Below are 144,179 nucleotides of genomic sequence, written 5' to 3' on the forward strand. Positions count from 1 at the left end.
TGAATGCATGTTGTCAGGATAAACACACCTGAGCGCTCAGCTTTGTACCAGGAAAAAAAAAGGGCCCAATCCTTCACAACAGTCACCATGGTAGCAGCTACCCAACCACAGCAACGTTTCTGGGCGGGGACCATCCTCCTATTGGTTCATCTCCCGATCGGTCACATACAGTAAAGCAGCCCTCTCCGTCCGTAAACAACAATGAGCAAATGAGCGCGGATTGGCAGGTCGCAGCCGCAGCCGAAAGCGGAGTCTCTGCGTTATTGGTCAGGAACGCTGTCACTCCAGCTAGCCTTTTCTCCAGGCGCATGCGTAGTGTGTGAAGCGGAGGTGCTGGTCCAGAGATTTGGGGTGTCCGTTCTAGCGGTGTCAGCGGTTATCCGGGCTCACCTGCTCCTGGAACAGTGCAAACATGCCGGTAATGATGGGCTGGGTTGGTGCCTGAGGGAAGGGCTTATGGTTTCTGTGTGTGGGGAGGTGATTCAGTAACATTGCCCATTCATCCTTCCTGCTTACATGCCAGCATTGTGTGGCCTATGGTTCAGGACACTGGGACTGAGCCCGAGTACAGTGAGCACTGCTGTCCCAGCATTGTACAGTCCATTCATCAATGGAGGAAGAACCTTAGGAGATTGCCATCTTATTGTGGGATTTGTATACATTGTCATTGATGTGTCAATGCAAATTACACATAGAGAACAATCATTTACTTCAGGTGTAGGCAACCTCTCAGATTGAGATCTGTCTGGACAGCACGGGGGCACTCTTAAGACCCCCCCACAGTAGTGTCCCCTGCCCCCTTCACACCACCCTCCCCCCATTGTGTCCTGTACCCCCCAAAACAGTATCATCTGCCCCCTTCACACCACCCTCCCCCCCCCCATTGTGTCCTGTACCCCCCAAAACAGTATCATCTGCCCCCTTCACATAACCCCCCCACTGTAGTGTCCTGTACCCCCCCCCCCCAATAAAAAACAGTGTCCTCTGTCCCCCTTCACATCACCCCCTCACTGTAGTGTCCTGTAACCTCCAAAACAGTGTCCCCTGCTCCCTTTACATCACCCCCCCATTGTGTCATTTACCCCCCAAAACAGTATTACCCTCCAAAATAGTGTCCTTTTCCCCCCTTAACATCACCCCCCCCCCACTGTAGCATCCTATACCCCCCAAAAACCTCTGCCCGCTTCACATCATGTCCTATACCCCCCAAAAACAGTGTCCTCTGCCCCCTTCACATCACCCTCTACTGTAGTAGTGTCGTATACCCCCCAAAAACAGTGTCCTCTTTCCCTCCCCAACCTTAATCCCTCCTCCTTACTGTAGTGTCCTCTGTTCCCCCTCCAACAGTGTCTGCACACCCTACATACACACAGGCTGTGCTGCTAGCACTTCCTACCTGCCAGTCTGTGTCCAGCAGAGCGGCAATCAGGAGACAACAAAGTTCTGGGTAGAAGGCAGGAGCAGTAGCTGCCGGAGTTAACATTTTATAAGCTGGTGATTGGTTGCTAGGCGGTCCCAGCAACCAATCACTGAGCAGCTCCCACTCCTGCCCTCCATTCAGCACTAAGCTGCCACCTGCACGCCATTCTGCAGTAAACAAGAGGGGCGGAGGCTGGGGGGAGGCAGAGCCATGGTCATGATTCACCTGTATGCTCCCTGTGGTCGATCGTGATCCATGGATTGCTGACCCCTGATTTAGAGGAAATCTAGGAAAGGTACACAGCCCAGTTTTTTGTTAACTGTTAAAGTGGAACTCCACCCAAAGCTGTTTTATTTGGTTTAAGATAGAGTGTGGAATGGTAAAATACCTGGCCCTTCCCTTCCCAGTGACAACATTGCAGCTCTCCAGCTCATTGGCTCCCATGTTCAGCAGCTCTCCAGCTCATTGGCGCCCATGTTCAGCAGCTCTCCAGCTCATTGGCTCCCATGTTCAGCAGCTCTCCAGCTCATTGGCTCCCATGTTCAGCAGCTCTCCAGCTCATTGGCTCCCATGTTCAGCAGCTCTCCAGCTCATTAGCGCCCATGTTCAGCAGCTCATTAGCACCCATGTTCAGCAGCTCTCCAGCTCATTAGCGCCCATGTTCAGCAGCTCATTAGCACCCATGTTCAGCAGCTCTCCAGCTCATTAGTATCCCTTGTTCAGCAGATCCCCAGCTCAGTAGTACCCCCAGCTTTGCCAATCCCCCATTCAGTAGCAGCCCCAGCTCTGCTGATCCCCCTCTCAGTAGTATTTCCCATCTCTGCTGACCCTCTGGTTTTCTGATATTCCTCTCTCTCTGGTCTCCTCTCACCTGCTGCACACCATATGTGACATTGCTAGTTTCTCCTGCTCCGGTCCCCCAACTTTGCTGATCCTCTGCCACTCAGTCCTCTCTCTTTCCGTTCTCCGCTTACCTTCCACTATAGTGTTCTCATGTCACACACCACATGTGCCATCTGCTAGTTGCTCCACTCCAGTCCGGACCCCACACACCTTCCTGCTGCTCCACGCTGCACAACAAATGTGACATCTGCACCAGACACTTCCAGAATATATACACATCGGAAGTGACTGCTGATGACGTTTTTCTGGTTCACTTGTTGGTTTCCCAGTGCATCCTGGGATATCTCATACCTGCAATACCTACAAAGCAAAGCTGAAGCAGAGCCTCAGGTGCTTCAAGCAAGCTTTGTCATAGACTTCTATGGAGGCTTTGAATATGCTTTTAAGCACTAAGAAGGTGACATGGGGTATAGTTTTTTGAAGCAAAGCAAACACAATGTGCAAACAAGACTGTAAGCTAACCATTTTATTTAGTGTCAGGTGTTTTGACTGGCATTCATAGTGCTTTTAAAAAAAAAGCATGTCCAATGCCACAGTTTGAAGCAATGTAAACAAGCCTGTATACAGGTACTGGCCAGATCACCAGGTGCAAACAGATGGGGGGGAAAAGAAAACAAATGCAGCCACCACATCTAATCATTTGTAAGCTGCAATATAATATGTTTTTGTATTGGGTTTTATTCTGGAAGTACTTATTTACACCCATGTGTTTTTAGTATGATCAGTGAACACCTGTGTGTGTTTCCATGCACTTTGATTTCTCTTGTGCACTTGACATGTGTCAACAAATGTGAAAAGATTAAAAAAAAAATGTTCTCGCATGCAGTGTTTTAGGCTCAGTTCATACAGTTGTGCCACGCTAACACCAGTTGGTATGCTGTGATGCAAGTCCTTCCTAAAGGACTTGCGCCACAAACCCCCACAGATGTCCACTGGGAACATTACCGCTGCCTTCCGTGAAATCAGAATGTACACACAATAAAACACCCCATTAATGTGAATGCAAAAGATTTGTGCCAATGTCATTGGTGGGCTGGCAAATGAGGTCTAGAAAAAGAAGCCGGTCACTGGAGACGGAATTTTTTAAAATGTCGGTGTGGGAAGCAGGACAAGGGAAGGGTGAAATGAGACCGAATGAATGAAAAGACTGTGGCATATGTAAGTTTTTTTTTATTTGGACTGATTTGATTTAGATGATGTGTGCATATCTGTAGAAGAAAGGGAATATGTGCGTTAACACATTGAGCATAATAAAATAGACATTTTCCAGTGAACTCTTTGTTAAAATTCTTTCCCCAGCACTTGTACAGTGTCTTGAAAAAGTATTTTATGTGATGGACCACTTGTATTTTATGTGATGGACCTCCGACCAACACAAAGTGGCACATAATTGTGAATAGGAAGAAAAGAGATAAATGGTTTTCAACATTTATGTTTTACAAATAAATATGTGAAAAGTGTTGCATATTCAATACTCATTAGTATTCATCCTTGTTACCAGCGCTAATTAGCCAGACATCAGGGGAACTCTTATGCCGCGTACACATAATGATGTGAAAAATTACATTTTTTTTTTTATGTCATTAAAAACGATCGTGTGTTTTCTTGTGAAAAAAAAAAAAAAAACGATCGTGTGTGGGCTCCAGAGCATTTTTTGCGACGTTGAAAATGGGCATTAAAAATTTAGAACATGCTCTAAATTTTCGCGTTGTTTTTAACGATCGTGTGTAGGCAAGGCCGGCTTAAAGGGGAGTTCCAGCCTTTTTTTATGTTTATTAAAAGTCAGCAGCTACAAAAAGTGTAGCTGCTGGCTTTTAATAAACAGACACTTACCTGGTCCACGGTTCCAGCGACGCGCCGGCCGGGGCTCCGCTCCTCTCCCCCCCTCTCCGGCCGGCGTCTTCTTTCCAAGTGTGGGCACCCGGCCGTGACAGCTTTAGGCTTCACGGCCGGGCACCCACTGCGCATGCGTGAGCGGCGCTGTGCCGTCCGATTGGACAGGCGATCACCTACAGGGAGGGGCTGCAGTAAGGCGATTGAGCTATTCGCCTTACCAGCCCCTCGGCGGAATGAGGAAGTGGGACAGGAAGTCCCCTTCTCCTGAAGCCCCCACTCCCTCCCCCCCAAAAAAAATTACATGCCAAATGTGGCATGTAAGGGGGCGAGGAGTGGATTAAGCGGAAGTTCCATTTTTGGGTGGAACTCTGCTTTAACAATAATCGGGTTGAAAAAAACGTTGTTTTTTCTAGACCATTAAAAATGGTAGTGTGTACGTGGCATTAGAGCTTACTGCATTCAAACATTTGGGCTCCTGCAATAGCCACTGACTGACACTGACTGACATTTCCTTGACCGACTGACCTTAGACGGTGGGGGTGTTTTATGGGGGTATGAGTTGGCTGTTTGGTTCACCTGGGCCATTGCACCCTTGCTCCATGACGGAGCATTGCCTCACACGCCCATTGTGTCATTAAGGTGGAGCACTGTACCCCTTGAGAGCAGTTTCAGCTGGCCCCTGGTGTGGTGGTATAGGGCTTGTTTGTGTGGGGAGCACTTCTTTGGGGAGGGTGGGCTTAGCTCCCTGTTGGGACTGCATCCCGCACCTCTTGTTCCATTACGAGGGATGGTGTAATTCTGTTCAAGTATGCAGGGTGGGGCACTTGGGTGAGTTTAGGTGTTTTTTTGGGGGGCTTACAGAGACTTTAGGGGGTTTATGCTAGCGCACATTATATGGTGATCATGCCATTACATTTGTAGGTGGGATTCCCATTTTTCATGTTTTTGGATTTTTTTCAACAATGGCTTTCTTCTTGCCAGTTGCCACTCTTCCATAAAGGCCAGATTTGTGGAGTGGACGACTAATAGTTGTCCTGTGGACAGATTCTCCCACCTGAGCTGTGGATCTCTGCTGCTCCTCCAGAGTTACCATGGGCCTCTTGGCTGCTTCTCTGATTAATGCTCTCCTATCCCAGCCTGTCAGTTTAGGTGGATGCCCATGTCTTGGTAGGTTTGCAGTTGTGCAATACTCTGTTCAATTTCATATGGGATTGAACAGTGCTCTGTGAAATGTTCAAACCTTGGGATCTTTTTTTTATAACCTAACCCTGTTTTAAACTTCTCCACAACTTTATCCCCGGCTAGTGTGTTCCTTGGCCGTCATGATGCTGTTTGTGCACTGAGGTTCTCTAACAAACCTCTGAGGACTTCACAGAACAGCTGCATTTATACTGAGATTAAATTACACACAAGTGGACTTTATTTACTAATTAGGTGACAGATTCTGAAGGCAATTTTTTCCATTAGATTTTAGTTGCACATAATTGTGAAGTGGAAGGGAGGGCGTCAATGTACGTCCTCCCAGAATCCTCCCAGAATCGCGCTCCCTCCGGACCCGGCTGATCACCGTAAATCGCCGCTGATAGCGGCGGTTTACCACGTGATCGCTCCGTCCAATGACGGAGCGATCACTAGTAAACAAACCAGCGTCATGTGATGACGCCGGTTCCTCCCTCTCCTCTCTGTACCGAACGGTACAGTGTGAGAGAGGAGAGGGGAGAGAGCGGAAGCAGCAGCAGCTGCTGCTGCTGCTGCGGGCTGGATCTGTGACACATGCAGTCACAGATCCAGCCATCCATCCCTCCCTGTGCAATACTCTGCAATGCCCCCATACTCTGCAATGCCCCCATACTCTGCAATGCCCCCATACTCTGCAATGCCCCAAAATACTCTGCAATGCCCCAAAATACTCTGCAATGCCCCAAAATACTCTGCAATGCCCCAAAATACTCTGCAATGCCCCGCAATACTCCGCAATACTCCACAATACCCCGCAATACCCCGCAATACCCCGCAATACTCTGCAATACCCCACAATACCCCACAATACCCCGCAATACCCCGCAATACCCCGCAATACCCCGCAATACCCCGCAATACTCTGCAATACTCTGCAATACTCTGCAATACTCTGCAATACCCCGCAATACTCCACAATACCCCACAATACCCCACAATACCCCGCAATACTCTGCAATACTCTGCAATACTCTGCAATACTCTGCAATACTCTGCAATACTCCGCAATACCCCACAATACTCCGCAATACCCCACAATACCCTGCAACGTCGTCTATGGGGATTTTTAAGTAGCAAAGTTTGGCGCCATTCCACGAGCGTGTGCAATTTAGAAGGGTGACATGTTGGGTATCTATTTACTCGGCGTAACTTCATCTTTCACATTTATGCAAAAGAATGAAGAAAAAATAAATTTGCCAAATTTTATAACGGAAACAAAGAAAAATTATTATTTTTTACAGAATTTTCAGTCTTTTTTCTCTTATAGCGCAAAAAATAAAAAACCCAACGGTGATTAAATACCACCAAAAGAAGCTCTATTTGTGTGAAAAAAAGGACGGAAATTTCATTTGGGTACAGTGTTGTATGACTGAGTAATTGTCATTCAAATTGTGAGAGCACCGAAAGCTGAAAATTGGTCTGGTTATTAAGGGGGTTTACGTGCCCAGTGGTCAAGTGGTTAACATGGAACATGTTCTATAGTGCAAATCTGCAGAATGCAAAAGGCACTAAAAATGCACCGGTGTGAATCAGGCCTTGGAGTAAAGGGGGCTGAATACAAATACACGCCTCACGTGAAATCTATTTATCATTTTCCTTCCACTTCACAATTATGTGCCACTTTGTGTTGGTCTATCACATAAAATCCCAACAAAAATACATTTACCTTTTTGGTTGTAAAATGACAAAATGTGGAAAATTTCAAGGGGTGTGAATACTTTTTCAAGGTACTATAGTTTACAACTTTCAGTGCTACTGGCTTGAGTATAAGCCAATCCGAATATAAGTCGAGGCACCTAATTTTACCACAAAAAAAATGGGAAAACTTATCGACTTGAGTATAAGCCTAGGGTGAGAAATGCAGCAGCTACTGTAAGTGGAAAAGAGGGTCAACAATGCCCATCTGCATGCCGCACTTTGGCCATCTGCAGCCTCATGTACCTGATCTCGAGCTGTGACATGGTCGGCGGCGTCCAGTGTAACAAAGCCCCACCTTCTCCTTGAGGACGAGAAAGAGGCGGGGCTTTTTTACACTGCACGGCCATCGACTGCAGTTAAAGCGGGGGTTCACCCTAAAAATTCTAACATTACATCCAGCATACGAACGACATTTACAGTATGCAGGTCTTTTTTTTTTTTTTTTTTCGCCGTACATACAGATATAGTGTGATTTTTCTCCCCGGCTTCCGGGTTCTGATTCCCGCGGGACTGGGCATTCCTATACTAACAACATTTACAGTATGCAGGTCTTTTTTTTTTTTCGCCGTACATACAGATATAGTGTGATTTTCTCCCCGGCTTCCGGGTTCTGATTCCCGCGGGACTGGGCGTTCCTACCCCTGGGTTAGATTATTGACGTGTTGTGAAAAAGTTCCCATGTCGCACAAGGCGCGTCACCAGTTTTCCGTAAATAGCCGAGCTGCGAGTCGGCGCTATACGGAGCCTGCGCCCGCCATATAGAGCTGACTGCGCAGAAGTCAGAAGACCTGCGTACTGTAAATGTTAGTATGCTGGATGTAATGTTAGTTTTTTTTAGGGTGAACCCCCGCTTTAAGTCTGCGTGTCACAGCTCTGGATCAGGTACGTGAGGCTGCATATGGACACAGCAAGACTTGGGTATAAGCCGAGGGGGGCTTTTTCAGCACAAAAAAATGTGCTGAAAAATTCGGCTTATACTCAAGTGTGTATATATACGGTACATCTATGAGAGAGGTGTGTGTGTGTGTGTGTGTGTGTGTGTAAGAACTCTCGTATGACAAAGGCTTTTCTCTGTTTATTGTTTCTGATCATGTGCAGTCTTTCATTTTACATTAAACGATAATCGTTCAGTCTGTTCTTGTATGAGAAAAATTTAGGAGCTTGTCCCTTTGGAAATTTTTGCTCAGAAGGTCGTACTAGGCTGTTGAAAGATGTATACACTCTATCAAAAAAACGTACGATCGTTCCTCAGACAAAAATGTTTGCATGATTTTCTTATAGTGTGTACGTGGCTTAAAGCGGAGCTCCACCCTAAAGTGGAACTCACGCTGATCGGAACCCTCCCCCCCTCCGGTGTCACATTTGACACCTTTCAGGGGGGAGGGGGGTGCAGATACCTGTCTAAAGACAGGTATTTGCACCCACTTCCGGCCACACAGTCTCGGGCAGACTGCGGGCATGACGTCACCCCCCCCCCCCCGGTTGTGTTCTGGGAACATTCGGCTCCCAGTACACAGCGGGAGCCAATCGGCAGGCGTAGCACGACTCGCGCATGCGCCGTAGGGAACCGGGCAGTGAAGCCGGATCGCTTCACTTTCTGGTTCCCTCACCGAGGATGGCGGGGGGGGGGGCCAGCAGAGTGACGAGCGATCGCTCGTCCTCTGCTGCGGACGTCACTGGACTCCAGGACAGGTAAGTGCCCTAATATTAAAAGTCAGCAGATGCAGTATTTGTAGCTGCTGGCTTTAAATATTTTTTTTTTCAGCGGAGCTCCGCTTTAAGACTTATGCCCCATTCATACTTGCGAATGGGGCTGTGTATGATTTCATGTGGGAGCCCCAGTGAGTTCCCACATAGGCCCCATTCACTCTTGCGAATTGGGCTAACTCTTACTTACTCCATAGGGCCTTTCACATATTCTGTCCTGATGAACAACCACAAATCATTCTAGAGAGCTCCAGCTAGTTATATAAAGTACACATTAATGCAGCATTTCTCAGCCTCTCACAGACTTTTAGAGCAGGGGTCTCAAACTCAAATTACCTGAGGGCCACAAGACAAGTTTTCATATCCCATGGGGTTCCGCATGCAAACTTTCAAACTTCAAAAACAACAGTACTGGTGTCAGCGGACGCATTATGAAACCCCAGCACTGGTGTCAGCGGACGCATTATTACCCCCAGCACTGGTGTCAGCGGACGCATTATTACCCCCAGCACTGGTGTCAGCGAACGCATTATTACCCCCAGCACTGGTGTCAGTGGATGCATTATTAACATCAGCACTGGTGTCAGTGGACGCATTAACAACAGCACTGGTGTCAGTGGATGCTTTATTAACCCCAGCACTGGTGTCAGCGGAAGCATTATTACCCACGGATCGGATCATTTTTCGGATCAGCAAAAAAAAAAAAAAAAAAAGTCTCCCCCACTGTAATATCCACATCTCCCTCCCCCACTGTAATATCCACATCTCCCTCCCCCACTGTAATATCCACATCTCCCTCCCCCACTGTAATATCCACACCCCCCCCCCCCACTGTAATATCCACATCTCTCCGGAGCTAGGCCAAAGCCGCGGCCATTCCTAATGCTATGGCCGCATAGCGTGACGATCTGAAGGGGGTGACCCGTTTGGATCACGGATCAACGGTGATCTGTTGCACCAATGCTCACAATCACGTCAGAACGAATGCCTAAGATACGACGGATCACTGCCTACGGCCTGAACGTAACCTACGCCCAGCCATATTCACGTACAACGTAAATGACGTAAAATACGACGGCTTGAGTTCCCTGGTCCATACCTTTGCATGGGTTGCGCCTCATATATGGGGAATAACTTTACGCCGGACGTACGACTTGCGTGAACCACGTATATTATGCGCCGGGCGCAAGTACCTTCGTGAATCGGCGTATCTCCCTTATTTGCATATGTGCATAGAAAATCAATGGGAGCGGCAAATGCGCCCAGCGTAAATATGTGCCCACGATACGACGGCGTAGGCAAGTTACGTCGGTCGTAGGAAGCCTATTTTTAGGCGTATCTCAGCTTGTGGGCACGGTGCATAGTTACACTTGCGCGGCGTATCTCGAGATACGTCGGCGTAAGTGCTTTGTGAATCCGGGCCAATAACTTTTGTGCAAACCAATCTAATATAAGCCTATATTTTTATTTTTTACCAAAAATATGTACAGAATACATATTGACCTAAATTTGATGAATAAATGTGTTTTTTTATTATATATTGGATATGTATTATAGCAGAAAGTAAAAAAAAAATATATATATATTTTTAAATTGTTGGTCCTTTTGTTGTTTGTAGTGCAAAGAAAATAAACACAGAGGTGATTAAATACCACCAAAAGAAAGCTCTATTAGTGAGAAAATAAATGACATCAATTTTGTTTAGGTACAACGTCGCACGACCGCATAATTGTCAAAGAAACACAGTGCCGTATTGCAAAAAAATGGCCTGGTCGTTAAAGGGGTAAATCCTTCCGGGACTAAAGTGGTTGATGTGGTTTTAAAGGCTGGAGGTTTTTTACCTTCATGCATTCTATGCATTAAATGAAAAAACCTTCTGTGTGCTGCCCCCCCCCCATACTCGCCTAAACCTCCTTTTGATCCAGCGATGCGCACGAGAGCCTTGGCTGTCCCGCGCTCCCTCTCCTCATTGGCCGAGTCAGCAGTGGGAGCAATTGGCTGTCAATCACAACCAGTGAGCCAATGAGGAGAGAGCAGGGCTCTATGTGTCTTATTGATCTTTAGAGCAGGGCTTGGGAGTGAGTACGCACTAGTGCCCCCATAGCAAACGGCTTGCTATTGGGGGCACTGGTCAGAGGGGAGGAGTCAGTAGCTCTGGCCAAGGACCCAAGAAGAGGAAGATCAGGGCTGCTCTGTGCAAAACCACTGCACACAGCAGGTAAGTATAAAGCCAAACCTTTATTACCACTTTAAATCTATGTACCCACCCAAAGCAGACTTCTGGCAACAATATATCATGTTGATGTGAACATGTAACAAATTGTTCTAAGAGCTTGTTTTTTTTTTTTTTTTGCATGATATTTTCCTTCATGCTGTTTCAAGGTGAATTTGAACACCTGGTCCTGATAATTGTTTTGTTTTGGCTGCATTTTCCTACCCATAGTATAACAAGTAGTGATTACATATATACTTTTGTAGCACCTTGCAGAGCACCTCTTGAATTTTTTAAGATTCTGTTAAATTGGGGAATAAACCCTTGTAAGTGTTGGTCCCAACCACCTGTGAGGTTTCTCTTTTCTTATAACCTACCCCAGAAAAGCATCTGCATTTATTGGTGATGCATACATATTTTAAAACTCTCCATTGTAGTAGTAACTCCTTGTGCTAGATCATGTTTAGGGTTCGTACGCACAGAGCTTAAAGGGGTTGTAAAGGTAAAAAATGTTTTTCCTAACTAGCTTCCTTTACCTTAGTGCAGTCCTCCTTCACTTACCTCATTCTTCGATTTTGCTTTTAAATGTCCTTATTTCTTCTGAGAAATCCTCACTTCCTGTTCTTCTGTCTGTAACTCCACACAGTAATGCAAGGCTTTCTCCCTGGTGTGAAGTGTCATGCTCGCCCCCTCCCTTGGACTACAGGAGAGTCAGGACGCCCACTAACACACAGCTCCTTTCTCTATCTGCAACGTAGAGAGCGTCCTGACTCTCCAGTAGTCCAAGGGAGGGAGCGAGAACGATACTCCACACCAGGAAGAAAGCCTCGCATTACTGTGTGGAGTTACAGACAGAAGAACAGGAAGTGAGGATTTCTCAGAAGAAATAAGGACATTTAAAAGCAAAATGGAAGGATGAGGTAAGTGAAGGAGGACTGCACTAAGGTAACGGAAGCTATTTAGGGAAAAAATTGTAAAAAAAAAAAACAGGCACTATAGTGCTTTTGCCTAGTTAGTTGTCCCTCTGTATTTTCTACAGTTCCTGGTTGATTCTGCCTGGTCTTGATTTTCCTTCTGTGTGCTGACCACGTTTATGATGGCTGCTGAGCCATGACAGCGTGGTCAGCTTAGGTGCCTCTGTAATAACAGCTCTCCCCTGTGCATCTCTGCATCTCCCCCCCCCTCTCTCCATGTCAGTTTTGTAGTGTTCAGCGAGAACATGATCTCCTCTCCTCCCTTTTTTTTTTACGTTTTTTTTTTTTTTTAACCCTACTGTATTTAAAGAGTAGGGCTCTCTGGTTCTTCCTGCATTGAATTGTATTGTAACAGTACTGTTTGCCCTCATGTTGTAAAGCGCTGCATACACTGTTGGTGCTATTTAAATTCATAATAATAATTATATAGTTTAGGCAGCTTTCTGAAATGGGGGGGAGGGGTTTGCTTAAAAAAAAAAAAAGTTGCCTGAAAAAAAATTACTATACTTGCTGTGTACTTTCTTTTGTGTGTGTTTGTTTTTTTTTTTTTAATTATGTTTTGTGGTAATTTTTTTCCTGTCTGTATTTACAGATCAACAAAGCAGAGAAACCTGAATCCTGTGATAATGTGAAAGTTGTAGTTCGATGTCGTCCGTTGAATGAGCGAGAGAAAGTTATGGGCAGCAGGATGGCTGTAAATGTTGATGAAATGAGGGGAACTATTGCTGTTCACAAAGTAGACTCTATGAATGAGCCCCCAAAGACTTTTACGTTTGACACAGTGTTTGGAATAGACAGTAACCAGCTGGATGTTTACAATTTAACAGCCAGGCCAATCATTGACTCTGTGCTAGAAGGCTACAATGGTAAGACCTCCAAAATGAGAAATATATTATGGAAAATAATGTGGGTCTAAAGTAGGGCTGTTACTGATTAACATTTTCGTGTTCGATTAATCGATTTACACGCAGCACATTCCTGCCTCAGATCTCCAACAATCTGCCTTTTTTTAGATAATTATCGGCCAATGCCAATTTTTTTAAAAAGGCCAAATATCGGCCGTTATATCGGTCGACCTCTACTCTTCAAGTAGGTAACAAAATAAATAATGCACTGGAGATAAAATCGATGTAGCTACATAAACTGTAAATAGTGCGAGTAATTCCAAACGGTAGCAAAAGCAGTCATGTAAACATGTAGCTAAGTATGATGCTGGTATAAAAATGTGTACAACGATGCCACTGCTGAATCCAGATGGGGAGGGGTTAACATCAGTCCGTTGGCATGTAGATGTCCCGTGAAGGGAACTATCACAACTCCCAGTGGATGGTTGTAGAATCCCAGGTTGGTAGAGGGAAGTGATAGAGGGAAGTGTAACAGCCCTTGCGTGTGGCAGTTAGTAAGGTCCCGCCAGCATGCAGATATGAAGGCACAGCAAAGGAGCCCTTCAGATGAACACGGTAAGCCCCGCTGGTGTCCGTGACATCACCGAATCTCCAACGGAACTCCCTGAAGACCAGGAAGACGGCAGAGAGGCGAGTACCGATCAAAAGAATTTTGATTGATCAAAAAAAATTACGATTAATCGAGGAACTAATCGTTAATTTTCTGCAGCCCTAGTCTAAAGCGTAAACATTTTTCACCTTAATGCATTCCTTACATTAACCACTTACCCCCCGGACCATATTGCTGCCCAAAGACCAGAGTACTTTTTGCGATTCGGGACTGCGTCGCTTTAACAGACAATTGCGCGGTCGTGCGACGTGGCTCCCAAACAAAATTGGCGTCCTTTTTTTCCCACAAATAGAGCTTACTTTTGGTGGTATTTGATCACCTCTGCGGTTTTTAGTTTTTGCGCTATAAACAAAAATAGAGAGCCAATTTTGAAAAAAAATAATATTTTTTACATTTTGCTATAATAAATATCCCCCAAAAATATATAAAAAAAAAAATTTTTCCTCAGTTTAGGCCGATACGTTTTCTTCTACATATTTTTCGTAAAAAAAAAATCGCAATAAGCGTTTATCGATTGGTTTGCGCAAAAGTTATAGCGTTTACAAAATAGGGGGTATTTTTATGTCATTTTTATTATATTTTTTTTACTAGTAATGGCGGCGATCAGCGATTTTTTTTTTTTCGGTATTGCAACATTATGGCGGACACTTCGGACACTTTTGACACATTTTTGGGACCATTGGCATTTTTATAGCGATCAGTGCTATAAAAATGCATTGGATTACTATAAAAATGCCACTGGCAGTGAAGGGGTTAACACTAGGGGGCGGGGAAGGGGTTAAGTATGCCTGGGTGTGTTCTTACTGTGGGGGGGGGGGTGGCCTCACTAGGGGAAACACTGATCCTCTGTTCATACATTGTATGAACCGAAGATCAGCATTTCCCCTGCTGACAGGACCGGGAGCTGTGTGTTTACACACACAGCTCCCGGTCCCCGCTCTGTAACGAGCGATCGCGTGTGCCCGGCGGCGATCGCGCCCGCCGGGCACACGCACGGGAGTCGGGGGCGAGCGGGGGGCTGGGAGAGAGGACGTCATATTACGTGCTCTCGCCCAGCAGAGCCACCTTGTGGACGTATAACGACGGTGCGCGGTCGGCAAGTGGTTAAGGTAAAAAATGTTTAGGTATCGGTTTTGGCCTCTCACCCCTCCATTTTACTTACTTGAACCCTCATTTCCAGCACTGTGCACTTCTGCAGCTCACCACTCGGTTCCGTGTCTCACTGGCTTTGCTGGGGCACAGGAACCATTGGCTCCCAGTGCTGTCAATCATAGTCAATGATTATCTTTGTCAATAGACGCTGCAGTGGGGCTCTGGAGCGAGCATGCACAAGTGCCCCCATTGGAAGCTCCTGGACAGGGAGGCGAGGCCAGGAGTGCCGACGAGGGGGCCCGAGAAGAGGAGGTTCAGGGCTGCTCAATGCAATTTCATTGCACAGAGTGGGTAAGTATAGAGGAGTTTTAAAAAATTCCTTTATAATCACTTTAATGTGTAGTTTATTTTAATACATTTTGTTTAGAAATATACTTTAAAAAAAAAAATGTATTTTAACTTTTGGCAGGTAATGAAATATTGCATAGGAATTGCAAATCGTTCTTGCACATATTACCAGAAGTGGGAGCTTTATGTTTACCAATGTATTTAGCTGCACTGTTGATAAACGTGCTTTTTACATGGAAGTTAATTTTAACAGCAATCTTCTCTTTGGATTATTTGTACATTTAACATGTTACATGCAGCTTATTTACCTGTAAAAACCTCCCTTGTGTAGACATACAAACCATGGGCCAGATCCACAAAAGGGATATGCAGGCGTATCTACTGATACGCCGTCGTATCCCTGTTTCTATCTATGCGACTGATTCACAGAATCAGTTACGCATAGATATTCCTAAGATCCGGCAGGTGTAATAGTTTTACACTGTCGGATCTTAGGATGCAGTACCGCGGCCGCCGCTGGGGGCATTTCTCGTCAAAATTCCGTGTCGGGTATGCAAATTAGCACTTACGGAAATCCACGAAGCGGTTTCCCTTCGTGTAGTCTCCGTAAGTTGTTAGTTTGCAAATGCAAAATTAGGGCTACTTTTACAAAGTGTAAACTTAGTACACCATGTAAAAGTAGACCCTTCTTTCCCGCGACGCTGTCAAATTATTTTTAAATTTTTTATTTTTTTTTCTGCTGCATCTCTTTTTTTTTTTCCCGACGCAACTTTTTTTACCCGGCGCGATTCACAAAACTCGGCGTAACGTAACTTCGCGCAAAGCACGTCGGGAAAATCGCGTCGGGAGCATGCGCAGTACGTCCGGCACGGGAGCGCGCCTAATTTAAATGGGACTCGCCCCATTAGATTGGGCACGCCTTGCGCCGGACAGATTTAAGTTGCACAGCCGAAAATTTCTAGGTAAGTGCTTTGTGGATCGGGCACTTAGGTAGAAATTTTGCGGCGGTGTAACTTAAATAGGAAGATTTAAGTTAAGCCCGCTGGCTGTGGATCTGGCCCCATGAAACTGCTGCTGAATACCACCTTCCCGCTGTCTCCCCCAACAGCTATATAAAAGGCTAGATGGGGTGAAGTAGCTAGGCCAGCTTAGGCAGTAATTTAACATTTCCAGAAGAGGGGGGGGGGGGGCTATGTTGTGAAAGGAGAGTGGAAGCTGTGGTGACTCGTTTGGGAGGAGCTCCCTCTACTAACTATCCAATGTTGGCACCCCCTGTAAGTACCTAAACGTGACCTGGTATTACCCTGTTTCCGTCCCTGTACAGGAAGAAAGCAGCACATGGAGCCAGTCAGTTTATGTTGATAGGTGGAGAAAGCAGAGTGTACTACTTCTCCTTTCACCGTCCAGTCACAGGTTGGGTTAGGTCCAGAATGACATGGGTTTGGAAGAAATGGATTGAATTATGCTGGCCATCTGACTAAAGACATCTGGTACCAGAAAAAAACTACAGTATAGTGGAAATCTCTGGACTAGAAAAGAATATTGCAGCAACAGCTGGTTAACTTTTTTTTTTTTTATTGGTTTCTAATTTTACTTTTGTTTTTGTTGCCTGGGGTTCTGCTTTATTGAACAGAGCTTTTTGCCTGTTGAGTGTGCCTAAAGGCATCACATAAAAGCCCGTATAGAGGAGCTACAAGGCTGTTTTTATAGTGTTTTAGTTGCTTAGGTGTTGGAGTGTATGCTATCGGCATGAGTTCAGGCAAAATTAGGTGAATAACTATAAATACTGTGTAGGTTTTCTTGTTCTGATTAACCCAATCATGACTAGTTACCTTCAGGGTGAAGAGTAGATTAATCAGAGATGCACACTGTCTTAGTATCCTAACACCCATAATATAGCTAATAAAGATCTGAACTGACTTACCTGATCCTGAAGTGTTGATTACCTAAAAAGAGTAGGTGTCATTCCACTACATGGCCAGTGTTTCCATATTGTGCTGTGTGGAAATGTATAGATCTTTCCTTCTGTGACTCACTATTTTTATACTGGTTTGTCCGTACCATCATTGGAGAAGTAATTATATAACGTATTATTATTTTTTTAATCAAATGTAGTGACTGTTTTTATAATGTGTTATTGCTTGTATCCTGATTATACAAGCTTTCATATTCATCAGTATTCAACACTAATAGACTATTTGATAATTAAGTTCTACATTCTGTGTGCCATGTGTAAGATGGCAAAATCATATTGCCAGTGTGACACACATTCCCTTGAGCTGATCTGGGCCATTCCAGGGGAAGGAGCTAGCAGCACAATTATCCCTTTCACAACTGTGATCCTGGCATGTGAAAATGAAGTCTGTTACTGAATAGAATATTGTTTGTCTAGCATTGTGTGCTATGAATATGAATGGAGTTCTATGTATAAGGGAGTCAGTCCACCCAGCTGATATTTTAGTTCTGTGATGTCTGCTATCTCTCATGGACTCTGATAGCAAGGTCTCTGTGCTTTGTGTTTTCAAGCTTGTTCGTGACAACAGGGTTCTACTCTGCCCGTTGACATTTTGGAGAGTGCAAAATCTGGATCAGCTTCCAGGTTTTATTGTCAAAGTTTAACCACTTGAAGTCCAGGCCTTTTCTGGCACCTTTTGTTTTTTACATGTAAAAATATGTATTTTTTTGTTAGAAAATTAGTCATAACCCCTAAACATTATATATTTTTTGAAAGCGGAAGCCATAGAGAATAAAATGGTGGTGTTTTTTTTTTTTTTTTTTTACAGTGGCTGGTCGATTGGGACTCCTGGTGGGATGGGAGATCCCGTTAAAGCCACGGGAGGGGGAAATCCACTAGGATTGCTTTTACAAGAGCTAACGAGGTCAGCTGGTAAATTCCTTAAAGAGTCTTACAGGTTTCTCTGTCTGAAATCTACATACTAGCAAGCGATTAAACTTTCTAAGAAATACAGACAGGGCTAAGGAAAATGTAGTTACTGGCAACAAACTACACCTGTCAAAGGATGCCAGTAAAGGCTGGTCAAAGCGAAAGGGATGCAAACAAGTTCAAGTTAAGGTGAGAACGCTGGTGTGATGTGGAGAATATTTATCGGCGTATACCGTGCACTTTTTTGCCCTGAAAATCAGGGCAAAATCGTGGGTGCGCGATATACGCCGATCCCCGTTTTCCCGTTTTTAGTCGGGCAGGCTCGGCTCCTCTCGCGCTCACGTCCTGGACGTACAGGACGTGAGCGCGAGAGTAGCCGAGCCTGCCCGACTATACACGATTGTACTGCGCTCGGTATATGCCGGCACAGTATTCAAACTCGGCGCGGGGAGGACGCCGCAGAAGGACGCCGGACCCGACGAAGAGGACACCCGAAGCCGCAGACGGACGCCGGACCCGACGAGGCCGCCGATGGATGCCGTGCAAGACACTAAAACTGTAAGTACAAAAATCTTTTTTCCACAGGAATGCGGGTCCACTTTAGGGGTGCACGCTATACGCCGGGGCGCGCAATACCCCGATAAATACGGTACCTGTTATGCCCTTCCATTTCCACCACCAGTGTTGTCTATATAATAGACTTACTTTTTGGTTATTGTATTTTAATATACAGTGCCATGCAATATTCACTCCCCCCCTGGCATTTTTCCTGTTTTGTTAAATTACAGCCTTTTGTTCAATTTTTTTTTTTATCTGAATTATATTGATGGATCAGAACACAATAGTCTAAGTTGGTGAAGTAAAATTAGAAAAATATATACATAAAACTATTTTTCAGAAATAAACTGATAATTGGCATGTGCGTATGTATTCACCCCCTTTGTTATGAAGCCCATAAAAAGCTCTGGTGCAACCAATTACCTTCAGAAGTCACATAATAAGTGAAATGATGTCCACCTGTGTGCAATCTAAGTGTCACATTACACATACACACCTTTTTGAAAGGCCCCAGAGGCTGCAACACCTAAGCAAGAGGCACCACTAACCAAACACTGCCATGAAGACCAAGGAAAAAAAAGTAAGGCACAATGTTGTTGAGAAGTACAAGTCAGGGTTAGGTTATAAAAAAATATCTAAATTTTTGATGATCCCTAGGAGCACCATCAAATCTATCATAACCAAATGGAAAGAACAAGGCACAACAGCAAACATGCCAAGAGATGGGTGCACACCAAAACTCATGGACCGGGCAAGGAGGGCATTGATCAGAGAGGCAGTCCAGAGACCTAAGCTAACCCTGGAGGAGCTGCAGAGTTCCATAGCAGAGACTGGAGTATCTGTACATAGGACGATAATAAGCCGTACGCTCCATAGAGTTGGGCTTTATGGCGGAGTGGCCAGAAGAAAGCCATTACTTTCAGCAAAAAACAAAATGTCACGTTTTGAGTTTGTGGGAAAGATGGATGGTGCTAAATGCAGGGATATTCTTGAGCAAAATCTGTACCACTTTGTGTGTGATTTGAGGCTAGGATAGAGGTTCACCTTCCAGCAGGACAATGACCCCAAACACACTGCTAAAGCATCACTTGAGTGGTTTAAGGGGAAACATGTAAATGTGTTGTCATGACCTAGTCAAAGCCCAGACCTCAATCCAATAGAAAATCTGTGGTCATACTTAAAGATTGCTGTTTACAAGTGCAAACCATCCAACGTGAAGGAGCTGGAGCAGTTTTGCAATGAGGAATGGGCAAAAATCTCAGTGGTAAGATGTGGCAAGCTCATAGAGACTTATCCAAAGTGACTTTGGGCTTTGATAGCCGAAAAAGGTGGCTCTACAAAGTATTGACTTTAGGGGGGTGAATAATTATACACGTTGACTTTTTCTGTTATTTTGTCCTATTTGTTTGCTTCACAATAAAAAAAAAACATCTTCAAAGTTGTGGGCATGTTCTGTAAATTAAATGATGCAAATCCTCAAACAATCCATGTTAATTCCAGGTTGTGAGGAAACAAAACACAAAAAATGCCAAGGGGGTGAATACTTTTGCAAGGCCCTGTTGAAGTTTTTGCTTTGAAACACATTCTCCATCAGGTTGGCTTTTTTTGGGTCTTCTCAGCCACCATCTACACCAGTGTACCATGGGCGTTACATCTGGCTAATTGGTGACATCACTCCCGGTCGCACACTTTACAGCCCTAGAGAGCGGCCATACTGTTGGTTACCTGTAGGTTACCTTGCGGACAGCGTCGGCATACAACAGTGGCTTTGATTTAACAAAACAAACTATAACCCAGGCCATGAAGGACCAGGTTGAAAATTAGGCCTGTGTCATAGACATACATGTTATTCTGTACCCCGGAGTACAGCAGTCTACATTGTTGGCCTTCATATCAGAAAGCAATGATAGAGAAAGCAAATGAGGAAAAGAGAGAGAGAGAGTAAGATAGAGAAAGTAGAGGAAAAGAGGAGCCCCAGAAGAGGGCGAGTATCACAAGGACGGAAGGGAATAACTTATCCATGGTTTCCAGACTTTCAAAAATTTTGCATGCGAATCCTTCAATATACTGGACATCAGCTCATCAATCATCATAGCCGTCATTCTGGTTCTCACCCCCTGGAAAGCAACAGACCGAGTCTTCCAGGCCTGGGCAATGGCCCTCTTGGCAGAAATAAAAAGGTACGTGGCCGATTTCTGTTGGGGTGCAAATAGGCCCGGTATAGGGCAATGTAAGAGAGCCAGTCGGGCATCCTAACGGATTGTCATATGAAATAATGTCTGCAATAGGCCGAAGACCCCGGACCAGAAGCCGATCAAGCGTGGGCAAGACCACCATATATGTAGGACCTCCCCACGTTGACCACAATTCCGAAAGTATCTATCACTGCTGCAAGGATAAGCATGGGACAGTCTAGCCGGGACCCAGTACCACCGCAGGAGCAGTTTATAAGCGGCCTCTAGGATGGAAGTGTTAAACAAACATTTTGCAATTGATGTCCAGGCTTTGCTCCAGTCCTCCCCCCTCAAAACCAGATCCAAGGTCTCACTCCCATTGTGTCACATAGGAAAGGGTTGATAAAGATGACCTGCTATTAAAAGAGACATAAAGCGATGAAATAAGACCTGGGGACCCCAGAGAATGTAAACAAGTATGTTCGAAATAAGTCGTACGAAAAGGAAAAGGTGGAAGTACGAAGAAGAGATAACATCCAATTGCAAGTAATGGAAATGCTCTTGTCTGGGAATCTAGTGTGTCTCCTGAAGGGCCTCCCATGATGGAAACGAACATGCAGATAAAAAGTGTTTCACTCTGGAGAAGCCGTGAGTGGTTTACCAGGAGAAGGAGCGGGGTTGTTCCAACCCCGGAAGAAAAAGACGGTTATTGACAATTGGTAGGTGAGGTAGGAAGGGGACATCAAGTTCCTGGAATATCTAACAAAATCCCACAGCTTGAAAATATGAAGCATTAAAGGGCTTAGCATAGGGGACGTAATCTATGAGGAAGCCAGAGCAACGCTTCTAAAGAAATCGGGGCACAATTAGGTATTTCTGACGTCCCATTATGGGTGCTTTTGGAAGTGGCATGTAACATGGACAGTTGAGAGATCTGAGCCGCCCAATAATACTTGGCCAGATTATTAACTCCCAAGCCGCCTTGTAATCTGTGAGTGTAGAGCGTCAATCTGGGAACTTTGGGGTGTTTGTGGGCCCATATAAACCAAAGGTTTCTATTCTGTAAAAGACGTAGGAAGAAAGTATGGGCAAGGTCCGAAAAAATAGAGGGCCTTGGGGAGGATCATCATTTTAGCTGCATGGATCGGGTCTATCCAAGAAAGGGAGGGAAATTTCCAGGAGTAGAGAAGAGAGGTCTGGGAGCACAGTAGATAGTAGTTGGCTGAGAACAAAGTGGAGTACGAGGAAGTGAGTTTAATCCCCAGATAATTAATGGAATGAGATGCCCAGCGATAAGGGTATTGGGACTGTAGATGCAGGTCTAGGTCATCAGGAAGGGTTATATTCAGTGCTGTGGTCTTAGAAAGTTTAATACGAAGGCCCGAGATAGCGGAAAAGTTATCCAGCGTCACCTGAAGGTTGGGAAGAGTAATGATAGGATTGGTAAGAACCAGGAGGGCATTGTCTGCATAAAAGTTTGCCTTGTAATGGGTACCTGCATAAGGAACGCCAGAGATGTCGGAGTTATCGTGGAGGGCCATGGCCAGAGTCTTCAATGCAAGAATAAAAAGCGCTGGTGACAGTGGACAGCGAGTCAGGAGGAAGTAGAGAGGAGACATTGCTGGAACGGGCAGCAGATGAGTTTTTCATACTCCACGTTTGTGCTCACCTTCCATCAGTGGACACCACTGTTTACACCATCGTTTGTCGCTTTAAAACAAGCTGACCCTCTGTTTCTGTCTACGAATCTGAGTTGGAGCAAGTACACCCACGGTGAGGTTCCAGTCCAGGCTTACAGCCATCTATCGGGATATCCTGTGTTGAGTCTACCATTGGGCCATCGTCCAGCCGAGCAGATTCGAGTGGAGTCCTTCCATGCGTTTATGATCTGTTGTCGCTGACAAGCAGACCCACGCTATCTGGTAAGAGTATTCCATCTACTCCTGTTTTTACCGTGCAGAAAGTCTTTCCCATGATGAGGATGTGGCCATACACCCCCTATTGATGGACTTTTGCTTTGTTTTTTGTTTTCATTTTTAATGGACACTTATTCACAGGCTACTGTGATCTTATCATCACAGGCTACTGTGATCTTATCATATTGATGCATGGTTTTCACTTGTTTACTCCTTATAAGTGTTTTGCTAGCGCTGCATATTTTTTCACTGTGACAGTGGACAGCCCTGCCTTGTGCCCCCGGAAAATCGGGAAGGCTGACAAAAAAAAACCGACGTATTTAACTGATGCTGTAGGGAACGAGTATAGGGCTTTAGTCCAGGCCAGGAAATCTCCTCCAAAGCCCCACCGCATGAGCACAAATTCTAAATAGTCCCAAGAAAGCGAATCAAACTCTTTGTATATGTCGAGAGACAATAAAAAGCCTGGTATTTTACATTGGTGTAAAATAGTATTTAAGTGTATGACCTTGCGGATATTATCACCCGCCTGCCTGCCTGGGACGAAGCCCATCTGGTCCCTATGTATAAGGGTTTGAAGGTATGTATTGACACCGGTGCTCAGAACCTTCCCCAAAACCTTCATATCTGCGTTCAACAAGGAGATGGGTGTCAGGAAAGGTTCCATCCGCTGGTGCTATTTGTTACCTGGCTTGCAGTACTGTGTCTCACCAGCAGGTGTCTCCTGACAGTTCCAAACTGTCGGGAGAACTTTCCCCTGCTGGTGTTATATCACCCTTGGGACGCAGTACTGGTCTCCACCAGCGGATGGACCCCGGCAGTGTGGAGCAGACTACCTTTACTGCGCTCAGGTGTGACCTGAACTCCATTACTGCACACCTCTACAAATACCCGGCGAGCTCAAGCAGACCTCGCCCTGGTATCGTTCTACCTCCCGGACCTGAGCCTGTTATCTGACCCTGCGATCTGGACTCTGTTTCTGTTCCCCATCCTGGACCCGTCCTTCCTTTTGCCGGTTTACCTTGGTTCCTGTTCCCCCTTGGATTCCTGCCCCGCAGCCTGTCCATCCATCCGCTCCCTGCTCCGCTGTGTCCCCCATCCTCACCCATCTGCTGACTTCCCCTGTGTATGACCCCGGCCTGGCTTTGTTTACGAATACGGTATTTCCCCCGATTGTATATGCTATTTGTTGCACACTGGTTGTCTTCACTTATTTGTTAATAAACACCTTTTTAACTTCACCGCATACATTGTTGGTCTCCTCTGTGCAGTCATACAGTGCTGGTCTACTATATTCTCCTGACAATGGGTCTGAACGCCTGAGGCTCATTGACCTCATCCGATGTTTTATGAATCATGGTAATGTAAGCTTTAAGGGATTCTGAAGAAGGCTGCAAAAATGCATAAAAAACACCAGTGTTGCGTTTTTGATGCGGTTTCTGCGTCACATGACCTATGAAAAAAGCACCATATGATCGCTCTAAAAACTCTGCAAAACCGCGTGTTTTTTTGGTGGCCATTATTGCCACCTTTTGTGTTTTTTTTCCAATAATAAAAAAAAGATATATCAGTGCATCCCTAGTAGAATAGTAGAAGCAGACCGTTTAGATCACTCACTGATTTGTTTTATATAATTTTTTAAGATTTCTATTTGTAAATGTCCAAGTTTGCCCATGTGCCAAGACATTACAAAGGTTCATATTCTAAATGTTATGTCACTTATTCTACATTGATACTGAGAATCCAGTACTCAGTAGGAACAGTGAGAACCCATGGAAGGGAAGGGCAGAGTCAGGAATTCACTACTGGCTATTATTATCCTCATTAGCCCTGAAAAAACAGACAATGTATAAAAATGTTAACTGTATCATATGGTGAACAAATGTTCTAAGAAAACTTTGTCCAGCTGTGAATTATGCAGAATGACCATCATGCCAGGCCTGGTGAGCCAGGATTTCATTTCAGAAAAATGTTACCAACTCCGCTTTGTGCTGCTTCTCTGCAGCTGCCCTTGGCCTCACTTCACTTATCTAAAATGTATTCTGAAAACACTGAACAGGCCAGGAGATAATGCAGAATGTGTTTTACTGAAAATCCACTATATTTAAAGGCTATATGGAATACAAATAAAAACCCAGAAAAGAAATATCGGCACCCAATGCGATGTGAAGTCAAAATATCAGTTTTAGCCCAGGTTCACACTGGGTACGATTTTCTTCGATTTGAGATGCGATTTCACATGTGAAATCGCATCTCAAATCGGCGGCAATTGACGGCAATGACACCGTCCTAATCGGTGCGGCGCCGCATCTGCGGCGCTGCACCGATTTCAAAAAGTAGTTCCTGTACTACTTTTTGCGATTTCGGGCCGCGATTTACATTGACATCTGTGCAGAAACCTGCACAGATGTCTCTTAAATCGCGGCCGAAATCGGGACTGCCAGCGGGAGTGAAGCTGCGCGAGTTCAGCTGAACTCGCACGGCTTCACTCCCGCAGCCCAGTGTGAACCAGGGCTAATGCTCCAAGTGAATCAGTTGGGCATTTTAAATTTTAAAGTAGAAGTCCTGCCCGAGTGCCACAAAGTGTCTGTTGTTGTGCAGGGATAAGGCTTTGTTCACACTTGTTCACTGCGGGTCTGCGTGCAAAATCATATGCTTTCCCACAATGCACAAAAACGCCCGTTAGCAGATTATTTCTTAATGACACTTTCATGCATCTTGCCAATGCAAAATATCATTTTTAAAAAGGGTTAGATACTTATTTTTACATGTTTCTTGCATGTAGGGCAGCCCATTTACAAGAATGGGCTGCCCTAATTTTTCAACGTAAAAAACGTGCGCATGCTCTGTCACACCTGCATGGTTTTAACAGAGCCTAATAAGCTACCTGCCTGCCCTCCTTGTTATAAGGGTGCCCTGAATGTGTGAACAAGGGGCTTAGAGTGGAGCTCCACCCAAAGGTGAGGTTCCGCCTTAAGGTCCCCCCCCCCCCCTACTTTTCAACAAACTGCTCACAAGCACACAAGACGATACTTGTTTGTCTGCTGAACATGGACTCCTTATTAGAACCAGAATACAAGTCTTATATACAGTAGAAGAGGGGGTTCACCCCTCCTGCTGATATTACTCATACAATACATTAACATGAGCTAATTAACAAATTCCTTAGGGCAGCCGATGTGACTCCGTGCCCATCAGGATTTCACTACAGATGAGACTTGTCACCGAGCTTCACACAGTAGATTATAAATGATCATAAGTATACACACAGGACACCTTCTCACATTAGCGGGAGCTTCAGCAGGAGTCAGCCCGTCTCCTACATTGTACAGAGGCCAATGTGATCAGCTCTTTCCATTAACATGTTGAGTTCAGAATCAAACAAACCAAGAATAGTCTTTACATATATCCTGGGAGATATTGTGGATAAAGATTACTGCCCCATTTTAAGTAATCCAAGATATATTTTCTCAGTCACCCTGTGCCAGGATAGCACAGGGTGACTTAGACATAAGAGGTGCATGGGGAGCTGGAACAATGGTATCCCATACTTTCCAAGGGATTCTGGGTTCCACGGGCCCTCCCGTCACAGTACCTCATTAACAGCCTTATTTTGTAGTAGTACAATTTTATGAGATGGTCATTTATAGAAGCTATGACACCAGTTCTGGGCATATATTTTTTGGGGCTCATGCACATGGGCGCATTGGCCCATACAGAGAAACCACACTGGTGTATTTTGGTGCCCGGATGTCTTGTTGCTGTGTACAGCTTCCCATAGACCTGAATGGGTAAAGGCTAGCTTAAAGTAGGGCATACAGATGTAATGTCCCAAGTGCTTACTACTTGCGCTGGAGACATACTGGGGTTGATTTACTAAAACTGGGGAGTGCAAAATCTGGTGCATCTGTGCATGGTAGCCATGGGCATCCGCTCCATAGGGCAAGGGGGGGCAATTGACCCCCCCCCTGGAAAAATCGAAAGGGGCTGGATCCCAGGCTGGATGTCACACAGGCACAGCGAGCAGAGTGAAGCCGCCTCCCCCACCTGCTGTGCCTGTGTTGCGCTGGTGGCTGATCTGAGGTACTGAATGAGATGGGGGAGGGGGGTCCGTCTGTGCTCAAGGGGGGGTTTGTGCTGAATGGGGGGTCCATCTGTGCTGAAGGGGGGGTCTGTACTGAAGGTGGTTATGTGCTGAAGGGGGTCCATCTGTGCTGAAGGGGGGGTCTGTGCTGAAAGAGGGGTCTGTGTGGAATGGGGGGGTCTGTGCTGAAGGGGTCCATCTGTGCTGAATGAAGGGGTCTGTGCAGAATGGGGGGTCTGTGCTGAAGGGGGGTCCATCTGTGCTGAATGGACAGGTCTGTGCTGAAGGGGAGTCTGTACATTCTCTAGGCTATATTTATATGGGCATGGAGTGAAGCTGAATTATCTCAAGAGCTATTTCACACTGCCGCGTTATCGGTAAAGCGCCGCTAAAAAGCGGCGCTTTACCATCGTTTTAGCTGCGCTATTTGGCTGCTAGCGGGGCGCTTTTAACCCCTGCTAGCGTTTGAAGAAAGGGTTAAATGCGACTGTGTATCGCCGCTGCCGAAGCCCCCCCCCCCCCTAAAAAAATTTCAGCGGACGCCCATGATGGTAGCCAATCATCTTCTAACTTCAGCTTGTTCAATTAAGCTTTGACAAAAAAGCAACCTGGAAGCTCATTGGTTTCCATGCAGAGCTGTACCAGATTTTGCACTCTAGTTTTAGTAAACCAACCCCTGTTCACGTGTGACACTTGACACAAGTAGTGTACAGCCGCCTTCCCCCATTCATGTCTATGGGTGGCTGTATGCAGCACTGACACATTCCAGGCTCCAAAATATGCAGTGTGTTTATGCTGTATAGGTAATAATGCCCATGTGCAAGAGCCCTCAGGTGATATAATGTTCATCATTTTTATTCTTTTGTTTTGCCCAAGTGTGGTAGTTGTGTTCATCTAGTTGTTGTGGGGCCCATAGTTCCATAACATCATGTGGTGATTAATAAAACTTTTTTTTTGTCCTTCTAGGTACTATATTTGCCTATGGACAGACAGGCACTGGTAAAACATTTACCATGGAAGGTGTTCGGGCTGTTCCAGAGCTCAGAGGAATCATCCCTAATTCATTTGCTCACGTATTTGGTCATATTGCTAAGGCAGAGGGAGATACAAGGTATGTTTTCCATATCACGGCCCAAAATCATACAATATTGATGGGCCACTCCCATTAACCATAGAGCTTTTTATTCTTGTTCTGTAACCAACTTTATTACTTCAAGGGGTTCATTACTAACCTGGTCCATTTTGTGTTAATATTTTGCAGTGCATTCTTTTAACATTTCACTTAATTTGTTTGATTGTGTCATTTGTCCACTTCAAATGTTTATGAATTTCTTTCTCTTATCTTGTATGTTACAGGTTTTTGGTCAGAGTGTCTTATTTGGAGATTTATAATGAGGAAGTACGGGACTTGCTCGGTAAAGACCAGACACAGAGACTAGAGGTGGGGATGATAACGTTTTTTTCATTTAGAAACTGTCATTCGCCATATTAGAGACTGTACATAGTTAGTCAGGTTGAAAAAAGACACAAGTTCATCCAGTTCAACCACAAAAAAAATAAAAAACACAGTACAATCCCATACACCCAACTCCATACCCACAGTTGATCCAGAGGAAGGCAAAAAACCCCAGCAGAGCATGAGATCCAATTTGCTACAGCAGGGGAAAAAAATCCTTCCTGATCCCCCGAGAGGCAATCGGATTTACCCTGGATTAACTTTACCTACAAATCTTAGTACAGAGTCAGTTGCTACCTGATTACAACTAGGTCCTATTTATGGAAGTATTTGATAGATGCCCAGGTTGCCTTTAGAAATTAGTCAGCTATTGCCATTCATATTATATAAGAAAATATTGTGTTGCGCTGATAATCAAGTAAAAAATTGCATACATATATATATATATACACACCATATACATAAATAAGAACCCCCTACACCTCAAATCAGGGAGGTATATGTGCAAAAGATAAACAAAAACCACTCAAAAACTATAATGTGAAAAAATTCAAATAGAACCAGCAAAAATAGTTCATGGAAAAAACACAGTTCAGTACATAGGCTAATAGGAGACAGGTGTGAGATCCACAGTCCTTTGGTGTGCAGCTGTCATTATAGCAAAAAAAAATAAAAAAATAAAACCTTTTCCTTCTGGACTCCCCGATTAACACAGGATATCAGCCGCTCATAAGGAGAAAAGAAAGATATATGGTGCAAATAACGTAATAAAATGGGAAATTAACCCTGCAATACAATGATTGCACTCACGGAACCTCGATGGTAAAAAGGCTCAACTGCAATCAGTCATTGAACGCCGCTCAGTGCTACGATCTCTTCAGAAGGACGGATTCGACCGTCGATCGCGTCACTCGGCTTCTCCCCCACGCGTATCGTCAATAGCCACTTGACTTATTCATGGGTTGCCATGTGACCATGTCAGCAGTCTATTTATACAAGCTGACAATGGAGGCAAGAGCAGAGGGGTGGATCCTTCACATCATTGCCGGCTGACTGGTGCGCTTTAGCCACAACATTTTAATGTGATCTTTACAAGCAAATAAAATACATATATACGAGACCATTTGGAACAAATTAAATGTTAAAATACATTATAAAATTCATTTATGCAACCTTCATTATGAACAACTAATAGCCTATACACGTCACTGCCTCCAGTGGTGAGAAGAATAAATACACCTAATATTACTCAACCACTTTCAAAAATAAATAAAAGAAGGCATAGATAATCACCCCCCCTAGTGGGTGATAGTAATATTACAAGAATTACTATAGACATGACATACAATGGAAGGGGATAAAAATCCTGCATACTGGTGAATCTTCACCAAAAAAAAACACATGATCAGCTGATCAATAGGTTATAATAATAAACCCAGTCCATAAGATTATTAAAAAATATTAATAACAATATATAATGATAAAAATATATTGATAAAAATATATATATATATTGATAAAAAATATATATATATGGATAAAAAATATAAAAATGTATATAAAATGCCCCTAATTAGAAATCTGCGATGAAGCAATTGAGGTCAAACTCGATGTTAAGGCCATTAGGTGCCAGGGTAGCCATCTCGTGAATCCACCGAGATTCACATTTACTCAGCTCCCTGACTTTGTGACTCCCCCTCCAGTGGGGTATATACTTGTCTATGGCCCAAAATTTTAAACCTCTTGGATCATTATTATGGCATTGTTTGAAATGTCGTGAGACATTATGTTCATCACAACCTTTTTCAATGTTTTGTACGTGCTCCCTAATCCTTTTCCACATGGGTCTCTTAGTGCGTCCCACATACTGCAAAGAGCACGGGCACTGGAGCACATACACCACCCCCTCAGTCCTGCACGTTATTAGCTCTTTTATTTTATAGTCTTTTTTGGTCACATTAGATGAAAAACTGGAACATTTTTGGCCATTTTGATTTGTCTTCCTACATGCAAAACAGCGTTTGCAAGGGAAAAAACCTTTTCCTTGCCAAAAAGTCAGAACCTCCTTTTTATTTGGGGGGTCTGGGACACTTTTTGCAACTAGATCCCTTAAAGTGGGAGCTCTTCGATACACAACTTTAGGTGCGACAGGCAATACATCCTGGAGCTGCCTATCAGCTTTTAAAATCGGCCAATGTTTCCTGAATATTGATTCTAGTTGCCTGTGTTGTACATTGAAATTTAGGATGATAGGTATTTCTTGTTCCACTTTTGCAAACTTTTTTTTATCTGAAATCAGGTTCTCTCTTGATACATTCTTAACTTCCTCAATCTTTAGTTGAATAAAATCTTCACTGTAGCCCTTTTGTGTAAACTTAGAGCCTACAAATTTGGCCTGATCCATAAATGTATTATCATCCGTACAGTTCCTTCTGATCCGCGTCAATTGCCCTTTTGGTACGTTGATCAGCCACGGGTCATAATGACAACTGTCTGTTGGGATGTAACTATTACGGTCTACTGGCTTGAAGAACGTTTTGGTACTTATTTTCTGATTTTCCAAGGAGATTTCTAAATCCAAGAACTGGATAATCTTATCGCTTATAGTATAAGTGAGTTTTATATTTTTTCCATTCTTATTCAACTTTTCAAAAAATTGTTTCAGTGAGGTGTCATCCCCTTTCCATAACACAATGCAGTCATCTATAAATCTTTTGTAAACTATTAAAGAGTCCGGTGAATCATTATATATGGCAGTCTCCTCCCATTCTGCCATATAGATATTGGCAACACTTGGTGCATATTTGGCACCCATAGCTACTCCGTTAAGCTGTCTGAAATATTCCGATTTGTGCCAAAAGTAGTTGTGTTGCAAACCGTAGGCCAGACTCCTCAAAATAAAGCGTTTTTGCTTGGACACTAAGTCGCTGAATTTATCCAAGGCCCATTTGGACGCATCAATAGCCTCCTTATGGTTGATCACCGTATAAAGTGAGGCCACATCTGCTGTGGCAAGCAGATAGGTATCACCCGTCTCCATTTTAATAGTTTCCAAGATTTGTATAAGATGTTTTGTATCCCTTAGATACGCTCGAGTCTTGGGCACCAATGGTTGCATGAAACGATCCACATATTCACCCAACCTAGAGTTTATGGATTGAATGCCATTTATAATTGGTCGCCCGGGAGGTTTTTTAGCATCTTTGTGTATCTTGGGAATTGTATATATGATAGGTACCCTGCATGTGTCTGGCACCAAATACTTATACTCTCTCTTATTCAGGACCCCTTTTTGTCTCCCTCTGTACACCAGATAAGCCAATTCTTCTTTATATTCTCGTGTGGGGTTCCCTTTAAGTTTAATATACGTATTAGTGTCCTTTAGTTGATTATCCAGTTCCTCATAGTAGTACTCCCTTGAAAGGACCACAATTGCTCCGCCTTTATCTGCGGGCCTTATAATGATTCCTTTGTTCTTCTCCAGCTCCTTGATCCCCCTATGTATAATCATAGGGTCAGGTATGCGTTTAACCTTTAGGCTATCCAAATCTTTCAGGACCATTTTACTGAATACCTCAATATGGTGATTATTAGGCACCTGAGGGTTAAAGAGGGATTTGTTTCTAAGAGTGCTATATTGAACTCTACCTTCATCCATGTTTCTATCAGCCTGATTCCTAACAGGCTGATTAAGCATATATTTCTTAATGTTCAGCTTACGCACAAATTTTCGAACATCAACATATGCATCAAATTTATTTAAATTCCGTTTCGGGGCAAATTTCAAACCCTTATCTAATGTCATCAATTCTGCAGGGGTAAGGTCAATTCCACTTAGGTTATAGATACCCTCGCCTACTGTACTTTCCGTCTTTTTGACCTTGTGTCCCCCTCTGCACCCCCTGGTTCGTTGGGGCTTCGGGCGTGATCTAACTGTTCGTACCGAGGTGGGGTCTTGTCGCTCCGGCGATATTCTAAAAAAGAGGAACGTGAGTCTTCTTCGTTCCTATAGGTGCTAAGTGGTTCATATCTGTTTTGCGTATGCACCGGGCTCCTTCTGTTATCATAATAATAATTATTATGGGGATGTGCACCAGTTTGCTGGGGGTGCTGAGAATTTTTTGAAAAGTTGAATAAGAATGGAAAAAATATAAAACTCACTTATACTATAAGCGATAAGATTATCCAGTTCTTGGATTTAGAAATCTCCTTGGAAAATCAGAAAATAAGTACCAAAACGTTCTTCAAGCCAGTAGACCGTAATAGTTACATCCCAACAGACAGTTGTCATTATGACCCGTGGCTGATCAACGTACCAAAAGGGCAATTGACGCGGATCAGAAGGAACTGTACGGATGATAATACATTTATGGATCAGGCCAAATTTGTAGGCTCTAAGTTTACACAAAAGGGCTACAGTGAAGATTTTATTCAACTAAAGATTGAGGAAGTTAAGAATGTATCAAGAGAGAACCTGATTTCAGATAAAAAAAAGTTTGCAAAAGTGGAACAAGAAATACCTATCATCCTAAATTTCAATGTACAACACAGGCAACTAGAATCAATATTCAGGAAACATTGGCCGATTTTAAAAGCTGATAGGCAGCTCCAGGATGTATTGCCTGCCGCACCTAAAGTTGTGTATCGAAGAGCTCCCACTTTAAGGGATCTAGTTGCAAAAAGTGTCCCAGACCCCCCAAATAAAAAGGAGGTTCTGACTTTTTGGCAAGGAAAAGGTTTTTTCCCTTGCAAACGCTGTTTTGCATGTAGGAAGACAAATCAAAATGGCCAAAAATGTTCCAGTTTTTCATCTAATGTGACCAAAAAAGACTATAAAATAAAAGAGCTAATAACGTGCAGGACTGAGGGGGTGGTGTATGTGCTCCAGTGCCCGTGCTCTTTGCAGTATGTGGGACGCACTAAGAGACCCATGTGGAAAAGGATTAGGGAGCACGTACAAAACATTGAAAAAGGTTGTGATGAACATAATGTCTCACGACATTTCAAACAATGCCATAATAATGATCCAAGAGGTTTAAAATTTTGGGCCATAGACAAGTATATACCCCACTGGAGGGGGAGTCACAAAGTCAGGGAGCTGAGTAAATGTGAATCTCGGTGGATTCACGAGATGGCTACCCTGGCACCTAATGGCCTTAACATCGAGTTTGACCTCAATTGCTTCATCGCAGATTTCTAATTAGGGGCATTTTATATACATTTTTATATTTTTTATCCATATATATATATTTTTTATCAATATATATATATATTTTTATCAATATATTTTTATCATTATATATTGTTATTAATATTTTTTAATAATCTTATGGACTGGGTTTATTATTATAACCTATTGATCAGCTGATCATGTGTTTTTTTTTGGTGAAGATTCACCAGTATGCGGGATTTTTATCCCCTTCCATTGTATGTCATGTCTATAGTAATTCTTGTAATATTACTATCACCCACTAGGGGGGGTGATTATCTATGCCTTCTTTTATTTATTTTTGAAAGTGGTTGAGTAATATTAGGTGTATTTATTCTTCTCACCACTGGAGGCAGTGACGTGTATAGGCTATTAGTTGTTCATAATGAAGGTTGCATAAATGAATTTTATAATGTATTTTAACATTTAATTTGTTCCAAATGGTCTCGTATATATGTATTTTATTTGCTTGTAAAGATCACATTAAAATGTTGTGGCTAAAGCGCACCAGTCAGCCGGCAATGATGTGAAGGATCCACCCCTCTGCTCTTGCCTCCATTGTCAGCTTGTATAAATAGACTGCTGACATGGTCACATGGCAACCCATGAATAAGTCAAGTGGCTATTGACGATACGCGTGGGGGAGAAGCCGAGTGACGCGATCGACGGTCGAATCCGTCCTTCTGAGGAGATCGTAGCACTGAGCGGCGTTCAATGACTGATTGCAGTTGAGCCTTTTTACCATCGAGGTTCCGTGAGTGCAATCATTGTATTGCAGGGTTCATTTCCCATTTTATTACGTTATTTGCACCATATATCTTTCTTTTCTCCTTATGAGCGGCTGATATCCTGTGTTAATCGGGGAGTCCAGAAGGAAAAGGTTTTATTTTTTTTTTTATTTTTTTTTATTTTTTTTTTTTTGCTATAATGACAGCTGCACACCAAAGGACTGTGGATCTCACACCTGTCTCCTATTAGCCTATGTACTGAACTGTGTTTTTTCCATGAACTATTTTTGCTGGTTCTATTTGAATTTTTTCACATTATAGTTTTTGAGTGGTTTTTGTTTATCTTTTGCACATATACCTCCCTGATTTGAGGTGTAGGGGGTTCTTATTTATGTATATGGTGTGTGTATATATATATATGTATGCAATTTTTTACTTGATTATCAGCGCAACACAATATTTTCTTATTTATTCACTTTGGTTTTGTGCACCTCACGTGTCTGCAGCTTATCTTTAGTATTTTATATGGTTTTAGTAATAGCGCTGTAGTACCTTTTTATATATTTTTTATATATTATTGCCATTCATATTATGGTGCAGTTTGTAAAATAAAGTTGTTTTTGGGTGATTAAAGCAGACCTTCCATTTCTGATGCACACGCATACCTGTGGCCTATATCTGTAAAATGATAATTATTTGCTGTACCCTTCTATGCTTCCCCTACCAGGTTCAGTGGCAGAGTTGCATAATTGAAGGGAGGTGGCGTTGAAATCCTCCTATTCCCTCAAAGCACTTTTCAGGTCCTTCATCCACTTCCCTCTCTGTCCCTCTTCTCATTTGAAGCTCACTGTATTTGTCTATTCTCTTCAGTTTCTTTGAGAATTACTGTGGATCTATCGGCATCTTGGACCAGTATCAAGCTTTTTTGATGACTTCTCTGGCTAGCTACCCTATTTTCTCTCTCCTGAAATTGCCACAATTCTTCTCAGTGACTTCAACATCCATGTTAATCTCAATGCTCCTGCTACTTCTAAACAGGCTTCTACTCACTCTGATGACAACTCCCTTTACCTTGTATTATCCTACCTATGCACCCCTTGCAACATCTCCAACATTCCTCTTCCTCTCTCTGATCACCACCTTCTTAGCGTCGCTCATTCCTTGTCTTCCTCCACCTTGCCTTCCAACTACCTAACAGTTATCTGTAGAAACCTTTGCCATCCCCTTCTCAGCCCTGTCCTGCCCCAACCTGGCAACTTCTGTCTTCAACAGTTCACTGTCATCCAGCCTGGACACATTGGCCTCCCTCAATACACACAGAATCAGACTGCTACAACCCTGGAAAATGGACAATACCATAAGCCTCAAAAAACATAGCTGCACTCTTGAGCATCTGTGGCGTAAGACTAAGTCCCATCAAGATTTCAACCAATATAAATCTGTCCTTCAAAAATACAGTTCTTGCCTCCACACTGCCAAACAGACATGCTTTATCACTCTCATTAACACGCTCTCACGCAGTCCCAGTCAACTCTTTACTACCCTTTTACTTTCTACTTTGTCCTTCATTACCCCCACTGATCTTACTCACTGCCTAGGAGATTGCTAATCACTTCAAAAATAAGATTGATACAATTTGTGATGAGACCTCCACTGTACAGATATCGCCCTCATCTTACACTCCTTGTCCACCTGCACAATCAATACTTCCCTAGTTTAACCCATCTACTATAGAGGAAGTCACCTAACCACCTGCCCACTGGACCCTGATCCCTCACAAATACTACGGTCACTCTCTGGCTCTGTCCTACACTCTTTAATGCACATCTTCAATCTCTTTATCTCTGCTGGCATCTTCCCCAAACCTCTAAAACATGCACTAGTCGCCCCCACACCTAAAAAGGCCTCACGGACCACACCAATCTTAACCTAAGATCCATCTCCTTACTTCCTTTTGCCTCCAAACTCCTTGAACATCTAATCTACATCTGACTGAGCTGCCACCTCTTCGAGAATAACTTCCTTGATCCTCTTCAGTCTGGATTTTGCCCTCAAAACTCCACAGAAACCGTTCTCCTAAAACTCACAAACGACGTACTAACAGCTAAAATCAAAGGTCACTATTCCATACTCCTACTTTTGGACCTTTCCGCTGCCTATGATATAATTGACTACCCCCTCCTGAAAAAAAAAAAAAAAACTTTATTGGTCTCCGTGACTGGGCTCTACGTTGATTCGAATTGTACCTATCTCACTGCACCTTCTTTTTTTTTAAAGATATTTTTATTAGGTTTAAGGCCTTGTACTCACGAGCAGACATGTCCGATGAAACCGGTCCGCGGACCGTTTTCATCGGACATGTCTGCCCGGGGACTTCTGTTCGATGGCTGTACACACCATCGAACAGAAGTCTGCGCGTAAACAATACGCGGGGCGTGTCCACGGTGTCGCCGCGACAATGACGCGGCGACGTGGGCGGGCCTGCCTTTTAAATGCTTCCACGCATGCGTCGAAGTCATTCAACGCATGCGAGGGATGGCGGGCGGCCGGACATGTACGGTAGGTCTGTACAGACGACCGTACATGTCCGGGCGGACAGGTTTCCAGCGGACTGTTTTAAAGCAAGTCCAGGAAACAGTTGTCCGCTGGAAACCTGTCCGATCCGCCCGAAAATGGTCCGCTCGGGCCTACACACGGCCAAACATGTCTGCTGAAACTGGTCCGCAGTGCTAAAAGCATCAGGTATAATACCTGGATATAGCGAAAGCGGAGGTCCAGACATTAGAGATCCGTGAAGCACGGCCCATCAATGGTCAAGCAAGAGCAGTGCAATCAGTGCTGGGAGAGGGTTAGCGGACTAGCCAACCATCTACCCCAAATTTTGTGGAAGGTTTTGTTCCATTTCCGGAGTTCAAAAGTAAGTTTATACAGTGGGATAGCGTCATTAATACGTTTTAACCAGAGGGATTTCAGAGAGGTCTGTGCGCCCTTCCAGGACAGTAAAATAGCTTTTTTAACATAAAAGAAGAGTATATGGAGCAGTCTCTTGGCATGTGATGATAGGTGTAATTCGCCTAATAGGCAGTTCTTGGGGTGGGTTATGTTTGGGAGGCCTAGCGCCACTGAGATGAAAGCACCCACTTCTTCTCAGAAGTCCTTCTCACTGCACCTTCAGTGTCACAACGCTTCCTCCTCTCCTACTCCTCTTACTGTTGGGGGTCCCCCAAGGTTTTGTCCCTGGACCTCTCCTATTCCTGATCTACAACTCCTCCATGGGTCAGCTGATGGCCTCTCATGGCTTCCAATACTATTTGTATTCTAATGACACCCAAATCTATATCTCTACCCCTCGCTCACCCCATCAGTTTCCTCATATATCACTGATTTACCTAGACATATCTGACTGGATGTCACACCACTTCCTCAAACTCAATCTATCCAAAACCCAACTCATAATATTTCCTCCCCCCAAGTACCCTTTCCCCTGACTTCTTTGTCAATATTAGTGGCACAGCTATCGGTCCCTTTCTTAATCATTTACACCACTATGCTTCATATTCACTCCCTGGTTATCTCTCGCCTGGACTACTGCAACTTCCCCCTCATTGGTTTACCTTTACATAGGCTATCCCCCTTAAAGGGGTTGTAAAGGTAAACAAATGTTTCCCTAAATAGCTTCCTTTACCTTAGTGCAGTCCTCCTTCACTTACCTCATCCTTATTTCTTCTGAGAAATCCTCACTTCCTATTCTTCTGTCTGTAACTACACACAGTAATGCGAGGCTTTCTTCCTGGTGTGGAGAAAGCCTCTTGAGGGGGTAGGGGGCGAGCAGGAGTGTCAGGACGCCCACTAACGCACAGCTCCTTTCTCTATCTGCAAAGTAGAGAGTGTCCTGACTTGCCTGCTCGCCCCCTTCCCCCCTCAAGAGGCTTTCTCCACACCAGGGAGAAAGCCTTGCATTACTGTGTGGAGTTGCAGACAGAAAAACAGCAAGTGAGGATTTCTCAGAAGAAATAAGGACATTTAAAAGCAAAATGGAAGGATGAGGTAAGTGAAGGTGGACTGCACTAAGGTAAAGGAAGCTATTTAGGGATTTATTTTTTTACCTTTACAACCCCTTTAAGTCCGTCATAAATGCTTCTGCCAGACTCATTCACCTTGCCACCCGTTCAGTTTCTGCTACCCCTCTCTGCCAATCCCTCCACTGGCTTCCGCTCACCCAACAAATAAAAGTCAAAGTGTACTAACAACAACCTTCAAAACCATCTACAACCCTGCCCCCAGCTATATCACTAACCTAGTCTCAAAATATCAACCAAACTGCTCTCTTTGGTCCTCCAAGACCTCCTGCTCTCTAGCACCCTTTTCACCTCCTCCCATGCTCGCCTCCAGGGCTTCTCCCAAGTTCCTCCCATCCTTTGGAATTACTTACCCCAATCTGTCAGACTGTTTCCTAATCTATCCATCTTTAGATGATCGCTGAAAACTATTCTCTTTATTAAAGCCTATCCTGCTTCTAACTAATACACTGTGTTTTTACTTTCTCCATCAGCTCATCCCCTACAGTTATTACCTTTTTTATATCACTTGACCTTTTAATTTGTAAGCTCTAATGAGCAGGGCCCTCTGATTCCTGTTGTACCAAATTGTATTGTAACTGTACTGTCTTCCTTCATTTTGTAAAGCACTGAGCAAACTGTTGGCGCTGTATAAACCCTGTATTACAATAACTGAATTTGGAGACTAGGTGGCACTATTGCACTAATATTTTCATTTAAAGGTCACATGTTTTTTTGAAGCTAACAAATTTGATAGTTATACAAGCTAATGATTTATGTTGCTTTATACACAGAACCCAGGCATATGTTCAGAATTTTAAATAGCAATCAGTAGTCTTTTGTTTAGCCAACTAATACATTTAAAGTTACAGTTCACTGTTATGATTAGCAAACGGAGCCCTGCTATGTAAAATGTAAAGTAAAATCTGTGCTTGTTAAAATGGGATCAATGTGAAATTAAGCCAGCCAAAGTATGACCTCATTAGTTTATAGGTTAAAGCGGTATTAAATCCAAAATGTAATCTATTGCCACTTAACAGTCCTCAGATGTGGTGATTGCATTAGTTTTCTTATTTTTTTCCCTCTGTTTTTCCCCTGTTGATCTGGCCAGTAACACACCACCTGTATTAGAGTACATCCACTCTGGATGAAGCGGCATAGGGACACATTAGGACAGCAGCATTGTTAATCTGGAGGAGGTTAGATGTAGTAGCAGATTTAGATACATCCGCATGTTGAAGCCAAATTCCAGGTGACAGGCAGTTACAGCAAACAGTTTTTTTTCGTTAAGAGCCAGTTCACACACAGGCGGCACGACTTTGGGGGCGACTCGGCAAGGCGATCTCAAGACGACTTGAGAAGCAACTTGCAAAATGACTTCTGTATTTAAGTCCATGCACGTCTCGCCCAAAGTCGTACAGGAACCTTTTTCCAAGTCGGAGCGACTTGCGTCGTTCCTATTAGAGTGGTTTCCATTAAATAGAGCTGACCGTGACTTGTCAGGCGGCAGATTCGCCTGACAGGTCGCCCCTGTGTGAACTGGCTCTAAATAAATTTACAGGAGAGATTGTTCCGTTAAAAAGCAACATACAGTACTTGAATATAAAGCAGAAGAGAGAGCCTACAAACGAAAACTAATACAGCCAGCACATCTAAGAATTAGTAAGCTGCAATATAAAAAATGTTTTCTTTTGGGTTTAATACTGCTTTAATGGGCCAGTGTAAAGGCCCATTAAAGCGGAGTTCCACCCAAAAATGGAACTTCTGCTTTAGGTGATGGTGACCCCCTGACATGCCACAGTTTTTTAGGGCACCAAGCTCCCACTTCCTCCTCTGGCTCCATGGCGCCGGAAGGAAGTTCAAGTCTACCCCCCCTCCCAGCAATTTTCTGGGACACGTCACAGGTCCCAGAAGATTGCCCGGCCATTCACAGCACACAGCTCTGTGGGACAGGTGAGTGTCTGATTATTAAAAGTCAACAGCTACACTTTTTTTTGTAGCTGCTGACTTTTAAATGGGTGGAACTCCACTTTAATCGTAGAAATCAGGAATGGCTGTTAGCGAATGTTATGTATGCAGCACTGAACTGGGTGCCTGGCAGTGAGTTTGCCTGATGTGAAACTAATTGTTTGTTATTATTTTTATATTGTAGGTTAAAGAAAGACCAGATGTGGGAGTTTACATCAAGGACTTATCGGGCTATGTAGTAAACAATGCAGATGATATGGACCGGATTATGACTTTGGGTCATAAAAATCGTAAGTTTGTTTTCTTCAGCAGGGATTTACTGCAAACTTTTCTACTTTTAGCTTGAAAGAGGAAAGTGTCTGCAGGTGTTGGTGGGCTGTGTTTTTAGAGCATCGATTTTATTGAGTTTACAAAGAAGCTACTTTTTGTCACCTTTCTTACAGGAGAGAATTGTTATCTGCTGCTTGCCACTTTCTGACATTTAAAAGTATTTTCCATTTTCTTAACAAAAGTTCAGAACTATATTAAATCTTATAGCAATATGAAGTACCGATTTTTAGTATTTTCATGTTCATTTTGGCAGTTAACTAGCAGGCCCTCCTTTATTGTACCAGATTGGTGGCATTTACCCCATTTTGATCCTTTACAGTCGTTTTGTCCATTGTACTCTTACTGAAAGGTTCACTCAATCTGGTACAAAAAACAAAGCTTTTTGCAGTATAGATGATTATCCTATCTTAATTATATGTCAGATTTTATAAATTTTACTTTTATCTTCAGGGTCTGTTGGGGCCACAAACATGAATGAGCACAGTTCTCGTTCCCATGCAATCTTCACTATCACCATAGAGTGCAGTGAGAAGGGAGCCGATGGCAACATGCATGTACGAATGGGAAAACTGCATCTTGTAGATCTTGCGGTAAGCCTTTTTCTTTTATTCTTTTTAAAAATGTCTTAAAGGGAATTCCTATTCCATTTGGATTTCTATATATACAACCAATGAAGCAGAGGACTGAAACATGACCAGTCAAATACAGCGTTATATAGATCCATTTTATTTTTTGGTTGCACTGGCTCTGCCATCCGCTGAAAAAATCTGTAATTTCAGCTTTTGGTCATAGTAAATCGCTGAAGGGAAGATACGAAGTTGTCTGTTTTCTGGAAATACACACTTTTTTTTAACCCACTACATCACTATTCCCCATGTGAAAAATATGGAGCAGAAACCTGCCGACTTTCGGTGTGTGTGTGTGTGTGTGTGTGTACTGCTTTCTGTTCAACAGAAGCCGGTCTAATAGGCAGCTTCTGCTGTACAGTCATGCTGAAAAAACAGCATTTGATCAGTGCTAATCTCTGTATTCTGGCAGGGGAATCCCGCTGTCAAAGTATAATCGTTCAGCAGGGAGGTCCCTGCATCAACATCACTTGTGTTGAAGTGTGGATCTATCAGTTTTTTTTTTTCCTCAACTCACTGGTTGAACGAAAAAAGAACTGCCTGTGCATACCCTGCTTTAGTTCTAGTAAAAACTCTAAGCAAAGTAAGCAAACTCCTCAGCCCCTTCCTTAACATTTACTAAGAGAAAACTTCAGTTGTGGATTTTTCAGAAAATATATTTTCCTAAAAATATAACAAACATGTTATACTTACCTGCTCTGTTGCAGTGGATTTGCACAGAGCAGCCCGGATCCTCCTCTTCTCGGGTCCCTCTTCTGTGCTCCTGGCCCCTCCCTCCTGTTCAGTCCCCTCACAGCAAGCAGCTTGCTATGGGGGCACTCGAGCGGAGTCACAGCTCCCTGTGTCAAGTCAGACACTGAGCCCCGACTCGTCCCCGCTCTCTCTCTCCCCTGATTGTCTAGCTGACTTTGACAGCAGCAGGAGCTAATGACGCCGTTGCTGTGTCTCAGCCGATCAGGAAGGAGAATCTGGGACGGCTGAGACGCCCGTGGACATCACTGGACAGAGAGGAACCTCAGGTAATCGTTAAGGGAGCTGAGGGGGGCTACTGCTCACAGAAGGCTTTTTATCTCAATGCATAGCTATGTGAATGGGATAATTTAACAAACCCTAACTGTGTGTTATCCCTCTTTGGGCTGCAGAAGTGGAAATAAATTTTTAAAGGCAAGGTATTTAGGTTTGTTTTGTTAAATTTTTTTGTTTGTTTGAAAATTTTCAAACATATGCTTTGTATACGGCATTTTTCTAGTTACTTAAGTAAAAGCCTTATGACACAAAAGTTTAGCTTTTCAAAAGAGTGTGAAAACACATTATCAGGGAGACTTACTAAAACTGGTGCACACAGAATCTGGTGCAGCTGTACATAGTAACCAGTCAGTTTCTAGGTTTTAGCCCTCGTTCTCACACGTGAGATTTGTCATGTGATTTAACAGTTCCAAATCGCAAGACAAGTCGCACCCCATTGCCAGCAATGGAACCGTTCAAATTGCTGCGACTGATTTTTTTTTATTTTTTTACTTCCTGCCTCAGCACCTAGGCAAGGGTCATTCAGACAGATCTCTGGGAATGTCGAGAAGCCAGAATCGGGGAAGATGGTGATCTTGTCTCCTGAGAGATTTGGGCTTCTCACTATTTCTAATCTTGCTGGCTGAAGGATGACATCACTCTTGTGTGCTACTGAAGTCAGGAAAAAAATTATTCAACTGTTCTCCTTTCCACGGTTACTTTTATGCCGTATTGTGAGGGGAGACCTTGTATAAGTAAACCTTGTCTTTGAATCAGAAGGTCTGCTTTAACGTGTGCCTAACAAAAAGAATAAAAAAATAAAATCATAATTGAAAAACACACATACTTTTGGTTAGCCTTTAACATAATAAATGAAGAAAATATATGCAGGCACTCTATACTTTAAACAGACAGCAGTAATTATTTGTGGGGAATTGTAAAGTCTTTTTGGATCATTTGAATTCGAAACTAGATAGTGTTGTTTCTCCTCCTACATCACTATACATTTTGTTTCAAAAGTGTCCTCACCAGTGTTCTTAGGAATTTATTCTCTGCAGTCTTCCCTCATGAAAATGTGGTGGTTGCTTCTGTTTTATTAGATGAATATCTAGATGACAAACATCTTGATTTTTGTATTGCATCACACAAGTCTTTATTATGGGGGTAAGTTAAAGAGGAGGTCCACCCAAATTTTTTTTTTGTTAAAGCCAGCAGCTAATAATGGTGCAGCTGCTGACTTTAAAAAAATGAACACTTGCCCGTCCAGCGCGCCCGCAGTGTCGGAGGCTGAGCAATTGCTCGTCCCTCGACTGCCCCCGCCGCCATCTTTGGTGAGGGAATCAGGAAGTGCCAAATGTGACACCGGAGGGGGGGAGGGTTCCGAAAAGCGGAAGTTCCATTTTTGGGTGGAACTCCGCTTTAAAGTGTCACTAAACCTAAAAATGTTTTTTACCCTAATGTATTGTTTGCATAAAGGTAAAAAACATTTTAATTTCCCTGTGCCCCCCTTCCCCTATATGAAGAGGAAGAGGGGGGGGGGAATAGATCAGCGCTGTGCACGGCTGCATCTATTCTCCCCTTACTTTTCACACAGCATTCGAGCAGCAGCAGGAGCCATTGGCTCTTGCCACTGTCAATAAAATGCAGTGAAGAGAAAGTCCTTCTGTGTAAGTCTATGGAGCACGGTTTCATAGACACACAGGTCAGGAGTGAGCACACTCAGTGTGTCCCCATAGCAAATGTCTTGCTATGGCGACAGAATAAGAAGAGGAGGAGCCAAGATCACCGCCGGGGACCCAAGAAGAGGAGGATTGGGGGCCACAATGTCCAATACCACTGTACAGAGAAGGTGAGTATAACATGTTTGTTATTTTAATGACTTTAGCATCACTTTAAGTTACCACTGGGGGTTTTGGAACTGGTTGTCCTGTAGTTTGCATTTATTGGGTAATTCTGTTAATGGTTTAGTGCCTGTTATTGATATGTTCTGTAAAGCGCAGTAAAATGCAGTTCTACTTTTCTATTGAAGGCATTTAAAGTATAACCAATAGCAAAACTTTTTTTTTTTTTAGTTTAGAGTGGCAAGGGTTTAGAACACCATTCAGGTGTCCTTGTTGGGGAGATTTAAAGCGGTTGTAAACCCAAATTTTTTTTTTTTTTTTTTAAACAAAAACATGCAAGACAAAGGCATAATGAGCTAGTATGACTAGCATACTAGGTCATTATGAATTACTTACCTTAGATCAAAGCCGTCCTCGTCTCCCCCTCCGGCCGCAGACATCTCTCCGGGTATTTACTTCCGGGTATGGCCGCTTCGGCGCTATGATTGGCCAGAGCGGCGAAGACATCACTCCACGCATGCGTGCGGGAGCAGTCAAAGCCAGCATTAGCCATTAAGAAAACAGGCATTCTCAGTGCGCCAGCGCCGTTGTTTACGGCGCGCATGCGCCGTAGACAACGGTGTTTTCCTTTTGGCAAATATCTCCTAAACCGTGTAGGTTTAGAAGATATTGCAAACACCTACAGGTAAGCCTTAATCTAGGCTTACCTGTAGGTGTAACTTAACACAGAGGGTTTACAACCACTTTTAACCTCTTTATTTGTTTACCTTTATCACCAGTGAAGGTGAAAGAAAATCCCAAATCTCGGGTTGTCTCCAGAAGAGAAACTGAGGGGAAATCTGGTGACAATCAGGGATCCCCTCACTTTGAAGGGGTTTCCTCTCACTTCCTGTTGTGGCTATGGGACAGAAGAGGAAGGGAAATCTCTAAAATAGGACACAGATGGCAAAAAATAACTCGCAGGGGTTATAATTCTCCCTTACTCTTTCCAAAATGGAAAAAAAAAGTTTTGCCTTTTTAGTTCTTCATGAAGCTATTTTGCGATTAAAATGTTTTTTATCCGTTGCATCTTTTGTTCCTTGCTTTCTCTAGATTATCTGTACACAACCTAACTACCCTTTTAATTTTTCCTTTAAATGACAAGTGCAGGATTTAAAAAAAAAAACACTCGCCTAAGTGGATGCAGCATCGGCCAAATGTGTTATCTGTCCCCCGCTGTCTCTAAGACCGAGACCCGAATCATCAAACACAGCTAATCACTCAGTTCTCAGTTTCCAGTGAGCAGAGAGCTGGAGACTCGGTCACCATCTTTCTGCTCTGCCCCTCCATCTCTCACTGCAGTTCTGGGTTGTGGAGGGGATGGGAGCAACTGGCTCAGGCTATCAGCATTGTGCTGTGAAGCTAAGCCAGCTGCCAGTTAGCCACCTGGGTCTGGACTGGCTAAGTGATGTCGGCTGACGGTGAACTTTATCCCACAATCAGCTGATTATGGGTCAAGGGTGTGCAAAAATGAAGCCCTCCTCTGCAATTAAAATACCAAATTGTAATGTAACTGTAATGTCTGCCTTCATTTTGTTAAGCGCTGTGCAAACTGTTGGCACTATATAAATCCTGTATAATAATAAAAATAGAGCATATGTTGGAGAAATACATAGGCAGAGATTAACTTCTGTATAAACTACTTGAGATCTAAACATCCATAGCTAGATTCAGAAAGATTTACGCCGGCGTATCAGTAGATACGCCGACGTAACTCTGAATCTGCGCCGTCGTAAGTTTAAGTGTATTCTCAAACACTTAAACCTAGCTAAGATACGACAGCCTGCGCCGTTGTATCTTAGGGTGCAATATTTAGGCTGGCCGCTAGGTGGCGCTTCCGTTGAGTTTGGCGTAGAATATGTAAATGACTAGATACGCCTATTCACGAACGTATGTGCGCCCATCGCAGTAAAGATACGCCGTTTACGTAAAGCGTTTTCCGGCTGTAAAGTTATTTTATCAAATAGCTGGACTAGTCAATGTTAAGTATAGCCGTCGTTCCCGCGTCGAAATTTGAAAATTTTACGTCGTTTGCGTAAGTCGTCTGTGAATAGGGCTGGACGTCATTTACGTTCACGTCGAAACCAATACGTCCTTGCGGCGTACTTTGGAGCATTGCACACTGGGATATGTACACGGACGGCGCATGCGCCGTTCGTAAAAAAACGTCAATCACGTCGGGTCAGCCCCCATTGACATAAAACACGCCCCCTCATCCTAATTTGAATTAGGCGCGCTTACGCTGGCTCCTTTTACGCTACGCCGCCGTAAGTTATGAGGCAAGTACTTTGTGAATACAGTACTTGCCTCTCTGACTTAAGGCGGCGTAGCGTAAATACGATACGCTACGCCGCCTTAAAGTTGCGGCGCTCTCTCTGAATCCAGCTACCAGACTTTTTTTTTTTTTTTGCAAAAGCTTAGCCTGTACAGTTTTACATTTGGCTGTTTTTAAAGCTGAACTCCCAGCTTTTGTTACACTTTACATAGTTTGTTTAGGCCAAGCTGCACTAAACGAACTGTGACCCTCACTAATAGGTGAGGCCGCTGGATATGCGGCATAAACTGTATGTTGTTGAGGCTACATACAGCACTGTTCCAGGTGCGAGCCAAAACTTTCCTGTTTCATACCCGGAACATAGAGTGTCTGTCTGAGCGGCGCACACCATTCATAGCAATGAATACAAAGCCTCCTCTGGTTTGCTGAGCCAGAGAGGTAAGCTGATGATGTCACGACCTCTGACTTGCTTTCTATGAATGGCTGAGCGCCGATCAGAAAAACTGTAGTGTATTCCAAGTATGACACGAAAGTCTTGGCTCACACCTGGAACACAGTGCTGTATGTAGCCTTAACTACAAACAGGGGGAAGGCGTGGTGGTCCCCCTGTCAGAACACAATAGCACAGCAGGTAGATCGTTGTACTAACGCAAACTCCGCTGGGTTGAACGAAAAAAAGAAATGACTGTGTACCAAGCATTAGAGAGATCTAGTTGTTCCATTTTAAGTACATTAGGGGATATCCACTGGATTTCTAATTTATTTTCAATATTTTCCATTCTAGTTTCCAATAAAGCAGCATTGGAAACTATCCTCCTGACATGAGTAAACTGGCTTCTAGGCAGTGACCTAAAATTTTTTTTTTTATGGGCAGTCACCTTTGTTATAAATAATGCTTCTCCATTGGAAAAAACATCTGTTCACTTTGATATTAAAATTCCAAACCTGATAGCAGATCATTTGGGTTTTTAATGACATAAATCAATGGACTTGCTGTCACCACCACATATTTGAGGATGCCATCAATTAAACAATACTAGCAAACACTGTGGCAATGAAATAATACAAAATATTTTTTTTATTTATGTATAGAATTATGTGCCTGCATATTTTATGCTTCATGTGCTCAGAGATATGCTAACAAAGCACTGAATTGGAAAAGGTGCATTACATGCTGCTAACAATAACTGTTTTCTTCAACTCAGGGTTCTGAAAGGCAAACAAAGACCGGAGCAACTGGACAAAGACTAAAAGAAGCCACAAAAATAAATTTGTCACTTTCCACCCTGGGAAATGTAATCTCCGCCCTGGTTGATGGGAAGAGCACTCACGTGCCATATAGGAACTCCAAACTTACGCGACTGTTGCAGGATTCACTGGGAGGGAATTCCAAGACAATGATGGTAAGTGCCATTATACATGTTACAGGCCTATCCTCACTGTAGTGGGAATTTCAAATTTGGCCATCAGTGTTCACTTTCCCATCAAGTAATGTCTTTTTTGTTAATGTTTTGTTTGGGCCTAGGAGGTTACTTCCGTAGTATTCTGTAGCGGCAGTGTTTGAAGGCTACTAGGTATGACAAATACTAAGCCTAGCTTTCGTCAATAGGTGTGTTTTTTTTTTATTTTTTATTCATAATCCGTGTTTAGCTAAAGACAGGAAAAATCAACAAGATGACTAAATTTACATGCGCCTGGGCCTGTCTGATGCACATCGTGGAGATGCCCTCATATCAAACCTGAAGGACTCTAGTAACTGATGCTTCCCGCTTCATTGGAGGCATGCATGGTCCTATCTTTGGGACAGTATTCCCATGGTACAGAGAGTTGTCTAACCCTAAATTGCTAATATCTGTAAGTGACCTCTAACATGACAGTTTTCTTGTTCTCTTTCTATCTCCTTTCTTCTTTGTCCCTAGACCATCAGAATGTGCCTAATTCAGGTTCCCCTACTTTTTGAAACAATATGGATACAGCTCCCTGAGACCACCCATTCCTAAGGGGGACAATTTTGTTTTAGAGCCCTTGCCACTGCCCCTGTCCTCCCTTCCTCTCTTTATAAATTATTCCCTAATAGTCCTTTTATGATTGAGACAACGTAACACCCCCGGGACCCTCCTCAAAGGGGGCAATTATGGTCCCCCCTGAGGTCACCCAAGGTTTCTGCTAGACTCTTGGATTGCTGAGGAGAAACATGGGAGTCTATGCAAGCTTTTTCCTGGGTCTGGTCGATCTTTCAGGGATGGTAGTAACCCCTTTTCAGAACTCGGACATTTTGCTTCTTTTTACATTGTTGATAATTGTGATTATTTTGACTGTATTGTTGTTGAATATACACTCTGAATATGTCCATTTAGATCTTTGTTGTATCTGTGAATTTATTTTAACCACTTCCCGCCCGGCCTATAGCCGATTTACGTCCGGGAAGTGGTTGTGAAATCCTGACAGGACGTTCACGAACGTCCTGCAGGATTTCATGCCGCGCGCGTGATCGGTGATGCGGGGTGTCAGTCTGACAAATGGGCACTGACTGGCAACCTGGGTAAATCACCTGTGCTGACCCACAGTGTCCATCAGTGCCACCCCAGTGTCCAGTGCCACCCCACAGTGCCCATCCATGCCCAGTGCCCACCTATCAGTGCCCATCTGTGCCACCCATAAGTATCCATCAGTGCCACCCATAAGTGCCGCCTATGTGTGCCCATCAGTGCCGCCTATGTGTGCCCATCAGTGCCGCCCATCAGTGCCGCCCAAGAGTGCCCATCAGTGCCGCCCAAGAGTGCCCATCAGTGCTGCATACCAGCGCCGCCAATCAGTGCCACCTCATCTGTGCCCGTCAGTACTACCTCATCGATGTCTATCAGTGCCAACTCATCGGTGCCCATCAGTGCCACCATATCAGTGCCCGTAATTGAAAGAGAAAAACGTATTTACAAAAAAATTAACAGAAAAAAATAAAAACATCATTTTTTTTTCAACATTTTCAGTCTTTTTTTAGTTGTTGCACAATAAAAAAAAATCGCAGAGGTGATCAAATACCACCAAAAGAAAGCTCTATTTGTGAGTAAAAAAGGACACCAATTGTGTTTGGGTACAATGTAGCACGACCGCGCAATTGTCATTCAAAGTGCGACAGTGCTGAAAGCTGAAAATTGGCTTGGGCAGGAAGGTGCGTAAGTGCATGGTATGGAAGTGGTTAATAAAGGTCAATATGGGGGGATGAGGGGGGGGGGGGGGAAGAGAGGAAAAATCGTGCAATAGATGGACAATATCCTTGGTGGGTTGCAACTAGCGTGACACTTGTCAAGAAGGCGGTTAGCTCTGCAGCTGGTTGAGAACACCTGATAATCTGTTACTTCTTTTTATATATTTCCATATGACAAAAGCAAGGTTATGGTGATCAGATGTTCGCAACCAGCTGCAGAGCTCAACACCTACTAAATTGGCGAGTGCTGCCCTCTACTTTCTTTGTAGATGACATTGGATAACTCGTGTATGCTTTCTTTTCCGGCAGACTGAGGTTTCTCTAATAACAAATTTGTAGTGAGTCATTTTACTGGAAGGTGACCTTTTCGTAATAACACTTAATGCCTCAATGTATTGGCAATAGTATGCTCATCTAAATGCTTTAAATAGTCCCACGAAGGCTGCAGATACTTTATTTTGTATTCCAATTATACTCTTGAATAGGATTCTTAAAACCTTCTAAGCAAAGAGACAAGACAGTTCACTGTCCTGATGACTTAAAGGGGTTGTAAAGGTAAAACATTTTTTCCCTAAATAGCTTCCTTTACCTTAGTGCAGTCCTCCTTCACTTACCTCATCCTTCCATTTTGCTTTTAAATGTCCTTATTTCTTCTGAGAAATCCTCACTTCCTGTTCTTCTGTCTGTCACTACACACAGTAATGCAAGGCTTTCTCCCTGGTGTGGAGTGTCGTGCTCGCCCCCTCCCTTGGACTACAGGAGAGTCAGGACGCTCTCTACGTTGCAGATAGAGAAAGGAGCTGTGTGTTAGTGGGCATCCTGACTCTTCTGTATTCCAGAGGAGGGGGCGAGCACAACACTCCACACCAGGGAGAAAGCCTTTCATTACTGTGTGGTGTTACAGACAGAAGAACAGGAAGTGAGGATTTCTCAAAAGAAATAAGGACATTTAAAAGCAAAATGGAAGGATGAGGTAAGTGAAAGAGGACTGCACTAAGGTAAATGAAGCTATTTAGGATTTTTTTTTTTACCTGTACAACCCCTTTAACCACTTCCCTACCGGCCCATAGTAAAATGACGTCCACAAAGAACCTCTGCCGTTCAGAGTGGACGTCATATGACGTCCTGGGCTTTGTGGGGGGATATCTGAATGATGCCTGCAGCTAGAGGCATCATTCAGATATCCTTCTAAACTGCCGGCGATTCTGCACAACGTAAGAACGATCATATCGGCGGTTCCGCCGCTAGATCGTTCTTACAGGCGGCGGGAGGGGACATCCCCCCTCCCGCCGCCATCCGGTGCTTCTCCGGGCTCTCCCGTGCCATCGGGGGCCCGGAGAACGAATCGTCCGGCGCGCGCAGGAAGCATAGAGATGACTGGTGACCAGATGGTCACCAGTCATCTCTATGACCGTCGGAGGACCCGGGCGCGATGTGATGAAGTCACGCCCGGGTCCCCGTAAGTAAACAAAGCCGCGATTGCGGCTGCTAAGCAACAGCAAGCATGAGATCGGTGAATTTTTTTTCACCGATTTCATGCTTTCCAGCCTGGAGGAGAGATGTGGGGTCTTATTGACCCCGCATCTCTCCATAAAGAGTACCTGTCACACACATTCCTATTACAAGGGATGTTTACATTCCTTGTAATAGGAATAAAAGTGATCAAAAAAAAAAAAAAAATTAAAAAAAAAAGTGTAAAAAAAGAAATAAATATATAAAAAAAAAAATATAAAAAAAAATTATTTTTTTAACGCCCCTGTCCCCGGTAGCTTGCGCGCAGAAGCGAACGCACACGCAAGTCCCGCCGACATATGTAAACGCCGTTTAAACCACATATGTGAGGTATCGCCGCGTGCGTTAGAGTGCCAGCAACAATTCTAGCACTAGATCTCCTCTGTAAATCTAAACTGGTAACCTGTAAAAAATTTCAAATCGTTGCCTATGGAGATTTTTAAGTACTGAAGTTTGGCGCCATTCCATGAGTGTGCGCAATTTTAAAGCGTGACATGTTGGGTATCTATTTACTCGGTGTAACATCATCTTTCCTATTTTACAAAAAAATTGGGCTAACTTTACTGTTTTTTAATTTTTTTAATTCATGAAACAATTTTTTTCCAAAAAAAAGGCGTTTGAAAAATTATTGCGCAAATACCGTGCAAGATAAAAGGTTTCAATGACCGTCGTTTTATTCCCTAGGGTGTCTGCTAAAAAAACATATATAATGTTTGGGGGTTCTGCGTAATTTTCTAGCAAAAAAATTATGATTTGTACATGAGGGAGAGAAGTGCCAGAATAGGCCTGGTATGGAAGTGTGTATAACTGCCCTGTATGGAAGAGGTTAAAGGAGATCAGACTGTGGCCAGTGGGATTAGAGTAAAACAAATACCTTGCACCTGTGGACAGTCTGGGTAGGAATAATGCCCTATGGCTGGTATCAGTAGAAAGAATAGTGGAACATATATGGTATCAGTGGGAGGAATACCCCCCCCCCCCCCATTGTTGTTGTCATTGGATAAATAGTGTCCCATCAATAGTGTCACCGTGAGCAATTTTTCCCCATTGTTGTCGTTGGGAAAAATGTTGCCCTGTTGTTGGTCTCGGTGGGAGGAATTGTGCCCCGTTGTTGGTGCCAGTGGTTGAAATTGTTCCCCAATGGCCATAATAAGTGCATGCAAAGAGCCGCATTCCTGCCTGCAATTTGGGACTGCTGCTTTTAAATATAAAGCACTTCCAAGGTAGCAGATTTCAAGCCATTAAAGCTAACATGTATTGGGAGAGTTATGGATGCCAAGCTGAATTCTTTCTAAAAATGTTAGCTACAGTACTTTGCTGTTATTCTGAGGCAAGATGGACTCTGACCAAAGATGCCTGTTTTCTCTGTGACCTTAAGCCCAGGTTCACACTGCTGCACTGCAGGTGCCGATCACATGCGATCTCTGAGCAATGAGAGTTCAGCCATACATTTGTATGGATGAACTCCCATTAGATTTGCACAGAAAATAGTGCAGGGACATGTTTTTCCCCCTCACTAGAATCGGATCGCATGGGTGTTCTCACCTATGCGATCCGATTCCTGTGCAAGTTCACAGTTCGCACTGCGATCTGTTAACAAAACTGGGGGTGTAATTTACTTTTGTTAATGACACCCGCAGCGGTTCGCCCAAGGCAGTGTCAATTGCCTGCAGGAGAGGAGCGATGTGGGAATCGGCACTGTAATCATGCTGGTTCCCGCATCGCATCAGTGTGAACCCAGGGTAAATTGCTGGACGCAAGTCATTTTCTTGAATGTGTTAAAGTCTGTGATTGTGCATGGCAGCCAGACAACTAGAATTTTCAGAAGCCACAGGTTTCCTCTTATATGTAGTTATGAAAAATCTAAGTTGTGATTTGGACAAGTCATAAAAACATATATATATTTTTTTTAAACATTTATATATCTTTATTCATTATTCTTCAGTGTGCATTAGGTCCTCTCATGGGTTCATTTAGTGTTAAGTCTCCAACAAATGATGCTGCCTGTAACACTCTAGCTCATACAGGACTACATTACAATAAATAACCTCTATTCAACTTTACATGCTTTCAAATTTCGGAGTTTGCAGTAATCGGTAAATTGTTGCCATGAACACTTAATATTTGAAAATGTAAAAAAAAAATCACAGGTACCTACTGTAGTGTTCAGGCGATATTGTTTCACAGTGTATATCCCTGATCATTATTCTTTACAGACTTGTCAGCATGTGAGAGTATTGGTAAATTACTGTGATATCTTATAAAGAAAACAAGCCACTCAGAAAAGACTACACTTTTTTTTTTTTTGTGATGATTTACAATCCATTCATGTACTTTACAGTGCGCAAACATCGGTCCTGCAGATTACAACTATGATGAGACAATCAGCACCCTCCGCTATGCAAACCGAGCAAAAAATATCAAAAATAAGGCCAGAATCAATGAAGATCCTAAAGATGCCCTTTTGCGCCAGTTTCAGAAGGAAATTGAAGAACTCAAAAAGAAACTTGATCAAGGTAATGTTTGACAGATAAGAATGTTTAAGGAGATTGGGGATGGGCAGCTTTCATAAATGTTCCTTTCTATGATGTGCTCCCAGACTTCTTTTTGCTATATATGGTACCTTTTTTAAAGAGCATAACACGACTGGAAATTTTTAGGAATCTGAATGTCTTAATCGTACAGTACAGGACATAGAATTTTAATTATAACCATGGGGTATATACAGCACCCTTCAGGTTATCGGTTAATGGCAAAACGAAAGCTGCAGGGACAACCTCTATATAACCCTTCCCACTCCCAACAAGCATCCATATTTAATTTGCAAGCGTCATTAGGTGATGGACATCATCTCCCTTCTGAGAGAAGCTTACCTCTGTAATGCCAACGTCCCCTTTAAAGTGGTTTAATGGAAGAAGGTTTTTTACCTTACTGCATCGTTTTGGGTGTCTTATGGACACACAGAGCAGGGCTCGGGATCGATGGGGGCACTCGGAGGGGTGAAGCCCAGAACGCTGGTGGAGGACCCCAGAAGAGGAGGATCGGGGCTGCCCTATGCAAAATCATTGCACAGAGCAGGCAAATATAACATGTTTGGTATTTTAATAAAAAAATAATAATAAAAAGCTCAAGCTTTATTATCCCTTTTAAGATTCATCGGTCAAGCTTTTTAACTGCAACATAGCCACTGTGGCTTCCTACTGAATCTCCTGGATCAGTTGATCTCCCTTAAGAACCATACATGGACCCTGCCTGGAGAAGATGTGGGGCTGGGCTGTAATATTGCTTTGTGCACTGGATCTTATGTGGGTACTCACCTTGGCACATGGTGCATTATTTTGAGATGGCTGGTATACAAGTCCAGGACCGTTATCTGCTGATGGAGCCCTGTCCCTGAAGACGCCTTGATTTGCCCATCTTGGAGTGTAAGGCCAGGATAGAGCTGTTGCCTATTAAACCTTCCCAGACCTAGAAGAAAACAACTAGGTTAGAGGGTTGGCACCTTTTTCTGACCCAGGGTGCTGCCACTTAAGGGGCATATGGCTGTATTGGAAGCTGCAAGACTTTAAGCATTGTGTTGCAGCCATGAAGCTGAAGCACTGACTTTTTAAGATTGGAGATAGTATTTTTCTGGCCTCTGTTGCATGGATGTGATTTTGGTCACTTCACTGTGCTTGAACATGTGCCATACCATATTGCTTCCTTTGGCACAGTCTCATGGTCAGGACAGTTTTCCCTCTTGTGTCAGTCTCTGATTTTGCTCTTGTGGCTATTGCCGTGGGTGGAGGTAGACTAGAATGATCTCTCCTCTAGCCTGGAGGAGTTGGATCAGAATGAGAAGTTTTCAACTAAGGTCACATCAAAGCTTAAAGTGGAACTTGAGCCAAAAGAGGAAGTTCCATTCTTCCTCTTCCTCCCCACCTCCTCTGCCATATTTGGGGGGGGGCGGTATGGGCAGTTAACACTTTCACTTTCAGTCTGATCACCACGACGATCCAAGCAGAAGTTTGCCCCCCCCCCTCCCCGCAGCCTTCTGAGACATGTCACAGGTCCCAGAAAGCTGCGGGACCAAATGGCACAGTGCGGTTCACGCATACGCAGTGAGTAGCCGCCCGTGGAGCCACAAGCAGTCACAACCGGCTGCCCACAGTATGCTGGTGCTGTTGACCCAAGCCTGTTGAAGAAACTGGCCGGCTGAGGACAGCACTGGATCCTGGGAAAGGTGAGTGTCTGTTCATTAAAAATCAGCAGCTCCAGTTTTTGGAGCTGCTGACTTTTAACTATTCAAAAATGACTGAATAACCAGTTAAAGATACCATTACTACACTTATTGACGCTTTTTTATTTATTTTTTTACAATGCTACTCCTCAGCCTTTTGCTCAGCAATTTTCTATCGAGGAGGGTTTCCTAAAGAAGCGGATGGCCCCTGTTGCTTTTTCAGAAATTTGTGTTCACAAGACACCAACGGTCCCTGTTGAAGATAATCCTGTGTTTTAGGTTCCTGTTATTTGTTTGTTTTTGGCAGGCTCTTCTTTGCAACTCATAGTTGCGTCCATGGCCCCCTGCAGACTCTTGCTGCCTGGACTAGGGGCATGCCCCAAGATCCTAACTGCATTCTAACGCAACCCTCCGTTCACACCACCTGGAGCTCTTACCCCTGGCATTACGCTCCTGTCAATGTGCTGAGGATCCTTTGGCTTAATTGCTAGTCAACAGAACTCCTGGACAAGAGCACCTCCAGCAGCTGCCCTTCAAAGGATAATGCCTATGTGGTCCCACCTTGGACAATTGCATCAAGGAGTTTAAGAGTACTTTCCTCCCTCAGAAAAAGAAGGCTTGCACATCTAGAGGTAGACATTCTGCTCTTGAAACTAGGAAAAAAAATATCTTCATCTCAGGGCTCCAAGTCTAAGGCCCCATACACACGAGAGGATCCATCCGCTGAAAAATCTCAGCGGATCGGTTTCAGCGGATAGATCCCCTGGTGTGTACGTTCCAGCGGATATTTATCCGCGGATATTTCCGAATTCCAGCAGATAAAAATTTGTAGACATGCTTACAAATCTATCCGCTGGAATCGGCACCAGCGGATCGATCCGGTGGTCTGTACAGACTCACCGGATCGATCCGTCCGAACCCATCCCTCGCATGCATCGTAATGATTCGACGCATGCGTGGATATCCTTATATGACAGCGTCGCGCACGTCGCCGTGTCATCATCGCGGCGACGGCGCGACACGTCACCGCGATGGGAATTTGGCACGGATTTCAATCCGATGGTGTGTACACTCCATCGGATTAAAATCCGCAGAGGATTTATCCGCGGATACGGTCCGGCGGACCGTATCCGCGGATCAATCCTATCGTGTGTACCAGGCCTAAGGATGTCCATACATTTAGTGAAGTTTGGCTGGTTCCTAATGAACTGGCTTAAATTGTATCTGTGGGTGGCCCTATGGAAGCCATTCCTTTCAACATCCTTCAATTGAAAAATCAAGGAGGCAGACGGAAAATTGTCAGGCAATCAATACCTGCATCCAGTCAGGTTGAATGAAAAATCTATGTGTGTATGGCCAGCTTATAGGGTATGTAAAGGTAAATTTTTTTTTTTTTTTTTAATAATAAACATGTTATACTTACCTCCACTGTGCAGAAAGTTTTGCACAGAGTGGCCCCGAACCTGGTCTTCTGGGGTCCCTCGGCGGCTGTCTTGGCTCAAGCTCGCATGGTGATGAGTTCTTGCGGGCACGCTCCTGTGATACAGCCGGCGGCCATAGCCGCTCACTGTATCACTCGGCCCACCCCCTGGCGTGCCGCATCATTGGATGTGATTGACAGCAGCACGAGCCAATGGCTGCGCTGCTTTCAATCATCCAACAAATTTGCCGAGAAGCCTGGTCGAGAAGCAAGCGTGTTCACGGCACGGGACCTTCGAGGGGTCAGGTAAGTAAATAGGGGTGTTGGGGGGCCGCTAATCCACAGATGTTTTTTCACCTTAATGCATAGAATGCATTAAGGTGAAAAAAACGTTTACCTTTACAACACCTTTAAGTCTGGAAACCCCTCTTGTCAGAAGTTTTTTGTGGATTTCTAAGCCAGCCAAGTCTGGTCTCAAGCCCTTTTTCCAATGAAGGGTGGCCACCACTTGTTTGGGCTTTTCAAATGTTTGGGTCCAGAGTGTCATTTCCAAGGGCTACAAACAGAAGTTTCGGATTCCTCCTTCCCTCATGTGTTTGAATTTGCCTCATTCCCCCACAAAGATGGAGAGATATTCTTGCTGCTATTCATCAGTTCATTTCTTAGGGGGTCATTACCCTAGTTCCTAACAAAGGAAGGTCTTCAGGGGTTTTTATTCAAACGTGGTTGCAGTTTTCAAAGCAAATTGATCCAGATTGGCCCAGTAGACTTGTTTCTGTGGGTTCAAAAGTTTCACATAACATATGTCATGGCTAGCTTGGTTGATGCCTCCCTTTTTTCTCACCAGCACTAATTTTGATGTGGGCTTTCCCTGGTCATAGCGCTGCTCTGGGTATTCATGTTATGGGAAACCGGGATGATCTCCTGTTACAGGACCAGTTCTACATTTCCTTGTCGGTCAATGTTCAGCGGACAGTGCATACACTGTAAAGAATAGTTTGGATCCTCAACTTTTGGAAATTTTTTCAAGAACCAACTCACCGATTTAAACTGCCTGGATCTTTGGCCCCTGGACTAACTTCAGTCTCTCCGTTCACAGGCATGGGCCTCCTGCATCATTGGGTAAAGAAAAATCGCGCTAACCACACCAATTGTGAAAAAATAAGTGAATAAGTGAAAAGGCAGCAAAAAGCGTGACAAAGCACAGGCATATATGGAAAAAAGAAAAGAAAGAACGCAAATTTTTTCTTTTTTCCTCCTGCATCATTGGCCTACATTAATCAACAAACAGGCACTAGAAGTAGGAACGAAAAGTACATTTATTATTTGATTCTGTCTTTGGCAGAACTGCTTGTTCCAGCCCTGTCTGTCTTTCTCATCCCAGGTATGGAAAATTGTCAGATGGACTTTTTCAGATGTCAGCTTTTGGAACAAGGGCAATGGGCTCTCCATCTCATTAGAGGGGGATTACGGACATCTATCTTCTGGCACCTAGATTCAATAATAAGCTGGACAGGTTTGTCATCTGGTATGATCAAACTTGTCCAAACTTGCCCCCCCCCCCCCCCCCTGCACAGCCTTTCACTGGTAAGGCTGCATTCACATCTGAGCGACAGCCGCGTTCGCGTGTGGCGGCGTATTTTGCCGCGAGTACAAAACTTTCACTTTTTTTTTCTCAAAGTCTTCCCATTGCTGTCAATGGGAAAACGCCTATGTCGCCTGAAAAAAAGGGTCCGGGACTTTTTTTCAGGCGACAGGCGTTCGGCGTCTATGAGATGTGAACCATCTCCATAGACAGCAATGGGAATTCTCCCCTCGAGCGACAGAAGCGTCCGGCGTCGGGCGTTTTGTCGCTCAGGTGTGAATGGGGTCTTAGATAAATGTGCTGCTGTTTCTCCGCCCTCAGCTCTTATGTAGCTGAGAATCGAGGGAATGTGATCACTTATAAAAAAAATTAAAAGAGACAAAAACGGTATATATATATATAGCCAGATTCTCAAAGACTTACGACAGCGTATCTCCAGATACGCCGTCGTATGTCCGAATGGCTGCCGTCGTATCTATGCGCCTGATTCATAGAATCAGTTACGCATAGATTTGGCCAAGATACGAGCGGCGTAAGTCTCCTACGCCGTCGTATCTTGGGGTGCATATTTACACTGGCCGCTGGGTGGCACTTCTGTTGATTTCCGCGTTGAATATGTAAATGAGCAAGATACGCCGATTCACGAACGTACGTGCGCCCGTCGCATTTAGTTACGCCGTTTACGTAAGACATACGCCGGCGTAAAGAAAAAACTGGTCTCTAGGTGGCGTTTACGTAAGACATACGCCGGCGTAAAGATAAAGCTGGTCTCTAGGTGGCGCAGCCCATGCAAGGTATGGACGTCGGAACAGGCGTATCTTTTTACGTTGTTTACGTAAGTCGGGTGTGCGTAAGTTACGTTCACGTCGTAGGCAGTGTTCGACGTATCTTAGGCTTTCTATCCGACGCATGCGCACTGGGATACGTCCACGGACGGCGCATGCGCCGTTCGTTCGAAGCGTCATTTACGTGGGGTCATGCTTAATTTACATAAAACACGCCCACCTCTTCCACATTTGAATTACGTGTGCTTACGCCGGCCGATTTACGCTACGCCGCCATAACTTAGAATGCAAGTGCTTTGTGAATACAGCACTTGCCTCTCTAAGTAGCGGCGGTGTAGCGTAAATAAGATACGCTACGCCCGCACAACGTAATGCCGCCCTACGTGAATCTAGGCCATAATGTTTGTTTTGTTTTTGTTTTGTTTTTTATCCATGCACAAATGTTTTGCCTTTCATTTGTATTTTAAACTGAGTGGGTTGTTTTACAAGGTGAGGGTTTACAAGCTGAAGACTCCGAATCAGGCAGACTAAATAGAACTAAATAAGATTAATGTAAATCTTTCACATGTAAACCTACAAAGACAAGCAGTGTTGTCTTTCAGATGGTACTAAACAAAGCAAGTGAATGGTAAAGCACTTACATAAAACATTTTATAGCTGCTTTCTTGTTGAGGCCCATTGTTTCATGAAATGCATTCAATTTGTTAGGAGAGGAAATTTCTGGTTCTGAAGATAGTGGATCAGAAGAGGATGACGATGAAGATGGAGAAATTGGAGAGGATGGAGAAAAGAAAAAAAGACGAAGAGGTTAGTTCCCTTCACCTAAAATGTATCTGCATTGTATTACTATAGCTTTTTTTTTTTTTTCTTAATTAGATCCCATCACATTATGGAGAAAGAATATTTGTTCAGTATTTTGAACTTTAAATTACGTGGCTTTTTGTTTTTTGTCAAACTCCTAAATATGTAGCTGAGAGGGTGTTCAAACTAGGCAATATTTTAAGATGTTGACTTATACAAACTTTGCTTTCAGCAAATTTGAGTTTGGGGTTTTGTTGGATTTGACTGATACCAAAAAGCCTCTTATGAAAGTCAAGTGTGGTTACAGTGACCTATGACATCTATCTGTCTGTGAGGGGTCCTTTAGGAAATCATAAATTCATTTTTGTAACCTCTCCTTTATGGAATAATGTTTTTTTCGTTTTTTATAATGAGATGGCATGAACTTTGTTAAATTTGTATTTAACTTAGGGCTGTGGAAATTATAGATTAATTCCTCGATTAATCGTTCATTTTTTTGATTGATCAAAATTCTTTTGATCGGTACTAGTGGTGAAACGGATCGTAAATGATCAGTGATCCGAACAGGTCACCATATGCGGATCAGCACACCACGTGATCAGCGGAGCTTCGCTGCTGCCTCGGTCATAGGAAAGGCCGCAGCTTCGGCCTAGCTCCCAGAGCGGCGGCCATCTTGGTCCACCTGGCAGCGGCCTAGGTGAGCCTAGATCGGCGCGCAGACGTCATCACCCGGCCTCAACTGCTCGTGTTCGGACAGCTTCTCTGGTAAGACTAAGCAAGCACTTATCTTCCTATACAGTTGGGGAGATGTGGACCATATTACAGTGGGGAGAGGTCTGTGGATTACAGTGGAGAGATGTCTGTGGATATTACAGTGGGGGAGATGTCTGTGGATATTACAGTGGGGGAGATGTCTGTGGATATTACAGTGGGGGAGATGTCTGTGGATATTACAGTGGGGGTGATTGTGGATATTACAGTGGGGGAGATGTCTGTGTATATTACAGTGGGGGAGATGTCTGTGGATATTACAGTGGGGGAGATGTCTGTGGATATTACAGTGGGGGAGATGTCTGTGGATATTACAGTGGGGGAGATGTCTGTGGATATTACAGTGGGGGAGATGTCTGTGGATATTACAGTGGGGGAGATGTCTGTGGATATTACAGTGGGGGTGATGTCTGTGGATATTACAGTGGGGGTGATGTCTGTGGATATTACAGTGGGGGTGATGTCTGTGGATATTGCAGAGGGGGGATGTCTGTGGATATTGCAGAGGGGGGGGAATGTCTGTGGATATTACAGTGGGGAGATGTCTGTGGATATTACAGTGGCGAGATGTCTGTGGATATTACTGTGGCGAGATGTCTGTGGATATTACAGTGGGGAGATGTCTGTGGATATTACAGTGGGGAGATGTCTGTGGATATTACAGTGGGGAGATGTCTGTGGATATCACAGTGGGGGGACATGTCTGTGGATATCACAGTGGGGGGACATGTCTGTGGATATTACAGTGGGGGGAGATGTCTGTGGATATTACAGTGGGGGTGATTGTTGATACTACAGTTGGGGTGATTGTGGATATTACAGTGGGGGAGATGTCTGTGGATATTACAGTGGGGGGGAGATGTCTGTGGATATTACAGTGGGGGGAGATGTCTGTGGATATTACAGTGGGGGGAGATGTCTGTGGATATTACAGTGGGGGGAGATGTCTGCGGATATCACAGTGGGGAGATGTCTGTGGATATTACAGTGGGGGGAGATGTCTGTGGATATTACAGTGGGGGGAGATGTCTGTGGATATTACAGTGGGGGGAGATGTCTGCGGATATCACAGTGGGGAGATGTCTGTGGATATTACAGTGGGGGAGATGTCTGTGGATATTACAGTGGGGGGAGATGTCTGTTTATACTACAGTGGGGGAGATGTCTGTGGATATTACAGTGGGGGAGATGTCTGTGGATATTACAGTGGGGGGAGATGTCTGTGGATATTACAGTGGGGGAGATGTCTGTGGATATTACAGTGGGGGAGATGTCTGTGGATATTACAGTGGGGGAGAGGTCTGTGGATATTACAGTGGGGGAGAGGTCTGTGGATATTACAGTGGGGGAGAGGTCTGTGGATATTACAGTGGGGGAGATGTCTGTGGATATTACAGTGGGGGAGATGTCTGTGGATATTACAGTGGGGGAGATGTCTGTGGATATTACAGTGGGGGAGATGTCTGTGGATATTACAGTGGGAGAGATGTCTGTGGATATTACAGTGGGGGAGATGTCTGTGGATATTACAGTGAGGGAGATGTCTGTGGATATCACAGTGGGGACTATATATAGTGGTGATCCGAAAAAAAATTAGTCGATTACTCGATTGAAAAAAAAATCGATTAATCGAACACGAACATTTTAATCGGTAACAGCCCTAATTTAACTATTATTATTACTCAGTATTTGTAAAACACCAACAGTTTATTTGACACTGCACAACTTCTAAAAGGTTTTTAAACACATTACAATAGTAAAGTAAATAAAAAGCAAATGACACATTCTAACTTACATTGTAAACATTTTATCTGAACTTCGACTTGTATACTGTCCAGTTTGTAACCTCAAATACTAGAGTCCTCGTTACTCACAGGCTGAAAAATTCCAAAAGTGGTTCTGCTGAGATCATAGAGCAAAGTTTATCACATCATCTGTTATCAGAAATGTTGCTGCGTTTCCTACTCATTCTACTTGGGTGGCGTCATGGCAGGGTTGTGAGATTTACCCAGTCACACTAATCTGCTAATCTTTTTGCATATTTGTTATCTGATGGAGATTTCCCTTTTGGTTTGTAAAAATGGTCACGCAGATAAATTATGGCAGAGTAGTATGAGGTACATTTGGCAACAGTGGGACATTGCATTTACGTGTGTACATTGTATATCTGGCTATACAGTAAATGAATACAGTGGTACATATGCCCCACAACGTGGGTACCTAAGGTTTTTCCATTAGTAACACATGATATGAGCTTTGAGGTATAAAATATATTCCTGCAAAGCACAACTTGCATTTGTCTTCTTTAAAGTCCAATGTAAGAACTTTAAAGAAAGCTATCCTTGCACTGCAAGGGTTAGCTGCTCTTTATGTCTAGGGAATCGCAGAAGAGTAGATGGAGCCTCATCGCGTACAATACAGGGATATTGAAACCTGTATTGTATTCTTAGGAGGCTGGAGTCCAACCAAAGCTGAATTGCAATTTTACAGGGCACCTGTGGGGGAGCAGTCGCAGCACTGGAGGAAGCCTGCTGGAATGACAAATAAGCTAGGGCACCCAAACTGACGACTAAATTTGCGTCTGGAAACTAGACTAGCGGCGACATAGCGAACGTGAAAATCCGTCGTGGATCGCCGTAACTCCTAATTTGCATACCCAACGCTGGTTTACGACGCAAACTCCCCCCAGCGGCGGCCGCGGTACTGCATCCTAAGATCCGACAGTGTAAAACAATTACACCTGTCGGATCTTATGGATATCTATGCGTAACTGATTCTATGAATCAGTCGCATAGATAGAAACAGAGATACGACGGCGTATCAGGAGATACGCCGTCGTATCCCCTTTGTGAATCTGGCCCATAGTGTCTACAAAATAGGGGATAGATTTATAGCATTTTTTTTTTTTTTTACTAGTAATGGCGGTGATCTGCGATTTTTATCGTGACAACGACATTATGGCGGACAGATCGGACACTTTTGACACATTGGGACCATTGACAATTTTACAGCGAACAGTGCTATAAAAATGCACTGTTACTGTGTAAATTTCACTGGCAGGGAAGGGGTTAACACTAGGGGACGGTCAAGGGGTTAACTGTGTGTTCCTAGTGTGTGTTCTAACTGTGGGGGGAGGGGACTCGCTATAGGAGATGACAGATCGTGGTTCCCAGCTTATAGGAACTCAAGATCTCTCCCTCTCCCCCTCCCTCCCAGAACTGGGAACACACACACACCTGTATTGCCTCATGTGCCCGCGATCGCGCGTGGCTGGTGGTCATCGCGACCGCTGGCCAAATGCATCGGCATAGAGCTACGACGGCTCGTGGGATCGTGCCGACCTGCCTCAGTATAATGACGGCGACTGGTCGGCAAGGAGTTAAAGGAGTTGTAAAGGCAAAAGGTTTTTTATCATAATGCGTTTTATGCATTAAGATAAAAAAAACTTCTGTGTGTAGCAGCCTCCCAGCAATCCGTTAATTACTTACCCGAGCCCCATCTCTCTCCAGCGTTGTCCACAAGTGTCTTAGCCGCCCGGGACTCTCCTCCTGATTGGCTGAGACACAGCAGCGGCACCATTGGCTCCCTCAGCTGTCAATCAAAGTCAGTTAGCCAATCGGGAGTGAGGGGGTGGGTCCAGGTCGGGGCTCAGTGTCTGAATAGACACTCGGTTAGGGTGTCCCCCTAGCAAGCTTCTTGCTGTGGGGCACTCGACAGGAGGGAGGGGCCAGGAGCAGTGAAGAGTGACCCAAGAAGAGGAAGTTCCAGGCTGCTCTGTGTAAATTGCAGAGCAGGCAAGTATAACATGTTGATTTTTTTTTTTTTTTTTTTAAACAAAATAATAACTTTACACTTCTCATTAGGGTTGTCCAGATACCGATACTAGTATCGGTATCGGGACCGATACCGAGTATTTGCGGGAGTACTCGTACTCGCGCAAATGCTCCCGATACCTAAATAGAATACTTTTTTTGTATTTATCAACATGTTCTATGAAAATTCTTTGAGTTTTTTACTACTGCGTGACAAGCAAATAAAACATTTTTATTCATTTTTACTCATTTTTATTCTTTTATAATGTCTTGAGTTAGAGTTCTTCATAATTCTAAAGAAAATATCCTTAGTCTGTATTGTGGTTTGAAAACTGTCACATGACATTTAAAAAAAGTATCGGTATTCGGTATCGGCGACTACATGAAAAAAAGTATCGGTACTTGTACTCGGTCCTAAAAAAGTGGTATCGGGACAACCCTACTTCTCATAATTGCCACAGATTTTTTCGGGCTCCTAGGAGCTGTTTAGCTTTCTCCTACCAACTTTTTGGAACCTTTTTTAGAATTGTTTTTTTTCTGTAATGAGAAAAAAAAAACAGCACATCCGCTCCCCTAGATGGCAGTATCTTGTTAATACTGTTTACATGGCCAGTAATGCTTTTTTTTTTTTTTTTTTATATATATATTTTAGCTGTGGAAAGCCCCTTTTTATAGTTTTACTGATAGTTCAGTGTTACTCTCTGGGGAATCACATTGCAATGTTACATTGGTGGTGGAAGAAGAGTGTGTCAGAACTGTGTGTTGTATGCCCACCTTACCTAAAGCAAAATGATATTACAAACATTGATTCTATATTGTTTAATTATGTAACGGATACCAAATGTAGATAAATCACCATATCATTTGTTTGGACATATAATGTTCTAAAGTATTTGTGTGCAGACTAGGAGATGCCGCTAGCTGTGAAAATTCTGCACCATAACTTTTGTCTTCTTACTTTATCTCATCTTAATTTTATCATGAAACCGAAGTTTCAGTTTTAATGAAACCATATTGGTCTGCTGATTAAATCATTTATTTTTCAGTGTAAATCGATTTGATCTGAGAAAATTTGATGTGACTAAAACAAATTGATGTGATCTTAATAATATCTAACATTTTTCCCATCATTTGCTGCTCCTAGGTGAGATTTTGGTCTAATGTATAGCAATAATATCCTGTGCTTTCCAAGGGGAAACATTTATAAAGTATTTAAAAAGCTACTTACCCAAACTGTGCATTTTTTTTTTTATGTTAAAGTGCAACCCTCTTAACCACTTAAGGACCGCCTAACACCGATATACGTCGGCAGAATGGCACAGCTGGGCACAATCACATACCTGTACGTGATTGTTAAATGCCCAGCCGTGGGTCGCGGGTGCGCGCCCCCTCGACCCGGTCCAAAGCTCCGTGACCACGGCCGCGGGAATCGTGGCCCCGATCGCCGCTGGAGTCCCGCAATTGGTCCCCGGAGCTGAAGAACGGGGAGAGCTGTGTGTAAACACAGCTTCCCCGTTCTTCACTGTGGCGCCGTCATCGATCGCGTGTTCCCTTTTATAGGGAAACACAATCAATGACGTCAGACCTACAGCCACACCCCCCTACAGTTAGAAACACAGATGAGGTCACACTTAACCCCTTCAGCGCCCTCTTGTCGTTAACTCCCAAACTGCAATTGTAATTTTCACAGTAAACAATGCATTTTTAATGCATTTTTTGCTGTGAAAATGACAATGGTCCCAAAAATGTGTCAATATTGTCCGATGTGTCCGCCATAATGTCGCAGTCACGAAAAAAATCGCTGATCGCCGCCATTAGTAGTAAAAATGCTATAAATTTTGCGTAAACCAATCGATAAACGCTTATTGCGATTTTTTTTTTTTTTTTTTATACCAAAAATAGGTAGAATATGTATCGGCCTAAACTGAGGAAAAAAATATTTTTTTTTATATATTTTTGGGGGATATTTATTATAGCAACAAGTAAAAAATATAGAATTTTTTTTAAAATTGACGCTTTATTTTTGTTTATAGCGCAAAAAATAAAAACCGCAGAGGTGATCAAATGCCCCCTAAAGAAACCTCTATTTGTGGGGAAAAAAAGGATGCCAATTTTGTTTGGGAGCCACGTCGCACGACCGCGCAATTGTCAGTTAAAGCGACGCAGTGCCGAATTGCAAAAAGGGGCCTGGTCCTTTACCTGCATTTTGGTCCGGGTCTTAAGTGGTTAAACACTATAAACAATGGAAATTACCATAAACGTGATGAATATGCTTTTGTGACCATCTAAAATTATCAGCGCTTTAGTATTAAACTAAAAATAATCGGAAATAAAATATAAACTTTCTTCAAACAGTGTCCATTTAATTAAACAGTCTTTAATAAATCCTGTGCTCTTAAAATAGTGTTTTCCATTTAAAATGTGTACTGTAAATTACAGAACACCTCTTCCATGACGCCACAATGTGCTCCCACCCAAAGTTCACACTCACCAGAAACGTTGTGACTCCTTAATTGAATAAGTGTGTCCAGAACATATTTGTACAATTCTTTCAGGTAACTTTCCAGGTTGGTCCTTTCTCACTATCCCAATTAGGTTCCTGCAAACTGATTCACCTACTCCTCTAGAACCATGCTGAGCATGCCAAAAATGAGCAGCAAAGGTAGAAGACCTTTTGTGCAATATTCTTTATTCAAACAACTTAAAAACATTCAAAAATGTGCACTTGCATAATAAAAAAAAAATTGCCTTGCCTAAGATCATTTGTTTCTATACAATGCAAAGTACACAAATAAGATGGGCAGTATAACTTAAAAGGGGACCTTTTTTAAAGGGGATATTTCGAATAATTTAAAACTTTACAGGCAATCCCTGAGTTACAAACATCGGACTCATACTTACAAATAGGAGACAACAGGAAGGGAGGAAATCTACCCCTAGGAAGGGACATTTACTTATGTAAGAGTTATCAGGGGAAAAGGTGTTTGGGACTACGTTTTTTTATATTTACACATGTCCTTTCAAACAGGACTTTTTTCATCTGAGATTTATTGATTCAAATGTCAATGTGTTCACAATAAAGTCAAGCACTATTTCACTATTATATGGTGTAGTAGGGATGCACAACCGCATAATAGGGATGAGCCCCATGTTCGACTTGAACATCGGGTGTTCGCTAAATAGCGAACAATTTGGGGTGTTGTGGCAAATTCGAAAGCCGCGGAACACCCTTTAAAAGTCTATGGGAGAAATCAAAAGTGCTAATTTTAAAGGTTAGTGTGTAAGTTATTGTCATAAAAAGTGTTTTGGGACATGGGTCCTGCCCCAGGGGACATGGGTCCTGCCCCAGGGGACATGGGTCCTGCCCCAGGGGACATGGGTCCTGCCCCAGGGGACATGGGTCCTGCCCCAGGGGACATGGGTCCTGCCCCAGGGGACATGTATCAATGCAAAAAAATGATTTAAAAATGCTTAAAGTGAAACAATTAAAGTGAAATATTCCCTTACATTTCGTACCTGGGGGGTGTTTATATTATGCCTGTAAACTAGCACATTTCCCCCCTTGTTTAGAACAGTACCTGCACAAAATGACAACAAAAGTCATTTAAAACTACTCGCGGCTATAATGACAGATAAGTGAAAAAAACAGCATGGGTCCCCTCCCATCCATTACCAGGCCCTTTGGGTCTGGTATGAATATTAAGGTGAACCCCAAACCAAAATTTAAAACAATGCGTGGGGGTCCCCCCAAATTCCATACCAGGCCCCGGTTCGGTTCGAACCGAACCGGGGGTTGTTCAGCTCATCTCTGATAATTCATAATAGTGCATTGGGTTGCATAGTCAAGTCATGTGGTGCATTTTAGGTGTATTGTTCTACAGTTTGCAGTTCAGTCATTTGATGTGAAATACTTACCTCAGACTAACGCACATTAACACACGCATTTTTGGTGTGAACCCAGCCTTAAAGTATACACTACAGTGCATCCGGAACGTATTCCCAGCGCTTTCTCTTTTTTCCACATATTTTTTTGCTACAGCCTTATTCCAAAATGGATTTAATTATTCAATTCATTTTTTTTCTTAAAATTTTACAAACAAAATCGCATGTACATAAGTATTCACAGTCTTTGCACACTACTCTTTTTTTTGAAGCACCTTTGGCACCAATTGCAGCCTCAAGTCTTTTTGAGTATGGTGCTACAAGCTAGGCAAACCTATTTTTGGGCAGTGTCCTCCATGTGGGGAGGAAGGATGAATCCTCTTTGCTGTGTGATTTGTATTCTGACAGGAGCACTCCTCTCCGGTCAGAATACACTGATCGGCAGCTAATTGGCTGCAAGCAGCCATTTGATTAAACTTTTCCAACAGTCCCATTTGACAGAAGTCGATCTGTCATGCAGGAACGGCCATAAATGGATTGAAATTTGTCCGGTCTGAATTTGAATCTATTTATGGGCAGCTTATGCCCATTTCACACATGAGGATTGTTTGTCGGTTTTTTCTTTCATTTCTTGACGGATGAAAAATGGACATCAGTGCATCTTTATGGAAAAACGAATGTCATCCATCAGTTTACATCCACATCTGTACAGTCTGTTTTTGCATCCGTTTTTTCATTGGAAGTGGATGTGAAAAAAAAAAAAAACTGATGAGCAGCTGATGAAAAACTGATGTAAACTTCAGTCATGTTTTTTCAAAGAAGAAACGGATGAACTGATGAAATGTGTGAAAGGGGCCTAACCGTTTTTTGTAAAATTGTTTTTATTTATTTGATTTGAGGTGCTCTTAAAATGCAAGTGACATTGGGGATATTGTTAAAGCGGCAATAAACCTCAAATCAAAAAATTATTAGATTAGATCATCATTTTTATTTTCTTGGCTTTTCTCCCCTCTGTTTTCACCTAGTGATCTGGTTAGTAACATGCCACCTGTATTAGAACTGTCCCCACTCAGGATGAAGGAGCACAGGGGACACAGCAGACAGCAGCATTGTCAGCACAGCAGACAGCAGCATTGTCAGTCTGGAAGATGGGAGTGTTAAATGTACTACCAAAAGCCAAACTTCTGCTCACACGTTGTCAGTTTTTTTCTTCTTTTTGGAATGGGTAAAAAGAGGTTAAGAGGATCTTTGTTTAGTTCCAGCTTGTGCATTTTGGTAAAATGCATGCAGATGATCAGGTTTTTAGTGTACATTTGCTGTGTTTGACATTTGTTTTGCCATGAATTTTGTTCCATTATGTCTTTTGGGGCCATCTTTTTTTTTTTTCCTTTCCAGGCAGTAGCAGCAGTAGCAACTCAGACTCCACAGTGATAGAGAGACCAGTGGATAAGAAGTTACCTAGTGAGTGGCAGCTCCTGAGCTAATGCTTGAACATGCTCTGTGTTCCCCATTCAGTTGCTGCACTGCTACCTGCTACCTGTTATTGAAGCAATATGGATGATGAAACCCCAATGCATGCTTTCATCTTTACTGCGTTTAGTTTTTTTCATATCCTGACACTTTGTAAATGCTCTGCTGTGGAATTATTTGCTCTCAGATCATATTCCCACCCTAAATAGCTTTTCTTTGAAGAAGCAAATTTTTACTTACCATTTTTGTGTCTTTTGTGGTCTTGCAGCTCTATATTTACAGTAAAATATTTAATGAAACTGAATGTATTGGTTTGCATCACAATGGCTCCATAGGTAGAACTTATGCCTTCCAGCAGTGGGGTCCTTAGTCTGAATTTTGGCCAGGACACGGTCTGCCTGGAGTTTGCATGTTCTCCCTGTGTTTGCGCGAGTTACCTCTGGGTACTTGTTTTTTTTTCCCCACACTCCAAAGTGATGCTGGTAGGTGAGTGAGTGAGAAACTTATATAGCGCAACACATGCGAACTGAATCGCCTTTGTCACTCGTCTAAATTGGCCCCAGCATGTGTGTACAAATTGGTTTTGTACACGTGTTATCATATTCTGCATGTTGTTCCTAAGCTTAACCAATTGGTGGAGTTTGAGAAAAAACCTGGTAACTACCTTGTAAAACAATCACCAAGAAAATTCTATGGCAAAGGCCTTGAAGTATATCGGACATGCTCAGAGGACCAGCCTATAGAATAGGTTATTTTGTAGTTGACCTTTTAGGAGATCTTCTCCCTTGCATCAGGCCTCTTCTATAACTGTGAACAAGAGACCTTAAATCTGAACTCCAGGAATTATTTACATTGGTCCAGCTTGACACAATGCAATTATGCATTTCTCATACCTGGTGGATTGCTGGGGGAGCTGAAAATCACGGTTTTAGTAGGCGCTTCTGCATTGATATCCACAATCTTCTAGGTTCTGTGCAAATGGCTGCCCCGTTGCACACTGAGCACAGAGGTGTGCTCATGTGGCACTGTCACCATTAACTGATTGGGCGAGGTGGTGAAAAAAAGGGGTGGTAATCTCATGATCTTCACCTTGTCCAATTGGAGAACACCTTGTATTCATAAAAAAAATAAAAAATGCAAAGAGTTCAATGAATGATGGTGCTGCCGAGTGTATCAATCCCTGTGGTCAGTATGAAGTGGAGAAGCTGATCAGGTCCCGGAGTATTCTGGCCAATACTGCAGTAACACCAACTACTACAGTGTTTTCCATCCCTTTAGAAGTATACTTGGATTGTGTTGAGCTCCGACATAAGTGTGCAATATAAATAATTGCTGGAGTTCAGCTTTAAACATGCATATAGTCTGAACACTGACATTCTCATGTGACACAACAATGACTAAGAACCTCAGTTACACTGTTTTTAAAGTGCATAGTTTTTTGTAAATTAGTGTGAAAGTGGATACAGTCAGTGTCGAACGCTTGCCACGCACACATTTTGTTTCAGATTTGATATTTCATCAACTATGCAGTGTGAATGCTTACCTAAACAAAGCATTCAAATGATATCTAGCAAGACCATTACACTACGCAACTGTAGAGTTTGTTGACCTGACAAACTAAGCCTGAAACAGTTTTACTGTGTGTAGCTAGGTCAATTTTGGTGTATCATAGAATATAAAACACTCCATCAATAAAGGATTTTGGGATTCATCCAGGAGTTCTGTAAATGCTAAATGCATCTTCCCGTTAGTCTCATGCATTTATAGGGTTTGCTTACATGGGTGCTTGTGCTAATTTTTTTTATTTTTATTTGTTTATTAATTTTTTATTTTGACTCACATGTGTCTGTGAAGAATTTAAAACGTGTTTACTTTTTTAATTAGATTGTATGTAGAAAGATCTGCTTGCCTTTATTGCTGCTATGGTATCTGATATCGGATTTATGCCTCTAATCCTAATAATAGAATTGCAGTGCAAACAACCTGGTAATTACGTAGGAGCCTGTGTGGGCATTAAATCTCACCCATTTTGTCACAACACATATGCGTTACATGGGAGGCAATAGGTTAAGCACGTTTTAAGGATTACACAAATGTAATGTGTTATATGTCTGGAGTTTAGATAGTGAGTTTCACCCAAAAGTGGAACTTCCGCTTTAGGGCCTTCGCCCCGCCTCCTGTAGAATGGAGCTTTTGGGTAGGAGAGGGGAGCAGATACCTGAATTTAACAGCTACCTGCTCCCACTTCCGCCTAGGCGACCGGAAGCAGAAGCTCTCCCTCCTGAAGTCTTCTGAGACATATGACAGTTCCTAGAAGACTTCGGTGCCAGTCAGACCGCAGCGCCTGCGCAGTGGCCACCTAGCTGTGAAGTCGCAAGGGTGCCTAAAGTAGAGATGCAGGCACCACCAAGGGAGGATACAAGGAGAACATGGCTGTGGTGAGTACACCACTGGACTGTGGGACAGGTGAGTTGCTGTTTGTTAAAAGTCAGCAGCTACACTTTTTGGAGCTGCTGACTTTTCAACAATAAGTTTTTTATTACGTTTTTCACCTTTACAGACAAAATCGCTCAATCAAGCATTGGGCAACAAAAGAAATATGAGAGAAAACAAGATCGTCTAGTGGCGGTAAAACAACGCCACAGAAATCACAATAAATGTCAACATTGCAGAGTTTACATTAGTTATCCTCAATAAACAAACAATATTGTAGGTCAAGTAAACCTTCGAGAGGAGGGTCTGTCTCCAGCCTCAGGCACCCCCAGCAGGGAGCGGCTGACTTTTAACCACTTCAGCCCCGTTCTGCCTCTCTGTGAAGCGATTGCGGGTGTATCTATTGCACAAAATGACGTACAGGTACGTTGTTTTACGCAATAGAGACACCCTTCCACAGTATATATGCGGTGGGCGGTCTTTAAGTGGTTAATAAACAAATGACTGGAACTCCACTTTAAAGTGCGTCTGGCTGAGTAAAAGAAAAAATAATATTGTTTAAGATTTTGCAAGTAACTCTGCTGGACCTCAGGACTTGAACACCCTGAGGTTCAGAGTGTGGCAAACCTAAAATGGTTTACAGTTTTATGATGGGCTCATAATCTTGGCAGATGTTTATTGTTAACAGACATTGAGAATGGTAAGCGAGATCTGAAATACTGCAGTGTTCTGTTACAGACTTCCTGATGATAAAACATTTAGTTTGTTATTTACAGCTTTAGCAAATTCTTGTTTATTAGTTACCTGCTAGGTAATGGCCAGAAAAATAGTTTCTGCTACTCCAAAGTTATTTTGAAGTGTCCAGCCACTAGCGATAATCACTGTCTTCTCCCGGCAAGGGACACCTTCCCCCTGCCCGTCCCCCTGCTGGGAGCAGACAATGGCTTGGCATGAGGGATTCCCTGTCAGCACTGACTGTTGATGTGGGAATAGTGCAAATGTCCTTCCTACAACCCGCCATTGCAGGATTTTTTTTAACCTGCCTTACCAAGCTGTTTACTCAAGTTGGGGGGGGGGGGGGGCGAGGAGGCTCACAGCTACCCTGTTTCTTATTTAAAAGATGTCATACCTATGTTATCACCACAAAGCGTTCTTGTTCTTTATCTCAGTAACTCATTGTGCTGAATTCTAATTCAATGTATACCATTAATTGGTTATTACCACAGTGATACTACACTTAGGAACTGTACTTAAGTAGTGCTAATTCTTGTTAAGGCTGCATGTTGCTTATGTGTGATTTCCATGATACCAAAAATTAATGGGTTTTTAAACCTTAAAGTGGAGGTTTACCCAAAAACTTAATTTTTAACATTAGATTGAGGCTCGTTTTGTCTAGGGGAATCTGGTGTTCTTTTTAAAAATAGAAGCAGTACTTACCGTTTTAGAGAGCGATCTTCTCCGCCGCTTCCGGGTATGGGCTGCGGGACTGGGCGTTCCTATTTGATTGACAGGCTTCCGACAGGCTTCCGATGGTCGCATACATCGCGTCACGATTTTCCGAAAGTAGCCGAACGTCGGTGCGCAGGCGCCGTATAGAGCCGCACCGACGTTCGGCTACTCGTGACGCGATGTATGCGACCGTCGGAAGCCTGTCAATCAAACAGGAACGCCCAGTACCGAAGACCATACCCGGAAGCGACAGAGAAGATCTATCTCTAAAATGGTAAGTTCTGCTTCGATTTTAAAAAAAAAACACCCGATACCCCTTGACAAAACGAGCCTCAATCTAATGTTAAATTTTTTTTTTCGGGTGAACTCCCGCTTTAAGGGATGTTTTTTTTTTAATTGCATCGCAATTTGCCCAGAGAAAGGCATTTACATTTGTGTGAATGGGGCAAAAATTAATGTTAAAGTATAACTAAAGGCAAAACTTTTTTTTTTTTTTTTTGTTTCATTTTGGATAGAAGGGAGACAGATTAGAACCCCTGTCAGCTTTTATTGCTGTCGGTGCCCCCCCCCCCCGTAAGGGCGAGTCACCCTCTATTTGTCCTGTTTATCATTATCATTGAAAGTGAAAAGAAAATCCCAAATTTTGGGTTGTCCCAGAAACATAATGGAGAAGGGAAATGGAAATCATCTAATGGGGACACTAGTTCTGGTGACCTGGGGGTCCCCAAGGAATTCCCTTAATTTGCAGGGATTTCCTCTCACTTCCTGTTTGGCTATGGGACAGGAAGTGAGGGGAAATCTCCTCAATGGGACACATGGTGAAAAAAATGAAAAAAACTGTCAGGGGTTATAACCTTTCCTTACTCTATTAAACATGTAAAAAAAAAAAAGTTTTGCCTATACTGTTCTACTTTAAAATAGAATATACTGCATTTGGCCACTTGCTGTCACAAAGTAGCATATAAGTCTCTAATCGTTAAACCAGCACAGGAAATAGTCTAATAACTGTTTGTTTTTTTGCCCCATCTGCACCATTACTGGGAAAATGTGCTTGATTTTTATTTATTTTTAATAAATACACTCCTTTTATTTAATATATTACCTTGCTTCTTCAGTTTTCCAAAATCTCAGCCTAATTCATCAAAATCCGCCAGTGACCAGGTTTAAGTTTTTGTAAGAGTAATATAACTTCCATGTTTTTTTTTCTCTCTTCACTGCTGCTCATCTGTGATTTAATTGCTACTGCTTGATAACGCAAGAACCAACAGGTTGGTGTGATGGGTTTGAGCTCAGCCTTTCTAAGTGATATATGGTGGTCTGTTGCAGGTACTGATCTGCCCAGTTCACATTGATTTAGGACTTTAATGCAAGTGCTTCTCCAAAGTGTGTTTTGAGGTTGCCGTGATGTTGGATTCATAGTTTTCTTACCAACAGTACTATATATTATTAAATGAATGCTGGCATGCTAACACATAACTGAATTTCAACTAACTAAATTTGTGTAAAGTTATCAAAAATTGTCAATCTATTATCAACCTGTCTGACAAAGACATTCTTAAAAGCTTGCAGAAAATGAAACTGCAGTTGCATATAACAACATTTTTTGTTTTCCTGCTCCTAGCCATGGCTAATTCTGCCCCTTGTAATGTACTGTACATTTCATATTTGTACAGATTTCTAAAGCCTATTGGAAGCAAAGGGGTTGTCTTGCCCTTGGTAACAAATGTTTACCCTGTGTTAAATCTCTGATTAATATGGGCAGCATAGTTGTTTTTTAACTTTACAAATCAGACCTATTCCATCAAGTCATTATCATATTTACGTTTTCTTTTATTACACTTTACAATTCATACAACATATATTGGATTGTACACGGTCTTCTAGCAAAGAACTGAGATAATCAGATTAGTATTCCCTTTGGTTAATATACTCTGCAAAAATAGCTATTAATATGTAGGGGTTGTATAACTTTGTATTGAATGTGAAACCATTCAAATACAAGCTTTGTGTTTTACGTGTTTGGAATTCTGGATGGTGGTTTAGTTCAGCAGCATGGCTTTGCTGCATTTGTCATATTAATTGGCCATATATTTATAGGCAAGAAAAAGGTATCCCCTGATAAAATGGCAGAGATGCAAGCACGAATCGATGAAGAAAGGAAGGCTCTCGAAGCAAAACTTGATATGGAGGAAGAAGAAAGAAATAAAGCAAGAGCAGAACTGGAGAAGAGAGAGAAAGACCTGCTAAAAGCACAGTAAGTATTTCCTATTTTACGGTTGTAGGTCTCATCCAAAAAAACTGAAGGGATGAGTGGTGTCATATCGATGTTCATTTTAGACTCTACTGATTAGAAAATTAGAAGGAGCAGGATGGAAAATTTGTCTGGACAAACAAATTTCTAACAGTGTATGTGGTTTTCGTTTGGGAAATTTCATTCATACCAAAATCAAATGTTAAGGACAAACAACATTTTTACAATGTTTTGTATATTCATGAAGCCTCTGCCAAAGTTGTTTGTATAAACGATTATTCCAATGCTTGGATAGCTTTGGATTGTTTAAAACTCTCATTGTTTGTGAAAACGTTTTAGTACCTTTTTTAAGCGGTTCTCCACTGTGTAACACTGTGTAACAAAAAATGAAGTCAGCAGCTACAAATCCAATATCTTACCTGTCCACTTGTAAAGGCGCCATCCTGAAGGCTAGGTCTTTACTAGCCTTCAGGTTCCTGGTGCCAGCATCTTATCTCTGGTCAGCTGGCTGCGACAGCTTGCGGCTTCACAACCAGCTTCCCACTGCGCATGTGCGAGCCACGCTGTGCTTTGTGAATGGCTCTGCAGTCTTCTGGGACCTGTGACATGTCCTAGAAGATTGCAGGGAGGGGGAAAGGAGAACTTCCATTCAGATCGCTTAAATTCTACAGACATAAACCGACTTGGATTTATGTATGTATAGAAAGAAAAAACTGAAGCGCAGATCTAGACCGAACACTTGTGTGAAAGGGTTCTTAAAAAAAACTAAATTTGTATTCCCTATTCATTACCCAGACATTCAGAATAAGCTAAACAAGTTCAGGAAAAAGAAAAGCAGGAAAAGTTTGAGCACTGACAACTAGAGTAGGAAGTCCAAGACTGGCAATCCTTGAACGTTTGCTCAGATCAATAAAGTTGTCAGTATTTAAAAGTCTAATGTTGTACAGTCTGTTTTTTTTTGTGGACTTGTCTGGCTTGTAGTGCATAATTGTAAGCATATAGAAATAAATAAATATATATATATATATATATATATATATATATATATATATATATATATATATATATATATATATATATATATATATATATATATATATATATATATATATATATATATATACACACACACACACACACACACACACACACACACACACACACACACACACACACACACACACATATATATTTCTATGTATTTACCCCCTTCCTGATTTTTATTTATTTAAATTTTTTTAAGTGATTCAGATAATCAAACAAATATTACACAGCTAACCGGAGTAAATATAGAGAATGTCAGGCCATCAGTTCCTGACCTCAAGCGTACTTGGGTTATACAGCAGGACAATGATCCAAAACAGACCAGCAAGTCCAACTCTGAATGGCTAAAAAAAACAAAATCAAGGTTTTGGAGTGGCCTAGTCAAAGTCCACACGTAAAGAGGAGCTGCCGACTCCACCTCCCAAAAAATAAAATCTGTAAATCGGCAGCTACAAATCGTGAAGCTGCTGACTTTTAATGCTAGGGCACATACCTGCCTAGGAATCCAGCAGTGTCCTCATCCTAGCTGATTTTTCAGTCATGTATCAGGTGCTTGATTAAGGTAGCTGGTTTCCTACTGCGTATACGCGAAGCACGCTACACTTTGTGAATGGGCTGGCTGTAAGGGGGGGGGGGGATGGTTGTAACACAGAGGGTGGTTTCCAATCACTTGGTAAAGGCTGGAGTTGAACACTTGCAAACTATTTCTGTTTTCACTTAAATTTTTTGTGAATTACTCACATTTGTGGCTGTGACACTTGGGTGTAAATAGTCACATTCTTCTGTGGACCCTGATGGTACAGATTATGTTTTAAAAAAAAAAAAAAAAGTAAATAAGAGAAACGCCAGACCAATTCGTCTAACTGACCTGAAATGTCGGTAACATTAAAATCTTTCTCTGGTACAACATATTTTTATGGATTTCCCCCTTCCTATGTATAGGCAGTCACTCATATTTTTTTTTATTTCTTACCTTTCCCTACTAGTGAAGAAATCCCCTCCTTTGTCCCTGTAATCACATCACAGGGACTGCTGAACTCTTCACTGTGCTAAAACTGGGAGAAAGGATCCAAGAGGGCGCTGTGTCACTTCCTCCAGATGCAGATTTCCCCATTGAATACATGTCCTGGCAGTGGGAGGGAAGATTTATTAGTAACAATGCTGATATCCCTCCTCCTCTGCATACATAACGATGCTGCCCTGTAGTTCAAATAACTACAGTGACCACTCAGGGTAACAGTGATGCAGTAAGTACGCTGCAAGCCACAAAACATTGTCAACCAGGAAGATTAAGGCCCATGGACAGGCAGGATCACCATTTATATAATATATGAAAACAAAAGATAAAAAAAAAAAAACTTAACTGATTCATTTTATTTACTTGTAAGGAAGGTTATACTGTGTGATAGGAAGTCAGGTAAATCTGTGGGTGTTGTCACTTCTGCATTGTTTAGACAATACACCAATTGTTATTAGGCGTCTGCTGCAGAAGTAGCCAGAAAAGGTCTAAGGGCGTTGGAAAACCTCAGCTGTTCAGAATGAGGCAATTAAGGCCTCTATAAGTAATCCAGAGGATTACCACTGATTTGCTGCATCCTGAGGCTTTCTGAGTGAAGGAGAGCAGTAGCTGAAAGTCTTCTGAGGAGGTGAGGTGGAGATTGATTTTTCTGTGTGATAAAAATCAAAAAGATTTAGGCTGTGCCAGACTCCATAGATAGGTTCCTGTGTGGAAGGTAGACGCCCAAAGTGGCCAGGGTTTATTTTATGTTTGATTTTGTTTATGCTGTTTGGATGCTTGCACTTGTTTCCAGCAAGATGGAAGAATAAACCAAAATCTTTGTTTTCAACCGTCTTCGACTGCCTGTCTGTATAAATTCAGTGTGTAGTGAACCCATCCAAGGGGTCACACACCCCGCTACCGAGCTAACCCCTTACAACTGTTATTAAAAACCTTTTAGGCTGCTATTGCCAACTTCCTCCTATGAATAGTTGTTGCCTGTCATTGAAAAGCTATGGTACATTTTGAGTCACTGACCATTAACAAATCTGCATGTAAGTGTTTCTGACCTCACTTTGACTTGATATCCAGCATTCTTGTTCATGGAAGTAAGGGAATTCACTGTTCAGAAAGAGATTATCAATTACTTTCTGTCAGATTTTCTGGTGTCAAAAAGAAGGCTGTAATTTATAAAAAGTTATGTTACTGATGGGAAATAAGATTTTTTATTTTTTTTATGTAATCCTACACATCTGAATACAAAATTGCATAAAATAAAATGTCAACATAGTTTTGCACTGAAAATCAATTGCAATTTGTAATAGTTAAATTAGGCAGTCAAGACTTTCTTAGGCCTTGTACACACGATAGGATAGCCAGAGGACAAAGGTCTGAAGGACCGCTGTCCTAGGTTAACCTATTAAGCTGACTGATGGTCCGTCGTGCGTATACACCATCAGTTAAAAAACTGATCGTGTCAGAACGCGGTGACGTAAAACACAACGATGTGCTGAAAAAAACGAAGTTCAATGGTTCCAAGCATGCGTCGACTTGATTCTGAGCATGCGCGGGTTTTTAACCAATGCTTTTGCATACTAACGATCAGTTTTGACCTATCGGTTACCAGTCCATAGGTTAAATTTTAAAGCAAGTTCTCATTTTTTTGACCTAAGTTTAAATAACCTATGGGGCCTACACACGATCGGTTTGGACTGATGAAAACGGTCCTTCAGACCGTTGTCCTCTGGCTATCCTATCGTGTGTACGAGGCTTTAGACTTTGGTTTCCTGGGGGTATGTGCTGAGGGAATCTGTAACAGCTGATGGTAATCCACTACTGTGCTTCTATTTTATCACTTGAACATGTTGGATCTGCAAGCCGTCATGTCTTTGACTAATTGAGGTGCAGAATGTTTGTTTTAAATGTATTTGAGAAAGAGAAATACATTTTTTTTATCTTTTAAGACAAGAACACCAGTCCCTTCTAGAGAAACTTTCTGCCTTGGAGAAGAAGGTCATTGTTGGTGGGGTGGATTTACTGGCTAAAGCAGAGGAACAAGAACGGCTTTTAGAGGAATCAAATACTGAACTTGAAGAACGTAGAAGGAGAGCAGAGAAGCTTCGCAGGGAACTAGAGGAGAAGGAGGTTTGTTGTCTATACTCAATATGAACAATCTCGGGTCCAATCCCATCTGGGTCTAAAATAATTTTATCTCCTGCTTGGCTTCACTCCTTATGTCTTTAGAGATATACAGAATATGGTTGCCAGAGAATGTCCCCTAGAAAGAAGCAAAGCTTTTAGCTCGCTTGCCATGCTAAGGGAGGGAGATCTCCATTTTGTCCTGAACAGCATAAATATCTTTTAGTTAGAATTAGTGTTCAAAGTCCTTTTTGGTGAAATGTATATTGATCTGGAGAACAGCGACTTAAACAACTAAATAGTCAAACTGGAATTGGAAATACGACAATGTACAATTACATATTACCCTCCTGTTGCACTAACAAATTATTGAATTATCTGTTGGGCCAAGAGTAAAATGTACTATTTTTGGGTGTTGCCAAAATAAATTTTAGACAAATGCAACTACGTTTTCATGTAGGGTTATTGCCTTTTGATGAACATTTGGTATACAACAGTAGACAGCTATGGCTATAGTGCCCCTGGGCTACAAGTAAAGTGTGAACATTTCTTATTGGAAAAAGTGAATTCATATACAAATAAATATTTAGGTTATTTTTTTTTTTTTTTTTCTTTTCCGCCTCAGAGAACTATCAGGATACTCAATCACTTTAGCGTTCAATTTGCAGTCTCCTTTGTTCGCATCATGGTTGGAAATTTCTTTCTTTTATTTTATTTTATTTTTTTTCCCTCTTTTTTTTTTTAATCAGTATATCTTTTTTTTTTTTTTTTTCCTTTTTTTCCTTTTTTTCTTGAATATATGTCAATAGATATACAAAAGGAAACAAAGAAAAACAAAATTCTTAAATACATGAATAGATACATTAGTGTCCCCTAGCCGAACAAACCCTTATCCGACCCTCTAGCCCCCCCCAACCCTTGATCCCGCCCTCCCACCCTCCCCTATCTCCGGAATTCTGTCTCCTGTTGAGTCACTCTTTGCCCGTTGACCTTCCTACACTGTATCATCCTGTCTATATACCTTGGTGCAAGTTTAAAATTTACCCAGTCCTGCCATTTCCGTTTAAATTCTCCCTCTCCTTCCTCTCCCATGTACCTGAGCTGTTCAGCATAATATATGTCGTTAATTCTGCAAAACCAGCTATTTACTGTCGGGCTCGTAGGGTCCTTCCATTGTTTGGGGATCAGACTCTTAGCTGCATCTAGTACGTGTGGAAGTAAGGTTCTCATATACTGTTTAGTTGACATTTCTGTCCCATGAAACAAGCAGACCCATGGATCCGAAGGTATTTTAATTCCGGTTATCTCCTCGATTATTAATAATACATCCTGCCAGTATGTTTTAATTTTTGGGCAGGTCCACCATATATGTGACATAGTGCCCTCTTCAAGACAGCCCCTCCAACAGTATTGGGAGGTGTCGTCTTGGTAACGGTGTGCTATGGCCGGGGTTATATACCATCGTGCTAAACATTTAAAGTTCATTTCGATCAATGCACAATTGAATGAGGTTGAATGCGTCTTTTTTAATATTTTCCTGACCACTGTCTCTGTTTTTCCCGTTCCCAATTCCTCTTCCCATTTATTAATATAACGAGAGAGACCGGGGTCTTTCAATCCCATTAATATTTTATAAATTGCGGAGATCGCGCCCCTTCCCCCTGGTGCCAAACACACACGCTCCAGAGGGAGCAAGTATCTATCTGACCTCAGGGGGGAGGGGAGGGAGCCCACAAAATGCGTCAGCTGAAGGTATCGCCACCTGTTCAACTCAAACAATTCTTTTTTTTTACTTAGTTCCTGATAGGTGAGAATTTTGCCGTCTTTTAATATGTCTTTTAATTGAGCATCTGATTTTTTAATCCAGTTGCCAAACAAGTCCATTTTCCCTGGTGCAAAGAAGTTTGTGTCAGATAGAGGAATTAATGGGGAGTTATAACCCCATCTATGTTTTTTATGTGCCCTATCCCAAATAGTCATAGAAGCCAATGTGATTGTGTGCATGTGTGGGTTTATTTGTCTAAAATGTGGCGGTATCCAAATTTATTTTCCTAACCGTGAATTGGTTGAACAGCTTTCCAATCTCACCCATCTTTTCTCTCCTTTATCTCTGACCCAGTCAACCACCCGTGCCATGTGTATAGCCATATAATATGTATAGATATCAGGTACCCCCAAACCACCATGTTCCTTATCTCTAATTAACACCTCCATACTAATACGTGTTTTTTTGTTCCGCCATATAAACCTATTCAATAACTGTTTTAGTATTTTGAAATAAGCACCCGGTAGTGCGATTGGTAACATTTGGATTATATATAATATCTTAGGGAGAGTGAACATCTTAAAACAGTTTATTCTCCCTAATAGAGATCTTTGTCTCAATGCAATTCTCTTTAAATCTTTTTTAATATCATTTAATAGTGGTATATAATTCTGTGGATAGATTAGGTCAGGGGAAGATGTGATATTAACTCCCAAATATTTTATCTCGGTATCTTTCCATATAAATGGAAACTCTTGCTTATATCTCCGTACGTCCTGTGCTTTCACATTTATATTGAGGATTTCTGATTTTAGAGGATTGATTTTAAAATTAGATACATCTCCATACAATTTGAGGGTTTTTAATAAATTCGGGAGTGTTATAGTTGGATTCGTTATGAATAATAAAATATCATCGGCGAACGCTGCGAGTTTATGTTCCCCATCGTTTGTTTGAATCCCTCTGATATCGGGGTTATTTCTAATCCCGGCCAGCAATGGTTCCAGGGTTAAAATAAATAAAAGGGGGGACAGGGGGCACCCCTGTCTAGTACCATTGAACATTTCAAATGTCCCTGACAATGTCCCGTTTACCTTAACTCTTGCCGTTGGGTGTTTATACAAAGCGCTTATCCACCCCATCATTTTTGGACCGATCCCGATAAACTCCAATGTGTTCAATAGAAATCCCCAGTCTACCCTGTCGAAAGCCTTTTCGGCATCTATCGACAGGAGTAGACCTGGGGATCTACTATCTTTTATTATCTGTGTCAACAGAAGTGTTCTGATGCTGTTATCCCTGCCCTCCCTCCCGGGGACAAAGCCTACTTGGTCAGTATGTACTAAATCTTTCATGATTGTTTTCATTCTCCCTGCTAAGATTTTGGCGAACAGTTTTACATCTGCATTTAAAAGCGAGATGGGTCTAAAACTAGAACATAAGGAGGGATCTTTACCTATCTTAGGGATTACTGTAATTGCAGCCTCTAATGCCTCTTGACGAATATCCCAATTTAGACCAATACCGTTTATATAAGAACACATCCTGGGGATCAAAATGTCACTGAACTTTTGGTAATATGCAATTGTTAACCCATCGGGGTCTGGACTTTTCCCCTTTGATGTCTCCTTTAAATTATTACGAATTTCTGATTCCGTTATAGGTTCTTCTAAAAAACTAATTTTGTCGTCTGATATTTTATTTAAGCATGTGTTATTTAAAATTTTTTTTATATTAACCCTTCTCCTTTTGATTTTTTCGGGGGTGTCCCCTTGCGATATAGCATACAGCTTCCCATAGTATTCTTGAAATACTCTTGCAATTTCTGATGAAGTATGTACTTTGTTCCCTTTGCCTGTTTGAATACTTTCTATAAAATTACCCTTAAATTTGTTTTGGAACCCTTTTGCTAGGTATTTACCCGACAAGTCGCCCCATTGATACTTCTCTTTCTTACGTCTGTAAAATGTCCCTCTATTTTCATATTCAATAAGATCTCTTAACTCCTCTCTTTTTAAGATAACGGTACGCTCCGCTTCGTGCTCTCCTGTTAGTTTATGGGTCTGTTCAAGGTCCAAGATGGTTTTATATAGCTCATCATATTTCTTCTTAGTTTTTTTTTTTTTTGCTGATCCTATTGCAATCAGTAAGCCCCTGATGTAGGCCTTGTGAGCCTCCCAGACTATTGATTCCGACACGTGTTCGGAGCAATTGGTCTTGAAATACCATTCTAATTCCTGTTTTATCCTTTTTACAACCTCTTCATCCTGTATTAAATCCTCATTAAGTCTCCATTTGGTGTTACTTTTGGGAGCTCCCTCAATTTTTAAATTAATTGAAACTGGCGCATGGTCCGACAGGGTAGTTATCCCGATTCCCGAACTTGTCACTACGTCCAATGAGCTATGGTCCACTAGAAAAAAGTCGATCCTAGAGTACGTCCCGTGCACAGCGGAGTAGAATGAGTAATCTCGTGTTTTCGGATGCTGTATTCTCCAAACATCTATCAATTGGAGTTGATGTAATTTTTTTTTAAGTAATTTTCTTTGTGCATCTCCAGTCCGCTGTGCACGGGACGTACTGTCAAGATCCGGATCCAGACAGAGGTTCATATCGCCCGCCACAACCACCCTGCCTGTCCTGAAGTCCATAAACATCTCAATGACCCCTTTAAGAAATCTCAAGGAGTTCTTATTTGGACAATAAATATTTGCAATAGAATAATCCACCTCATTTATTTTTCCTCTAAGTAGAAGATACCGCCCCTCGGGATCTGCTTTTCTCTCTATCAGAACAAATCTAACTTCCCTGGCAAACCCTATGGCAACCCCCTTTGCCAATTTAGTCGGTGAGTCTCCGTAGTACCATAATGGGTAATCCGGTGAGCTTATTTTAAGATTTGACTCCTGCGAGATATGTGTCTCTTGTATGAGTACTACATCTGCTTTTAGATGTCTAATTTCTCTTAAAATATTACTCCTTTTTAGCGGAGAATTTAATCCTCTTACATTGTATGAGAGTATTTTTAAAGTTCCCATAGTATCCGCCAGATAGTCGTTTGCCCCCCGACCACTCCCGTTACATTGTTGTTATTATATTCGGTCGCGATAAATGGGGTCCTAAAACTCAACATTTTGCATAGGCAGAATTTCCAGTATATATCAGGGCGAAACCACGACAGATAACTTATTTCTGAGACTGATAACCGGAGATACCCCCCCCCAAACCCTCTCCCACAGCCCCCCACCTCCTCCCCTTTACTCTGTACTATGACCCCTCCCCTCACCCAAACCCTCCCCCCCTCCCTCCTTTCCCCCACCAGTAGGGGCATTACAGCCTAAATTAGGCCCCTGGATCCGTGGCCAACCTACTCCACCCGGCCCACGGTTCTCGCCCCGGAGGTTGAGCTCTGTGAGTGTGACTATGTCCCGAACCGCCACCGCCCTCCACCCCATCCAAAGGATGGGGTGGGTGAGTGGCCCCAGGACCCCAGGACTCCCCGGCCTCCCACCAGCCGGTCCCCCCCCGCCCCCCCCCCCCCCCCCGGCCCCCCCCCCCCACCCCCCCAGCCCCCCGCCTCATCATCTCCGCTTTTATTATTTGTCTTTTGTAGGTTTTTTCTTAGTTATTTTCCTCTTTTATTTCCTGGGATAAGGCTCCATGTCTGATGGCCCCGTATAGGTAATATCTTCTCTTGAGATTCATTCCAACCCGATATCTCTATCAGTGGGATGTCCAGTCTATTGCAGAATTTAGTCATCTCTTCGGGGAACCTTAAGGTCGCGGATCTACCCTCCTTCTTCCCGATTAAACACGCGGGATAACCCCAAGAATACTGGATACCGTGTATTTTTAAATGTTCAAGTAGCGGTTTTAATAGTCTCCTTCTAGAAAGGGTCTCGGTAGCGAGGTCCGGAAAAATCTGTAATTCAGTTTCGTTAAATGTTACCGGCCTAATGGTTTTAAGACGCTGCCAAATCTGTTCTTTATCTTGAAAATTGTGAAATCTTGCGATCACGTCTCTGGGTAATCCCGCTGCTAATTCCGCCGGTTTTCTAATCCGATGAATTCTTTCGAATTTGATTTTTTCCGTTTCTATTTTACCCAAGATGTGGCCGAATAATTTATCGAGTTTTACTTGGAGGTCTTCTCCTTCCAGGTCAGGTAAACCACGGATCCTCAAGTTTTTCCTTCGGTTCCGATTTTCTTGATCTTCCATTCGGTACCTCAGGTTCCTTTGTTCAATTTGTAATTCCTTCATCTGCATTTTTAACTCTGACACCTCAACAGCTTGACTATCCAGTTTTTCTTCAGTTTCTTCCACTCTTCTCAATAAATGACTCATGTCTTCATGTACGATCATTATCTCATTTTTTAACGAGACCTCCATTCGTGAGATTGATAATTCTAGTCGCGAAAACATCTCTAATAGCTCTGTTTTAGATGGGGGTAGATCTTTATGGGTGGCACCGTGTGGTTCCGCGACGTCCTCCTCAGACTCTCTGGTTGTCACTGTTTCAGAGTACCTTCTCCGTCCATTTTTTTGTTGACCCATTGACAGTCGGCTTTTTGCCCCAGATGTTTCACTAGGGCAGTCTTTGGGAGTATCTTGTGTCATGTATTTTTTTATAGTTCCAGGGCTGGCACTTATTTTGGGGGCATTGGCCACAACACCCCTGACTGGGCGGCCTCTCATTTCTTATATTGTGTTAGATACCCTATCGATCGAGTGAGAGAGAGATCCCCCAAATACTCTTAGCACGGTCGATTTGATCGGCTATGGGGGCTTTCAATTCAGAATGGTTGTGCCACTATTGACCACTCAGGCAGCTCAAATGGATAAAAAGCGGGTGGGTAGTGGGGCTATTAATTCCCCTCGGTTGGTGTGCCTCTCAAGATAAAAAGGTATCTTCTGATATCCCTTTCCTTTTTCTTTCTTTTCTATTTTTTCTTTTCTTTCTTATTTTATTTTTACCTTACTTTTGTTTCCCCCTTCTTCTCCTATTATCTCATGTTTCCCGCTCCGGCATCTCCCAACAATTGATATTTAAAGTGTATTGACTACCGGCGAACTGTGGGGGGGTAGTGTGGGCCGGTAGGTGAGCTTGCGCTGGGCGGTGATAGGGGGCATGGGAAGAAAGCCGCGCTTCCACACGTACTAATCTATCGCACTATTCCCCACACACCCTGCACCCCCTGTAATTGCTTAAAGTGGCAGTCCACAAACCGCTACGGTTTCTGCTTCAACCTCACTCACTGTAGTGTGCTGTAATGCGCTGTGTCATGCCCCGCTATATAATCAGTTTATAGTTGGCTTATAATTGGCTGATAATTAGTAATTATTTATCATTCATTAGTGACAGTCTTCACTCAGCGATCCACTTCATCAATTAACATCACCCGCTGAAATGCGATTTTATAATTGACTGATGGTTAGCGTTTAGCTAGCAATTAGATAGTCTTAAGCCAATGACAGTTTTCAATCAATCCTCCTTTATCAGCTATCTGCTACAGCCACAGCCACGCTCACTGAGGTGCCTTTAAATGGTTAGCTGGAGATTGTCAATCAGATAGCATTACATTACATTGCATTAAGGTTTCATCATTTCATCATTTGATAGTACAGTCTTCCTATCAGTTCACAGTTCACAGTCAGTAGTCAGCTGCAGCTTCCCTCTATGATATCAATAATATACGCTGCACACTGCTCCGTATTGAGCCGTATAGAGCTGTGCTGACTCCCAGACACTTAATTACTCACGCCACCGCCACCGAGACAGAGGAATCAGACGAGCTGCACAGCCGGATCGGGCATCACTTCCACGCAGCTCCTTATCACAGCACGGTACGTCCAACACACGGATCCGCAGCCCCTCAGCTCCTCCAATACCTGCAGAACAGCCTGCAATAGACCTGCAGAAAGCCTGGACTCCACCACTATATGTCACCAGGAGGACCCCACCGCCGTGCCGCCGTGCTCCGCAGAGCGGTATCAAAGCAGCAGAGCGGGGGAAGCGGGAGGAGCGGGGGGAAGAGGCACAGCGGGGGGACGGGAGGAGACACAGGCTAGTGCATGCCCGCGGGACCCATGGAGTCCGTGGAGCTCCTCAGAGCTAGCAGCGGCAGCACGTTCCGACGCGTCTTCTCATCAGGCCCCTCCCTCCTCCATAAATATTTAGGTTATAAGTCCATACTGTGCTTGTTATTTCTTGGTAATCCTTGAATTTTTTATGTCATGCAGCAAGAACGGTTAGACATTGAAGAAAAGTACACAAGCTTACAGGAGGAGGCGCAGGGTAAAACCAAAAAGTTGAAAAAAGTGTGGACCATGCTAATGGCAGCCAAGTCTGAGGTTTGTTCTGCTATGCTATCTTTTTCTTACTCTTGTTTGTACTAATGTCCTCATACATCTTTCATTAATTATTAAAATGCCATTATTTTGCAGCTATTTATTACTAAATGTAATTGTTTGCTACACTGCTAACGATTTTATGAATGAAAATGAAGCTGACAGGTAACAGAGTTCCTAAAATATACTTAACACCTGACCTAAAAGCGTGTTGAAGGCCACAACTGTTATGGATTACAGGCATCCTATAATGCTAGCAAAATATGAGTCTTTAACTGTCTTGTCTCTCTGTGGCAGGGCTCAGGCTACCGTCTAGGCCTGGGACCAATCACCAAAGCAGCAGTTAAACAATTCATAAACTAACACAGGTGCTTGCAGGCGCTATGAAAAGTCTACCTTTTGGCACTATTGTTACTTTAGGCATTTTTTTTTAGGCCAACACAGGTTCATGGTATATCTAAAGTAAAAAATAGAGCTGATCATGTATGTGCTTACAAGTTTTTGAAAAAAGGATAAACTATTTTAATATAGTTTAATTTTGGAACTATATAAAGGTGTTGTGCATTAAAGGATAAGTTCAACTTTATATGTTACATGTTCCACCTGTTTTTAGGGTGGAACATGTAACCTGTTCCAGCTCCTGCAGCTCTCGCCTGACCTGCTCCCCGTGTGACAGTGGGCCGGGGATATTCTCTCCACACCTGCTGTCACAATTTGAAAAGAGCGTGGCTGTGCAGGGCTCTGCTCACGTGGCTGCGTCATTCATTCACTGAGTTCTGTGATTGAATAGACTACAAGTAAAGTAATCCTCTGATGGCTTGTAGTTCTCTATGGCACTGGTGAGCATCACAGTTCATTGAATCCTTCTGGACTGTAACTGCTTGCCCATATCAATAGTACAGGCCGACAGTCTGCAAGAGCCTTACATTGCACCCGCGATCTGCTGATTGCTGGAGTAATGCTTTACAGGCTCCTAAGTAAAACAAAATGGTAAATACGCTTTTCTCCCCTCACCTTCCAGGATAGCTACTTGAAAGATGATTGGCTTCGCCCTCTACAGGAAACACAAATCGGATACAATTTAAAAGACCCCTCCCTTTCCTCTGACCCTCAGTTGTTTTTGTTTTTCCAGACCCTCCAAAAGCGCTGGCACGTTTTTTTTGTTTTTCCTAGGTCTGGTAACTGTGGTTGGCGGACCCCCCTGCTCTGGCAAAATCCAGTACTGGTTGTGGCCAAGTCCTGGGTTTGTTCAGTCCCTGTTTTTTTTCAGCCAGAAAGGTTCCCTGTTGTTGAAGGTACTTGCTTACCTGTAAAGGTAATGGCAACTTCCTTCAGGTTTTTCTCCAGCTCTGCTGGTGGAAGCCTTGTCTTCCTCGGCTTCACCGAGGTGAACCAAAATGGCGGAGGAATTCCGGTGATGCGGCAAGATGGCGCCGGAACCGGAAGTCACGTGACACATTTTCCGGCGCCGTGTTCATAAGGAACACGGCGCAGTACACTGAGCACATGCTGCCAAGGACAGCAGCCTATTTTACCCAGCCGATTGCCACTCACCAATGGAGTTTGAGAATAGGCCTGAGGAGGGAGCACCCGCTCGGATGGAACCAGCGGCAGCCTCTGGTTCCCTTACTACCCCCAAAGTAATCCCTTGTCTGTGATTATGCAGCGGGGACCTTTTTTTGTATGGGCCTTCTTTTCTTATGGCTCTTGTTTCAGTTTTTTTCTAGGATAGACGGATGAAAAAGAAATGCCGGAACTGTAGAGCCAGGTGTATAGGGGGCTTCAGGGGTGGGAGTCAAGGACATTTCCAGTTCACCAGTCACTTAAAGATATGATTCTTTCAGAATGGAAAGAACCTGAAAGGAGAATGTTCCAATCTAAAGGGCACAAAAGAAGATTTCCTTTTCAATCTGAAATTTAAGAGACTTTCCTAAGCTAGATGCCCCATATGTCACAGGTTTCTAAGAAGTCAAACCTGTCTTTTGAAGACTCAGGGGTCCTGAAAGAGCAAATGGATAGGAAGGCCGATTCTTTGCTGCGTAAGGCCTGGGATGCATCAGCTTTGTCTTTGGGTCCAGCTGTAGCATCCACCTGTGTGGCTAGGAATTTGGATGTATGGGTTCAGTGTCTGGATGATCTTCTTTCGTCCGACACCCCCAAAGAGGAGATTAGGGAGTCCCTCCCACTCATTGCAAAGTCAGTAGCCTTCTTGGCTGATGCAGCTGCATCCTCTGTGAAAGCTGCAGCTAGGTCTTCTGCTCTCAATAATTCAGCCAGACGAGCAATCTGGCTTAAGTCTTGGGATGGGGACCTGGTCTCCAAGAACAAGCTCTGTGGCATTCCTTTTGAAGGCAAGCTCTTATTCGGTTCCTCCTTGGTGGAGGTCCTAGCTCGTTCCTCTGAGAAGAGTAAACGGTTCCCTTCTTCTCAAAAGAATAGGTTTTAGAATAAGAAGCCTTTTCGTGGTTTCCAAAACAAAGCTAATTTTAGAACCAACAGGCAACAGGTGAAGAAAAAGTGGTCTTTTAACAAAGATAAGCAAAAGAAGGCTTCAGCCCCTTCCAAAAATCCCCAGTGACACCAGGATAGGGGTATGGGGAAGGTTGTCCCATTTCTTCAAGGAATGGTTAAAGATTTCCGACAATTCCTTTATCCTTCAAACATTGGAAAGGGGTTACAGGTTGGAATTCAAAATTTCCCCCCCCCAGAGATTTTTTCTTACTCATCTGCCGAGAAACCAAGAAAGACGGCAAGCCATGTTGAATCTAGTCTCCATGTGGGAAACAGAAGGGGTAATTTCCCCTGTCCCGGAAAATCCAAAATTCTGGGGATTTTATTCCCACGTCTTTCTGGTTCAGAAAGCCTCCGGCGGCTTCCGGATGGTCATCAATTTAAGCATCCTGAACAAATATATATTCTCTACCGACGTTTCCGGATCAGAAGACGGATTAAAACTCTGCTCTTTTGATGTCATGAGACACGAAACATCAAGCGCCCAGAGGCGATTCAGTTCGCATGTGCCGCGCTATATAAGTTTTTCATTCATTCATTCATTCAAAACATTTAGGGCCAGATTCTGGTACATCTGGCCTATCTCCGCAGCGGCGTAACGTATGTCATTTACGTTACGCCGCCGCAAGTTTTTCATGCAAGTGCTTTATTCACAAAGCACTTGCGTGTAAAGTTGCGGCGGCGTAGCGTAAATCACCCGGCGTAAGCCCGCCTAATTCAAATTAGGCGGGTAGTGGGCGTGTAGAATTTAAATGAAGCGCGTTCCCGCGCCGAACGTACTGCACATGCGCCGAACGTAAAATATCCCAGGGTGCATTGCTCCGAATGACGTCGCAAGGACATCATTGGTTTCGACGTGAACGTAAATGGCGTCCAGCCCCGTTCACGGACGACTTACGCAAACAACGTAAATTTATAAATTTCGACACGGGAACGACGGCCATACTTAACATTTGTTGCGCCTCATATAGCAGGGGCAACTTTATGCCGGGACAAGCCTAACGTAAACGTCGTAACTTTACTGCGTCGGCCGCGCGGATGTTCAGGAATTTGCGTATCTAGCTAATTTGCATACTCGACGGGGAAAACGAGGGACGCGCCACCTAGCGGACAAAAAAAATTGCATTTAAGATCCGACGGCGTAAGAGACTTACGCCTGTCGGATCTAATGGATATCTATGCGTAACTGATTCTAAGAATCAGTCGCATAGATACGACGGCCCAGATTAGGACTTACGACGGCGTACATGGCGCTGCGCCGTCGTAAGCCCTTTGAGAATCTGGGCCTTACTCTGTAAGGAATCTATTGTGGCCAGAGGTATTCATGGTTACCCTGGATCTTCAGGACGCTTATCTTCATGTTCAAATCTGCCAGAACCACCGAAAGTTCCTGAGATTTGCGATTCTCATGGATAACGTGCTGAGTCATTGGCAATTCAATGCCCTCCCTTTCGGTCTCTCGGCAGCGCCCAGAATTTTTACAAAGATCATGGCCGAAGTCATGGCCTTTTTTCGGATACAGAGTATATCGATCGTCCCATATCTTGACGATTTTTTGATCTTTGCCCGAGACAAAGTGTACCTTATCCGGGATCTGCAGTTGGTTTTGCGGACCTTTTAGAATCTAGGGTGGAAAGTCAGCCAACGGAAGTCTTGTCTGGTACCCTCCCAGAACATACGGATCTAATGGATATCTATGCGTAACTGATTCTAAGAATCAGTCGCATAGATACGACGGCCCAGATTAGGACTTACGACGGCGTACATGGCGCTGCGCCGTCGTAAGCCCTTTGAGAATCTGGGCCTTACTCTGTAAGGAATCTATTGTGGCCAGAGGTATTCATGGTTACACTGGATCTTCAGGACGCTTATCTTCATGTTCAAATCTGCCAGAACCACCGAAAGTTCCTGAGATTTGCGATTCTCATGGATAACGTGCTGAGTCATTGGCAATTCAATGCCCTCCCTTTCGGTCTCTCGGCAGCGCCCAGAATTTTTACAAAGATCATGGCCGAAGTCATGGCCTTTTTTCGGATACAGAGTATATCGATCGTCCCATATCTTGACGATTTTTTGATCTTTGCCCGAGACAAAGTGTACCTTATCCGGGATCTGCAGTTGGTTTTGCGGACCTTTTAGAATCTAGGGTGGAAAGTCAGCCAACGGAAGTCTTGTCTGGTACCCTCCCAGAACATACTTTTTCTGGGTTATCAAATAGATTATGTTGCTCAGAAGATTTTCTTTCCTGAAGAGAAAGTTTTGAAACTACTTCTTGCCCTGCAGGCCTTCAAATTTCTCCCACAGACCTCGCTTCGGCGGATCATGCAGTTATTAGGTTTAATGACCGCAGCCATCCCGGGGATACCCTGGGCCCAATTACACTCCAGACCCCTTCAGGCGTTTCTCTTGCACCATTGTGATCTCAGGAAAGATTCTCTGGATCAGCTAGTTCAACTTCTTTTTTTTTTTTTTTATTCTTTATTTATAAACAGGGAAAAGGGGGGTCCATAGGAGATAAGATGGGGCCTTCCTGCAGTAGATCTTTTTGCCTCCAATCTCAACAGAAATCTGCCAGCATTTTTCTCACTAGAGAGAGAGACAGGGTCCTTGGGGACGGATGCTCTCTCCTTCCCATGGGATTTCGCTCTGGCCTATGCCTTCCCTCCCTTTCCCCTCCTACCTCTGGTAGTTCGGAAAATTATTCAGGATCGGGCAGAAGTGGTTCTGATTGCCCCCTGGTGGCCCAGGAGGAGTTGGTTTTCCTCTCTGAAGACCCTCTCTGTGGATATTCCCTGGCCCCTACCAGATCGGAAGAATCTACTCCATCAGGGACCAGCATTGCATCCAAACCCTCAGACCTTCCATTTGACGGCCTGGAGGCTGAGCGGCATATCTTACAGTTGAAAGGGTGTTCAGAGAAAGTTATTCAAACTATCCTGGACAGCCGCAAGTTGGTTACTAGAAGAATCTATGGGAAAGTTTGGAAAACGTTTTTTTCCTTGGCAAAGGAAATCCGGTTTAGATTCTTTTTTTTTCTCCCTGTATTTTAGATTTTTTACACAAGGAGTGAAGAAAGGTCTATCTGTCAGCACCCTTAGGGTTCAGGTTGCGGCCCTGTCTGTATTTTCAGGAGGTTCTTTCAGCCAGATCTAGACATGCTCCCAAGGTTGTCCAACATGTGCCTCCTTGGGATCTGTCATTAGTGTTAAATGCTCTAATAAGGGCTCTGTTTGAGCCTTTGCATGAAGCTTCCCTGAAATGTATTTCCTTGAAGATTTCCTTCCTTTTGGCTACTACGTCAGGGAGAAGGATTTCTGATCTGCAGTCCCTTTCCTGTAAAGATCCCTTCCTGAGAATTTTATAAGACAGGGTAGTGATTAAGCCTGATCCATTTGCCCAAAGTTTCTTCTAACTGTCATAGGTCCCAGGAAGTAGTTCTTCCTAGTTTCTGTTCCTCCCCCAAAAATGCGGAGGAGGAAAGGTTTAGTTTTTTAGACGTAAAGAGATGTCTGCTGCTTTACTTAGAGAAATCCAGTGGGTTTAGGAGTTCCTCCCAGCTGTTAGTATTATTCAGTGGCCCCAAAAAGGGATCCAAAGCGTCCAAAAGCTCTATCGCTAGATGGATTAGGGAAGCTATTTGTAAAGCTTACAAAGCGTCAGGTCGTAGTCCTCCTTCTAGGATTCGGGCTGATTCAACAAGATCCATGGCTACGTCATGGGCAGAAAGAGCAGGGGCATCATGGGAAGAAATTTCTAAAGCTGCCGTCTGGTCCTCCTCTCATGCATTTATCAAACATTATAGAGTTCAGATGCTTTCCAGCCAGTACTTCAGGCTGTTGTCTCTTCCTAAGGTATAGTATCTTGCTTATCCTCTCAAGTAGCTGTCCTGGAAGGTGAAGGGGGAAACCCCCATTAGTCTTACCGGTAACGGGATTTCCAAGAACCTTCGAGGACAGCGTTTATATTCCCACCCTATTTTTCTTTCATCTTTCACACCATTAGGTGTGTTTTTTTTGTGTTTTTTTCCTCTGCCGAGTGCACTTTGGTGGAGGTTTACTTGATCTTCTAAACAACTGAGGGGCAGAGGATTGTATTCGATTTGTGTTTCGTGTAGAGGGCGGAGTCAATCATCTCTCAAGTAGCTGTCCTGAAAATACCGTTACCGGTAAGACTAACAGGGTTTTTTTCTACCTGGGGGGAATTTTTTTTTAAAAGGTGAACTTATCCTTTAACCCTTTTAGTGTGTTTTTTTTTCTGGGACATTAGCGTAATCCTTCCAGCCAATGGAATGAGAATCATGATAGTATTTTAAAAACTCAAGTAATCTTGGTGGGCAGCTAATAATATTACATTATTTTTCATCATGTTGACCTGGATTTTACTTTGTACGTTGTACAATGTTTAGACTTAGAATGTTCATTCCCTCATATTCTACAATGTCAGTAGGTTTGCACAGTAATAGGAAATGTAATTCCTACATTAAATATCCACATAGTTTGTAATGAACCAACACTTCGTCTCTGCAATCATTTTGTGATGCAATTGGGGAATCCCATCGCCACTTTGACATTTTATTACCCTCCTTTGTGTTTTCTTGCTGCCCACTCTTATTTACAGTTGCTTCTGCATTTTCTGTGATTAGACACACTTGGTATTTTAGAACACAAATAGAATTATGAGAGAATGCACAAAATGTAAAACATTTCAACACACTTTAATTACAATGTATTGTCCTCCTGCACAGCATGAATGATTATATCATTTACAGATGTGCTATCATAATTTAGTGGTATCCAGCAGATGGTCCCTTCCAAGTAGTGGTAGCCAGTGGATGGAACCACATAAATAACTGAGCTAATGGTATCAAAGGATTCATTGTTAGTGCATACATTGTATCTGTATACAGTATAGTTAATTGTGAACTTCTGTAATTACATTACAGTAATATTTGTCTAGTAATCTTTATATATCTCTGAAATATAATATAGAAACTGACTGGAGAAAAAAGACTAACTGGTTTGACTGGTCCATTAAGTTTCCATTCTGTGTTTTTTTTTTTAGTTAGTTACTGTTTGACCCACTATTTCTCCTGGAAGTCTATTTCAAACATTCACTACTTATACAGTAAAATAATAGCTAAAAGGGTTGCTTTCACACTGCGTTTTTGATGCATTTCCAATGCGTTTTGCACTTGGGTGAAAAAAGGACATGTGACTCCAAAAACGCAACCTCGGGTGCATTTTAAATGCGCTTCATTTCAATGGAGAGGTGCATTTTTATTTATTTTTTAAACCGCATGAAACATGCACCAGAAATACAGCATGTAGGACTTTTGAAAACGCAACTGACCCTCAACTGACTGATGTGAAGAGCTCCATAGGATTTAATGGTCATACATTTTTCTTTCACTTTTGATAAGGGAAAAAACAGAAGATAAACTGACCAGTATAAAAGGGGCCTAAAGTTAGTCTTGACCTTTTCCTTCTGCTGGTTCTCATTTCATGCCCTTGTGTTCTTAAAGTACATTGTGTTCTTTTACATTTACTACTTGTTTATTGTTTGCCACAATGCTAGATGGCCGATCTGCAGCAAGAACACCAAAGAGAAATAGAGGGGCTATTGGAGAACATCAGGCAGCTAAGTCGAGAGCTTCGTCTTCAGATGATCATTATTGATAATTTTATTCCCCAAGACTATCAGGTAACCCAGTCCTACCATCTATCATCTCTTCACTTCTGATGTTATAGGTTTGCTTTAGCAAGGCAGATTTCCCTGCTTTGATGCATTGAGAATCCTATCAACAGTAGTATATCTATTCAAAAACTAAAAGGAAATCTGTGCTCAGTGTAGAGATAAGGCAGTGTGCAAATAAATTGGTATATGCCAATCCCGATAAGTATGTAAATAAATTGCAGCACCAGTTGGCACTGCAATTTATTTACATAACTTTTAATAGGGCCACCTCTGTTGGAAAGGACTCCAATGATGACTCAAAAAAGGGGTACTCTTGTTTAGCATGGGACTGTAGTCTGCAGAAATAATTACTGCAAATATACAAGGAATTCAAATCTGTACATGGTCCTTAGGACAGTGATATATGTAGATGATTAGCGAAAGAGGGTGCATATAGATTCTGTGTGGATTTTAAAAAATTGCCATGAAATTTTAAATAATATGATCCTGATTAAGTACTAAAAAAAGTAGAAACTTTCTGGGGTTCATTGCACAGCATCTTGTAAGAAACCAAGCCACACAGAAATGAGTGGAAACACGTATATTGTTTTCAATGGAATATTTTCCGTGTTTTTATAACTAGAACAGGAAAGTAGGCGATGAAAAGGAAAAGAACCAGACATAATGTAAAGGTATTGTTTTTATTTTATTTTTAGCAAAGGTAATTTTTTTATTTTTTTGCTTCTTTAGGAAATGATTGAAAATTATGTACACTGGAATGAAGATATTGGTGAATGGCAATTGGTATGAGTATCTATATAAAATTTGTGTGTGTTTTAAACTGTTGGCATTGTATAAATATGTATAATATAATACTTTTCTTATTTCTTTCTTCTGAAATATGCCATGTGTATTTATGTGTATGTATGTGTGTGTGTGTGTGTGTGTGTGTGTGTGTGTGTATACTTCTTTTTTTAATAACCTGTTCTTTTCTCCCTTTCATTTTTAAGAAATGTGTTGCATACACTGGAAACAATATGAGAAAGCAAACCCCCATACCAGACAAGAAAGAGAAGGATGTAAGATGATTTTTCTATCTTCAACACCTATATATATATATATGTGTTATATGTGCTACAGCAGGGTAGCAGTAGAAAGTGTGTTTGCTATGAAACCAGTAAGACAATGAAGAGCTAATTACTTTTAATATTGTTGTGATTAACAGAAATTCATTAAGCTATACTGATCCTACATAACTGATAACATAAGGTTACATGACCAGAAAATCGAAATAAAATGCCATCTGTACCAGAAAAATGCTATTTGCCATGTACTTAGTGAAGACTTGCCACCACTTTTAATTGGTGAAGGAGACCATGGCTGCTGTAAGTGGTGTGGATTCATTATGGCAACTGTCCCCATCTATACATGATTGAAGAATTGCCAGGAATGATCATGTTGCATCTTCAGCTTCCACCATTGTTAAATACATATTATGAGGCTTTAAAATGCTTAGCGCTGTACTTCTGTACTCTGAAATATATATTGTGAAGATAGCCTACTGAAGCATTGGTGATACTCGCCTTATCACAAAATGTGAGGGAAGCTGTTCTTTCTTCCAGGCTAGATTCTTTAAAACCAATGTAGTTCTACTAGTGTGGCTGTGAGATTTAGATATGTGTTTAGTCACTTAAAACATATGTGATGTCATTACCTAAATTTAAAAAGGATCTTCAGTCTACTTTTACCCCCTTCCTGCCCAGACCAAATGGCTCAGGCCATTTATTTTCACACAAATAGAGCTATATTTTGGTGGTATTTAGTCACCACTGGGTTTCTTCTTTTTTGCTAAAGAACTGAATAAAACCAGAAAATTTTGAAAAAAAAACAACCTTTTCATCGTAATTTTCTTCTTCGCTAGTGTGCGCTGATGAGGCTGCACTGATGGGCATTCATGGGCACTGATAGGCATTCATGGGCAATGATAGGCTGCACTGATGGGCATTTATGGGCCCTGATAGGTTGAACTGATGGGCACTGAAGGGGTGTCACTGGTGGGCACTGATGAGAGGGCACTGGTAGGCGGCACTAATTGACAGCACCAATGGGAAAAGATTGGTGGCACTGTTGGGACTGCAGTGATAATCAGGACACTGATAATCAGTGTACATGTCCCTTTTACACAAGGTTATTGGCTCACTTCTCCTCTCCTCATGCTGTCAGCATAAGGAAAGGAGTGCTGATAACCAGCTTCTGTTTTCATTTGTAATCAGCTGTGATTGGACACAGCTGATCACGTGGTAAAGAGTCAATGATTGGCTATTTACCTCAATCCGTGATTCAGCAGTGTTCGTACGACACCATGATCACAGAGAGGCCGTCCTTTGACGGTCTCCCAGAACTAGTCGGCAACATTGTAGCCGTCATTTGGCTAGAGTGCGGTCAGCAAGTGGGTAAAGAGGAGATCCAGTCTCCCGCACCTGACTTTTAATATAAGAACACTTACCTGTCCATTTTACACTTTGATCACCCCTGATGTTAACTCCTTCCCTGCCACAGTCATTTGTACGGTAAATGTGCATATTTTTTTAGCGCTGATCACTGTATTGTGTTTGGTCCCCAAAAAAGTGCCCAATTTGTCTGCTGCAATGTCACAGTCCCACTATAAGTCGCTAATCACTGCCATTACTAGTAAATAATAAATAAATCAATAAAAATATACCATAGTTTGTAGACGCTAAAACTTTTTTGCACATACTAATCAATGTACGCTTTTTGGGATTTTTTTTGTTTACCAAAAACATGTGACAGAATACATATTGACCTAAATTGATGAGAAATTGGATTTTATTTTTTTGATTGGATGTGTTTTATATAGAGGTCGACCGATATATCGGCCGATATTTGGCCGTTTTGGAGAAATTGGCATCGGCCGATTTTTCTCCAAATTTGGCCAATATTTAACATGGCCACTAGCGGTGGCCGCGGCTCCGGAGCTAGGCCGAAGCCGCGGCCTTTCCTGATGCTGTGACCGCGTCGGCAATCCGTGCATCCGTGGATTGCCGCCGCGGTCACAGCATCAGGAAAGGCCGTGGCTTCGGCCTAGCTCCGGAGCCGCGGCCATCTTGGTACACCCAGCGCGGCGGCCCTCCTCTCTGTTTACACCCACAGAGGAGGAGGGGCCCGCGCTCGTGGGACAGACACCGCTCTCTGGTGTCTGTACTACGGGGGGGGGGTCTGTACTGAGGAGACGGGTGGGTGTCTATCCTGAAGGGAGGGGGTCTGTTGTACTGAGGGTGGTGACACTATATCCAGTGCCACCATCCAGTGCCAATACCAGTGCCACCTTCTATCCAGTGCCAATACCAGTGCCACCTTCTATCCAGTGCCACCATCCAGTGCCAATTAGTGCCACCTTCTATCCAGTGCCAATTAGTGCCACCTTCTATCCAGTGCCAATACCAGTGCCAATACCAGTGCCACCTTCTATCCAGTGCCACCATCCAGTACCACCATCCAGTGCCAATACCAGTGCCCCCTTCTATCCAGTGCCAACTTCTATCCAGTGCCAATACCAGTGCCACCATCCAGTGCCAATACCACCATCCAGTGCCAATACCAGTGCCACCTTCCATCCAGTGCCACCTGCCAGTGCCAACTAAAGCCATCAGTGCCACCTGCCAATGCCAACCAGTGCCATCTGCCAGTGCTAACTATTGCCATCCAGTGCCAATTAGTGCCACCTGCCAGTCAGTGCCAACCAGTGCCACTTGCCAGTGTCACCTGTTAGTGTCAGTGCCACGTGCCATCTGCCAGTGTCAACCAGTGCCATCTGCCAATCAGTGCCACCTGCCAGTGTCAATTAGTGCCACCTGCCAATCAGTGCCATCTGCTAGTACCATCTTTCAGTGCCATCCAGTGCAACCTGCCAGTCCCAATAAGTGCCACCTGCCAATCAGTGCCTTCTGCTGGTGCCATCTTCCAGTGCCAATTAGTGGCATCCAGTGCCACGAGCCAGTGCCACCAAAAAAAAAAAATCGGCCTAAAATATCGGCCGCATAAATCGGCATCATATATCGGCCATCGGCCGCCCCGATTTCTAAATATCGGCATCGGCCAGAGAAAAACCCATATCGGTCTACCTCTAGTTTTATAGCAGAAAGTAAAAAATATTGTTTTTTCGTTTTCAAAATTGTCATTCTTTTTTTTTGTTTATAGCGCAAAAAATAAAAACTGCAGAGGTGATTAAATACCACCAAAACAAATCTCTATTTGTGGGGGGGAAAAGGGACATGAATTTAACTTGTGTACAGCTTCGCACGACTGCGCAATTGTCCGTTAAAGTAACGCAGTGCCATGATACAAAAAATATCCTGGTCATTAAGGGGGGGTTACCTTGCGGAGCTAAGGCAGTTAAATAATACATTTTAAATGAATGCACTATAAAGTGTTTAGCTTAAATCTATATTAATAATTTGAGACCTTTTAATTACAAAAAAAAACTGTGTGCATGTGTGGAGAGACCACAACAGTATCAGAATGACTGTCATGCCAAGAATTACTGTAGCTTTGGTCAGATAAAACTGATGTGATAAGTGTTTACCAAAACCCAACACTGCACAGTTCACTTTTTGTCACGCTGACATTTATTCATATCTGATCAGGAACCAGATTGCGCATTTCCTTATGTTGTATTAATGTTTTTCTTTTAAGCTGCAATGTTTCATTCAAATATTGCAGGTGTTTACTGCAAACTCATATATTTAAATAACAGAGGTAGTTTCATGTGTCAGGAGCTGGGTATTCTAGACCCAATTATGTAGTATGATAAAAGCAACTTGCATTGTCCTTTGTGTCACAGCACAAAAAGTTTTGTTGGCTCTCTGAAATACCACATCTTTCTTTTCTGTTTATCAAATGCAGCCTTTTGAAGTTGACCTGTCTCATGTATATTTGGCTTACACTGAGGAGAGTCTGCGACAGTCCCTGATGAAGCTTGAAAGACCTAGAACATCAAAAGGAAAATTAAGACCCAAAACCGGTCGTAGGTGTGCATCAAAGTTTATTTTTATTAATTTTTTCCCTATCCTACTTACTGCTCCTGTATTTCTTTATTTTACAAAAGTTAGTTAGTTTTAGTTTATTTCCAACATGTAAAAAAAACTTAAGAAATAAGAGGTAATCATTCAGTAGTTGACAATCGCAAAACAACTAGTTGCAAGAGAAGACAAAAAAAAGAACTATAAAAAATAATTTAGTTTACATATTACATATCCGAAAAGGAGTGAGAAGAAGTACAAACGTATTTAATCCCAACTTTTCTCCATAATTACTGTATTTATTGGCGTATAACACTCACTTTTTTACCCTGAAAATAGAGGGTAAACTGTACCTGCGTGTTATACGCAGGGGGCTGTGGAATTTTTTTTTCTAAAACTTCCCTCTTAGGCCCCATACACACCATAGAATCCATCCGCAGATAAATCCCAGCAAATGGGTTTCAGCGGATAGATCCTATGGTGTGTACACGCCAGCGGATCTTTATCCGCGGATATATCTCCCCTGGGATGGATTCCAGCAGATCGGATATTCGCTGACATGCAGAACAAATCCATCTGCTGGAATCCATCCCAACGGATGGATCCGCTGGTCTGTACAGACTCACCGAATCCATCCGTCCGAAGGGATCCCCCGCATGCGTCGCAATGATTCAACGCATGCGTGGAATTCCTTATATGACAGCGTCGCGCACGTCGCCGCGTCATAATCGCGGCGACGGCGCGACACGTCATCGCCAGAGGATTTCGGCGCGGATTTCAATGCGATGGTGAGTACACTCCATCGCATTAAAATCTGCTGAAATCCTCGAGAGGATTTATCCGCGGAAACGGTCCGCTGGACCGTATCCGCGGATAAATACTCCCGTGTGTATGGGGCCTTAAAGTTAGGGTGCGTGTTATACGCCTGTACGTGATTATACGCCGATAAATATGGTAATAATAAACTATTCAGAGTCCCATCACTATAAAGTCATACAATAATTAATTCAAATATAATTACCCATAATTAAATTAAAGTTTTATTAAAGTTCTAGCCAGATTTATAGAGTAAGGGGGCAGTAGATTAAAGAACAATGGAAAGCTGCTGCTGTTTTGCTCCTGTACAAATCATTAGTAAAACTTCTAGAATATGCCGTTCAGTTTTTCACACCAGTGTACACAAAGGATATTGGAGAACTGGAGAAAGTGCAGAGAAGGGCAACCATACTGATAAGAGGCTCCGCTATGAGGAAAGATTAGCTGAACTGAATGTATTCTCTTTTGAGAAAACGAGTTTAAGGGGGGATATGATGGGCATATATAAATACATAAGTGGTCCGTATAGTGAACTTGGTGTTTTTCACTTTAAAGTTATCACACAGGACAAGGGGCACTCTTTAGGTCTGGAGCAAAAGAGATTTAATCTTCAAAAGCCAAAAGGCTTCTTCACAGTAAGAGCTGTGAAACTATGGAATAGCCTCCCTCAAGAGTTGGATTCGACCAGCTCGGTAGATTGTTTTTAAAAAAGCTTAGACTATTTCCTAAATGCACAAGTATAACTACTGTAGTTCCTAATATTTATTTGTAAAGATGATCCATGGAATATCTGATTGCCTCTTGGGGGATCAGGAAGGATTTTTTTCCTCCGCTGGAGAAAATTGTATCATGCTTTATTGGTTATTTCTTTGCTTTCCTCTGGATCAATTGTGGGTATAGGATTGTGAATATGGAGGTTTAGTGTGTTTGTTTTTTTGTTTTTTTTTTCTCTGTAGGTTGAAGTGAATGGACTTTTTTTTCATGTAAGACCGTCCTTACCATGTTATATACCCAAATCTATACTTGACTGTATTTTGGTGTCATATACCAGAGAGATAATACTTTATAGGAGTTTTCTTCCACCAGTATATTGGTAAAGATTTCATGGTAGTTTCCCAAATTTTGTTCCAGTCCACCTGATCCAGCATCTCTCCCAAGTCTCTTTCCAACTTGCTTATATATTTGGGTTATGGAAAGCCTGGAGAGTCACAAAGAGCCACATAAAGAACATAAATGGCTAAAACTTTTTTATTTTTATTTTTAAGTTGTGGGTAACCATTGCTTAGTGTGAGGTGACAAACAAAATTTTGTATTTGCATCTAACAAAATGGTAATGTTGGAGTTAATTCCAACATTTTCTTAAGTATGGGAGGGATTATATACCATTGATTGCATACAAAAGATCAAGATTTTCCTCCATTCTGTATGCAGAAATAGGGTTAGGGATAGAAACTGGAAGGACCCTAAGGTAATATAAAGCATGGGACAGACTAGCTAGTTGCCAGCCAAATGCTGATATTAACCACTTGACCACTGGGCACGAAAACCCCCTTAATCACCAGACCAATTTTCAGCTTTCGGTGCTCTCACAATTTGAATGACAATTACTCAGTCATACAACATTGTACCCATCTGAAATTTTTGTCCTTTTTTTCACACAAATAGAGCTTTCTTTTGGTGGTATTTGATCACCTCTGCGGTTTTTATTTTTTACGCTATAAAAGAAAAAAGACTGAAAATTCTGTAAAAATAAAAAAAAAATTCTAGTTTCTGTCATATTAGCAGGTTATTTCTCACACACAGCATATGCATACTACAAATTACACCCCAAAACACATTCTGCTATTCCTCCCGAGTATGGCGATACCACATGTGTGAGACTTTTACACAGCGTGGCCTCATACAGAGGCCCAACATGCAGGGAGCACCATCAGGCGTTCTGGAGCACCCAGGCCAATTTTGACATTTCTCTCCTACATGTAAAAATCATCATTTATTTGCTAAAAAAATTACATAGAACCCCAAAACATTATATATGTTTTTTTTTTTCAAATACCCTAGAGAATACAATGGCGGTTGTTGCAACTTTTTATCTTGCACGGTATTTTCGCAGCAATTTTTTGAACGCGTGTTTTTAAAAAAAAAACTGTTTTGTGCTTAAAAAAAACAAAACAGTAAAGTTAGCCCAATGTTTTTGCATAATATGAAAGATGAAGTTACGCCGAGTAAATAGATACCCAACATGTCACCCTTCAAAATTGCACACGCCCGTGAAATTGTGCCAAACGTTGCTACTTAAAAATCCCCATAGGCGACGTATTGCAAGGTATTGGAGTATTGAGGGTATTGCGGAGTATTGGGGGGGTATTGCAGAGTATGGGGGGGTATTGCAGAGTATGGGGGGGTATTGCAGAGTATGGGGTGGTATTGCAGAGTATGGGGGGGGGTGGTATTGCAGAGTATGGGGGGGGGTGGTATTGCAGAGTATGGGGGGGGGTATTGCAGAGTATGGGGGGGGGTATTGCAGAGTATGGGGGGGGGGTATTGCAGAGTATGGGGTGGTATTGCAGAGTATGGGGGGGGGTATTGCAGAGTATGGGGGGGGGGGTATTGCAGAGTATGGGGGGGGGGGTATTGCAGAGTATGGGGGGGGGGGTATTGTAGAGTATGGGGGGGGGGTATTGCAGAGTATGGGGGGTATTGCAGAGTATTGCACTTTACTTTACTTTATCTTTTTTTTTTTTACTGCAGAGTATTGCGCAGGGATGGCTGGATCTGTGACTGCAATTGTCACAGATCCAGCCCACAGTGCGGCGGCTGCTGCTGCCGCCCGATCCCCCCCCCCCCCTCCCTCTCCTCTCACACTGTACCGAACGGTACAGAGAGGAGAGGGAGGAACCGGCGTCATTACATGACGCCGGTTTGTTTACAAGTGATCGCGCCGTCATTGGACGGCGCGATCACGTGGTAAGGAGCCGCTTCCATTGGCTCCTTACCGCGATCCGTGTTGCTGCGGGTCCCGTGGACCCAGCGAGCGCCAGTGATCGCGTGTGCACGCCCGCTCGGGCGCGCAATTCCGACTCTCTGGGAGGACGTATATTGACGCCCTCCTAGAGTTAGGGAACCGCCTTGTAGCCGTATTTCGGCTATAGGGCGGTTACCAAGTAGTTAATGAAAGCAGTATTGCAGGGCAATCTAGTAAGCCTTTTTGGTGTTCAAGTCCGCCCTGTTTAACTTCTAAAAATCCACCCCGCCAAAAAAAAATGTTTTACTTAAATTATATTGATTTGCTGAGTGCTTCTTGTTCCTCCTAAGATTTTTCTTATGTCACCTGGCAGTAATCCAGATCCACTCATAAATTTGACATAAACTTCTTGTATGTAGGTTGCCTAGGATGGTCTCTGTCTAAAAAAGCTAGCTGTCTGGCTGTCATGCTGGTCCTTTGACATAAGTGTATTTCCACTTTTGCAGACATATTGGTATAACACCTATGTTATATTTGGTAAATGTAACCCTTCATGTACAGTGCTTTGAAAACGTATTCATACCCCTTGAAATTTTCCAAATTTTGTCATGTGACAGCCAAAAACTTAAATGTATTTTATTGGGATTTATGTGATAGACCATCACAAAGTGGCACATAATTGTGAAGTGGAAAGAAAATGATAAATGGTTTTCAATATTTTTTACAAATACAGTAAAACCTTGAATTGTGAGCATTAATTTGTTCCAGAAACATGCTTGTAATCCAAAGCACTTGTATATCAAAGCAAATTTCCCAATAAGAAATAATGGAAACTCAAATGATTTGTTTCACAACCATTTATTCATAAGTCCTTCAGTTTAAAGTCCATATTAAAAAAGATTATAGCAATGTGATAGGTTGTGTAACCAAAAAATGTCCATCCACAAATGGAAGCCTCCACAAGGTGATTAGAAGCAAACTCTAGAGAAGCTACAGAGTATAAAAGAGGCGCCTCTAAGTGTAGCAATATGGTTACATTTAATGAAGGTACAATATTTAGCAACTCACGTGGTTGACGATTAAAAGAGGCACATCTAAGTATGCAGGCATCCAGGGTAAAGCTGCACACATAGACCATCCCCCACACTTCTGGCTCTCTCCGCTGTTGGTCTGCAATCGTGACCAGGAAGGCTACCCTGCAGTAGAGCGATTGAACCGCTCGTGGAGCGCAGCTTGGAAGGGATGACAACGATGGCGGTGAGGAGGATGGTCTATGTGGACAGCTGTACCCAGGATGCCTGCATACTTCAATGTGCCTGTTTTAATCACAGACCATGTGAGCTGCTAAGTGTTGTACCTTCATTAAATGTAACCATATTGCTACACTTAGAGGAGCCTCTCTTATCTTTTATACTCGGTTGTAACGCTACTTGTATATCAAGACATTGCTTGTATATCAAGTGAAAATGTAAATGTATTTAACATTTTTGATCGCTGAGGACATTGAAGCATTATTGGATTTTGAGATGAAGGTTGTACATAAGTGAAAAAAAACTGACTAATTTAAGCACTTTTGTTAGTGCTGAATGATTTGTCTCAACCCTTTAACCAGGTGGGGCTCATCCATTAAGGGCACATGGGTGCCACCACGTTTGGCCCCTTTCAGGACACCGACGCATGGATTCCAAAGGCTCTAATAGTTTTTAATATAGGATGGACTCAGGTTGCAGAGAGTGTGCTTTGAGCCCACCCAGGTGCATTGCAACAGAGAATCAATATTTGCTGGTGTAATTCTGATGCTCCTCCTGGCCAATCAGGAAGCGGATTTTGACACCGGTCAACCGATTGCCTGAAAGGACAGGCCATCCTATTGGATGCCTAGGAGGAGGGGAGGAGCTGGACTCCACCATGGTGGAGGGGACACTCGGAGCCAAGCAGCTGCACGACCAGGATACAACGGGGGGTGGGTACCGGCGGGGGGGATGGGTGGTTGTCCCCCCCCCCCAAAAAAAAAACACTAGCTGCCTCTAACTGCCACTTTTGCTGGACAATTTGGCCTGTTAAAGGAAATTAAAATATAACAGACTTACTGGCTGGATTTCCAGGTAAAAATAAAGGAAGGAAGCCTAAAAAAAATTATGTTTTTTTGTTTTTAGAGGGTACAGGGAAGTAGTATGTAAAATCAGTCAATTCCTATGAATACCCTAAGAAATTAGTAGGCCATTGAATACCATTAAAGGGAAGTGTGATGTGTAACGATATTCAGCAAATCTGTTCATTTTTAAATAGGCAGTAAGTGGTAGAAAGAAATTACATTATTTAAAATGCATTGTTACTGCACATTTTCTATTGCTTTCTGACTGGGAGAGATTTCAGTTGTGTTTCATCCTGTATAATTTATTTTTCTTTCTTGTTCTCTAGAAAGCGTTCTTCGAAACCAGAAGCTGTGATAGACTCCTTATTACAGTAACTGACCATTCTACAGGATTATGAAGAATATCTCTTGTCCATTTAAGATTATGAATTGTAACTGACTTTGGTATTTCAGTGCAATGTTAATTGCCAGGTGGCCCGTTGAGGTATGCTGTGTATAGGCCATGTAGGATATCTGATGTGTTGCAGAAAGACCGTTTTTATAATGAACATATTTTGTCTTATTAATTTGTTGTGCAGTGTCTCACTGTCTTGTGTAAGCAGTACCTAAGTTTCAGTTTCTGCTGTTCTACTCACATTTCACTCTCCTCATAGATATAATGTAGAAAGTCGCCTAGAGTAGAGCTCTTCAATAATATTTCAAACATTTTGCCAATATAACTATTAATCTGATTGTGTCCAAAAGTGCAATGCTTTTATCTTCTCAGTTGTACTTCTAGTGCATTATGTCAAAAACTGGTAGATTTTTATTTTATTCACGCAGTAAAGCAGATAAATAAACAAAAGATTTTTGTTCATGCACCAATATAAAGTTGTTTGATGTTGTATTTGACTTTACTCCTGCACATGCAGTAGTTTTTGTTGGCCTAAAAAGATATTTCCATAATCATTCATAGGATTACTGGATACGAAGTCCATGTCAAGCTCCAGTCAAAATGATGTTTTGGATAGAATTGAATAGTGTTGGAAATACTGTTAAGACCTTTATTGCTGTCTGCATCACAGTTGGTGAGTTTTCCTCTCACTTACTGTCCCAGTGATAGTGGTCATCGGAGCAGTTAGTCAATGGAAACTGAACAACTGAGACATGGACAGTAATAAAAAGTTAACAAAGGTTTACATTTTTAAGTTCTGATACGATCCACCAATCTTTACATATATCCATGAATGTTAGTAAATTATTTTGTATATATATATTCTCTTGTTATTCATTCTTCTTAGTGATTAATACATACAATAATTTTTTTTTAACAACTGTATAAAAAACCTCTTGTACATTAAAATGTGCTGTCAATAATTGATGAATAGCACTTAATCTGATTTCTCAGGGCTGATTCATTACAACCGAAAAAGTTGTGGTGTTGCCCGTTGCTGCCATTTGGGTTTTTTGAAACAGAAGCTTACATTTTGGTGGCAGTGAGCTGCAAAAATATAGTGCTCATCTTATTATTTTCAGTTATAATGAATTGGTTTCCTTGAATTACCCGAAACGTGTACAAAGAGAATTTGAAGACTGCCATTATCATCCTTTCCTTCTGAAAATGTTAGATACCAACCTCATCCAATGACTTCAGTATGTTCTGCATGCAGAACAGGATTTTTGTCTTCCCACTAACTTTCTAACATTGTATGCTCCAGGTCAATGTTTCGGAAAGTATTGCAGCCAGGCATGGCCAAGCAACTAGTCTTTTTAGAAGAAGTTCTTCAATGTCAACTCCCCTATTTTTCTTTTTACAGATCTTTATTTCCCCTACATCCATTTGTTGTGTTTTGATGTCGGTCTGCCAGCCTGTTATACATATTTTACTATAAATTTTATGTTTTCCCCGATTCTAGCTAATACCTGCAGTTTAAGATCGCATGGTTATTTTGGTCATGCCTGTGTCCTGTCTGAGATCTGAGCTCTGTTGGCAGGTTGGTTTCTCAGTCTTTTTGAACTGAGATATACCGTAGAAATACAAAAAAAACAGTCACTTCCAGCGCTAATAGGTCTTCCAAGGTGTGATGTAACAGATATCAGATAAAATGGTGGTGTAAAAGGTATATATGGTATCCCAAAACTAGGTGGATGCTGCCTTCCTCAGATGGGGTAATCCGAAAGGAACTACAAAAAAAACAGAAATGGAAGGCGTGCACTAGGTGTGTGAACCTGTTGCGTACCTGGGATGTGAGCCTGATGTGCAGAGGAAGGCCTCTTGTACAACGCCGGCTCGCAGACTACTGGCAGTGATACAGCAGCCACAGGAGCACGGTGGGGTATGTGTGCCTGTAAACAGTTCAATAGTCCCTGTAGTAGCGGTGGTCAGCAGGCAGATAGTAGATGAGCTGACACAATGCTTGACTGGTGGCAGGCTGGGATAAACCACGCAGCAGTACCAGACGCAGGCTTGCAGGGCTGGGAGCTGTAGCAGGCTGGATAAGCATGATGCAGGGTCAGACAGGACGGGTCGGTAATAATCTGGCAGATCAGGCATAGACATTAGGCAGAAGAGAGGCCAGGTCACAAGCCGAGTAGTGCTGGAAGGTCATCAGACAGAATCAGCAGGCAGGATCAGAGTCTAAGGGAAGCCGGGATCAGAACAGGCAGCAGGCATTCACAGGTAACAACAAGCTGGATCAGAATCAGAGGTCACACAGGAAACAGGAAATGACACAGAAGCTGCAGACCAAACAGCAAGGAACCTCTGTAGGAGCCTTGCTTAAATAGCCTGCCTGACTTCAGTATTAGTGACAGGTGTGTGTCTTAGAGTGCTAGTATGCATGCGTGCATGCCGGGCGCTTGCATGGAAAGCCTGTCTTCCCTGACAGCACCTTCCATTTCTGTTTTTCTTGAGATATATCGTATTTATTGGCGTATAACACACACAGGCGTATAACACGCACCTTCAATTTAAGAGGGAAGTTTCAGGAATTTTTTTTATTTTTTTTTAAATAAACCACTTTGAAGCAAAATAATGGTCAGTGCTCATCAATGCAGCCTGATTAGTGCCCATCTGCAGCCTCAATGCAGCCTGATTAGTGCCCATATGCAGCCTCAATGCAGCCTAATCTGTGCCCATCTGCAGCCTCAATGCAGCCTGATCTGTGCCCATCTGTAGCCTGATCTGCGCCCATCTGATGCCCATCTGCAGCCTCACCATCTCTCATGCAGTGCAGGAAATCACTGAGTCGTCATCTCCTGTTTACTCGGCTCTGTCGGCAATTACATACACAGTCCCGGCATTGGACCAGCACCTGTGATTGACAGAACACTGGTCCAATGCGGTGGCGGAGGCGGGACTGTGTGTGACATGAGAGCCCAGTAAAAAGGAGCTGATGGCTCTGTGTATTCCATAGGTGCTCGTCCCCCTCCTTCACTTCCAAGGTACCCTATCATCGTATAACACGCACCTGTGATTTGCCCTCTATTTTCAGGGGAAAAAAGTGTGCGTTATACGCCGATTAGAAATGGTACCTTAATCACAGATTAAAGCATATCTAAAACAAATGTATACATTTGTAACAGCTTACCAATGCTTAAATGTGGTGGCTGCATTAGTTGTCTCTTTTTTCCTTTATATTAGGGCTCTCATTTTTTACAATGAGCCACTCTTGGTCAGCAGCACTTTCAACCTGTGAAGAGGGTAATGTTAGATGCACTAAGAAATTTGGATGGACTTGACTAAAGTTGGTTATACACTAAAATTCATCTGTTTCAGCAGGGACTGGATGAATTTCAATCAGTGTGTAGCCATCCGTGCTTGATAGAATTCAATTATTTGATAGACTTTTCTTGAAGGGACATGTTGGAAGTTTTTTCTTGTTTAGTGGCTGCAGCCGCTGATGAGTATATGAGTATATCCTGACAGCTGCGGGTGCCACTGTCCGAATACATGTCAGAAAAGAAGGTTTACTCTATCCACCCCCTCCCTTCCCTTATTTAGGCCGCTAGCTGAATGAAAAAAAAAAACCTAACCGTGAATTTCCAGCTGTGCAAATTACAGTTGAACACCAGCTAACACCTAAGTCATTACAACATAGTTTTTTCCTTTTGGTATAAAGGTTGCAAAAATAAAGTAAAAAAAGCCTAATAAAAAGAATGCAGCCACAACATCTAATGATTGGTAAGCTGAAAAAGATATATTTTTTTGCCTTTTTGGGTTTGGAAACGCTTTAACACCATAGTCCTTGCTAAATTCTTTTTATTACCAGTTGGTACCAAAGTCCTTTCAGAGCTAAGTGCTATTCATTAAAGTGACACTACAGTCCTTGCTAGGCTGAGTTATTTTCATCTCATGTTGACACTGCAATCCTTGCTGAGGTGAGTTTCACCATAGGTTGAATAGACCTCATTTGCTGCATTCAAAAATGCTATAGAGGAGCTTGCAGGTTGTGTACATGGACATATGAAGTTATTTGTAAATGGGAGATGGTAAGAAATGTTCTGTAACAAACACAAGTTGAACCAAACAGATTTTAGGCTGAGCCAACGCACCTGAATATGCACCATATGTACTGCAAACTGTTTTTTTATGTACTGAAATACATAATATATCACATATATGTTATAACTATATGCTTTACGTGTATTTCCTTCCTGAACCACTAAATGTTTCTTTAAAAAAAACGTTGCTTTAGTTTATAAGGCTATGTCCGGCTTTTTCCAGAACAATAATAAATGGAGATATATTTGCTGGGAAAAGATATGCATATATTATTTTTTTTTTTACATAGGAGCCTGAAAAGTAATGCACCCACGATTAGGGAATCATGGGTCCAGTGGCTCCTTCAGATTCTTCCTCTAGCTCTATGTCTGCACAGAGGTACAGACTTTCAGTTGGTGTGTGAGTAGACTGCGAGTGAGGTTATTTGCACCACAATTATCGTTTGCACTCTAAATATGGGTGTAATATGTGCAAAAGATAGTTAGCCTGCAAATTAGTAAATAAGCCTAGACTAATATAAATGTAAGCCTTTCCCAACACACTTGCATAATTATATAGCTTAATAATTAAATCGAAGTACCCTCATATTTATTTGTGTATATTTTATGTTTGTATACTGTGTCCAAATGTACATTTTTTTTCCTATTTTTTTTTATTATTGTATTTTTATTTTTGTGAATATAGCAAAAAAACTAAAACAAAACCACCAGACTGTGTTTTTTCTTTCCTGTTTTACATATTGTCTGTGCTGAGAGACTAAAGCCTGGTACACACTACTAGTTTTTTTTTTTTTTTTGTTCAACCCAGCATGCTGCAGTACATACGAGCCGAATGTCGGACGGTTTCTATTGAACCGACCGATACCGCCCAACATTCGGCCCATGTGTGTAAGTGTATCTGAGATTTTCATTCCACATGTATAAAGGCAACAAGGAAAAGCAATCAGTGAGCTGCTAAATGTATACATGTATAAAGGCAACAAGGAAAAGCAATCGGTGAGCTGATAAACACTGGAGGTGTAATGAAATCAGAAAATGTCCAACGTTTATCATTAAGGGAAGGCCATGGCAACAAAACATTTGAACTTTCTTTTACTTTCTGTGAGTGCAAGGTATCCTGGACTTGCCCCTTGGGGAAGCACCAGCAGAGCAGCGCTGATGTCATCATGTCAGCAACACTCTTGGCATCATTCAGGACTGTCAAGTTCTGGAGATGAGGTGAAGATGACCATACACATCATCTGAATCGTAAGAAGGCATCTGAAAACATACATGAAAGGGGTGTAGGGACTGGAGTTGGGTCTCAAGCTGCAGAGTTTTGGGCTGGTGTCTTCTTTCTGGCCTGACTGTTTAGTGAATCTGAGATCCCTGTCCCGACACAAGTATATAATATTTGCCCTGGCAGTTGATATTCATTACTCAGACTTCATGCACACTGTTATTCTTTGTCACTTTCTGATAAATTATTATATTAATTAATAATCTGAATTCCCTGTAATTCACTGCAAGTAGAATTCTGAGAGCAACAGTGACATAAGGAGTATATTTCATGAAACAATAATTCCTAGATCAGCAGCTCACATACAAAAGGGACTGTAGTGGGCTGGTGAACAACTGAAGTGCCAAAATGAAAAACTGAAGCATTAAGTTTCCTCTATGCATCCCAACTGTCAGCTTTTGCTGAAACACCCCTTTAAAGCCAAGCCAAACCCATTAGAGCTCTAATTGGCAGTCATGTTTGAGTTTCAGCAGCTGGAGGGGGTCTGACCAGTACGTATTTAATTGGATTTATTGACAGGCATTAGGGGCCAGGTTCTCAAAAGAGATACAGCGGCGTATCTCCAGATACGCCGTCGTATCTCTGAGTTGCGCCGTCGTATCTATGCGCCTGATTCTTAGAATCAGTTACGCATAGATTTCCCTTAGATCCGACAGGCGTAAGTCTCTTACGCCGTCGGATCGTAACTGCATATTTACGCTGGCCGCTAGGGGCGTGTACGCTGATTTGCGCGTCGAGATATGTAAATCAGCTAGATACACGAATTCACAAACTTACGCCTGGCCGACGCAGTACAGTTACGCCGTTTACGTTAGGCTTTTCCCGGCGTAAAGTTACCCCTGCTATATGGTGGCGTAAGTGCGGTGTACCAATGTTAAGTATGGCTGTCGTTCCCGCGACTAAATTTGAAAATTTTACGTCGTTTGCGTAACTCGTCCGTGAATGGGGCTGGACGTAATTTACGTTCACGTCAAAACCAATACGTCCTTGCGGCGTATTAGGAGCAATGCACACTGGGAGATTTCCACGGACAGCCGATTTACGCTACGCCACCGCAACTTACGGAGCAAGTGCTTTGAGAATAAAGCACATGCCCGTCTAAGTTGTGGAGGCGTAACGTAAATCGGATACGTTACGCCCGCGCAAAGATACGCGGATGTACAAGAATCTGGCCCTAGGTCTTTACGTTTTTTAAACCTGGGAATAGAACTAGGGGAGCTGTCATTGCTAGGGCAGGCTCTGATGCTGTTACCCTCAGTTTTTACTACCTAACGAGAAGGAATTATAGAGTTCATTTTTTGCTGTTGACCTTAGGTGATGGACCACTTCTGGTATCTCTTCTTAGATCTGACTGCTCATTGCCTTATGGCTTACTAGCAGTTTCTGGATTGGATAGCCTTGGTGTTTACCTTGGGAACCATACCGGGTCCCTGCTGCAGTTGGTCTGGTCTGTAATCTTTGCTTTTGGGCACTGGATTCTGCATTGGGCACTCACCTTGGCATGTGGTGCAACGAGTGTAGCTAGACGCAGTGTGCTATACATGTTCAGGGCCGTAGTCTATTCCTATGACACCCAGACCCTGAAGACCCGTTCAGGGATATGTTCACTGTGATGAGAGAAGCCTGGTCCCTGGATGGGACCAGCAAAATGGACAAGGTGAGAGACAGGGTTTCCATGTACCCTTACATACCGGTTCCTGGTTATACATGTCTTGTTGGATCATTGCTTGCATCTGTAAGACACACTATATCAGGGCTCGACAAATCCCGGGCGCCAGGTCACCATGGCGACTAGAAATGGTGTCCTGGCGACTTGGCTTGGAAGGTGGTGAGCTGGCGCCATCTGGTGGTGAGCCGTTGGTATTACAAGTTATTACCACCAGATGTGTGAGCTGGCACCATCTGGTGGTGGCCGTTGGTATTGCAAGTTAAGCATTACAAGTTAAACAGCAATTCTAATGTAATTTTTCACTATTTTTCACTGCCATCTTATTCCCTCTAATTAGAACCCCCAAACATTATTTATATTTTTTATCCTAACACCCTAGAGAATAAAATGGCGATCGTTGCAATACTTTCTGTCACGCCGTATTTGGGCAGCGGTCTTACAAGCGCACTTTTTGGGGAAAAAATTACACTTTTTTTAATTAAAGAATAAGACAACAGTAAAGTTATCCCCATTTTTTTTAATATTATGAAAGATAATGTTACGCCGAGTAAATTCATACCCAACATGTCACGCTTCAAAATTGCGTCCGCTCGTGGAATGCCGACAAACTTTTACCCTTTAAAATCTTCATAGGCAACGTTTAAAAAAAATCTACAGGTTGCATGTTTTGAGTTAGAGGAGGACTAGGGCTAGAATTATTGCTCTCGCTCTACCAATCGCGGCGATACCTCACATGTGTGGTTTGAACACCGTTTACATATGCGGGCGCTGCTCACGTATGTGTTCGCTTCTGCGCACAAGCTCGTCGGGACAGGGCGCGTTTTCTGGCTCCTAACTTTTTTAGCTGGCTCCTAGATTCCAAGCAAATTTGTCAACCCCTGCACTATATTATATTATATACTTTCACCCTACAAGACTCACCGCAGTACTAATTACAAAAGCCGTTATGATGGCACAGGTTATGGGGTAATCTACACTTGTTTTTCCTAAGTTATTATTGCATTGCTTTATTTAGCCTTGTAGATAACGCTATTATTTTTTTTAATTTGGCAGTTTTTTTTTAACCTCATTACTGGGAGTTCCACCTTGGATAGTGATGTAGTGCTTCTAAGACTGTGTACTTTTCTGGTCTAACTGCTTGCTTACTTTTCCACTGACAACTCAGGCTGACCATCTGATTTCTCACCTGTTGTGTAATACCATAGCTACAAGATGCCAGTTAGCACCTGGGTTTTTGCAATTCTTCCATACCGGAAACACTGAGCCCCCTCAGTCTACATCCATTCTGTGAGTAGCTCAAGGGAAAGATCCTTACATGCATTTGGGAGTATGAGCATATAGGACAAAAATTCTTTTGCAGTCCCTGGTTTTCGTTACCAAATTTTTTAAGTTAATACTTTGGATTCTCACTATAAGTTGGCAACAGCGGACTCATCGAATGAGGCAGTGCATACTATTCTCTGGCTAGATATACGTAAAAATATTTAATTGAGCACAAGAGGGAAGGCAACATCTCGAAAGAGTTCCCTATTTTTGATCAAACCGATTGGGCTTTGTATAATGATTGGCCGAACTCGGAGTGAACATGTTTGCTGCATTGTATCCTATTAAAAAGGAATACAAAAATTATAGACTGTTTACACTGTGGATACAGCCATTGTTGCACTAAATAATCACTAAATAATCCAACTGCTGTTTCTGTTGAGGGCATTCCCTCCTTTTATGGATCACATTGATAGGCATTTTGGAGACTGTTTAAAAGTCCTCCTTTGCTCTTGCAGGACCAATTCTGCTGCCTGCTCTTGCCACTTAAGTTGCCCAGAATATGGTGCGCTAGACTGGAGGACTGAGCAGTGATCTTTTATCCTGGTATAGATAATATTTTTGAATGACTACAGCTCTTGCCCACTACCTTACTTTTTTTGCATAGTGGCCATGGAGAATGTTATTTTTCAGATCTCCAAAATGTTCTAATTTTCTGTGCATATTTGCAGAATTTTATGGCCTAGAGCAGGGATATGCAATTAGCGGACCTCCAGATGTTGCAAAACTACAAATCCCATCATGCCTCTGCCTCTGGGTGTCATGCTCGTGGCTGTCAGAGCCTTGCTATGCCTCATGGGATTTGTAGTTCTGCAACAGCTGGAGGTCCGCTAATTGCATATCCCCGGCCTAGAGCTTGGTTGGCAGACTCGGGAAAGGTACCTTTTGTGCGTGCCCATTGAACATTCACTCCTCTTTTGGAAAATCCCTTGAGGAATATATTGTGGTGGTTTTGGAAGGAAGGGGGTTCCTACACCACCTTCCAAAATCACACTCCTCTATTGATTTGTCCTCTTCTACCTTACATGTACGATCTGTTACTACAAGGCTCTTGAGCCTAATTGTATGAATCATTTGCTGAGACGCCACTCCGCACTCACCATTTCAAACCTGGTCTTTTATACAAGTTGACTACCATTGGCTATTCTATTGGCTTTCATTATTAATGGAAAAGGTCACTTTGCCCTGTTCTCAGTGTTGCCTGTCTGTATTTTTTCCCTCTCCATTGTAGGTGCCCTGGCTATTGTCTGCCACTCTCACCAGAGTTCTTTAGTTATATTACTGCTCTACAGACTTTTGCTCAGAGATCTTTCAGCATCTCTAACTCACTAATGTTCACCAGTCGGGCACATTTCAACCTCTAGGTTGGGTGCTTCGCCTTCCTTGAGGCATGATAATTGATTCTCCAATCATCATAGTATCAATCAACGTAGTTCTTGCATAGTGTGATGCTGGGGAACTCCATCTTTAAACCTATTCCTGTTCCTCATTCTGCAACCTTTGTGTGGATTTGCCAAACACCTAGCCCTTAGTACCCTGAAGGTATTGGATTGGCCTTTTATGTCCTCTTCCTAAACACACAGGCTATCTCGCTCCTTTTGCAAGATGTTGCTCTTCTTCGTTGCTCACTGGAACCTTCTGTTCTTAATGGCACCCTCACATATTGGCACCTGCATGTGTGAAACCACATGGTGCATTTTTAAAAAGGTCAAGATTTCCCTGCATTTCTTGTGGGTGCAGCAACCGTTAAAATATATAGGCTGCTGTACCCATGACATGTGTATGCACATATGTGAACCTAGGCTTATACATTTCAGAGTGCACTTTATGGCAATTTAAATTCTTCATTAGCTGGGGTTTGGAAGGACTTGTAAGGCATTCTTGGGCTGCTTTACAATCCTTGAGACTCCAGTTGTAAGATCTGTTGTCTGGGGTTCCCGTGGTTGCAAGCTGAATGAATAGCCGAGCTTCCGTAGTGTACTTTTGCAGTTACTGTGGAGATGTAGGCATGGGCAGTAAAGCCCATTGTCACTATATCAGGCCAATTGCTTTTTGGGGAAGTGATTTATTGGAAAGTTGGAAGTTTTATGATTACCATAGTTCCCATCAAAGAGATAATGGTGCAGGCAGTGTCTGGCCATTTCTGCATCCTCCCCTTGCATAGTTTGAAAAAAAAAAAACACTTGGCCAAGTGTTTATGGAAGATCAAGATGACCACATTGCCTTAGGGTAGTTGGATGTTGACTACACATCCAAGTTTCCCTTTAAACCAAAGCTGAAGTTTTGCATATAGCTCTGTTAGCACATGGCAGACTCCTTGAGGAGCCTGCACATTGTCATTTCTCTTGTGACCATAATGCTCAAGCGCTATGATGTACACTTCCTGGTTTGATAGGTCTGTAACCTGGCCTCACTACTTTTCACTACATAAACTTGCGTACACTACCTACTGTACCTCATTAACAGGCCACAAAGAAGCCTTAGAAAATATGTAGGAGCAAAATTCTAAATTTGGGCACTAGAAGTACTCACAATAAGAAACAACCTGATGTTGCAGGTCCCTGGAGGTGTATATGTTCTGAAAACTTGATTAGGTAGATATTCAATGCTTTAGGTTTGCTTAATTCTATCAGCACCTTTTTATGGTTGCACCCTTTTACCCAATATGCACTTTGTATACTTCCACAAATAGCTGATATTTCAAATAGGATTTTTAAAGATAAATTACAGATAGTTGTTATTATTGGAAGGGGCATTTTAATATCATACATTATATGTGTGTGAGTGTATATATTCATTCTTTAGTGTTCTTTGTAGTATGCAAAGCCCAGATTTTGTAACTTAGTTGGAGGAGGTAACATTGCCTAAGTTAGCATATATCTATAGCAGGAATTAGGATAGTTTTAGAATTGTCACAGGCTTCACAAAAAAAACTGAACAAACAAATAAGATTAGCTCCTGTAATTGTTAATAATGTTGACTTTGCTATCTGCAACCTTTTACTTCACAAACTTGGCAATTCTGTATATCGAGCAGGAGCTGCATCTTTCTGCCTTCATTTTGTTTTTTATGCAGCACAATCTATCAATATCTCTTTGTACCTTTTCTTCTGTTTAAATAAATTCTGCTTATACTCTAAAGCTGCTTGTATGACTTTTTATAAAAAAAAAATAGAAAATTTGAGAAATGTTTTAAAGTATAGATTAAAAACAATATCACAAATCAGAGATTCAGCTGTCAAGATTGGAAGGTGGTGTTTAAATTGTGGCATTGTTGACTGTGTGGCTTTTTTGTTCATTTCAGCTCTCACACCTGGTTACCCCATATGGACCAGGCCATATTTTCACATTTCTGCTATGTGTCTATTTATGAGTCTAACTTTTTTCTAAAGATGCATATAGCTAGATTCAGTAAGAGTTAGGTCGGCGTATCAGTAGATACGCCGACCTAACTCAGAATCTGCGCTGACCTATGTTTAAGTGTATTCTCAAACAGAGATACGCTTAAACATATCTAAGATACGATCCTATCTTAGGTTGCAATATTTAGGCTGGCCGCTAGGTGGCGCTTCCATTGCGGTCGGCGTAGAATATGTAAATCAGTAGATACGCCTATTCACGAACGTTCGCCCGGCCGCCGCAGTACATTTACGCCGTTTCCGTAACGCAATATCAGGCCTAAAGTTATTCCATCTAATAGATGGAATAGTAATGTTAAAGTATGGCCGCCGTTCCTGCTTCGAAATTCGAAAATTTTACGTCGTTTGCGTAAGTCGTCCGTGAATAGGGATTTACGTCGTTTACGTCCACGTCGAAATCAATAGGCCCGTGTGGCGGACTTAGCCGCAATGCACACTGGGAAATGTAGGCGCCCGGCGCATGCACGGTTCAAAAAAAACGTCAATCACGTCGGGTCAAGCCTCATTATCATAAAACACGCCCCCTCAGACAAATTTGAATTAGGCGCCCTTACGCCCGCCCGCTTTAGGCTACGCCGCCGTAACTTAGCAGGCAAGTACTTTGAGAATCAAGTACTTTCCTCGCTAACTTACGGCGGCGTAGCCTAAACACGCTAAGCTACGCCGCCGCAAAGTTGCGGCCATCTCTTTGAATCTAGCCAATAATCGATACATATATGTTTTTTTGGGGGAACAAATGCGATTTTCTCGTGATCCTAAGGTCTTCTGAGATTTTTTTTATTTGCATTTTAAGGGGGGGAAAAAATGAGTAAATATTTGATCATCAATATTTCAAACACAAGTACCATTACTGCGGGGAAACATACACATTTAATTCTGCTGCTTGTTCTATTTACTGCAACACTAAAAAAAAATTGTTACAAAGCATGTTAGTTAGTTATTTACAGAATTTTTTTTTAAAACATTTTGCATATATTTAAAATTTTCTCCTAATCCATTGGTAATTTAAAGGTCTTATTAAAGGTAAAATGTAAAGGATTTAAAATAAACAAGCTATATCATAAATCACATATTTTTAACAGTATTCTATTTCTCAACAAATCATTTAAAATGGAAACTTGGAACAGGAGGTTAAACTGTTTGAATAGTGCTTATACAGGGTGGTCTACTGAAATTAATGGTTTAAATAGCAAAATAAAGGTTAAATAGGAACATGTCCAGGTAATTAAGGGTTAATGAATTCCCTTTGCACACAATAAATATTCTTCTGTGTTGGCTGCATCTCTCTCACTCAAAGATACTGTCTGTCAGGGAACTGAAGAGATAAGACAGCTACTGTGTTACTTTTGTTATTGTTTACAAATGTTACACTGAATGATCACAGAGATTGGCTGTTACAGGAATCATTTATTGGATTGGCTGCCAATTGTAGGATTGGGAGCTCCTCTTTCTACAGACACTAGGTCTCATGGGGCTGTGCACGGGAGCGAGCAAGGGAAAAGGAAAAACTGCAGGCAGTCTCCTGGACCTACAGGAGACGCCTTGTGTAGAGAGGAGGAACATCTCTTGGGTCCTATCCTACTCAACACGTATAATGAGGCCCTGAAAGACAGGGTACTCCATCTATGAGAAAGGCATTCATTATTTTGATACTGAAACCTCAGAAAGATCCTCTTAAATGCGACTCTTATCGGCCGATATCCCTCATCAATGTGGACGTTAAAATCTTAGCCAAAGTTCTAGCCAATCGTCTGATCAAGGTGGTTGCAAAATTGGTAGGGAGTGACCAGGGGGGCTATATACCAAGTCGCTCAACCAGAATGAATATCCGCAGATTGTTCCACAACCTGAACTACCCCATGACTGGAAACAAAGAAAGAATTACCGCGCTAAAAACAGTCGAAATCACTAACAGAGCTGCAACAACAAATTGTCATACATACACAATACAATCAAGGAAAAAAGGAGATGTTGCGCTGGTTTAAATATATAAATCTAAACAATAAAATTGATATAAAATAAAATGCATAAAATTGAAGCCAGTAAACCCAAACCAATGGGAAGCTATGAAATTAATAGAAAAACTCAGTCCCAGTATATCCGCAATAGATATAGTTCATATTATAGTGAATAAATGTTCTGGAGAAGAGCATGTGTGATAACCACCACCACGAATTAATAAAAAATTGGAGGCTTACCACATGGCAAGCAATAAATGCTTGCGGCTGCAAACCCCAGCCAGGGCCTTTAAGCGATCCTCACAGGGGGGGGGGGGATGAATGTTGAAACCTCCAACGAATCCACGGTGTTGAAGCGTGTCACAGAAAAAAACACTCAATGGTGAAGTATGACAAGAACCGGCACACACATGAGGTATATTGTGACTTATGGAACCACCACCACCAACACCCTATATTTAGGAGGCTTACCAGAGCGTGTAAATAAACCAGCAAGTGGCTAAAAACCCTAGCCAGGGCCTTTGAAAATCCTGGGCTGTGATTATAATGTCCTAAAATCCTCCATGTGCATGTTAAAGTCGCAAAAGGATAAAAACAGAGAGAAGCCGGCCGGCTCAATCAAACACCCGTCCACTCGGAACAACACGTCCTGCGTCAGCACGCTACCTTCCCGACGCGCGTTTCGTCATAAAATGACGTCATCTGGGGCCCCCATGACTGTCTACCTACCCCTGTTATTATGTCCCTAGACACTTGCAAAGCCTTTAACAGTGTAGAATGGTCTTACCTATTTCGCTTCTCTATTACGTCTTTTCTGTACTTCACCACTGACCCGAATACGGATTCATTCCCATGTTACTGAGACCTTCCCGATCACCAGGAGCACCAGGCAGGGATGTCCTCTATCACCCCTCCTATTTGCTTTAGCTATGGAAGCCCTTGCTGTACAGATTCGTAGCTCTCCATTTATTAAAGGCCTTCTCATAAACAATATAGAGGAGCGAATCTCCCTATATGCAGACGACACCCTAGTATACCTAGCAGATCCCCACAACTCCCTTACCAACCTCTTATCTGAAATTAATACGTTTGGTGACTACTCTGGATTTCGGGGGAGCTGGGATAAATCCATCCTTTTCCTCAAAGTTACGGCGGCGTAGTGTATAGGAGATACGCTACGCCCGCCTAAAGGTATGTGAATCTAGCCCAAAATATTTAACTTTCTGCCATAAAACATATCCAATTAAAACAATTTAAAAATAATCAAATTTCTTATGATGATTCGTTTACACAAACGTTATAGCGTCTGCAAACTATTGGATATATACTGGAGTTTTTTTTATATTAGTTATAGCGGTGATCAGCGACTAATACCGGACTGGGATATTATGGCGGAAATAGGACACTAACTGTTAGGCCCCGTACACACGACCGAGTTTCTCGGCAGAATTCAGCCAGAAACTCGGTTCAGAGCTGAATTCTGCCGAGAAACCCGGCCGTGTGTACACTTTCGGCCGAGGAAGCCGACGAGGACCTCGGCGAGGAAATAGAGAACATGTTCTCTATTTCCTCGTTGTTCTATGGGAGAACTCGGCCCGCCGAGCTCCTCGGCGGCTCCAGGACTGAACACGCCGAGGAACTCGATGTGTTTGCCACGTCGAGTTCCTCGGCCGTGTGTACGGGGCCTTACACTTTGCATGCCTAGCAAGTGTTTGTGTTTACTATGTGTGCTGCTTTTACTAGGGGAAGAGATTGATTTTAGTCCCTGCTTTGCAAGAGCACAAAATCCATCTCTTCCCCCCTGTCAGAACATAACCCTGCCTTATTTACATAGGCAGAACTCCATTCTGAGGAGTGCCCAACACCCGCAGATTGGCTTCTGCTATAAATAAAAATAATCAAAGCAGTAGTGGGGCTCACATGCAGTAAAACTGCTATAGGGCGGCCAGCAAGTGGTTAAGTGAAGTTCCGTTTTAAAGTGTATTTCCACTTTTGCATCCAAATTGGGATACCAGCTTTATATTTGTTACATATTCCCATTAACATAGCATAACTTAAAAAATATATTCAAAAGTTGCTGGTTTAATTTGCTGGAGAAGCTGTCATTCAGCCATTGAAAACTGTACATTTTCAACTTGCAGGTAAGCGCTCTGTGAGCTCATTTACCAAGAAGATCTACGTTTGAAATTCCTCCTGCTTATGGATTAAAGCACTCATTATATGGACTAATATATGTGATCAGTTCATTATCCATTGCACTGCCAGCAGCACTCATTATATGGACTAATATGTGTGATCAGTTCATTATCCATTGAACTGCCAGCAGCATTTATTTGCACTTTATATTTGATATTTAACAGCAGCTGCTGTTCTTTCTCCTTTTTTCTTTGGATAATATTTATTGACACTCTCACTTGGTCAGTTGGTTTTATTTTGTTTGCACACATACTGTATGGTTGTTTGATCTCACATCACCATCACAGTTTTTGCATTTACTCACATTGCATCTGATTGGGAACACATTTAAAGGGACCCACACACCCACCTAGTGTTTTTTTCACATTAGACGTGCTTGAGATAGCACTCAATACATTATACATTTTATTTTTATTTCCACATTCATAGTGACTTGTACACTTTCAGATTAGAGCAGCGGTCTCACCCCATTTGCACACCACCAATATCACTATCTTGTGTATTTAAGATTTTTCTCTTATTCACTTGGTCAGCGCAGAAGACTTACTTACCCTAGTATTTCTTGATCAGTGCTTTGTAATTTGTGTGGTTTTCCTTCGAAGGGTTTCTTCTCCAGGCTCCTTCCGCTCTTCTTTGTTCTTGCTTCAGTAACGTGAGCGTGTCATTAAACCAGCCGGAGTTGTTTTTGCGGATGCGTACTCTGCGTTTTGGGGCGACTGCATCTGCAGTTTGTAGTAGTGCTTTATTTAAGAAATTGAGTGTTTGCTCCGCTGAATGGGTTTGATTTGGCATTCCTATTTTCTCCGATAGCGTGTTTTTGAAGAGATCGGAGTGAAGTTTCTTCTGAGATCTTGTCCAATGTGTTGTTATTGAGTTTTCCTTTTTTTGTAAAATGGTGTTGGTGGTAATTTTTAAATTGATTGCGTGGTGGTCCGTCCATGGTAAAGGTATGTTATCCAGTGTGTTGATGTCCAAATTTTGTTTGAAGATGAGGTCGAGCATGTGCCCTTACCCATGTGTGGGAGCCTCTATCAGTTGCTGCAAACCTAGTTCTTCCAGTTGGTTGATGCAGGCAGTGGCGATGGGGTCCTGGGTTGAGTTAGCCCAGAGGTTGAAGTCCCCGAGTAACAGGGGACCAGTGACACCAATACAGTAATCAGTGCTAAAAAAATGCACTGTCACTGTGTACTTATAACACTGGCAGGTTGGTTTTGCTATGTCAATGCACGGATTTGGTTTCTTCGGATGTCAATCACATAGATTGCGGTATTCACTGCTTTTGGTGTGAGGGTTCTATACTTAGCCCTGACTACTTTCTAAATCCCACACTCTTGTGGTTATTTCTCCCCACCTCCTGGGTATAGTGGTGCATTCATCACCCCTCACTATTCATACTTCTTAAATACTTATTTCAACCAAGGACTGTCCTCTCCAGATTGAGATGGCAGTATTTGGGGAAATGACAATACCCAAATATTTCATGGAATTAGTTTATTGCTACAAAATTTCTGGGTTTACAAATCCCCGAGCACCAGGGTCTATGGGCATAATAAGAGACTTATCCCAATTAACGTAAAGCCAAGAGAAAGACGCAAAAGTAGAAACTATATTAAGGATTGGTCAGTGTCCTGCAGGAACAGCATTATGTCACCAGCGTATAATGCCAATTTGTCAGATTTATTTTAACCACCTTATCTGACTGATGCAGGGCTGCAGCCAGAGGCTCAATGGCAAGCACGAACAGCGCAGGGGAAAGAAGACACCCCTGTTGAGTCCCATGCCCGATCAGGAAGGGAGGGGGAAGTGCTCCTGCTAACTTAATTTGTGCCATTGAGGATTTATAGAGCAGTTTAAACCACTTACAAAAAACTGGGTCAAAGCCAAAGCATTCCAGTACTTTGTTCATTTATTGCCAATAGAATGGGTCGAAGGCATTTTAACCTCCCTGTTTTTTGCATCATAAAGCGGTACAATGTTTTGCATGAAAATTTGCAGTTTTATATTGTAGGCCTGCAATTCTTATGCCGTGTACACGCGATTGGTTCGTCTGATGAAAACGGTCTGATGGACCGTTTTCATCAGACGAACCGATCGTGTGTGGGCCCCATCGTTTTTTTTCCCATCGGTGAAAAAACTTAGAACCTGTTTTAAAATTATCTGATGGTTAAAAAAACGATCGTCTGTGGGGAAATCCATTGGTTAAAAATCAATGCATGCTCAGAATCAAGTCAACGCATGCACGTCGTTGTGTTTTACGTCACCGCGTTCTGACACAATCGTTTTTTTATCTGATGGTGTGTAGGCAAGACTGATGAAAGTCAGCTTCATCGGATATCTGATGAAAAAATCCATCAGACTGTTTTCATCGGATGAACCGATCGTGTGTACAGGGCATTAGGAATAACTTACTTAAATCTGTCCAAACAAGAGTCTAGTAGACACCCCAGGTATGATAAAGTTTGAAACACAAAAATCATAAATGATATTATAATAAAAAATGATAACATAATAATAATAAAATATATTCAATAATATAATCAAACTAAAAACACAGAAATTTGCTCAGTTGAAGAATTGTCGCTGTCGTTACTTTCAGTGTTTGTTGACGCATTTCCCCACAAATCACTATCGCTCAATTCTGCAAGTGTTCTAATTTACTATCGCTGTTTTCTAGCTGGTCTAAAACTGCTTTTGATGCTTTTTTGTTGCCATTGACAATTTTAAGTTTCCAGGCAGAAAGGACAGTATATAAAAATAAATAATATAAAAATTCATGCGGGGCACTTTACAAAGCATTACAGACAAAGAAAAAGCAAAATGATTTGATACAGTAATGTAATCTGTAAGATTACTGAACAAATTGCACCACTTAGGAATTTACATCAGATTGATAAGGAAAAGTTAATCTGTCAGCATGCCTTGGAACATTCGTAGTCCAGAGTTGCTGAGCTAAGTAGCAAAGTCTCTACACAAGAGATTCTGATAAAGCATCTTCAAAAACAAGTTAGTGAGCTGTTAAAGGATAGAGAATCTTTGACTGTTCTTTGTATTCGTGAGGAAACACTGCAAAATTAGGTCACAAAACTTCTGGATGAGCCTAAAACCGCAAGAGAATGTCATAGTCCAGAAATGAGGCACTATTTAACGCTTGAAAGCAAGATTAACCTCTTGACCACCGCCCCATGTCAAAAAGACGTCGTCTATTTAGAGATGGATATCTCTGTAACGGCAGCAGCTGCTGCCACAACCGAGATATCCATCTCTTCAGTGGCCAGGCCTGTACACGATAACGGCGGTCTCCGCTGCAGATTCGCCGCGAGATCGCCGTTATCGGTCTCCCGCGTCCTCCGCCGCCGCCGCAAATTAGGTACTGCCGATGATTCAGAAACATGCGCGTGTGATGCGCATCTTGCGCTGGAAGCGCGCAAGCTTTTTTCCCCGGGCAAACTTGCTCCTGCTAAAAGCAGGGGCAAGTTAGCAAAAGATGGCCAAATGTCATCTGAAGGAGCGCGCAACTTCAGCAGCACCTAGACAGACGAGCTGAACAAGCAGAGCACCCACATTTTAGGGACCTCACATCTGTGCACCAACATGCCAGGGGCAGCTATGGTTCTTGATATTCTATTGACTGAGCCGACTCGTAGGAGGGCACGGGAGAGGATTTACAGAGGGCGCTACAACCTTTTTCAGATGAGTGATAATGAGGTGTATCGCATGTTTCGCTTCAGCCCTGAAGTCATCCTTGAGTTGGTAACAATCCTGCAGGATGACATCAGCAGCCCGACCCATCGGGGACAGGCAGTGCAGCCACTGGTGAAGGTAGTGGCAACCCTTCATTTTTTGGCAAGTGGCTCATTTCAGCGTACAGGTGGAATGGTGGCGGGGATGTCCCAATCCAGCATGAGCAGGTGTGTGCACCAAGTGATCCCTGCAATACTCAGACGAATGGGCACACAATTTATCAAACCAACCACGGCTGACCTGCGGCAGAAGGCAATCAGTGATTTTTATGCACTAGCCAGATTTCCACGCACTGTGGGTGCAATAGATTGTACCCATGTGGCACTACGCCCCCCCCCCCCGGCTCCTCGAGCATATCTACTGCAACAGGAAACATTGGCATTCGATAAATGTGCAGATGATTGTGGATGCACATGGCCTCATATGGCATGTCCGTGCCAAACACCCAGGGTCAAGCCATGACAGTTTTATTTACCGACACAGCCCCATCCCAACCGAGTTTGACCAGAACATGTATGGAGACAGCTGGCTGATTGGTGAGTGACATGGGTGTCAGGTATGACTGCCCCCCCCCCCATGATGCAGACATCACAAGGGGCACATGCACGACTAACATCCTCCTGTCTTTTTCCTTCCAGGTGACTCTGCATATGCCCTGGGACGTCACATGATGACCCCATTTCGTAACCCACAAACACCAGGAGAGGAAAGATATAACGAAGCCCATGCACGTACCCGTGCGGTGGTGGAGCGCACATTTGGCATCCTTAAATCTCGATTCAGATGTCTGGATAAATCAGGGGGGACCCTGTTGTATTCACCCAACTTTGTGTGCCAAATCGTCGGGGCATGTAGTATTCTCCACAATTTTGCTCAAAGAAGGGGCATGCACATTGAGCTACGCACTGACCTTACCCCCGAACCACGCAACCCCCCCCCCCCAAGAAACACTACCGGATCTTATGAGGGAAGAGCAATCCGGAATGGTCTTGTGGAACGTCTCTTTGCACATTAAACACACCCTGATCTTGTCACAAGTATAATGCATGTATGCACACCACTGTAGTCCCTAGCACACACCCGACACATGCACCCCAAATTGGATTAGACCCAACAATACCCCATGGTATTAGGGAGCAGCAATGCAGCGTCAAGGCTCCAATTATGTTGCTGTCCATTCATACACCTTTCACATGGCAGAGGGTGACACCCCTTTTCCAGCAGGAGTGCCACCCCCCCCCCATTCACACACCAGTCACACTGTAGTATACACTCCTCACCGTGTGTAGGGACTACAAATAAATATAAAAGCTCATATCCTGAGCATATAAAAAAAAAATAAACTCATATCCTGAGCATATATAAAAAAAATAAACTCATATCCTGAGCATATATTAAAAAAAAACAAAAAAAAGATTCTCTGCATAAAATAAATGGAGAAATTATATTATTTTTTTGTTTTTTTCTTTGGGCCAAGGGTGCCCCGGCTCTGGCTCCTCAATCTCCGTGGTGCGGAGGAGGCATGGGGTGGGGATTGAGGGGGGGGAGGAGCATCAACCCCTACTTCCACACTCCGCGCAGGTGGTGGCTGCATGCCCTCCATGGCGTTGGCCAGGCGGGCGAGGATGGTGTTGGTCTGGGCCAACATCCTCATTTGGCGGGTGGTGGTATCCCGCTGATGACGGCGGGTAACTCTCGCCTCCTCCCGCACTACAGCGGTGTTGGCCTGCACAGCAGCGGTGTTGGCCTCCACTGCAGCTGTCATCCTGGTTAATAAAGTGGGTGTGGTCTCCTGAGCCACCAAGCAGGTGACTATGGCCTTTGAGTTGCCACTAATTTCCCCCAGGCTCTGTGAGACATCTTTGTCCCGGTCCGCATGCAGGGTGAGGGCATGCTGCACAGAGGTGGAGGTGGATGCCATGCTGTCCGCCAGACGACGCACCTCTCCCACCATGGCCCCTATATGGCGGGTCTGCAGGGCCTGCTCCTCCAGCAGACCGTCACGGAGGCTGGAGGATATATGCCTCGTTTTGGACTGAGCCTTCCTGGGAGGAGAGGCTCGGACACGGACAGAGGGAGAAGGGGAGGGGTCCACAATGGAGGGGCTTGCCCTGGAGGGGCTTGCCCTGGAGGGGGAGGACGTGCTGGGCGGGGGGGGTGGTGGGTTGGTCAGGGATGGTGGTATCCTCCTGGAGGGAGCCAGAGTCCTCCTGGATGAGGAAAAAGGAATCCTCCTCCAACACAACTTCCTCCACCATACTTGGCCCCGGTAGGATCTCCTCCTGGACAAGCATAGACAGAATGTCCATGGGGCCTGACTGGACCCCTGGCTCTGGTATGGATGGGCTGGGTCGATCCGCAGCCGAAGACGGCCCAGCTTCATCATCATCATCACCACCTGTGGATGACACCAAAACGAAATATTTTGCTGGTGCAACACACTTCTCACATGTTCACTTCTACCCCCTCCCATGATGCACAGCAGATATGAAACAAAAATAATACTTCCATCTTCACTTCTACCCACAAATATGTTCACTTCTACCCCCTCCCATGATGCACAGCAGATATGAAACAAAAATAATACTTCCATCTTCACTTCTACCCACAAATATGTTCACTTCTACCCCCTCCCATGATGCACAGCAGATATGAAACAAAAATAATACTTCCATCTTCACTTCTACCCACAAATATGTTCACTTCTACCCCCTCCCATGATGCACAGCAGATATGAAACAAAAATAACTTACCAGTCCCCAAGTTCCCAACAGTGGAGTCGTACCCTGCAAGTCCCTCCACCTGCTCCTGCACAAACGTTTGGGCAATAAGCTCCTCCTCCTGATTGAGGCGGATCTTACATTGTGGGCCACCTCCCGTGCCACCGGTATATTTTTTGATCAGAGCCAGTTTATCCCGGACCCTGCGCCTCATATCGTTGAGCTTTTTCTGGATGTCATCCCAGGTACGCTCTTCATTACCCAGGGCATTGATGTCCAGGGCTATGGCTTCATAGATAGCCCTCCTTTGGGCAACGGTGGTGTTTGCCCGCTGGGCACCATATAGAAGCTCTTTATGTTGCTGGAGTGCAGCAATTAAGATGTCCATCTCCGCAGCCACAAAGTTTGCCTTCCTTTTTTTGGTTCCTTTAGGAGGTGCCATCTCTTGAAAATGGGCTGAATTTCCTTGCTCAGGGGGGGTAGGAAAAAGCAGGATGAAATTCAGCAAAGAACCTGCGCAAGTCTGCTCCTATTTATTTACTCAGTGCAAGCAGCTGAGCATGATTTGCCCTGAAAGTATGCCAGGCGCAGTTTGACGCATGCGCAGACGGCAGCGCTCTAACTGCGCATGCGTGCGACCGGCGCAAACCTCTGCTGAGCCGAAAATTCCTCATTTACATAGGGGCACACCCACTTTGACTTGCAAGGCCTTGCGCCCTCAGCTTTGCCTTAAACAGGAGCAAATTAACTGAACAAACGATTCCTGAATCAGGTGGCAATTTGGCAAAATTGCTCCAGCGCAGAGAAATTCAGCTGAGCAGCTCAGGTGTAAGTAATGGGCAAATCTACCTGAATCTGGGCCAGTGAAGTAACTAGCCGCAGAGATTAAATACATCTTCTACATAGGTTAAACCTTTAAAAAAAAAAAAAGATTACAATGTACTGCATGTGTTTTATTTTTTGCACTTTTGAAATTTTGCGCCAGGCTCCATCCCCGTGCATTGCAACGATCTCAGGGAACGGAGCCTGGCACACAGTACATAGAGCGAAATACACAACCTGTGGACACAGCGGAAGGACAGGATCCTGGGGACAAGGTAAGTAACGTGCCCAGGATACTGTGATGCAATTCCCAGTGTGGCTCGGGGTTACTGCTTTTGGTAATGAAAATTTATCCCAAGCCACACTAGGGATTACCACCAGGGAGATTAAATGTCTAGGGCCACCAAGACACTATTATGCAAATCCTCAGAGGGGAGTTGAAGATGGGTAAACGCTCTCCTAAGATTTATGTCGATACCGTTACCTGGCATAAATTCCGTTTGATCAATACTGATTAAGGAAGGAAAAATCTTCATAATCCTGATTACCAGGACCTTGGTTAGAATATTGAAGTCGTAATTTAGTAGGTATAGGCAGGGCGGGATTCCAGACAAGGCCACCGAGGCCAGGCCTCGGGGCGGCAGTGGGTGCAGGGGCAGCACCACTTGGAGCGGGTACTGGCCAGCCGCTCCGCCCGGGACATCTCTGAGGGGTGTGATTTGGCCATGGCTGCGGTCATACTATACTGCACTGACACAATGATAACCAGCGACACAACACCGATCCGATCACTGAACTGAACTGCCGCTCACTGACCGCTAACTTCCCGGAGCAGGGGCAGAGACCAGAGGACCGCCTAGATGGAGGGGCGCAGGATAGGAAGCTGTCCTAGTGGATGAGGAGCAGGAGAGGAGGATGTCCTAGCAGGAAGGGCGGAGCGGACGAGGTAAGCCCTCGTACCAGACTTAAAACCCCTCTCTAGTGGGAGGGGGGAGCAGAAAGTAGCCCTATTGGGAGTGGCGAATAAGGGAAGGCCACCCTTGTAGGAGGGGTGATTGAAAGGGGTGGAGCAGAAGGCCATCCTATTGGGAAAGTCCTAGTAGGATGGGCTGAGCCTACCTGTCCGCCCTGCCCTCTGCACACAAGTGTCCTCAGGAGGAGAGCTGGGGATGGAATGCAGGGAGGAGCCAGCAGGGAAAAATATGTCTGAGCAGAAATGTAGAAGAGCCGGAGTGAGCAGTGTTCTCTGATCTTCCGCCAATTATGTCCGATTGAAGTCATTGTATGAGGACCAATGTGCGGGAAACCAGCCACAGCCTGCTGTCTGTTACTCTATAATGACCGGCTGTGTGTGGGAGCAACAAGGCTGCATAGGTCCCCTCCATTGGATTGCCTTAATTTCTTTGTCCCCCCATCAGAATTCCCTCTTCATATCAGTGTCCCTCTCCACTAAAGTTGCCTGTTCACCCGTTCAGCGAATATTTGCCCGCCAAGCGCCATCACCCCTGCTCTGCCTCTGGGCCCCCTCCAGGACGAGATTACAGTGCCAAGCAGAATATTTGCTCAGAATCCCCCTATTTGATGGTGTGTGTGTGTGTGTGTAGGGGGGGCGGCATTGAAGGACCCGGCCTTGGGGCGGCAAAGGGAGTAAATCCGGGCCTGGGTATAGGTCTACATGATACAGAAGAACGTAGGTCTTTACCAGGTTTAGGGAGCAAAACTATATGCGTACATGGAGGAAGGCAACTTCCTGGACTCAAGACAGTATAAATACAATTGTTGGAGTTTAGGGGCAATAATGATTAACATAATTAACCTTGTTTGTATTTTCTTCGCAGTTCTTCATTATCAACTGTAAAATAGCTTTGAACATTGTCTGTCCTAAAAGGGTTACAAATTTAGAAACTGCTCTCCTGCATTGTATGTTAACCACTTCAGCCCCAGAAGGTTTGACCCCCTTTATGATCAGGCCACTTTTTGCGATACGGTACTGCATTCATGCGATGAATCAGGCACTAAGTGACACTTTTTGGGGACCAGTGACACCAATACAGTAATCAGTGCTAAAAAAAATGCACTGTCACTGTGTACTTATAACACTGGCAGGTTGGTTTTGCTATGTCACTGCACAGATTTGGTTTTTTCGGATGTCAATCACATAGTTTGCGGTATTTACTGCTTTTGGTGTGAGGGTTCTATACTTAGCCCTGACTACTTTCTAAATCCCACACTCTTGTGGTTATTTCTCCCCACCTCCTGGGTATAGTGGTGCATTCATCACCCCTCACTATTCATACTTCTTAAATACTTATTTCAACCAAGGATTGTTTATAGACATTCTAATACCCATTACTTATGGAGACTCTTTTGTCCTAGGGCGTGTGTCCATTTCGTGTGTAGGTTTTGCTACCTGAGTTCCTGTGACAGACCTATTCAGCGGTCCACATTCCATCACACCGCATATTTCTCCCTCTCGTATGTCATGTAAGTGACCGGGATGGGTCAGCCTCTCCTTCCTGTCCAAAACGTAATTTCCTGTTTTGTGTTGCTCTTTTGCTATGTACCTGACCTACCATTATGTTATTTTTAGACATATTAAAGGCCTCTGCTCCTGATTAGTGGTCTTAACCACAAAACGAATCAAGCTATATGGGATGCCAATATATACCTAAACTACCAATCACCCAAGTATGATACGCTAATGATATAAGTATTATACGCAATCAATGTTGGACAGGATACGAACATAGTATTGGTACCCCAGTTACCAGAATAAGGATGGGTCGTGGGAATGGACTGCTCTAATGTTCATGCATACATGCATATGTGAAGTACTGATGTTTTGTATATTTTGTATATATATATGAAATTGCCTTTTAATCCTATTCCAACATTATTTTACATTTTCTGTAATGTGATATGTTTACTATTTGAACAAAATAAATGAACTTTGTATCTGACTATTGATCATCTGGCTCATTCAAAGTCCCAAACCTTCCTGTTATTGTACTGGCGGGGAAGGGGTTAACATCATCATCCCCCACAGCCCTAACTGTGTGGCGGAGGGCTTAACTGGAGGAAAAGAGAGATCTGTGTTTACATAGGCAGACCACCATTCTGCCTCTCATGTCAACGATCGGCGGGTCCCGGCAGACATCATGTCTGTCGGACGCGCTGATTGGCTCCTGCTGTGTCCAATCACAGTGGGAGCGGGTCACCAGCAGTGCGCCCCCCCCAAAACCAAGGAAGAGACAACATTGTACAGTTATGTTGTTTCGCGCAACCCTGACGCAGTATTTGTGCGTGGGCAGTCCAGAAGTGGTTAATGAGGGATAGCTAGAGTACAGTATGTGTTGGGATAGAGCCACTTTGACGCTCCAAAAACTATTACAAAAAGCTATTACCCTTTCTCCTTAGATACATCTAAAAGCTATGAAATACTTCTTAGGTATTATGTGTGAATGGGAACACATAACGAACACAACGTTTTCTTAATTACATTTTTTTTGTTTTATTAAATCTGATAAAAAAAATTTGGAACAGAAGCAATTGTCCAAAGAAGAAATTCCAAAAACGTAAACTATCCCATTAACATGGGACTTTAATTGAGGCAGTACAGAACAGATTATAGCGCACAAATGCAAAAATTACATTTATCCTGCAAGGCTAGTTAAAAACACCTGAACATATTCAAAAATACGGGGGTTTGGTCATGAATCGGCGTATCTAGCTCATTTGCTAAATGGATAAATGTCATTTTTGCATGTGTGCGCTATAATCTGTTCTGTACTGTCTTTGGTCTTATAGCAGCACCATCTTAGATGTATAGCATTTTTAGGGTGTGCCCCCTCAAGTATGTTTTTGTTTTTAATTGAGGCAAGTCACTTCAGAAGACATTAAACAGAGTAAAAAGTAATAATTTATTAAACATTTCATAGTACAAAAATTGCAATAAAGTGGAGTTCCACCCATAAATATAACATTACATCAGTAGTTTTAAAAAAATGTCATTAGTCCTTTACAATTTTTTTTTTAGATGCCTTCAAAGTGTTGTTGCTAGGCAGAATAGTTAATCTTTCCACTTCCTGCACCTAGGTGCTTAATGCTTCCTAACCTACACCGCACAGACTCTTGGGAATGTAGTGGGTGTAACTTTCCAGGAGTCTGTGCACTCCCCAGTCTCGAAGAATCATGTGACTTGGACAGCACAGGTGCTGAAACCTGATCTGACACTGCTTGTGCAGCACTGAGCATGTGCAAGGCTGAAATCCAGGAAGTCATACAGTCTGGCTTCATGATGCCCACACTTAAGATGGCCCCAGTCAATTTCTATTTTATAAAGTGTCTAAATGCTGTAGCAACCTAACAAAACGGACCTTAGTTTACAGACTAACTTTACTAGAATACATTAAGCTTGTGTATTACAGGGGTATTTATATTTAAAAAGTGAAATTGTGGCCGGAACTCCGCTTTAAATCGATGTCCAAATCTATAACAGACATAAATACACCAGACTGACATGTAACATTCATGTATTAGTGCAGTTCATATTATGGAGGTTGAATGATATTCCCTATAATTGCATCATGGAGCCCAAAATTATGTGTCCAGGCGTCTGTGGGGCTCTACATGTTTCATGGATCGCTAACTGTCCACTCCTCAGGAGCTTGATGCAAGGAGATCTATAAATGTAGATTGTATTAAAATGCAAAAATCTCAAATAAATATATAAAAGAGAAAAAAGGGGGGATAATCATGTCACTTACATGTCAGCTTAAGAAATAGTAAACCAAGAATCTCAGAGGAAAATAAGGGCGCCAAAACAAACGTCTGGCCCAGGGCCATGGCAGAGATAAACCGCCCAGTCCAGAAGACGGGGGAAAAAAGGGGAAAGAGGAAAACCAACCAAAGGCAGACCAGGACATCAAAATGCCATAATGTAAAATGTACAGACACATGTGGATCAGATTAATCTGAAAAACAAGAGGTATATATAATCTAATATGTAGAGTGTCAGTTAGTGGATAAAAAGATTAATGGCTGGTGATGTAAATTATTATGTCCAACAGATCAGAAAAAAATGGAATGAACACCAGCAGATGCTGGGTAACCAGAAAGATTAAAAAAAAACAAGTAAGTGTAAGGACTAGTGAAAAAACAAAACAAAAAGGGAAAGAAAAAGAAACCACAAAAAAAAAAAAACAGTTCCAAAAACGTGAATGAATGAGTAACTGGATTGGACCAAAATATGGAATAAAAGAGTGTGCAGTGCAAGTAAATGTAAGCCCATGAAAAGGCTTACCTGTTAAGGTAAAATGTGAGGTGTAAATGAGAATTGGTCATAGTAACCCTGCTGGGTGGGAAAATTAAACAGAATGAGGTCCTAGCTGACCTCAGATATAGAACCCGTGGCAGTATCCCTGTCAGCACCAAAAGATCTAAAATCGGAAAAACTGAAAATATCAAATAAAGTTCATTGTATAAGAAAAGCATAGTGGTCAGACTATTTTATATATAAAAATTATAGTCTGGTCACTAAGATTTTCTTTTGCTGCATACATCAGAGTTTTTTGTTAATATATACTGTAACCAACTATTGGGTAAAATAAGATATTAGATAGTAGAAATGATGCTGGCGCAGGTGAGAAATATATTTTATATTGTGTTATTAAAGTGGGTTTGCTGCAATCAGTGGAGAAAGGGTCAAGACACCTGTTGGTGTCTGGTCCTTTTAAAATATGTGTGATAAGTGGATTGCGCTCCCCTTTTTTATCACCACCTATTTCTAGGTACTGATTAGGTTATTAATCACCAATACACAACACCTCTATTTAAATCAACATATGTGCTAGTGTTCTTCTAATTGGGAATACAAGTGCGCCCAATGAGCGTGTGAACCTATATGCAACTTACGTGAATCTGTGCGATTAACATAGTACTCATATAGTGCTATAGTCCCCTTATCCACTATATTAAAAGTGACTGCCCATCCGTAGGCAAACAAGTGTTATACAAGAAAAAACAAAAATAAATATTCGCGTTTCGCAATCAGTGTTGCATCCTCAGTAAGCTCACTGAGGATGCAACACTGATTGCGAAATGCGTATAGGCTGCTGATACCCACAGAACCTGTGTGCTAACCGTGAGATTGACGCTGGGGAAACTTGGGGGAACATTTTTTACCTTCCACCTTGGCTTGGCTTTGCATACATGGTTGGAGAAGCTTATCCCCTCTACCCCCGAGGGATTCCATTGGTTTTTTGAATGCTGCTTACCTTTCAGCCGTAAGGTAATTTGCTAGCACACCTTCGGGTGTCACCATGCACCGAAGATTCGCCAACAAGTCACCTTGCCACCTGCTGATGTAATTTAGCAGCCAGCACTTCACTCGCACTTTGCAATTTCTTTTGATTAAATTGCATTACCTCTTGGACTGAGTCGCAGTTGCATCATCCATCATTGGTGTATATCAGTTATGTTCAGTCATTCATGTTGATGGGAGCATAACACATCCTGTGATTTCCTCTGCGACTGCATATATTATCTTTACGTTGCGATTCTATTTTTGCGCCCAGCACTCTACTTGCACCTTGCAATTTCTCCACTTCTTGGACTGGGTCGCAGTTGCACCATTTACACTTTGTAACAATTGGACAATCTTGCGGTTCCATCCACCATTCATATGATGTGATTTTTTGAAAAACTTTTTATTTTATTTATATAAACATATAGACAATACAAACGTACTGGGGTCGCAAGGTAGCAGTACAGAACCAGGATATGTTAGAGCATTTGCAACTACCATAATAAACCATCATCAATGAGGTGGTCTGGCTCAAGCTCCAGGGGTAGGATGACAGTTAACTAGCTCACTTAAGTTGTTGTGCTAACAGGGGATGGTTCAGCAAGACTTCAAGGGATGTTATCAGAAATCAAAGAAGCCTCCTAATCTGCTGTCGCAGTGGAGGGTTCTGGCAACCATTTAGACCAGACCCTGTCATATTTTTTTGGACAGCCTCTATGTATATAGGTATCTTTGTATAAGGGTATCACATTATCGACAAGTGCTTTCCATAGACCCAGTGAGGGAGGGGCCTTCCGCTTCCAGCATAGGACGATGGACTTCCTGGCATAGAACAGCAAGAGACCCAGCAGGGTTCTCTCAGCCACCCTGGGCACCAGGTCCTAAACCAGCCCCAACAAGCATATTCTTGGGGATGGGACAATAGAGATATTCAACAATTCATTCACCTCCAGAAAGATTTGTGACCAAAAAACTGTAATTACCGGGCAGGACCAAAAAATATGAATGTAGTCCCCTGGAGCATGGTCACAACGCCAGCACTCCGGGGAGAGGAAAGACCTCATCCGGTGCACCCGGGCAGGAGTGAGATACGCTCTATGGACAATCTTGTACTGAATGAGGCGATCTCTCAGGGAGACCAGTATTTTAAATGGGAAGTCCCATACATCCACCCAGTCCTCAGAGTCCAGCTCCGGAACATCCCGGCCCCATTGCTGATGGAGCCTGGACAACTCAGGAGAAGAGACTCGGAGAAGATGTGCGTATAACACGGAGGTGGGTTTGTTTGTACAGTGGAAGCGCAAAATCCGCTCCAAGTCAGACTGCACCAGCTGCCGTCTCGCCTGGTGTAAACTGGGCCCTGAAAGCATGGGACAACTGAAGATATCTGAATCCATGTGAGGGCGGGGCATTGTGTTTAGACATTAAATGATCAAAGGAGAAAATCAAGAGGTCTGAGGTGATATCCGAGAGGATTTTAATATGGTACTTGGTCCACACCACCGGATCTGGGATTTTGAAAAAGTGACGTAGGGTGGGATTGTTCCAGAGGGGGGCGTTCGGGGATACTGCCGTCAAAGGATATTTTTCACAGGTCAGGCCCTCCCTCCAGGCCCTAAGGGTGGTACACATAGAGGGGGTCAGGTTGTACGCAGCCTTCGGACCCCGCAATAGGAGGTTTGACAAAGACTCCGCAGACCGTAACACTGCCGATTCAGTGGCCCAGGCCGAGTTGGATGTATCCGGAACAAGCCACCAGAATGCAGTGACTAATTGAGTCGCAATGAAATATTTGTGGCAGTCCGGGAACGCTAGGCCCCCCTGCGAACAAGGGCTCATGAGAGTGGTTAACTTGAAGCGGGGAGGGCATGGGCCCCATAGAAAGGAGGAGAAAATTTGAGTTAGGTTGAAAAAAAACGATTTGGGGATCCACTGAGGGGAGTTACGAAACAAATATGTAAACTTGAGAAGGATTTTCATTTTGATAAGATTGATACGCCCCAACAGGGACAGAGGAAGGTTCTCCCATGCTTTCAGCTTGGCCCTGACTGAGTTAACTACTGGGGTCAAGTTCAGCGGAATGAAGTCAGCCACATTCTTAGAGATACGTACCCCTAAGTATGTAAATTCATCCACCCATTGTAGCTGAAGAGAAGCCGTAGCCCCTCCCCTAGCATTCCCCTCAATAGCAATCAATTGCGACTTCAACCAATTGACCTTAAGCCCTGTCACCTCTGAAAATCATTCTAGGACCTGCAGTGCCCCTTGTAGAGAAGGGCCGGCATCGTTTAGAAAAAGGAGTAGGGCATCTGCGTACAGGGCCACCCTCTCCTCCAGACTGAGTCCTTTAATGTGTGGCGAGACACGTAGTGCCTCAGCCACTGGTTCCATGGCAATGGCAAAGAGGGCCGGAGAGAGAGGACAGCCCTGCTGTGTACCCCTAGCAAGCTTAAAAACAGGAGATACAGTAGGTGACCGCGATATTGTGTCAATCTCGCCCCCTTTCTCGGCGAGATTGAGCACCTACGAGCCCCATCGCAGGAGCCAGCGCCGAGCTGGCTTGCCGCGATGGAGACAAAGCCGTCATAGAAGCGACGGGAGATCCGACTTGGATTCCCGCCAATTCTACACGTGTGCGGCGTTTGTTATGAATCCTGAGGGGGAACTCCCCGCCGGATTTTAAATAAAAATCCGGCATGGGTTCCCCCCTCAGGAGCATACCGGGCCCTTAAGTCTGGTATGGGTTGTAAGGAGACCCCCCCTACGCCGAAAAAGCGGCGTAGGGGGTCCCCCTACAATCCATACCAGACCCGTATCCAAAGCACGCTACCCGGCCGGCTAGGAAAGGAGTGGGGCCGAGCGAGCGGCCCCCCCCCTCCTGAGCCGTACCAGGCTGCATGCCCTCAACATGGGGGGGTTGGGTGCTCTGGGGCAGGGGGGCGCACTGCGGCCCCCCCACCCCAGAGCACCCTGTCCCCTTGTTGATGAGGACAGGGCCCCTTCCCGACAACCCTGGCCGTTGGTTGTCGGGGTATGCGGGCGGGAGGCTTATCGGAATCTGGGAGCCCCCTTTAATAAGGGGGCCCCCAGATACCGGCCCCCCACCCTAAGTGAATGGATATGGGGTACATCGTACCCCTACCCATTCACCTGGAGGAAACATTTTAAAGTTAATAAACACGACAAAATGGTTTTTAAAATAATTTATTAATCTGCTCCGGAGGCACCCCCTTGTCTTCTTTAGCTCTTTTCACCAGGGGGGGCTTCTTCTTTGACGTCTTCGGGTGGGGGCCGCTCTTCTTCGCCACCGTCTGGTTCTCTTCCACCGCCGGGGGGGTCGCTTTTATAAAAGCGCCCACCCCCCGGCGGGTTTCTGTTGGAAAAGTTTTCTATGTGCATTGTGTGACTATTTATAAAAATGTAAAATGGAGTCCAGTTTCTGTTATGGCTTCTAAGGACACGTTGCTTTAGCTCTTGTTCTTGTTTGTTTTACTTCCTTAAATCAAACGTTGTAAAGAGACACTGTGATTGGCAATAAAGCTGTTTGCGTCATGAGCCACCGGTGGTCTTTAAGCCAATAGTATACTTTCTGGGGGGGCGTGGCCGCGATGTGAACGGGAGCAGACGTGTGTTAGCTGGGCTCCGCTCTTACCCTCATCCTGATTGACTTCCAGCGCAGATTCCTGCTTCCACTACCCGCTTGACAGGCACCCTGGGGCAAAAGAAGGCACCAGCTACCCCGAGAGCCCCTCCGCTGTCGCCGGGTAAGCTCCGTTCGTCTTCAACGCCTGGAGCACGGGCGGCAGCGGCCATCTTACCCACGAGGCTTTCAGCCACAGAGATGTCTGTCGACTTCCCAGCCTTGCCTAATCCGTCGGCATCGCAAGCCGCCTCTCATGCTGAACTCCTGGCAGCCATCAAGGAGGGCCGGGATTCGGTGATGGTGAAGATCGATCACCTAGTGGCAGATGTGAGCCTCATTAGGCATGACATGGACAAATTTAGGGCCCGGTTCGCCGAGGCGGAGGGCCGCATTTCGCAGCTTGAGGATTCTACCAGGGCAGACTCCAGAGATCTTCATGCCCTGCAGATACAAGTAAGAGCCCTTCAGGAAAAGTCCATAGACACCGAGAATAGGCTCCGGAGAAACAATATCAGGATCCTGGGCCTCCCGGAGCGGGCGGAGGGCCCCAAGCCTGCTGAGTTCACTGAAACCTTCCTCATCTCCCTCTTGGGCCTACCAGCTATGCCACCTACGTTTGTGGTTGAACGGGCACACAGAGTTCCTCCCAAGCCTCCGGTCCCCGGGGCCCCTCCGCGGCCTTTCCTGCTCCGCCTACTCAATTACCGTGACAGAGATCGAATCCTGGCGGCTGCCAGGGAGAAGAGGGATTTGATGTTTGAGGGAGCCAGGATCATGCTCTTCCCGGACTACTCACCTGAGGTGCAACGCCAACGCCGCTCTTTCACTGAGGTGAGAAGGACCCTGCGTGACCAAGGCCTCAAGTTCAGCCTGCTGTACCCCAGCAAGTTACGGGTGATAGACGGGGATCGCACACGCTTCTTTACGGATCCGGAGGCGGCTATGTCCTGGCTGGAGACCCGCTGATGAAACATACCTCGTGGCAAGTATCGATACCAGTTTTCTGATTATCCCTGGGTTACCCCTTTCTCTACCTCCCGCCTTGATGGTATCCTTGGTGGTGGGCTACAGCGTTGGAGTTTCAGATGGAGATCAGCTCTCCCCCCCCCCCTTTTTTTTGTTCCTGTTTTGCCTTCATTTTGTCAGTGCTGGCTGATTTTACATTTGTCCATCTTTTTTTTTATTTTTACTATACCATATGTCATTCGCTGCAAGATGGCTGATGCAGTCCCTGATCCCAATTCCAGCTGCTACAGGGGGCAAATGTGCATCTGCCCTTCCAGAGGCTTTCTCTCTACATAGTGAACTGAGATACGATTCCCCCCATCGCTCCATCCCTTTATCATTTCATTTATTTACTTTCTCCCCCCCGTTTTGATGGACTGTCCTCCTTCCGCTACCTCCCGGAACGGGGGTCTCTTCCCCCCACACTTCGGCCCCCCGGGCCCTGCTCAGGCCTGGAATCTGCCCATTCTGTTGCTTTAGAGTTGGTTACCCAGCGCATAGAAACGACGGCGCAACACCTAGACTCCACGGAACTGTGACGAGCAGGCGCCGCTACCCCCCCCCCCCCCCCAGTGCTCGTTTTGTCCCCTTTTTATTTTTGTTCTATTTTTTTACTTATTGTTTTTTGGACCTACTATTGCGCCCTGTCCCATTTGGGCTCTCTGGGCATGAACATTGACCGCAGACCCTCGCTGTTAGAGGATAGCCCTGCGGATACTGTGTAGGGTCCCCAGTTTAGGGGCCCATTTACACCCTTAACGGTTGACTGTTTTTTGGGGGAAAACTATTCCCATCCCTCGGGCAGTTGCTAGAGGTATGGGATATAGTCGGATAGGCACCCAGTGCCTGGGAAATTTGTTATTTTCTATGTTTACTGTATGTGTTATGCTCAATGTCTTTTACTCTATGAGGATGATGGAATGTGCAAAACTGGTTTATGTGTCAAGCAGTGTACTCGGTGTCTTGCTGCTCCTGAGGTGTCCCGAGCTGCTCTCATATGGGTATCCTGTCTTCCCTTCACCCCCCATGCCTAATGGCTGATCGCCCGACTGACTCATTCTCTATCCTTTCCTGGAATGTCAGGGGACTTAATTCCAAGTTTAAGCGGGCCACCCTCTTCCAATATTTGAAATCACGTCCTGTACAGCTCATCCTACTCCAGGAAACTCACCTCATGGGCAGCAAGATCCTGACCTTAAAAAAGCCTTGGGTTCAGCGAGCGATACATGCCACATATTCTACGTATGCCAGGGGGGTGACTATCCTGGTTCATAAGAATTTTCCCTGTGTCATTGAAGAAGTCCGTACGGATCCCCTGGGCAAATATGTGATACTTGTTTTTACGTTGTGGTCACAGAGGTACATTGTTGTTAATGTGTATATCCCCCCTCCCTTCTCCTCAGCCCTACTATATGAAGTACTAGACAAAATTACGCCCTTCTGCCCTGGGAGGGTTATGGTGATGGGGGATTTCAATGCCATCTTGTCCCATGAGTTAGACAGACCTACCCCACCGAAGTCAAGATGTTCAGACTTACTGGCCTGGGCTCAGGCGGTGGGCCTGGAGGAGGTCTGGAGGTGGAAGCACCCAGATATGCGCGCATATTCCTGTTACTCAGCATCCTACAAGACCGCATCCAGGATAGATCTGGCCTTCTCCAACCCTGCACTGTTAGCAGATGTGTTGGAGACGGACTATCTTCCTAGCGGTCTGTCGGACCATAGCCCGCTGTTGGTGGTGCTCCGCTCTCCGGCCTCGCGATGTGCCGCACTATGGAGGCTGGGCGCGCAGTGGATCACTCACCCTGAAGTGACCACTATTGTACCCCCCCTACTGACAGAATTTTGGGAGAAAAATGCCGGTACGGCCTCCCCGGACGTAGTGTGGGACACCTTTAAGGCATATACAAGGGGGCAATACATTTCCTCTATAGCTAGTGTCAAGAAGCAACAGGCAGCGCAGCTGGGAGACTTAGAGAAACTGGTTACAGACCGAACTGCCACCTACAACTCTGACCCCTCGTCGGATCATTTTGATCAGATGATGGCGGCCCAACGTGACTTACACCTGCATACAGCTGAGGCGACGCGTCTGGAACTACATAAGGGCAGACAGAGGGCTTTTGAACAGGGGGACCGGAATGGCCGGTTTCTGGCCATGATGGCCCAACACGACCAGCCTCTCACGACCATATCTATCCTTCAGACTCCGGGAGGGGGAACTGTGTCCTCCCCTCGAGACATACTGCAGACTTTCAATGACTTCTACAGGACCCTCTACTCTTCTGGGTTGCCCGCTGGCTTCCGACCTGAGACACTGGGTGACCTGCTTGACCCCCTGGCGCTGGGCTGGCTCTCCGATCAGGAGAGGGAGGCCCTAGTGCAACCATTCACAGCTCTTGAGGTTCAGAGTGCCATCCAGTCCTTCCCACCGGGCAAAGCGCCCGGACCAGATGGTCTCCCTCTAGACTTTTATAAAGCGCATGCGGGCCTCCTGGCCCCTTTATTGGCACAGCTCTACACTACATGCCTAGCT

At 43.3% G+C, this 144,179-nt stretch overlaps 1 protein-coding gene across 4 annotated transcripts; it reads left to right on the plus strand.

Annotated features, from left to right (window-relative positions):
* The first annotated feature begins 266 nt into the window (after positions 1–266).
* On the plus strand, positions 267–108,334 carry KIF3A (kinesin family member 3A). 4 transcript variants are annotated; one of them, XM_040344630.1, is made up of 19 exons: positions 267–418; positions 12,582–12,855; positions 27,527–27,671; positions 27,917–28,001; positions 40,164–40,269; positions 40,760–40,899; positions 47,301–47,498; positions 53,154–53,328; positions 59,530–59,628; positions 69,483–69,548; positions 74,699–74,707; positions 75,537–75,693; positions 79,696–79,876; positions 87,877–87,987; positions 96,070–96,195; positions 96,919–96,972; positions 97,179–97,247; positions 101,092–101,216; positions 107,410–108,334. In XM_040344630.1, exons 1-19 carry the CDS (start codon positions 413–415, stop codon positions 107,456–107,458), a joined length of 2,175 nt encoding a protein of 724 aa, XP_040200564.1. In that variant the 5' UTR covers positions 267–412; the 3' UTR covers positions 107,459–108,334. The 4 variants fall into 4 exon arrangements, with proteins under 4 accessions (XP_040200564.1, XP_040200565.1, XP_040200567.1 ...); XM_040344631.1 differs by lacking the exon at positions 74,699–74,707; XM_040344633.1 differs by lacking the exon at positions 69,483–69,548 and having other exon boundaries at positions 268–418.
* The last annotated feature ends 35,845 nt before the right edge of the window (positions 108,335–144,179 follow it).

The sequence above is a fragment of the Rana temporaria genome, chromosome 3 (genome assembly GCF_905171775.1).
Source record: "Rana temporaria chromosome 3, aRanTem1.1, whole genome shotgun sequence".
Classification (NCBI taxonomy): domain Eukaryota; kingdom Metazoa; phylum Chordata; class Amphibia; order Anura; family Ranidae; genus Rana; species Rana temporaria.

Bases quoted from the DNA above. Each gene is read 5' to 3' on its own strand.
- KIF3A (XM_040344630.1), top strand. The intron at 28,002-40,163 runs GTGGGGATGATA...TTTATATTGTAG, and splicing joins ACCAGACACAGAGACTAGAG to GTTAAAGAAAGACCAGATGT. The intron at 40,900-47,300 runs GTAAGCCTTTTT...TCTTCAACTCAG, and splicing joins TGCATCTTGTAGATCTTGCG to GGTTCTGAAAGGCAAACAAA.